We start from the raw sequence: 144,179 nt of genomic DNA on the forward strand, positions 1-144,179 counted from the left end.
ACATGAGGAGGACGAAGAGGAGCTGTACAATAATGAACTTGTTGTAGAGGCTGGCGCGAGTGATGAGGAGTTTACAGGGAGAGATGAAAAGGAGGAGGAAACTGAGGAGGATGAGGATTAAACAGAATTGGAGGATTTTTTTTTTATAACTTCAAACCAAACGAGAAAGGAATGGTTAAACTTTGGAGCGGTAAGGTGTCTGTTGCCTTTTGTTATGAATCAATAACCTAATTATCACCGTGTATGGTTAAGTGTTTACAATGCACTTCCTGTAGCCTATTTTTGCTACGTTTTTGTTGCCATATTTCTACACTGGAATTTAGCCTGAATTACCGGTATTTGTTGTTAATGTTCTGTATGCATACCATAATGTTATGGTAACTGTACGTTTTCAATAAATGAACCTAGTATTTTATAGGTTGAAATAGACGCAAAATCTCATTTTTAGTCATTCTACTGGTAGTTTGATTTGCTCAAATAGAAATTGAGGCCTGCCTCTAATTCTGGCCTCCTTCCAATAAAGGCCTGGACCGCGATGCGCTTGAGTAAAATAAAGACCCGGGCCTATATTAGAGGATTTACGGTAATATGAATTGTAAATACATTTTGGCTTTAACTTTTAGAGTATTATTTAACATCACAAATTGTGTCTGTTCTTTTACAGGGTGACCTTATTCTCAGGAGGAACCTATACAGTGGACAACTGAGGTCTAGGGAGGAAGAGAGATTGACGTGTGACAGTGCGCTACACCTTTGAGGTGTTCCAGAAACTTTTCCTGGACCTGGATGTTGTGTTAAGATGTCCCCAAAAGTGCAATCTTTAAAGTTGACGTTGCTTTCCTAAATGCTATCGACATGGAACGTGCTGTAGCCTACAATCGAGGCTGTTGGCAGAGGCAAAGGCCAAAGGAAGAACTATCCAGAACTGTAGACTACTTGTAACTTTTGAAATGTTTTAATGTGTTACGGTTTTAAGAGCATAAAGAGCACTTAGTGTCGGTTTGAATGCTGTTATTGCATTGTTTCTTGTAAGATTCTAATTGGGTATTTGAAAAATATCGTTCCAGATCTGTGTTGGATGGAGTAGAATGGATTTTCCTTTTCTTTAGGGGAATTTTGTTTTGTTTTTACAGAACAGCAGACGCTTGAATGAGCATTAAGGATAATTCTGTTTCAGCTGGACTATGCATGTGCTCGTCATTAATGTTAGTGATGCCACTGTTGGCTGCTGAGGTTTAGTTGAACCGTACAAGGTTAATTTTACAGTTACTGTAAATTATCAGAAGGTTACTGAATGTACCTTAAGTACTAATTGTCACAGGTTCAGGGTGTGACACCGGCTCTTCCTGTTGTTTGTCCTGTCCTGTCATTCCTCTGCAGCTGATCATTTCTCTGATCTCCTGCACCTGTGGCTCGTTCCCTCTACCCTTTATATGCCCAGCTGTGTCTACCTCTTGTTGTCAGTTGATCATATGCTATGTCGCGTGAACGTTTCATGTTCTGTGTTCTTATGCCTGTTTGTTTTGTGCTTACCTGCTGACGTTTGTGCTCAGGAACCTAAGACGAGGGGTTTGTAGCAAGGCTGTCCCTTGCTGAACCCAGGATTTGTCTTTCGGTGATTCTACCGGTTGTTCTCTGCCTGTTTGGTGGTCTCCTCTTCCTGCGTGCTCGTTGATGTGTGGGCTGTGCCGCCGTCAGAGAATCTACAGTGTTGCACTTTCACAGAGACTGTTTTTGTTCTGTTTTCCAAGTTTTCTAATAAACTTTCTCACGATCATCACAGCAATTGAGTCCTCCTATTCTCTGAGTTCCTGACACTAATCAGTTGATGTGAAGATTACTGATTTAATGGTTCATTGTGAATGTTGACATTATAAACTGTTCTATTTATTTGTGATTTGTGATAAAAGTATTTAATGCAGAGAAAATGATTGCATTTATTTGGTAACACTTAAAAAAAGCTACATTTACATAATAATAGTGAGTAATATAAATTCATTAAACTAAGTAATTCAAAATGTGAAATGGACAGACATCATACAATCTGCTTAATTACTTCATAACAGTAAATATTACAGATTTATAAAATGTACTTGATATTTTCACAACAGTGATGTTCCTTTTAAAATTAAATTTACTTAATTACTTTTAATAAAAACAACCTGCTAAGTTAAATATAATTAAGTAAGATTTACTTACTGTTTTCACAAATGTTACATTTATAGTTAAGTACATTTTACTTGATACTGGCAAGTAAGTTGTACTTGATATCACAGCAGTAAGATTTACTAAGAAAAACTGAGTGCAAATTGTTACAATGATTTTATCAAGTAAATCCTACAAGTTTTTTTTATCAGTGTGATTAGTTTCAGTTTACAATATAGTATTGCGGTATAAAGACCATTCCAATACTTGTCTTAATCATCCCTTGCAAAAGTTTCAAAATACATGGCCCCAAAGATATCATCAGTAAGATCATTACAACAGGAAACAAGAAATTTAGTGGGAACATTTCCTCAAATGGGTGGTGTTGTATTCTGTTCATACTTGCCCTCTGGCAATAAACAGAATCGCAGTCAAAGTCCAGGTTATTACTCTAAGTCTTATTCTGATGCACTTGGTTCAGTCACTATTTGTTCAAAAGAGGTTTGGTCAAATCGTTCGGGTCACACCTTTGCAGTCTGTGGACTTAGAAGAATTTCTCACATGCTGCCTGTCACTGAACTGCTGTCTCTCTTTTGGGCCTTCCTTTGGCCTCCTTGTTGATGTGTTGTTGGTACAGATTAACTAATCAGATCGCAGCTTCTTTCCGTCCATATGTTTAATCTCCTAGTTAATCTGAACGTCCCTCTTGGGACAGGGCAGCCTTCAGTCTTCAGCCTTCAATTCATGCCAGTAGCATGGATCCACTGCGGCTACAGGTCAGTCAGCACTCCTGTCCTCTTCACTGCAATCACTATGGCCGGCCCCGTCTCGATCTCAGTGAGAAGATCACCAAGGAATGGAAGGCTCACCTGAGCTGATGGCTTATGACCGGAGAGAAATCGATCGTCCAATGTAGCACGAGTGATCTCTCTTCTAACGTGCCGCCATGGCAGCCGCAGCCTGACCGGCAGCACGTTCCATAACATCCATCAGCTCAGCATACACGGGTAGGGTGGCTGAGAGGACTGATTTATTTCACATTTCCACCGACCTCATCAGCAGTGTTAATTTTGACTGCAAATTTTGATTTAGTTTTAGTCATAGTCTTTTGACTAAAATGCCATTTAGTTTTAGTCATATTTTAGTCACCTGAATTGTTTTTAGTTTTAGACGACTCAATCTACAGTAGATTTAGTCTCCTAAAATCTAATGAGTTTAGTTAAATTTGAATACATTATGCCTTTAAGCATTATATAACCGACTGTCACTTGACCTGGCATTTTGACATCATTTAGTTTTTGACATTAAAAATACACGAAAGAGCTCAATTCACTTTTTTGTCTGTTTTTTAAAAACAGCTATGTAGTTTTTATAACTTTGTATTTCTGTTTTAGTCAGTAGGCCATATCAGGTTAAGCTAAAGCTTCAAATAAGTTTTTTATTTATTTATTTTTAATTTCAGTTAACATTTATTTAATTTAAAGTAATAAAGATTTTTAATGGTTTTAGTTAACTATTATAACCCTGATACTTTATTGAATATGTGTCAAATACTGGTCTTTCCTCCTGACTATAAATGAAAAGGGAATGAAATTAAATACAGTTTATTGTGTATCCAAAAACTAATATACAGTGCGTGACTTTTAATTATAAACAAGCTCGAAATACACGGGACTCTTATTTTGAAATGTATGCGCCTCTATTGCAGTTGCAGGAGCTCATTCAAGTTCAGGAGATAAAATATGTATTACAACCATCTAAAACATATTCTTATATAAACATCATAAAGTAAACATTGTCATTATTCATCAGCATTAGTTCATAAACAATTGCATGGCATAAATGTGTGTTATTCATTGATTGTGTGTCGGCAAGCTCCATCCGGGAATTCTCTACAAACTGTCACCGACAGTCACAAACTGTCACTGTCTCTGCCTCAGTGTGAAAAGCATTTCAGACAAAACAGTCCCTGAAGACGAAAAAGATTGTTGCTGCATTCGCAACCGCATACTTCCCTACTATATAGTATTTAAAAAGCAGTAGGCGAGTGAATAGTATGTCCGAATCCTTAGTATTCATAAAAGAGTAGGCGAGAATTACCGGGGTTTTCGACTATTTCTCGTGAGATTCGGATGTGCATATACTAATAGTGCTTTCGAATATGTCTACTTGCCTACTATATAGTAGGCGAAAACAGTAAGTGAAAAGAGTAGTATGTTCGAAACCCCAGTACTCATAAAAGAGTAGGCGAGAAATCCCCTGATGGCCTTCTGCTTCCGCCCAGTTTCTGAAGCACTCATCGTCGGGTACTTTTCTATCCCCGCCTTCCCATGAGGCCACATGGATGCACATAAACACTGAGCACTGTTACGGGATTTTGCTACATATCATCCAAACTTAAGCCATCGTTAAGCCAGAAAGTTAGTGATTCTTAATATTTAAAGGACATTCAAACAATGAGAACATTCATCAAATAGACTAATAAAAAGTGTATTAAAAAAGTGTATCATATGAATTAATCTCATTAACAATAATTACGCTTTCATCAACACTGCTTCAATGATACTTTAACTCAGTAGTGAGCACAAACATGAACACTAGGAGGGTTTAATTTAACATGGGCGTTTTTCTGTGTACTATTACATAATTCTTAACTGTTTAATTTACATATAACTGGCATATATGAATCACATTCAGTTTATTAATACAATTACATAAATCTGACCTGTTTCATTTATGTGTATGACTTACGAATATGAATCGCATAAAGCTTATTCATTTGTTTGTTAAAATTATGTAATCCAAATGCATAGAAAATGTATATGCAATTTAAATACATAAATCTTCTTTTAGTCTTTACATTTTAATGTAATAGCATACTGGTTTTCTATTTATATTTATACAAAATAATAATAATTTGAGCATTGTATCATTATCACAGGCTAAACACAGTGCCTCCTCTAACCACAGACTTGTACTTATCCTCTCTCATTTTCCACTTCAAGTGACAGGTGGATGTGCCGTTTGTCTGCTGTCTGTTAGTCATCGTGTCACTTCAGCTCCGCCCACGTCCCGCCTTTTTGCCCATTTTCTGTTATCCGAGAGTGACACGCTGCCAAGATGGCAACGGCCATCTCGTCCATACTTTGCGCTTCAGAGCTGCTTATCAGAATCCTATGGGTGACGTCACGGACACTACGTCCATATTTTTTTTACAGTCTATGGTTGAGATTCATATGCTGATTATTGATGTCTGAGTGAGTCTAATGCTGCGTTCACACCTAACGTGAATAGAGCGTCAAAATCGTGTCTACCGCGTCTAATTGGACGCTTGAACATTTTGAATCCGTCCAATTGAGCGTTTGAAGTGAAATAGACGCACGTTCAAGGCACTCCAGGAGAAATATGTCATAAAAAAACACTCTGCCTCTTTTCATTTTCATTAAAAATACATATTAAACATTAATAGCCACACAAATGTGGTCCAGGAAACTCCTACATTATCTTCACTGCATGTATATTTAAATATCCTTAAAAAATAAAGTTATGAAACTTCTCTTTGCCCTCAGTCCAAACGATTTGGCAGACAACAAATTATAGATTCATGAGAGCAAAGATCGCCCGTTAGATCCACACAAGATGCACCACTACAGGACATCAGAGCCAGCGGCAAACGCCAGAAGGACTGGTCGAGGAAAGGCTGCTCTCACCGGGGTTAATGAGCGCTGAGTGCCCGGTGATCGCCTGGATCTCACAACTCCAAAAACCCAAGATTTTTTTTTTTTTTTAAATAGGCGCTCTTTATAAATAAACCACAGATTTGAGCTTTAAACAACTACATTCCCACCTGAAAAAGTCTTAAAACTACATTTTGTTACACAATAGAAGTATTTTTAAATTATGCAGGGTTTCTCATCACATCACTTTACCACATGACCGCAGCGAGCAGGCTCCTGATTGGTTAATGCGGCGAGAATTGACGCCAAAGTTCAGATTTTTCAACTCAGGCGTCAGATGCGTATTCGCTTCAAACACGTGAATGCACAAAAAGCACGCAAGACACTCAAATCACGTCATTCACGCGGATGAGGATGGAATCTCGTCCATCATGCCGCAGGACCTCCGGACGCGCGTCAACGCGCCTTTCCATTGACTTAACATTGAAATCACTAGCTCCTGACGCTCGATTCGCATTTGGAGTGAACGCAGCATAACAGATGCTGGAGATCAAAATGTTTTGTGGACAATGAAGAATTACAGGCTTGCTATAATTAATAATACAAAATGATTATGTATCAAATTATTAGATTCTGGGTGGCAGTGAAATAGACCATTATATGTTGATCCTAGCTTTATCATCAAGTAAGACAATACCATCTGATCACATTTTCTCTTGCTTTCCTTGCCATAACAAACACAGTTACAGCAGCCAGAGAAAAACTAATATAAAAACATCAAGTCAAACTATCCAACTAAAGTAAACACTGATCACCATAATGCTGACATCAAATGAAACTATTATTTTCAATAAAACATCCACATCTAAACCTCTGTTGATTCTCAATAAGAGCTTCTGTAGACGTCTGACAGTAATAAAGTCAGTCTGGTTTGTAATGTGTGAAGCTGGTAATGCTGTTTGTGGAGTTGTTTAATCCTCCTCTGATGAGATCTTCAGAGAATTAATGTGCTGCCATAGAGTTCACCCTTTTTTAAGATTTTTTTTAAAAGTGTGGTGCTTATTCCAACCAAAATTCAATGTCTGTCTGACGTTGAAGCTTGACGTCAAACAAACATTGGGTTTAGACGTCAACCTGATTTTCATTTTTAACCTGACGTTGGATTAGTTGGAGTCCAATGTCTTTCTGACGTCACATTGACGTCAGTGTGCCTGTTGGGTAGAATATCAAACCAACTGCAGGCGGTCAATCCTTTTCCTGTTTGGCACCTAAACTGTGGAACAGTCTTCCTAGCATTGTTCGGGAAGCAGACATGTGCGGCACAAGAAGTTGAAAATGTGTATCTTTCATACAAGTAAATATCAGAAAAGGATTTTGTCTGTCCCTAAATGAGCTTTCTCTACTAAGTGCTCTTCTAACAATTTGCACGGATATATCCACAGGATTTGTAAGAAAAAGTGAAGTCATTGCAACAGACGCTGGGAATTAGTTACGTCATCTATATATTTATTTTATATCTATATATTCTATTTATTATTTTTTATAAGATACCATGGCGACGAACACCGATTAAAGCCAAACTACTTTCATAGTACCTAAACCCAGGGTTGGCATGTTCAAGTTTACTTCTTTAACATTATGTTTTGTTTAAGCTCTTTTCATGTTAATAAAACTGCATTTGGGTTCTTCAAACTTGCCATCAGTGGACTTACAATGAAATGACAGCACTGAAGAGAAAAGCAATGAGCATACCCATGCATAACCAAGCACAAATATTTATTCTTAAATGAAAATAAAACTCATAACATTTGTAAAATTATCAAATAAAACATTTTCATATTGTTAAAGTATAATTCTTTGTGTTTATGGCTCAACAACATTACTAATTCTGCATTAAAACTGGTTCATTTTATTTTATTTTTTGTCTTCATGGTTTAGTAGTAAATATATAATATATAATAATTTAATAAATATTATAATAAAATAAATATTCAAAGGTAATTAATACCTCTATGACTACATGACTGAACAGGACACTTCTGAACCCAGAACAGATACACCCATTTTTGGACCAACTGAGATTCCAGTTCCCAGGAATTTGGCCTCCACCCCGTCCAAACCAACAGATGCACCCGTGTCAAGTCCAAGTCCCAATTTCACAGACACTGGACCAGCTTTAGCGGATGCACTGGCAATTTCAGCTCGACCCATTAATCCGACTTTAAGCAGACTGGCTTCAGCACTAGCTGAGGCGTTGAGGCCTCTGGCTTCTGCCTCAAATATACTGGCTTCAACACGAGCTCGTCCAACTCCTGCTTCTGCAATGTATCCAGTCTTGGGAATTCTCTTTCCTGGTTTGTCTTCAAAATCTGCCACATATGATCCTTGTTTAGCATAACCTCCTTCTGCACTGGCACTTGCTGGTCTGTCATATGTGTCAATCATGCCTATGATGTCGCTCAAAGCTGATGTATCTTGCGCTTTTGACTTTTTTATAGTACCCTCCACGATTTCATTTATGCCACTGTTTTGCTGCTGTCTGGTAGAAGGTATGTCAGATTCTTCATCTGCAAATGAAACAGATGAGCTTTAATGCAGTGCAAATAGACACAGATGTTTAGAAAAACAAGAACCTCCTATATACATTTATTTATACCATTTTGCGTTAAACATTAGAAAATTGTAAATGTTACAAGTTGGTTTTACTCAACCAAGCTAATATTTCTAAACTCAAAAAAGGTTCTTTAAAGGTTCTTTACATGCAGTGTCAGTTCTATTAAAACTGTATCATCCTTTATATGCAAAAATGGTTCTTTGTGTTATGGTGTGAGCACAACAAAAGCAAATGTAATTATTTGCACGAGTCGATTACATACAAAGTCAATGCAAAGATTTCAAAATTTCAACTTGAGCGGAAAAATCGCATGACGCGTTGTCGCGTAAGCTAATTGTTGAAGATCTTATTGACACATTCGGTTTGACAGGTTATCAAGCTGGGAATCCGTCATCCTCAAGTAGCGCTGGAAGGCGCAGTTTCTGGAGAAGACGTGAAATTCACAGAGTTGTGTGCGCCTCTGGATAGAGTTGTGAACCCAGACACGTCGACGTTTGGCTTATTTGGGTCGTATTTGGGAATTTCACAACAGATACAAAGCAGCAATAGTTGTTATCGCCAACATGTTTGATGACGAAAGAAATGGCAGAAAGAAATGTTGTTGATGACGTGTGAAAACACTCCACATTGCGCAATGTTTTTATTCGCGGGAGTGATGCAAAAAACAAGTTATCCCGCGAGTAAACTAGAGTGAGTAACACAATGCGAATATTCGCTTTGTGTTTGGCGTGCACACACACACACCATTAGAGTTTAGGGTTCTTTATTCCCACCTTTTGGTTTTTCAAATATGTAACTGTCAAAGCCACCTCATTACTGATTTTCTATAGAATAACTATATACACAGACTATCAACACACTCTCAACAGGTAAATTATTTATTTCATAAATGTTCTATGATTTTTAGCTTTAAATATTGTAAGGTCCAATCATGTATTTTTCTCTTTTTTTAGTTTAACAGAACATGTAAGTGTGAGCAGCTCTTTTCAGTTAAGGATACTCATCTTCTCTTCTCCACAATGAAAGTACCAGAGATATTGAATTTATGATCCATCTTGTTAGAATTACTTTAATTATTACTTTATGTCTTAACATACCTAGTCACAAAAAAAAAACATTAACGCTATCCCATGACTTTATATCACTTTTTCCTTTAAAAATGTTAAAGGGATTGAAAACTGTTAATTTTTTGCCAACTTTGGCCTTCATAAAGAATTGATTTTTACATAATCAAATGGAAGAGATACACTGTAACTCTAAACTAAACTAACTCTAAAGTTGTGTATTTCAGATGCTGTCTAGTACCATCACCTCATCATCTACAGAGAGAAACTCCCACTTAGACACATAACGATGGACGTAAAGACATCATATCATAGAGGATTGTGAAGATATTTCACTGGAATTTGGTCTTCATCACATCTCATCTTCAATGTCAATTGTTATTTATTAATGTATTCAGCTAATAGTTGTTGTTGTTAAAGCACTGTCATTTTTGCTACGATTTACCAAGTCAATAAAAAATAAAGGACTTAATTGACACAACATGCTGTTAAAAAAAAGAAAAGAAAAGTAAAATCCAAATAGTAGAGGCAACAATATATTTCAAGACCAGGCAGATACACAGCAAAAACCCCAGTGTTAAATTAACTCTCCTCAGAGTTTATTTGACTCCACATTCAAGAGTGTTAAAAGTAACTGAAGAAGTGTTAAAGTTAATAAGATAATTAAGAGATTAATTTAGTGACGATTGAGCATTAGAGAAGACACCTGATGATAAGCAGAATCACTAGACAAGTCACCATTATGGAGATTAGTGTTTGCTTTAGTTGGGCTCATGACCCTTGACTTTTTGACATCAGTTTGTTTTTCTGGCTGCTTTAACTGTGTTAAGAAAACACATTTTTTATGGCAAAGAAAGCAAAGAGAAAATCTGTTCAGTAGTTGATTATGTTTAGATTGACATTATTAATGTTATAATAATTTAGTGACCCGATATACTAATATAATTCTGAGAACAATCTCTAATTATATAGGTGATGTGTTGATTTTACATTATTGGTTACAACAGCTCTGTGATGTTACAGCATGAGATTCTGCACAAAGTTTGCAATTGTTTTAGACACACACAGACATCAAAAATCATTGTATAAATCTCAACAATGGTGACAAACAGCATATCAGATACACAGATTAACTCTGAACATCACAAAACAAGCTACTAAAAAGTCAAATAAAACAGCAAAAATAAAAGAAAATGGTAAGAATAAAATAAATTTCTAAAACAATTCATCTTATAATTTATTCATGCTGCTATGAATGCTGGGAGCCATGGGTGAGTTTTGAATGCACCCAGAATGCATGGCAAAAAGCTTTTTGATGCCGACCATTGTTGAGATTCATACGCTGATTCCTCATGTCTCTTTGTGGCTAAATGACAGAGAGATTACAACCTTTTTTGAACCGAATAATTTTTAAAAATTCCTCCGATTATACTGAAAACACCAGATCTGATGATGTAGAATCACAGAGCTGCTGTAATCAATAAAGCAAACCTAACTCAAAGATTAGGCTCTAAATCAGTGGTTTTCAAACTTTTTTTTTCGCGACCCTCTTTTTTTCCCCTTTTTTTTTGCAACCCATATACTATTACATTCAAACAAGTCAAGCCAAGCATAAGATTACTTACAGTATATACAATTGGGCCTTTGACTGTATTCTCCATTAAACCACTAGATGGCACAAAAATTCACTTCAGCACTTTTCCACACAATCGCTTTTGATGATCGATGTATATTCGCAATGCAAAGTTGATTCTGCACTAATTTGATAGCTAGACCTATATATATGGGAGGCTAATTAACTGGTTAACCGTTAACCAACAAGAATTTAAACCAATTAATTGTTTGGTTGAAAAAAATAAAACCCTACAGGTAAGTCACATTTTATTGCATTCAGAAATAATACCGGTAAATAAAACAAAATGTTATAAATGTACTACAAACAATATAAACACTACAAACGTAGCTATAGGTTATTTTAGTTCCCCTCACTCCGCAACTAATTGTAACGAGTAGGAATAATGGTATGGCCCCTTTAAGAGCTAAGCACACTCCCATGTGTGCGGGTTTTTTCTGTTGCTCAAATCAAGTTGTTTTGTTTATTAAGTAACACTGTGGACAGTATAGCATTTGTGACGGACTATTACGCAAGTTTCACAGGCAATAAAGTGTGAGCTGTGAAATGTCCACCGCCTCTACAATAATTCAGTGAGCTATCCCGATTTTTCTCCGGACACAACATGTTACAAAATCCTTTAAAATTAACGGTATTCAGAACAGATTAAGAATTAAAAAATATAAGTATCCAACTGCAAAGCCAAAACGAAATCATTTAATGAGAATCTGAAAGTAACCAGCGTTAGGCTCACGATTATTCATTAGGCTTTGTTCACTCGCGTCCCAATACTGATTGAATAATTATCCTCTTCACATGCGCACACATCAGCCTGGAAACACAGCGGCGGAGCTCACACTGAATGGCACAAATTTTAGGCTACTGACTATTTAAATTGAGCTGTGTAACTGTTAGGTTGACTATTTTATGTTGATAATGAACTGACTGCGATGTCAAGTGTGCAATGCTGGAATATGTTGCGTGTGCGCGTGAGGCGCATACTCCGTCATTTTGGCCATACAGATAATAAGAGTAGGACATCGTTCAAAACTGCAAAGTGTTAACTTACATTGTGCTATTGTAAAATAAAGAAAACAAGATGTGCTTTCTGTCGTCTGGTTTCCTTTCCGTGAACTTGTTTGAGCGCCGCGCCTCAAGACAATGAACCAAACTCAGCAGCTCAGTTGTATTTTTTTCTCTTTCTTTTTGTTAATCTGTTAATTATTTAAGGCAAATATATTTTGTGAATATATTCCTTTTATATAGGCCTATAGACTGATTTTATGAAAACTTTTTTTATTTTTAATGTAACTCCAATTTTTTTTAGTCCAACTAACATAAACACTGATCACCATAATGGTAACTTTCAGTGATTCTGCCTGTTATCATCCGGTGTTCATCACTAATGGTCAATAATCACTATCTCATTAACTTTAACACTTCTTCAACACTTCAGAGTTACTTTAACACTCTTGAGTGTGGAGTCAAATGAACTTTCATGGAACCTTATAAAAATAGTTATATTTAGCACCAAAAAGGGTTCTGCCATTGTTAAAGCTGAAGAACCCTAATTTGCTAATGTTTAGAACCATTTTCCTTAAGAGTGTATATTTGGTCTGATTCAGTCTGAGATTTGGTTTGCCTACATCTTCATAGTGTGTTAGTAATAATATATTTTTCATTTAATAAATACACATATTTCAGATTTTTTTCGAAATATGCCAGCAATGATTTATTTCATTGATCTATTTAATTCAGTTTTTTAGGAATATTCAGAAACACATATAACAAACTACATTGAGAAAATTAAGAAGTAAATAAATACACATAAAAAATTTACAAATATCACTAAAATGAAGAGTTTATGCAGAGTCAGTGTTAGTAATATAGACCAACTTTTGCAATACACTTACCATTTTCCTCATGTTCATGTTTGGTAGTGTGTATATCACAGTCTTCCTCTGCAAATAAAACACATTGAATACAGTGCAAATAGACGCAGATGTTTAGAAAAACAAGCTTTATGATAAAATGCACTTACCATTTTCACCATGTCCATGGTGGCTTAGTTGTAGTTTTTGAGACATTATAGGGTGTCACAAGTTCTCGTTGTGTCTCGGTCAGTACCTCTGCTCCCTATATATACACAGAGTAGGGCAACAACTGAAAGTGAAAGCCAGAAGTGAGAATAGGTTTAATTGAAACAGCCCAACCCTTACGGACAGAAAATATAATTTCCATATATATGAATGATCAATATATTCAATGTTATAACGGTATCTTTTGAAAATATACAGAATAATATTGTGTAAATATTACAATATATTTAATAATACATAAGGAATTGCCGCTTTTCATATATATTAATGGACACAATTTTATAAATACACTTCATAATACGTTTATATATATATATATATATATATATTTACAGTAACAATGTTTACATTTGCATTTTGCACCGTACTTCTAACTGTAATATGCAACCACTTTCCACTGCACTTTTACACTTTCTTTCGGATAGCTCTGTCCATAATTTATTGTACTAACTTAATCCACTGCTATATTCCTCATATTAGCCTAACATATTATTGTATACCTCTAACTGTAAAATTCTGTTCAAAGTAATAGCCGTCTGTATATTTATTCATAGTACATAGTCACCTGTAAATTCTGTTTATAGTAATAGCCATCTGTATATTATATTCATAGTACATATTCACCTGTAAATTCTGTTTATAGTAATAGCCATCTGTATATTATATTCTAGTACATATTCACCTGTAAATTCTGTTTATAGTAATAGCCATCTGTATATTTATTCACTGTATATATTCATCTGTAAATTCAGTTCTGCTTATAGTAATAACCATCTCTCTACTTATACATATTTATATATATTCAGAACATTTTTATGTCCTGCACTTATGCAAACGTTGTATATCCTGCACTTGCTGCTATTGCACTTCTGGTTAGACCTAAACTGCATTTCGTTGCCTTGTACTTGTACTTGTGTAATGACAATAAAGTTGAATCTAATATATATATATATATATATATATATATATATATATATATATATATATATATATATATATATATATATATATATATATATATATATGTGTGTGTGTGTGTGTGTGTGTGTGTGTGTGTGTGTGTGTGTGTGTGTGTGTGTGTGTGTGTGTGTGTGTGTGATCAGATATGGTATGGAAGCTTTATTTTTAGTGTGTGTTGGCAGAAGTCACATGCTCTTACTTGAAAGAGGATGTCCTCCAAAATCTGAAAGGGCCAGTTCATCTTGAAACTGCAGCGTTTGCTTTGATTCCCAGACTCAGGGTGTGGGTGTTTAGTCTCTCAGTGTCAACAGGGGAGTCCTCGAATATTATCAGTAATAATAAATTGTCTATGCCATTTTATGGGATGAGAAGTTGCAACATTTCCAATAAATTACCATTTTGGATCTACGGGAACATCCATCCATTCATTTATTTTCAACACCGCTTTGCCTCTTTACACTCTTAGAGTATAATGCATTAGTTAAGCATTAATTAAGGATTAACTTGTTCACAACTAAGAATTAGTTAAGCACGAACACACTAGTAATTAATGATTAACTTTACATTTTAAGGGTCCGTAATTATGCATTAGTTAAACTAGTAATTAATGATTTGCTTGTTCACAATTATGCATTAATTAAGCATGGACACAATAGTTATTAATGCTTAACTTAATATTACAGTGAGGGCATATTAGCCATTATTTACAACTTAATAAGCCATATATTATTTTTGTGTAGTGATGTAATTATATTGCTGTGCCATTCTGTTAAGTTACCTGAACAATAAGCTAGTAATTATGTTTAATTACTGCTAATTTTGCCGTTATAAATTGCTAAAATAGTGTAGTAAAGACAATTTGACCCCCTATTCTGAAGTGAAAGTTTTATCCTCATTAATTATGGCACTTATTGAGTGATATTTAAGTTTATTAACCAGCATAAGCCAATAATTAAGCCTAACTACCATTAATACAGTGCTAATAAAGGCAATTTGACCCCCTATTCTAAAGTGAAAAGTTTTATCCTCATTAATCATGGCACGAGAATGTGTATTTTTATGTAAAGTGTGGTTCTACATTCATCTAACACATAGAACATCGACCTCACTAAACATTTCGCTGTTTGTGACTTCTGCTGCAAACTCGGTTCAAAGGATTACGTTAAACAAAACTACACTTTAAAACTCTAAAATGAATAACATTTCTGTAATCATTTAACCATTATTTATAATGTAATACTTATTTTGTTTGCCGTGGGACACAATGACTAAGTACACCAAAACGCAACATAAATTCACAAAATACACCAATTTAATTTGTTCGCTGTAATCCACATCTTTAGAATCCATACGAGGAACTTCTTTATCCAGCAATCATCATCTTTATGTTAAACAAATCCTGCGCACGTTATGAATTCAAAAATCTTGTTTTGCGGCAGTGATATCAAACGCTCATTGGCTCTCGCCTGCTTCGTCACAGATTGCGACATGCCGTGTTTTAGTGTTTGAATGAGAAACGCGCGCGCCTTCAAATAGTGGAGTGAAGCTTAAATTAAATAACTTAAATTCTCTATATCGCCAGAGAGGACTGCGACTGCAACACATCGTCATTTGGACTACTGTATTACCTCACCTGTATTACCTGGTACGGCTTTTGACATTTTCACAATAAAGAAATTATTGTGATTACAGTTTTGTTATGTTTTTTCTTTATAAGTTAACCCTAACGTTACATACTTTTAAGAAATGGTTATGTGTAGGTTTAGAGGTTTGAGTGAGATTAGTGGCTCAACATATAATTTTAATGCTATATTGTTACCAAAATTAAAATTTTCCCAAACATTTCTGCTCATTAAGTTGTATTCTCATTTTTTATTCTCTGTTTGATGTTTGGGTTTAGGGATATAACATGTATCTATAAAATAGTAAAAGGGAAATTGTACATCTGTACATAGTACATTCTGTTTGTTTTTTTTTCTTTAATACATAATACGTTTGTTTAAATGTTAACGTTACATTTCACTATTTATCCAAATATACAAAAAAGTATGTTTTGCATCTGTAAAAGCTGTTTATTAACTTATAGGGCCCTATTTTAACGATCTGAAATGCAAGAGTCAAAGCGCGAAGCGCAAGGAACTTTGTGGGCGGGTCTCGGCGCTGTTGCTATTTTCCCGGCGGGATAAATGGCTCTTGCGCCCGGCAATAAACCAATCAGAGCGTCATCCAACATTCCCTTTAAAAGCAGGTGCGCAAGTTCCATTATGGATTGTTATTATTATGGCGTATTTACCAGGCGCACGCCAGGAGCGGTTCACAGCCGAGGAGACTGATGTTCTTGTAAGAGCAGTGAAAGACAGAGAAGTTGTGTTGTATGGGGATGGGAGAAACCCACCCAAAATAGCGTCGGTTAAACAGGCGTGGGAGGAAATAGCCACAATTGTTTCATCAGCTGGCATCCCCAGGACGTCGCACCAGTGCCGCAAGCGCTACAATGACATCAGAAGACGGGGAAAGTCCAAGCTTGCCAGCATCAATCGGGCACGCCGTGTAACGGGAGGTGGATCTGCCTCTACTCAGGACCTGACGCCAGCAGAGGACATCGCTGCGTCCACCCTCACCGCTGGAAGCGTTGAAGGATTTGGGGGTTTTGAAATCGGCACCCAATCAGAAACGCAAGCAGTCCAACCCCAAGGTACACAAATTCACATACAAGGATTCTTATGAAAATATTTTAATCGTTATTTACATGAAAAACATTTAACGCAGCCACACAATAAAGAAAAACAATGTAACAGCTTCGCAGGAAGACCCTGGCCTCGCGAGCCGTGCGCACGGGCCATCTGAGGAGGGAACAGCGCAACCATCAAGGTCCAGACCCACTACACGCCGTGGCAGCATTGCTAGACCGGAGGACCACCCCTTCCTGCAGCTCCAGCAAACCGGATTTGAAATGCTGGAGCGGGAGCTGTCTGGGATGCGGCAAAGTGTGAATGGCCGTCTTGACCGGATGGCGATGTTGCTGCGGCCTCTTGGGCGCATCTCCTCAAGCCTGGAGAGGATTGCTGCAGCCATGGAGCGTGGCCCTTCAAGTGCACCGCCACCTCCTGTTGTGCCTCTTCCTCCTTCCCCCACTCCATCTCCATCCACCCGTTCCACCAGGCGCACATCGCGCAATGCCAATCCCGCCGTGGCGCGCGTCGCAAAACTACCAGAGGAGGGAAAAAGAAATAAACTTGTTCTGTTTAAATATTTTTAACCTCATTTTCCATTTGTATTTTTTTTTTATCAATTACTGTTTGCTTTTGATTTTTCTTTTTGACAAAATACAAAGAAATTTCACAAATAAATACTTTTGAATGTTTTGGACTCGTTCTCTCTGAATCACGAGTATGGTTATATTTTTGCAATGTAGTATAACATTAGACCGAGATAAATTTGCTTACCTCACTATAGACGATGCAGCAGTTCTTCTGTCAAATAAGCTCTCCTCTCCCGTGCTGCTGCTGGGGCATTTGGGTTAAGTGGCATCGGCACATGCAGTTCACCATCACGTCTCCTTAAGTCCTCTAATATTTCCTCATCTATGTCAACAACACAACCTTGATTTATGGAAATGTTGTGTAAAACACAACACGCTACAAAGAATGCTGCGACCTTTTGAGGACTGTACTGTAAAGTGCCTCCTGATCTATCCAAACACCTGAAGCGCATTTTCAGTATGCCGAACGTTCGTTCAATTACACAGCGTGTTTGTGTGTGTTTTCTATTAAACTGCATTTCACGAATTGTGGCTGGCATCAAATATGGTGTCATCAGCCATGTCTTTAACGGATACCCGTTGTCCCCTAACAGCCACCCATCCAACGGGGGATTCCCCTCGAAGATGGCAGGAATGGTAGAGTTTGCCAGTATGAATGAGTCGTGGCTCGAGCCAGGATAATTCGCAAAGACATGGGTGATTTTACTATAAGCATCGCAAATGACTTGTACGTTGATTGAATAGGTTCCCTTGCGGTTGATGTATACAAGTGCGTTTTCTGATGGGGCACGTAGCTGCACATGGGTGCAGTCTATAACACCAAGGACACCAGGGAACCCATACTTCGCACAAAATGCCTGCTTTGCTCTTTCCTGGTTGTTAGGTGTGACGGGGAATTTGATGTATTCCCCAGCATGTCGGACTAAACCTGATGTAACTGCATGTATAGCCGAACTTATGGCAGATTGTGAAATGCCTCCAATGGAGCTAAGGGGATGCTGGAACGACCCAGATGCATAGAAATGCAATGCCGCTGTAACCTTTACTGCCACGGGGAAGGCATAGGGACATTGTGCATCAGTCCCCAACTCATCTGCAAGGAGATGGCAGATGTCTGTCACAGCCTGTCGGGTCAGGCGTAGCTTTCTTATGCATTCTTCCTCACTGAGGGAGAGATAGGTCTGTCTGGGCCGGTATACCCTCTCCCTCCGGCGTCTAATTCGTTGTCCCAAGACATACTCCATCTCACTGTGCAAAAGAAAAAAATATGAGCAAGCTCAACTTAACTGGTAAGTTGAAGACTAAGGTTTTTAATGTACTTAGCTACATTATGGTAAAGGTGATTTCACAGTCTTTTTTTTTTCAGTCTTTCAGTTTTTTCAGTTTTTCAGTCGATTTTTTTTCCTGGTTCTTGACGGACAAACCAATTTGTCAGATGTCCTTATATACATATATGTCTTGCCACTATTGGGCAAACAGGTCTGATCCTTAATTACTACAATTAGCCTGAATAATTTGTAAGCTAGATTTATGCCTATTTTTTCACATCTTCGTGGCACACCACAATGATTTCCGTCATCTCATGTGTTAATATTTTTTTAGTGTAACAATTTATGATTTGCAAAAATAACTGTTGCATCTGTGTAGATTACATGAGCAAAGTGTATGCGCGTTGTGCACGCTATACATTATAGTCAAGCATGCGCCCTTAAAATAGCATAATGAACAATGCGCAACACGCCACTGACTTTAGACTAGGTTTTTTCTGGTCAGTGGCGCAATTGTTTAATGGAACAGCAAAATAGCACCAGGGATTGTTTGCGCCGGAACACGTCTCCTTTTTTGCGCTGAACCGCCCAGGGAGCGCAAGTTCATTCACTAGTTTAGCGACGTGCTTCTGTGGAGGGAAAAGCGCGTTTTGCGCGGGTGCAAAATAGGAATGACACATGCGTCGGTGTACAAAGTCAATTGCGCTGGGTGCAAGATAGGACCCATAGGCTTAATTATTGGCTTATTCTGGTCAATAAACTTAAATATTGCTCAATAAGTGCCATGATTAATGAGGATAAAACCTTCTACTTCAGAATAGGGGGTCAAATTGCCTTTATTAGTACTGTATTAAGGGTAGTTAGGCTTAATTATTGGCTTATTCTGGTTAATAAACTTAAATATCACTCAGTAAGTGCCATGATTAATGAGGATAAAACCTTCACTTCAGAATGGGGGGTCAAATTGCCTTTATTAGGACTGTATTAATGGTAGTTGAGCTTAATTTTTGGCTTATTCTAGTCAATAAACTTAAATATCACTCAATAAGTGCGATGATTAATGAGGATAAAACCTTCACTTCAGAATAGGGGGGGTCAAATTGCCTTTATTAGCACTGTATTAATGGTAGTTAGGCTTAATTAATGGCTTATCTGGTTAATAAACTTGAATATCACTCAATAAGTGCCATAATTAATGAGGATAAAACTTTCACTTCAGAATAGGGGGTCAAATTGTCTTTATTACACTATTTTAGCAATTTATAACGGCAAAATCAGCAGTAATTAAACATAGGTTACTAGCTTATTGTTCAGTTAACTTAACAGACAATACACAGAAATATAATTACATCACTACAGAAAAATAATATATGGCTAATATGCCCTTACTGTAATGTTAAGTTAATCATTAATAACTATTGTGTCCATGCTTAACTAATGCATAATTGTGAACAAGCAAATCATGAATTACTAGTTTAACTAATGCATAATTACGGACTCTTAAAATGTAAAGTTAATCATTAATTACTAGTGTGTTCGTGTTTAACTAATGCTTAGTTGTGAACAAGTTAATCCTTATTTAATGCTTAACTAATACATTATTCTGGACCCTTAAAATAAAGTGTTACCAAAGTGTTTTTTTTTAAATACACGTTTTTGTACCAGTCCACACCCAACGTGCCAACATGTTCACAGTGCCGTTGCGCTCTCACAACAGTTATATGAATTTAAATTATTTATACCTTGAAAATGAATATGTTTCTTGACAGCAAAGTACTGTTCTAAACGTTTAAAAATCACTAAACACTTGTAATCCTGTTTACCACAACTATCTATTTCAGTTGGACATATATTAATTTATGTCTGACAACTTGACAAATATGTTCTAATCCTATAAGGATATATACAAATTTGATAAAAATGAATGATGAATAAGTATTTTGGAGATCACTTTTTTCACAAACTGATTGTATTGGGCTTTAATAAACTTTTTGAAACTATAATGAATTTACATGCATTTGTTTTATTACAAGTTAATAGATTGATCAATTTACACAGACTTTAAACAAAGTTCTAAAAGGATTTGTTATCATGTATAACTTGTGCAAAGGTTATGTTCAGAGAATAACTTGGTATGGCTACTTTCACACCCTGAAAGTTACCTCAGTTTTTGGAGATTAAACTTGAGATTATCCACTACTCTGAGAAAACTTACTTTGGTTGCAACCTAACCTGTCTGGAATATACCCCACACAGCAAATTTCTCAGTGTTAAATTAACACTGTTCACTTTTTATATAGTCCACACTCATGTTATAAGTCTGCTTCAGTGTTATAAGTAACACTGAAGCAGTGTTGAAGTTAATTATGTAATTAAGGGATTAATTGAGTGATGTTTGGTCATTAATGATGAACACCTGATGATAACAATAATCACTGAAGGAAAAAGAAACACAATAACTATAACTGACTTCAGCCACAGCCTTAGATGAAATCAAAGGAAGATAAAAGAAGACATTAAGGCCCCATCCACACGAAGCCAGAGCTTTCCCTATTCGATCTTTCCCCCCCTCGTTTCAAGAAATATCTGCGTACACACGAGAGCAGGAAAATGGTTCAAAATTATGTAGTATACATGCCAGTGTCACAGGGTGTGTGTTGGTCTTGTCTTGATATTCCCAGGCCCTCTTGTTATCTTGTCATGTCATTGGTTAATTGTCTAATCATTGGTTCATTGTCCATAGGTGTCCCTCGTCTTGTCATTTGTCCATGTGTATTTATACCCTCATGTTTGCCATGTGTCTTTGTCTGTTATTGACATTGTAACCCACTTGTTGGTGAGTCTTTGTCATAGCCAAGTCTTTGTTTCTGTTTAAATCAAGTCAAGTCAAGTCTTTGTTTTATGGTTTTGCCCTCAAGGGCATTTTCCTTAATGGACTGAATGACCTCTTGAGGTACTTGATGCCTGAAAGTACCTCTTCAGGGACTCTAGCGGATTACATCGACCAAGCCCTGCTGTTGAGTGGTTCTTCCTTTACTGTGGGAACGGTGGATGAGGAGATCCACTGTCCCACAGTACCCTCCACACCAGTGAGCCCAGCCCACGTCCATGCTCCAGGCCCAGAGCCCGCTCCAGTCCGCCAAGAGCCCTCGGCTCCTGATCCGCCATGGCCGCCCTCGGCTCCTGATCCGCCGGCTCCTGATCCGCCATGGCCGCCCTCGGCTCCTGATCCGCCATGGCCGCCCTCGGCTCATGATCCATGTCCGCCCACGCCACAGGGTCCAGGTCCACCCACGCTTCACGGTCCAGGTCCGCCCATGCTCCCAGGCCCGTCTCTGCCATGCCTGGGTCCTTGCCCTGGCCCCTTGCATGGGCCTGGCCCGCCATCCCTCCCCCAAGACCGCCCCCCTCCTAGACTTTTGTTTGTTTAGTGTTTTGTTGGGCGTCGGGAGCCGCCCTTAGAGGGGGGGAAATGTCACAGGGTGTGTGTTGGTCTTGTCTTGTTATTCCCAGGCCCTCTTGTTATCTTGTCATGTCATTGGTTAATTGTCTAATCATTGGTTCATTGTCCACAGGTGTCCCTCGTCTTGTCATTTGTCCATGTGTATTTATACCCTCATGTTTGCCATGTGTCTTTGTCTGTTATTGACATTGTAACCCACTTGTTGGTGAGTCTTTGTCATAGCCAAGTCTTTGTTTCTGTTTAAATCAAGTCAAGTCAAGTCAAGTCTATTTTATGGTTTTGATTTATGTTTTGTTCTGAGTTAAATAAAACTGCACATGGGTTCATCCAACTTGCCTCCAGTGGACTGACGTTACAGCCAGGCCAGTATATGGCGCTGTAATTCTGCCACAGAAATACACTAAAAAAACAAAGAAGAAGAGTTGTGGCTAGAAGGGGTACGGCAACAGTCGGAGGTGAGGCAAAATCTCACAATAAAATAACAATAAATAAATGTGTTTTATTAACGCCTACACCTACCCCAACCCTAAACATACCCTTACAATAATGCAAATACAGTAATTAAAAGACGCAGTATTGATGTGCGCATGTAAAAAAAGTGTTTGCTTTAGTGAGGCTGTTTGACTCTTGACTTTCTAACATTGCTTTTTCTCTGGCTGCTGTATTTGTGTATGTTATGTCAAGAACAGTACAACAAAAGTTGCAACATCAGAATAGGAATCTCAACAATGGTGATCACTCAATTAATCTCTTCAGCCTCAATAAACCCGTATCCGGCGTGTTGCCTCCGATCCTTCCAATATTCCAATCTATTATGACCTCTGACCTGTAAAGTTTCCAGAATAATAATCATACACTGCTTGTTAATTGGCCAGAGGAGAACTGGCACCCCGATTGAGCCTGGTTTCTCCCATGGTTTATTTTTCTCCATTAGGTCACCTGATGGGGTTTTGGTTTCCTTGCCACTGTTGCCTCTGGCTTGGCGTGCTCAGTTGGGGACACTACATTTTCAAAAATTTTCAACTAAATATCCGAATAAATCTAATTATTAAACTAAATTAACCATATAAACTAAATTACTGATCTAATTACTGATCTAAAGCCCACACTGTCACTGTATGATAATTGAAATTAACTGATGACATAACCGTTTTCTCCAGAATGGCTAGACGGCTGAATAAATTTATGCTGCATTATTTTCCTGTTTAACACTGTGAAGCTGCTTTGAAACAATCTGCATTGTTAAAAGCGCTATATAAATAAAGTTGACTTGACTTGACTTGATTACCTAATTAACTTCAACACTGATTCAGTATTACTTTAACACTCTGAGTGTGGATTATATAAACAATGAGCTGTGTTAATTTAACAATGGGAAATTTGCTGTGCAGACATACAGTAACATTTACTAACTGGATGGTAAGATCCTCAGAGTGGAAGAATTATAACACCAGAAGAATGGAAAGAGTGTGTCAGTGAAGGTGGTTTTGAATGTGTGTAGATGTGTGTTAGTTACAGGATCAGAGAATGACACCGTTCCTCCGTCATAGTCCAGATCAACTCTCACACAATCAAGCTTCTGTTTAACACGGAAACCAGATGATAGAAACTGTCTGTACTGATCGTAATGCAGGCAACAAACATCAGTGTTAAAGAAAACACTTCCCTTCCTCTGGTTTGATGCTGTAGTTACTCCAAGAATCCAGGCTAATAAACTCTCTTTAACCTCCACATCCCAGCGGTGTGTTCCTGAGTTAAAACCCTCTGAAGCCAGAACACAGGGACACTCATCAAATCTCTCTGGATTATCAGGAAGCGGTTGTTCGTTCTTGATTTATCTCACACTGGTCAGATCATCAGACAGGATGAGACCAGGATGAGCCGTGTTTGGATCCAGAATCACAGGAGCTGATGAGACACAATCAACTTCATATAATGATCAAGATTTAACCAAACACAGATTATTATGAATTATGACACGTCCTATTGATGAGGCACATCAGACATTTTCCTCTGATCACTGTCAGTGTTATTACACAGAAAAACCTCCAATGTTAAATCATCACTGCTCAGAGCACACATTATAATAAATAATAATAATAATAATAACATGGCTCCCAGCATGCATAGCGGCATGAATAAATTATAAGATAAATTGTTTTAGGGATTTCTTTTATTATTACAATTGTCTTTTATTTTTGCTGTTTTATGTGACTTTTTAGTAGTTTGTTTTGTGAAGTTCAGAGTTAATCTGTGTATCTGATGTGCTGTTTGTCACCATTGTTGAGATTCATGCGCTGATTCTTGATGTCTGTGTGTGTGTCTAAAGCAATAAAGTAGTTGTTAACTTTTTTGTGCAGGATTTCATGATGTAACATCACGGAGCTGTTGTAATCAATGTAAAATCAACACATCACCCACATAATTAGAGATTGGTTTCAGAATGTTATTAGTTTGTCAGGTCACTAAATGATTACATTAATAATGTTACTCAAAGCATAATCAACTCCTGAACAGATTTTATCTTTGCTTTCTAAACACAGTTAAAGCAGCCCAAAAAAAGAATGTTACAAAATTAAGGGTCAAGAGCCCAACTAAAGCAAACACTAAAATGTTTTGACTTTCCTTCAGTGATTCTGCTTGTTATCATCAGGTGTTCATCACTAATGCTCACACATCACTTAATGAATCTCTTAATGATCTCATGAACTTTAACACTGCTTCAGAGTTACTGTGGAGTGTGTGTGGAGTCAAATAAACTCTGAGGAGAGTTAATTTAACACTGGAGTTTTTGCTGTGTTACATGTTGAATCAGCCCAAAAACCCAGACGGTGTCCGACTAGAGTCAACGGTGCTGGATAAAACACAATTCGGTCGATGCACAAAAACCGGCCTGACGTTAAGTGTTTAACGTTTCATTGGGATTTAATGGTTTCTGTATTGTCTGTTTTGTGGGTCACCGTTGTGCTGAAGAGTTAGAGCCTGTGCTTCAGTCCAGGATGGGTCAGATAAATTTGATGTTATGCTGCATGTTGATTTATTTAAGAGGTAGTAACGGTGTAGTTGCTGTAAAAAGTTTTTTAAATTAGGATACTTTTTTTTTTGTCAGCTGACAGTCATTGGCCTTTTTTTTTACTGTTGTTATTACAGTGTTGATACGGCTCCGGTGTGGTTCAGTTTTGGGGTTTCTGGTTTACTTAACCCTTTAAGACCTAAGGGTATTTTTACAATTAATTTTCCGCCTGGTGTTATTTACTAAAAAAGCTTGTAAAACATCAACCCTGTTGTGCACAGACAATTGACACACCTCTTTTTTTTCAAGACAAGTTGCACTGTCAGTATATTTGTGTTGCATTGATGTCACCTGAATGTAAAATAAGTTATGGGGCCATAAAGACAAATGAAAACATAAAACGGAAATTGAATCACTCAAATATTTATTGAAAACACACACAAATAAATAAAAGCTAAGCATATTTCCTCTGGAAAACAGTTTGTTCAAGTCTTTGGAGTCCTGGAACTCAGGAATAAACATGATAACTTATACAGAACCAAAACTATTTACATTTTTCCAAAAAAAGTCCAGGCGCTTTTGGCCTCTTTGGATTTTGGATATTTACTGGTGCCAAGCCTCAAAACAGTTCCTATCAGGAACTTCTCCTCAAACTTTCTCCTCAAACTTTCTCCTCAAACTTTTTCCTCAAACTTTCTCCACAAAACTGCAGCACGTCTCTCTCTCTCTCCTCAACACTAGCCGTGCGTCTATCTCTCTTCACAATAACAGAGCTGTGGTTAATGCGTAATGACGCACACCAACGTGGATGACGGATCAGCCTGTCATTGGTCAAACCCTCATCCAAAATGGCAGCTAGCATCGCGCTAGCGGCAAAAATGACGGAAAATTTATAAATTATGGACATCAAGTGGATATATCTTGGATGTAAGCGTTTTGATTTATTGCTGAACAACTCCAAAAAGATGCACATGTTCCAGGCTGGATAGAAAACCTTCTGTAAAGGCTACAAAGACACCAAAGACACCCCCGTGATGGCTAGCTCGTTAGCTTTCTGCTGGAAAAAACGGTAAGAAAATCGATAAAAGTTTCATGAAATAATATAGATATTTATCGGAGGTGCCGTGTGACGTCGTGGGCGATGCCGTCGGGCTCTGAGGGTTAAGGCTGAGAATCGTTACCAATACTAAAACTTATTCAGGCACAGTGCAGGGCCAGTTATGGGTTAGTAATTGGCTGAGACAAGGGCCAGTTATGGCCAATGTGTGGCCCTTGTCTTTAATCCAGATCTGGGCTACTCCAGGGCCGTCATTCTTTGCAGGATATGTGTGAAAAGGGGCTTTATGGACTGGAGCTGGGCCAGAAAAAAACATTGCTATGTGGGCCATTTGTACACTGAGGACCCATCCACACGGAGACACGTTTAGTTGTATACATAATTTTTTTTAATATCATATCACCGCTTTGGAAGCCAAAAACCGCTATTTTTTGAAACCGGGTCCCAGTGTGGATGCATCTGAAAACGACACCCTTACCCTAACGTGATGTCATCACCCCACATCTCAAGTTTTATGCGTATGCTCCAAGTCTTCTTCTCCGTTTTTAGTGTAGCTTGGTGGCAGAATTACAGCGCCACATACTGGTCTGGCATTAATACTATTGTTTTGAGTCGGGTTCAGTGGTTTCGTTTGTACGTAGATATTTCTTTAGACGAGGAAAAAAAAGATTGGATAAGGAAAGCTCTGGCTTCATGTGGATGTGTCCTGAGGGGTGTTAATTTAACACTGGGGATTTTGCTGCGTGCTTTTGTGTCATGTAAATCATGTCCACCCATGTATGCTTTCCAGTGTGTGTGTGTGAGAGCTCAGATCTTGTCCAGACTCACTGTATTGGACGATGTCCTGCATCTTCTTCCAGACTCTGAACGGCAGGTTGTCCAAGTACCGTGGCACATGAATCAAAGCTCCAGAAGCCATCTGTGGATCCGGCTGTGAGATCTGGACTCTGGAAAAACATTCAGGAGTCAGAACTGCAGTGGCTTTGGATCAGAACCAGAGAGACCAGAGACACCAGCAGATCACTCACCTTTCCATTGAGACTGGAAACTCCTGCAGAACAAACACACCATTGATCATCAAGAACTCACTCAATCAATCAATCAATCAATGATGTGAAATCAGACCTTCAGAAAGCAGGCGTCTTTGGCTTTCATCATCTCCTCCATGTCTTTGATTGTGTGTGAAAGAGCTGAGATGTGTGTGTTCATCTCCTCCAGCTTCTCCTTCATCATCTGCTTCTTCTGCTCCTCTTCCTCCCTCAGTGCAGAGATTGTAGCTTCTTCTTCATCTCTGAGAAACTGATGAAGCTTCTCAAACTGCAGTTTAATCTGACGCTCTGTGTGCTCAGCTTGAGACTGAAATCACATCACATTCACTTCAATCATCTCAAACGACAAACATCAACACAATCACAATGGCCAAAGACAATATTTTACAGCTTTCTGTGTTTTCACTGTAATACGCTCAGGGGCGCTATCACACATATTTTGAATGCGTACAGAATCTCTCAATCAAAACAAAGCCGAAGAAGATGCAGAAACAAAATATCTCATATGTAAGCAGATGCATATAAAAAACAATGCAATAATCAGCAATAAATCAGCATAGAAATGAAAACTGCCTAATGTCACAAGTGAAATGTCGATCCAGGAAGTGGTACATGAATCTTTGGGGGTGTTGATGGAAGTTATCTATGCATCATGCTTTGATTATCGTACTGAATATGATCCAGATGTAGTCTTTGATAAAAATGTGATAAATAAATTTTGTGTAGTGACCCTTTAGTTGTAATGAAAAAGACTCTCAGTTCTGTTTCTTTACCTTGATGTGTTGAGCATTTTTCTCAAACTCTCCGTAAATCTTTTCCTTCTGTTTAAGTGTTTCCTCTAAGAATTTCAATGCTGTTTTGAGCTCCTCCTAGAATTGATCAAAATATAAAAATATATAAAAAGCTAGAAAAGAGAAAACAGTGATATCATCATACAGTACTATTAAAAAGCATTTGCCACATTATTACTTTTTTGTTAATACTGTATCTTATATCACAAATCATATACCTTTTTTTCTGAATACACCTGCAACTACTGGGGAAAATGATGTTGAACAAAAACCAAGAGTAAAGAGTAGAGCCTGTCTAAAGCAAACATTGACATCACCATGATGGTTGCCTCAAACTAAACATTTTCAACAAAACAGCAACATCTACACCTCTGTTAATCTCAATAAGAGCAGAGGTGGAAAGTTCAGGGGTCAGAAAGTAAAAGTCCTGCCATATGTTTATTCCACACATGAACTCAGTTCAGCTGATTTCACTAATTAATTCTACCTCCTGGCTGAAAAACTGTGCACTGTTAGACATTTCTGTAATTTGTACAGTTATTTACTATATATCACCCAGTATAATACTGTAAATTCTCTTTACAGTAAATAACTGTAATTCCCGTTGCATCATGGGAATTTTCTATGACGTCAAACACCAAATACAGGGATTTCCTTTATTTTTAAAAAATAAAGTATAATACTGTATTTACCACAACGGCCTCTTTGGCATAATTGGGATCGACAGGATTTGCTTAAGATTTATATTAGGAACCATCAGTGCAGCGTTGAAAGTTTCACCCGAGGAGAGAGCTCACGGTTCCAGAGAACATATGAGCTGTGTCCGGACACCCTGCGAAGATTTTTTCATCCCCCGTGAGAACGGCAAACAAGCAAGGTAAGTGTGATTTGTACTAGCCGCGATTGTCTGCACCCCAATTTTAGCTTGTCAGCATTGGTGCTAAAAACTGAGGTAAACCTAACGTTTTATTAAAAAAATGAGTTTATTGAATTAGATTAGGAACCAGTGCAGCGTCGTAAGTTTTGCCCGAGGAGAGAGCTCACGGCACGGACCGGACAACATAAGTTACTTTACATAACTTTAGGCTATCATTTGCTTCAGCTTTGGTGCTAAAAACTGAGGTAAATTAATCCTAACGTTTTATTTAAAAAAATGAGTTTATTGAATTAGATTAGGAACCAGTGCAGTGTCGTAAGTTTTGCCCGAGGAGAGAGCTCACGGCACGGACAACATATACTTTACATAACGTTAGGTTATCATTTGCTTCAGCTTTGGTGCTAAAACTGAGGTAAACCTAACGTTTTATAAAAAAGGAAGAAAAAAAAGAGTTTATTGAATTAGATTAGGAACCAGTGCAGCGTCGTAAGTTTAGCCCGAGGAGAGAGCTCACAACTCGGACAGTTAACATATAACGTTACTTTACATAACGTTAGGTTATCATTTGCTTCAGCTTTGGTGCTAAAACTGAAGTAAACCTAACGTTTTATTTTTAAAAATATAAAATTAAGATTTTGTTTATCGAGCATATTAAGCTTACATTAGGACGACGTTAGTTAGCGTTAGTAAATTAAGGTTGGCCACTAGTTGCGAAAATAACGTCGTTAACAAGCAAAGTTTACATTAACATTAAGTCAAGTAACTTGGCTAATGAGATATTATCTGTCAGCGTGTAGTTAACGTTGGTCACTGGACACTTTTTTGTTTTTTTCTCAAATTTTACATTTGTTTGAAACAATTTATTTTACACTTTAGATATGAATACCAGGAGCCCGCCTGTGCTGTGCGACACTGGAACTCATACAACGGTAAGTAACGTTACACCTCTTTGTTTCTCCACATATTACTGTTAATTCAATGGGCCCTATTTTAACGATCTGAAACGCAAGTGTCAAAGCACGAAGCGCAAGTAACTTTGTGGGCGGGTCTCGGCGCTGTTGCTATTTTCCCGGCGGGATAAATGGCTCTTGCGCCCGGCGCAAATCTAAAATGGGTTGGTCTGAAGTAGCTTCATTATTCATAGGTGTGGTTTGGGCGTAACGTGAATAAACCAATCCGAGCGTCATCCAACATTCCCTTTAAAAGCAGGTGCGCAAGTTCCATTATGGATTGCTATTATTATGGCGTATTTACCAGGCGCACGCCAGGAGCGGTTCACAGCCGAGGAGACTGATGTTCTTTTAAGAGCAGTGAAAGACAGAGAAGTGAAGTTGTAATGTTGTACATTATGGTAAAGGTGATTTCACAGTCTTTTTTTTTTTCAGTCTTTCAGTTTTTTCAGTTTTTCAGTCGATTTTTTTTCCTGGTTCTTGACGGACAAACCAATTTGTCAGATGTCCTTATATAGGCTACATATATGTCTTGCCACTATTGGGCAAACAGGTCTTATCCTTAATTATTACAACTAGCCTGAATCATTTGTAAGCTAGATTTATGCCTATTTTTTCACATCTTCGTGGCACACCACAATGATTTCCGTCATCTCATGTGTTAATATTTTTTTAGTGTAACAATTTATGATTTGCAAAAATAACTGTTGCATCTGTGTAGATTACATGAGCAAAGTGTATGCGCGTTGTGCACGCTATACATTATGGTCAAGCATGCGCCCTTAAAATAGCATAATGAACAACGCGCAACGCGCCACTGACTTTAGACTAGGTTTTTTCTGGTCAGTGGCGCAATTGTTTAATGGAACAGCAAAATAGCACCAGGGATTGTTCGCGCCGGAACACGCCTCCTTTTTTGCGCTGAACCGCCCAGGGAGCGCAAGTTCATTCACTAGTTTTGCGACGTGCTTCTGTGGAGGGAAAAGCGCGCTTTGCGCGGGTGCAAAATAGGAATGACACATGCGTCGGTGTACGAGGTCAATTGCGCTGGGTGCAAGATAGGACCCAATGTGTTTCTTGTATGTTTTAGTCGGGTCTGTTTAACTGAATCACAAAATTATTTAGTTTTTCCACTTTTTTTTATAGCTGTTACTAGCCATGTACTATGTTTTTTCATAAATTTTATTATACTAAAATAATCCAAAACTGTGTTTGTCCAGGACTGACAGAATATAATTTTATTTTCTGGAATTTAAGCAGTCCTGGACAATTTTTGGATGATTTTGGCAGATGAAATATATATATTTTTTTAAATTCCAAAAAAAAACATGACAAAACTTTAGAATAATGTTGCTCTCGTGCAAACCTGAATACATTTCTGAACACAAAAGAAGATGAAGAATGTTTGTAACCTAACAGATTGAGGCACCATTCACTTCTATAGTAATTTTTTCCTACTATGGAAGTGAATGGTGCCTCAAAATTGTCTGGTGACAAACATTCTTTAAAAGGTTTAGAACAACTTGAGGGCGAGTAAATGACAGAATTTACTTTTTTAACAGTGAACTATCCGTTTAATGACGGACCATTATTCTAAAGTGTAACCAAAAACATTTAAAGCAAAGGCACTAAAGGTGAAGAAATCTAAAATTTATTTTTTCTCTTGCTTAAAGTTTTTTTCGTGAGGAAAACCCCAGAGGAGGGAACAAGATGCACCACCAAAACCGGAGTGAGTCGGAAGACCGGGGAAGTTGTTAACAGGAAGACAACTGTAATCAACAACAGAGTGTCATCCTTCCTTCGCCACCTAATGGAGTTTGAATGGAAAAACTTGGACTTGGTGAGACACTTTTTTAATAGGATATGTAATGTACACAGACACTTATGCTGCATTCACACAGGGCGTCATGCCGGTTAGAAATTTTGTCTACCTGAGACAGCGCCGACGCCACGTCACAGTGACGATGGCATCAAAGCACCGCGAGAGCAATTCGAGAGCAGTCGGCTAATACAGCTGGTGCAGTTTCTCTAGAGCGATTGCACAGACTTTGATGATGACACAGCTGTTCCACGATTGGCCAGATTCATCATGTGTTTCATGTTCATTCTAAAACCTTCAGTTCCTCTAATGCGCACAAATCTGTTTTTTATAACAGTTAAACCTCTTTTCATGTAGTCGCAATGTTATATTGTCATGTTTATCAAAATAAAACTAATGAAAAACGTAGACCCCACTTCTTTGATAGTGTAGGCTTGTATGTTAACTTAATTCTTGTACAAACACACGCTGTATTAAGCAGTGCATAAAGTATTACATGACAAAAAATGTCTCTGAAACATCTGTGTATTGACAAATATTGCATTTATTTCACTTCAGCTGATAAAGTGTGCAAACACAGCGCGAGCGGCACTGCGGGAAGCAGAAAGTGTCAGACTTCACGTCTCCGTTTGCAGCTCCTCCTCGCCTGCACGCGGCTACTCTCACCGATTGGTTGCATCCGGCCACAGCTGATGTCGAACACACCTTTCAACTTCTGCCGCTTGCAACGTGAGTGAAGCGACGCGACGGAACCCACAATTCAGTTCAGCAACGCATGACGTCACCCATTCAAAGTAAATGAGAAGCGTTAACGCCGGCGCCCCGTGTGAATGCAGCATTAAGTTTGAGGATACCTTACTAAAGCTAATGCAGTATACATGTAATCCATCCTGCAATAAAAGGTTACATTGTTGTTTTTGATTAAATAGTTTGTGAAATCATGTTGAGGTGATTTTATTACTTTTTTGGAGCATGTAGTTTGTGCCAGGGCTTAAAAACGGAAAAAAATATCAATGGGTTCACTCCGAGCAGAATTGATATTATAGCGTTTCCGTTTTTGCGTTCATCAATAAACATTACTGTTCCGAAAACGGTTTGATTTGAAAAAATACCGGTTAATAACGTTATTTTAATTTAGCCTATACTTTAAACAAATATGTATAAATAGACTTATTTTCACTCAATAATAATATAACGCATGGTAATTAAACTTGAATATTTATTTCATAACATTTTTAAAACCAGAAATACATGCATTAGAATGACAAAGCATAAACAGCGGACCTGTTTTAATGGAGCGTTAGACAATCTAAAGTGGCTCTTATGCCTAATTATTTTCAGAAGAGTGATAACATTCTTTGTACATAACTTTTTTTCAATACGACTTGTTTTAAAAATTGCATGAATAAACAATAAATAAACTGGATAACCATTGCTCTTTTAATGCACCGTCAACTGGTATTTTCAAAGCAAACACTGCGCAACACGTCCTTGCATCACATAATCAAATTCAGTCAGCTAATAAAGCTCGATCATTTAATGCAATATAACATAACATTTAATACGAAGCATCAACCGTCTATATAGAAAACAATGACCTGTCCTGTATTGGCAATCTGAAAGACTATAGGAAAAATGTTTGATAGTAGCCTGCTTGGACAGGCTTAAACAAAATCCATAAACTAGCCTAAATCAGTCTATTTGAGCTTAAAGTCCGTACTGCTTACTGCTTATGTCCTCCAATACCTGCGCTTTCATTGTAGACCTCAGCGGGGAAAGAAATGTACTTGAGGCATGAAAATGCGCGCTCTGCACTGACTTGCGTTACCGGTAGATTCATAGATGATGGTGCGCGGGCATTTCACTCATGCTTGATCCGTCAACGTCACATGCTGTAGCTACTAGCCTACTCTATTCATGATTGGTCACTGCCAAATTAAAATATTAAAGAGAACGATAAAATAACGTTATTAACCGGTTAATGGTAATTTCAAATTAACGTTTCTGTTCAGAACGATTCAAATTGATTTTGATTTCGTTTTCGTTCCTCTTAAAATTTCGTTCATTTCCGGTTTTCGTTTTCGTTCCTTGAACCGGTTCAGAGCCCTGGTTTGTGCTGCTGCTACTATTATGTACTGACAGTTTTCTTTAGTTTTTTACTCAATATAAATTTTGTTAAGCTAAAAAACAGAGACACCTCTCTAATATGCAATCAGGTTCAGCATCACTACAAAGTACATTCTTCAAAATATTCATAACATTGAATCACCAGCTAAAACAAAAACTGAACATTTCATTTCACATCTTCATGAAGGCATTGCAGGACTGGATTAGACTAGACAGCATACGTTTAGTTAGGTGTACCTCAGTGTTAACTGTGTATAAAATACTATTTTACCATTATGATGAATTGTAATGGGATTATGATTTTTTTTATTAAATTCCAACAGTGTAAAAAGTTTTATGTATACTCAAATTGTATGACTAACTTCATATCATTCTTATCTAGAGGGACTTCTTGCCATAATGGAGCAGAATCCTGGTTCCTGTTTGAAATCATCCAATGTGGAAGATGGCACAGATCGTTACAGACATTAAACTTGTGTTTGTGTTGTGTTGTGTTGTGTTGTGTTGTGATAACTTGTTTCAGAATTAATTTGCTCTTTGCTTATATTTTATTCATTTATATGTGTATTTTGCACCAAAGTTACAGTATTCTTCAACCAACTATTTATAGTATTCTACCAACTATTTTCTGCAGAGTTTTTAAAATTGTAGCTCAAACAATAGTGTGGGGCGCTAGCAAGGTCATGGGTTCAATTCCCAGGGAAAGCAAGAACTGACAAAATGTAAAATGTGTATCTTGAATGCAATGCAAGTCGCTTTGGATAAAAGTGTCTGCCAAATGCATAAATGTAAATGTAAATAACATGTAAAATAAGTGATATTGAATGCACTCTGATTACTTTTATACATGATTTTCTGAAAATAAGATTTGATTTGAGGATGTTTTAAAGTGAACTTTTTCCACACATTTACATGTTTAAGTTAAAGCACTTAAAATGTTTTAAATAAAGAATTTTATATTTCATAATAATTTGTGTCTGTTTGGATTACTTCTGTAGGATAGATTAATGTAAGAATTACATTAATCTATCCTATTAATGATTGAATAGGATTAGGATTAATGCACTGTTAACCAAGGTTTACAGTAACGGTACTGTATTACAAAATTACAGTAACATGTAGTTACTGTAAACTGAAATGCGGTTATTGTACTGTAAATCTCAAATACAGTAACTTACTGGCAACAGTGCCAGTAAGTTACTGTAAAATCTCTTATAAATGTCTAACAGTGTGGCTGTGTTCGAAATCGCCCCCTATACCCTCATTCACTATTCCCTACATTAGTCCACTGATATAGTCCACTTCGAAAACGAGTGAGTGATTTCGGACACTAAGTGCGCCGGAAAGGCTGCCATTTTTGCAGTTTGTGTTTGCTGTTTGACAGCTTCAGTAATAATGAAAAAAATTTCTTGAACTCTGCCACGGAAACTAGCATGTAACCTTAATCAAACAATATAATAATCATCTTAAAAAGGATCATTTATACCTGTATGCATGATATTGGGCTGGACCAGTGCGGTTCGGAAGATGGATGGATGATTGATTCAACTGTGGGCACTATTTGAGGGAACAGCCATTTAGTGGTGTCCGAAACCATAGTGGACGTTATTAAGTGCACTCATTCAATCCCACAATGCACCACTATAACGAGTTTACAACCGATGTATGCTCGATGGCTAGAGAATACCCATAATGCACTGTGAAAGTCGCACCGTGCATTGAATGAATTCCCGCGTTTCGCCAGGAGATGGCATCGACCCACACACTTTTTAAGACCAATGATATTGGACCCACTCACTTTTATCCTCTCTAATTGAGCACATGTCTGTTTACATACCCTGATAAACACTGATTAAACGCATTAGAAGCTTTATTTTCCCTTTTCTAATATTTTCTTCATTTTCATTGAAAATAAATGCCTTTCCGATCTGATATGTGATGAGGAAAAAGGATCAGAGCGAGTTTGGCAAAATGCGAATTCAAACCTCTGATCAATTTGCGTCAAATCTTGACACCATGCGTCTTACCCCTACCCTATTGCTGCTGATAAAAATGTTGTTTTGCGTGGTTGTGTCTGCCTCAACCAGACGTTTAAACAAGCTGATACATTTAAATATGTTTATTGTAAATTGCATCTCCTCCAGTAAAATGTTTCTGTTAAAGGACCCACCCATATTTTTTTGCTTCTGATGCCCATACAATGGTATAAATAGTAGCTTACTATATAGAATGAAATATATACTATACTATATATATTATACTATAAAATGATGTACATAAAAATATTATGTCTTTTTTTTTTATTAAATGCTTATTAGTTACTTTATTATTCATTACCCTTTCCCAGTAAGTTCAGTGCCACACAAGTAAAGAGCTATCGGCTTAACTTTAAGCTTGTTGGCTCGTTTTTGGAGTGGTGGAGTAATGGAGAATGAGGGTACACAGGGCGATTCAGAGAGCGGTAATTAAATTAATTCAGAGCGCGACTCTCAGTGCGTTGAGAGTAGGCTACACCATTGATGGGCTACACAGTCTGGTTGAGAGTGAGAGCGATTCAAAAGCATAAGGAGTCGTTTCTCGCTTGCTCTCGAAACGATCTCGCAGGACTTTGCTGTCATACGCCGATTGGGCAGTGAACAAGCATTTCTCCAGCACGAACATCTACTGTACACTCGTTATTGCGGTGCATTGTGGGATTGAATGAGTGCACTCAAAAACGTCCACTATTGTGTCGGACACCACTACAAATGGATGTTCACTCAAATAGTGCCGTATATAAGCAATTAGCAAATCCAGGTGTTTGCAACAAAATACAGAGCAGAGCAGGACTTTTTTTTTTCTGAACCTCGACTTTCCACCTCTGACATTTAGTAAGTTTGGCTGAAAAAAAACATTGTGTCAGTGTATCAGATAAATCCTGCTTTAATCGATGACTCCATGGATGACATTACATTTTTCCACCAATAGCAAATTTACATCTGGCAACTCACTCTAGTTGCCAGGCAGATTTCCTGATATCAGGTTTTACAGATAAAGGTGACTGAAATACCCAATTCATGATAATTCAGTTCATACAAATATTCATTTTTTGCATTGAAATTACAGCTTGAGATTACTTGCTATGTAAATACATGATAAAGGAGGGAAAAGGTACTTGTGTCCCTCCTACCACAACACTGAACTACCGGTTGAAATAGTATACTGTCTCACCTCCTCTTCAAAAACATGAGTGGAGCAAGTCGCTTCCTTTTACAGGCCTTGCCCAGTCTTGTTCCTGAAGATCTACCTACCTGCAGTGTTCAGATCCAACTTTGACCCAAAACTGAAACTATAAAAAAACTGTAATTAACACAGGCTCCTGAATATCTTAATTAGCTACTTTATTACTGTTTGATCAGGGTTGGAGCTAAACTTTGCAGGAAGGTAGATCTCCAGGAACACAATGTTTATATATCTGGAGGAGTGGCATGCAAATTCCACTTGCATTTTCATTGCCATTGTCCGAAGCATCAGAGGTGTTTGGGGCTCCTAAAGGGCAACCCCATGTGTCACTACATTGACAAAACGTTTCCATCCATCAGGGAACAGAGGTTGAAATGGTGACCAGTAAATGTTATTCGAAGTTAAATAAAATGGAAAAAAATAAATATTGAGTGCATGCATGGATGATCTCTGTTTATTACTTACAGTTCTTTAGATTTGAAACAAATGTAATTTATCTTAGCTTGTATGGTAAAACCATTTCACCGATGGGTCTGAATTTGTGATTGTCGTGTTGTTGTGAATCTCTGCACACTAAACACACCGGCTGTTTGTCCTCCAGACAGAAGAGTTTGAGTTTCTCACTGTGTAAACTGCAGAGCTCCTCAGATCCTGATGAACGCCTCTCATTTCTCTCCTTCAGGAACGACTCACACAAGTTTTTTAATGCCAGATTAGGATGAGGATTTTCTTTTGAGGATCTTCTCCTGCAGACAGGACACTCCTTGATTTCCTTAATTCTCCAGAACTGTTGAAGACACTCTTTACAGATACTGTGACTACAGGACAGAACAACAGGATCCTTGAAGATTTCATGACACACGGGACAAGACAGTTCCTCTGCAGATAGTGAATCCATTATTATTGTTTGAGCTCCAGCGATTCAAAATTCATATTCACTTTCTGAATGATGGCCTAAAAATGAATAACCACGAGAATCATGAAGATTTTCTATCTGTTCAGAATTTTTTTTTTTTTTTCGAGACAAAGTCAGTATGACTGATAGGAAAAATAACAAGTCAGTCTCTTCCTGGTAAGTGTTGTTAGAGGGTGAAGTTTATTATCATCTTTGGGTGTGTTTAAACGGGTCAAAGAACAACAGGGTTTCATTAGGTTTAATTTCAACAAATTGCATTCAGAATTAACCTGCATTGGAACTCAAATACAATGCTATAAAACTTTAAATCAAATACAAAAGAACAATGAGAAAACGTCAGGAAACTCAAAGTCCAAACACCAACAGGTAATCCACAAGAATCTCCGGAAATCCGGAAACCACGTACAGGAAGACGGCAGAAGACAAGCGACTGAACCCCAGTAGCGCCTGCAACGAACTGAAAAACAGGATACGCAAACACACACATTAAATAAAGCGCTGATAAGGTGCAGCTGACACTGATAATGATCAGTACTTAACAAGGCCACGCCCAATCCAAACATACACAAGAGGGCGAGTCAGTGAACCCGTGACACTTATTTGATACAATAGGAATTAGCTTCACTATACCGAGCACTGATAAGTAAGAGATAGTAGGGTGGACTTTGGGATAAGGTCAAAAGTGATAGTAATTTCGGAGCATCTGAGAAAATAAAAACAGTCAAGATAAAAATTCAATTTAGTTTCGTGTTAATGGAGTAGTTAGTGTTTTAAACGAGTGGGTTACGGTAATATTATCTCTGCATAGTGAGGTACTGCACTGTAAACACAAATAAGTTGGGCTAATCAGTTTTTTTGAGGCATGATGTTCCCAATTTTAAGTAAGCAGAACTATCAAGTTTTGAGTTTGTAATATGCATGTTAATTCCTCCTAATTTGAAATAATAAGTTAGCTAACTCATACATTTTGATAGCAATTAACATAAAATATCTAGTTAATTTAAAAAAAATATTTTGGGTTCTTGCAAATCAAATTAGTTATTTACTTAACTTTAAACCCTAATAAGTTGTCAGAACTCAAAACATTTTGAACAACAATAAACATTTTGCTAGCTATAACAAACAAATTCAGAAAATGCAAACTTGCTAATTTGTTAACATGTTAACAATATCATGGTATAACACTTACTGGATGAGTACAGCAACTTGTAACTTGTAACTTACCTGCTCGCAAAGCATGCGCCACTTGTCACCGTGATGGTAACTCTCCAAAAACCCACATTATCAGAAACATTACCAGCCCACTTTCAGTTAAAATGAAAGGAAATTAGTTCATACAACTCAAAACAATGAAACAATTCAGTTTACTTTAAATATGTCAGTGCTGTGAACTCACAAGAAAAATAAAGTTCTAAATGGTCATAACAGGTAATTGAACTGAACTCATTTGTTTAATTTAAGTTTGTCCTACTCAAATCAATTAAGCACTTTGAGCTTAAGGGTTTACACTGTGGAGCTGCGAAAGGTAGGGATGGCTGACGCGAAACTGACGTTTCGGCGCTTTGACGAGATCCCGAAGTGGAGATGTTTCGAAACACTTCTCCGAACTGTGATTCGAAACACCCATGTCACGTGACTATGGCTAAAAGAAGCTTCAAAGTGTTTCATCAGGTGGCGCCTGCCGAAACTGCGTTTGATTGAAAGGGGCGGGAACAAACCACACAGTCACACATCTGTATGAACCTAATTCCTCACAGTTTAAAAGTGAAGTTAATCTATCTTCACCTTGTGGGTTTTTGTGAGAGGAGAGAGATTTTGTGATAGCAGTGATTTTGTGATAGCAGTCATTTTCCCTCATTTGTATGTAAGTTACTTGCTAAAAAATATTTGTGCATGCCAGCAACAAGTGTCCCTTGTGAGAGGATTTTTTCAAAGGCTGGAGAAATTATATGTAAAAAAAAGAAGTCGGCTAAGTCCTTCAACAGCAGAGCAAATCATATTTTTGAAAAAAATGTTATGTAACAAATGTGACACATTGTGGCTTTATTTAGGCTATTTTTATTAATCTTCATTTTTTCATGACCAAAAAAACCTATAGTTATTCACAATGAGAAGCTATAGGTTAAAAAACCAAGATCATGTAGTTGTCAGACAGATGTTACATTTTTTTTTTTTTATACATGGATTGTCAAGGTTATTTCAGATCAACACATGCAACTGACCACTAGGTGTCACCGTAGAGACGTGTCGGATTGATTTCGAAGCTTCGAAACAATAAAGGATCCGTCTCCGGACCGAGCAACCTGAACTAAAAAAAATTAAAATAATGAAGAGAGCCAGCAATTTATTTATTTTTTGATCTGTGACATACATATAATGATGGGGGGAAGGGGGTGGCTGTTCCACACTTTTAGGAAGGTAATCTATATTAACTAAGTTCATCCCACACTGTAAACACAGCAAAATCTCAGCATTAAATCAACACTGCTCAGAGCACATATGGTCCTGTTAAAGTAACACTGAAGCAGTGTTAAAGTTAATGAGATAATTAAGTGATTAATTAAGTGATGATTGGGCATTAATGTTGAACACCTGATTATAATGAGCAGAATCACTGAATGAAAGGGAAGCAATAGAAATACAACTGACTTCAGATTTACTTTATTTCTGTTAGACATCTACAGAAGCTAGTGGCGGCAAGATGAAGTCTCATGAAGCTTTAAAGGGTTAGTTCAACCAAAAATAAAAATTAGCCCATGATTTACTCACCCTCAAGTCATCCTAGGTGTATATGGCATTCTTCTTTAAGACAAATACAATCAGAGTTGTATTAAAAATGTCCTGGCTCTTCCAATCTTTATAATGACAGTGAATGGCTGTTTCTGTTTTGAACTCCACAAACGGCAAACGTCTGTGTAAGAAAAATATCCATATTTAAAACTTTACAAACTGTAATCTCTAACACATGGATGTCCATGTGAAGAACTAAATTGATTGAGCTATACACTACACTTTATTAGTCTGAAAATTGTGCTTTCTTGTTTATATCCGGGTTGCTTCAACAAAGCAAAAGTCTCAAGACTACGTGCTTCGAAATCCAAAGGAGATGCTTCATTACCAGTACTTATGGAGTCAAAATAATGCCACATAGATTTTCAAAAGAATAAAGTATTGCAGAAGATGGATGGATGGATGGATGGATGGATGGATGGATGGATGGATGGAAATAAAGTATTGCAAAATAAAAATAAAGTATTGAGAGAAAAAAAAAAGTTTTACAAACAAAAATAAAGAATTGACATGTTAAGAACTTTAACATTCAACTTTACTGAAGTATACTTAATAAAAATTAACGTACACTTTATGTTTTTGTGAGGGACACTCAAAACAGTGGAGATGAGTGACTTCAGGATGAATTATCCAAGGAAATTTTGCATTATTGCTGACCCAAGAACAGTTTAATCTCTTTTATTATCAACACTTATTGCTCCACCATAAAGACTGTAGTAGCACAACAGTTCTAATAAGCAAAATAGGTACAAATCATATTTACTAATGCCACCCACGTAACCCGCATGTACAATACACTGTTAGTGTCCTCTTCCCTCAGTGTCCTTCAAGTGCACTAAAATATAATTTACAATTATCCCAATATATCCACTAGATGGCGATAATACATATTCTCCATTTAACCCATAGACTACAGTTATATGCTACATGTGTGAACACAAGTGTCACAAATGTGTATTGTGTGCATAGGTGTATTCACAGATGTTGCACTCATATTTCATACAAAGTGTCATTGGATGTAGAAAGAAAATTCTCTAGTCAGGAGTTCCAGGAGTCAATAGAATAGACTTTATGGTTTCTGTCAACAAAACTGAGATGCCAGCTGATCATCTACAGTCTCATTCAAAACTCCTACAACTTGTTTACAACTTTACAACCAATGAACATTCATTGGCTAATCTTCATTTTGTATTAGCCCATCAATTTGTAGAATATGTTGAGTTACATCTTACAAAATTCAGACTTTCAGTATATGATAATATGACAAGTTATATATAGATTTTAATGTATTCATTGGCAGGATCAGATGTTTCAGTGGTTTTCTGTTGTTATATTTTGACTGATAAAATCCTTAGACATTTAGTTTCATCAAGATTACAGAAAAATGGAAAGAGTGTGTCAGTGAAGGTGGTTGTGAATGTGTGTAGATGTGTGTTAGTTACAGGATCAGAGAATGACACTGTTCCTCCATCATAGTCTAGATACACTCTCACACGCTCAAGATCCTCTTCAACAGGAAAACCAGATCCACCCAGTTTGTACGGATCATACTGCACACTCCAGGCATCAGTTTCTAAGATATCCCACCCCTTCCTCTGGTTTGATGCTGTAGTCACTCCAAGACTCCAGCATTCACTCTCTTTAACCTCCACATCCCAGCAGTGTGTTCCTGAGTTAAAACCCTCTGAACCCAGAACACACTCATATAGGTTAAATCTCTCAGGATTATCAGGAAGTGGTTGTTCATCCAAGATGTATCTCACACTGGTCAGATCATCAGAAAGGATGAGACGTGGATGAGCCGTGTTTGGATCCAGAATCACAGGAGCTGAGACACAATCAAAAGTTGCTTTTATTCTGATATAACACAGATTGTTATGAATTATGAACACGCATCCTATTGATCAAACACATCAGACATTTTCATCTGATCACTGTCAGTGTTGTTAAAGTAAATATGTGCTTGAGAAATTTCAGATTTGCATTCAAATGTCAACAGAAAGTGACAAAAACAATCAATCATGCTGAACTGTAGAGATCTGCTTTATCATTGTAACTGATAAATATCATGTTTTTCTCATTTTAGTGCAGCTCATCTGGTAATTCACACATAATGCTTAAATCTGAAAATACTGCCCATGCATGTGTGATTTCCAGTGTGTGTGTAAGAGCAAAGATCTCACTGTATTGGACGATGTCCTGCATCTTCTTCCAGACTCTGAACGGCAGGTTGTCCAAGTACCTTGGCTCATGAATCAAAGCTCCAGAAGCCATCTGTGGATCCGGCTGTGAGATCTGGACTCTGGAAGAACATTCAGGAGTCAGAACTGCAGTGGCTTTGGATCAGAACCAGAGAGACCAGAGACACCAGCAGATCACTCACCTTTCCATTGAGACTGGAAACTCCTGCAGAACAAACACACCATTGATCATCAAGAACTCAATCAATCAATCAATCAATCAATCAATCAATCAATCAATCAATCAATCAATCAATCGATCAATGATGTAAATCAGTATCAATGATGAGGCCTATCAGACCTTCGGAAAGCAGACGTCTTTGGCTTTCATCATCTCCTCCATGTCTTTGATTGTGTGTGAAAGAGCTGAGATGTGTCTGTTCATCTCCTCCAGCTTCTCCTTCATCATCTGCTTCTTCTGCTCCTCTTCCTCCCTCAGTGCAGTGATTGTAGCTTCTTCTTCATCTCTGAGAAACTGATGAAGCTTCTCAAACTGCTGTTTAATCTGACGCTCTGTGCGCTCAGCTTGAAACTGAAATCACATCACATTCACTTCAATCATCTCAAAGAACTGATTCTGGAGCAGCATGAAGAGTGAGTGGGGGAATGTGTGTTGGTGAACTACAGCTTTAACTTAAAACAGCTCAAACATGTATTTTAGTCTGGGACTCAAGCCTGTGAAACCAGGAGTATGAGTGTTAAAAAGTAACACTGAGGCCGAGGCCACACGTACACGGGTAGTTTTTCCTTCCACATAAAAAAAACGCAAAAACATGTTATCAAGCGCACAGGTGGCGATATAACCCTAATCGTAAAGCCATGTTGGCCAATCAGAAGCCTGGAAAAAGGTTATTGCCAGTTCCGGTTCTGACGTAACAAGCCAAAATCTCCGGTTTCACTGTCCACTCGACAACACTGCAACCAGAGTTACTAAAAATCTTCACCCTGGCAGGAGTTTAAAAAAAAAGTTCAGTTCAGTTTTAGTGTCCGGATACTGCGATGTGGACAAATGGCCCAACTGCACAGAAAAAGCTGCGGTTTTTAAAATACCTGTGTTCGCGTGGACAGGGACTCAAGCAATGATAAAGTTAATGAGATAATTCAGTGATTAATTGAGTGATGATTGACCATTAGTTATGAACACCTGCTGTTTCATGTCACCATTATGGTGATCAGTGTTGCTTTCGTTGGGAAGTTTGACTCTTGACTTTTTAACACTAGTTTTCTCTGGCTGTTGTAAATGTGTGTTTTAAGTAGGGATGCACCGAATCCAGGGTTCGGGTTCGGATTCGGCCGAATATTGGGCTTTTTGACTGGGTTCGGTTTCTGCCGAACCTCAGAATTTATTTCCACCGAACCCGAACCCTAGGCTTGCACTATGCGCGCCCCGCTGGTCGAACTTAATGACGCCGCTGTTGAAAGTGAAAATGGAACTCATGAACAGAAAACGTGGCAGTATACTTTAAGTCAAAAGAAGGCGATTCAAGTTGAGCTACGCGTTCAATTTGCAATGCCGATTTGTCTCGTGATGACAAGGACCCTAAAAAACAGCCGCTGTTAAAACACTTGCATATGAAACATCCGAGAGAATACGAGTTGTGCATGAAGGAATCTACAGACAGCAGCCAAAAAGTATTTTATTTTACCGTGCAAACAGCCTATAGATCAGATAAAATATAAATAAAATTAATAAAATATATATAGGCTACTTAAATAATTACCAAATTAAGACGACAAAACGAAAATACACTGAATCCGTTAGCTTTGAAGAGCCGGAATTAGGTAAATAGGTAGATAATATACTATATATCTTTACATATATAGCATACTATTCTCTTAAAACCATAATTTCGTTATTTTTATTAACCCAAATAATGATTCATCCGCTAGGTTGCACGTGAGGGGGAAAAAATAGGTTCCTTCCACTTAAGAGTTGAGCTCTTTTTATTTTAATAGGCTATATCTCTTTACATAAATACTATTTTCTACTTTAAAAAAAAATAACTTCGTTATTTTACTAACCCAGTGTTTTGTATGTGAATGCTGTTTCACGTGAATATAACCACAGGAGTGAAGCACAAAGCTTTGTTTAGCCTAGAAAGGAAATAATGGTCAGAGAGCACTTTTTCATTCTGTTTTGCTATCTGGATATGGTCTCTCGATTTTCCGTGAATTTTAACAATAGGCCTAGTCCATTTTATCCCAATGGACATGGACATCTCGTTGCTTTTCCCAACTCTTCACTCGCGTCGCAACCATTCGCAGGGGATTATAAACGTTTGTTCCTTTCGTTTGCTTATAATTAAGACTATTATAACTATTCACATCCTTTACTGTGGGAAAGTATAAAAAACACTGTAGGACGAATACCTTTTTACTTCAAATTTTATTTAACACAGTTTGTTCTTGTTATTAAACTTGTTAAGGCGCGTCAAGTTTGGTTTATTTGAATAACGCATTTCACACACACGCCGGTGATTTTAGTTTCGTTTTCTCTGGCAGTGAATAATCACATTGCCTAAATGTCTTGACCCTGTGGAAGATAAAATCCGCTCTTCAGACCTTTTACAGCAAGTGTTGCTTTGCAACATCAGCAGAACATATGAAGACGAAGATATTCGAGAAGGTGTCTATTCAGTGTCCCATTCCTCTCAAAGCGCAGAGCGGTAGGCTATATGACGCATCTTTGCAGGGAAATAGTATGAATCAAATATTTTTCTAACTAATATTTAATTTTCATATATTCTTGAGGTTACCATTATTTACTGAAAATCGTTTTTGTTTTATAGGCTGTGTTGTTTCACTGACGGAAGTGCTAAAATAAACACGCATGCTTATGGATGTTTCAGCCTCAAATGATTTCAAAATGTAGGCTATATAGGCTATCTGGCATAGACTACAGTATTTAAAATCGCATATGCATTAGTTACATTCTCAATTTAATTTACAGAGCAATTCCTGCTAAGTTTTTAGTTTAACTAATACTATAGAAGTGGATTAGTGTGTGTCGCAGACTCGCAACGGGGGCGTGGCATCACGATGGTGGCGCTCCATCTTGATGTCGGCACAACCCTAGCGCGCGCCTCCTGCTCTTCGTTGGGTTGTTCTTTGAAACGACAGAGGACGACTCGGGGTAATTTTTCTATAAACCATCATGAAATAGCGGCGAGAAGAACATACACGACAATGTTTCCTTTAGTAAACTTGACCAAAACTGGTCAATAGCATCCCTACACTGCTGTGGACGTTGTTAACTTCATTAATGTGTTTACTGTGATAATGGACTGCGGACGGGAGTAGGATTCGGTATTCGGTTTCGGATTCGGCCGAATCTTAACCAGTGGATTCGGTATTCGGCCGAACCCCAAAAATCTGGATTCGGTGCATCCCTAGTTTTAAGTCACATTTGTTATGCCAAAGAAAGCCAAGAGAAAATGTGACTGGGTTTTGATAACAGAATAATCGTCATGTAGTGACGCTAACGGGTTGTTCAATTCATGAATATTAATCACATTGTCTGCATTCGTCCAAATTAAAATGTGGAAGGTGAGAGTTAGCCAATGGGGTTAAGATTAGTCCCACCCACTGATAGAGTGGAAGATGAATAACCAGCTGATAGAGGCGTCTGTGCTTGATCATCTTAATGCTGCGTTCACACCGAATGCGAATTGAGCGTCAAATTCGCTTCTATCGAATTTGGTTGGACGCTTGAACATTTTGAATCCACTCGCGCATCCAAAGCAAATTGGACGTTGTACGTATAAAGCAAGCGTTTGAAGCGAAATAGCTACGTATGACTGCAGTGCTCACTGCCAATATCAGAATGAGTGACCCCGTGCGGGCCTGCCCCCGTTTATCATGTAACTTCACCATGTGACAGCAGCAAGCAGACTCCTGATTGGTTTACGCGGTGCGAACAGATGCCAAAGTTCAGATTTTCAACTTGGACGTCAGACGCAAATTCGCTTTTGAATGCACAAAAAGCACCAAAAAAATCACCTGCCCAAGACAATTCGCCTCTTTTGTGTGAACTGGACGCGTGAATAAGGTTAAATTGCATCCATCGTGCTGCGCTAAACGTGTCTATCATGCCGCAGGACCTCCAGACGTGCATCAACGTGTCTTTACATTGACTTAGCATGGAAATCACTCGCTCCAGACACACAGGGGCCCATTTCAATAAGGAGGTTCAACTAATTCTGGTTGGTTGAACTATAAAACCAACCAAAACGTGATTTTATAGTTAAAACTTAAACTATGAGTTACCTTACCCTGTTTTCTTGGTTTGACATACCTCTCATTCTGAAACAGAAAACCCAGAGTTTCCCTCATTCCAGGGTTAACATACTCAGAATTTTTACTTAAAGTACAACTCCGGTGAAAAATGAACCTATGGGTAATTAACACATGGTTACCGAGTAGATCGTTCTCTGGGATGCGTTTTCATGAAAATCGAATGTAAAGAGTTTTATCTCTAAAAACAGATTAGCTTATAACGTGAGTTAATGGGGCATAGAGTAAGTAAAATTAAATCGCTAGTTTATACCACTAATAGTCTCACACTAACACGGTAGCATAATGAGGGTCCCTACATGCAAACCGAAGCATTGAGAACTTTATAAGTGTACAAACAGTTTAATAAGAAGATACCTTATAAAGACAGAATATTATGCGTACACAGACAGGAGCCATCTTGGAAAACAGTCTCGACAAGTCGAGCCCCGAACGCTTGTGGTGATTCAGAGACGGATACAATTGCAAGTAAAAGATGATTTAATGATGATGGCAGTAACACAGGTCGGAGACACAAACACTCAGATAGAATTGACGCAGGGACTTCAGTGGGCAACCCGGTGAACGGTGCGTGGTGCTCGGCGTGCTCAGGAACCAGGAAACAATAAACAATCCAGACGGCGGTGAAGAGACACAAGAAGCGGGTCCACGAAGAACGAGATCCGACACACGAGGAGATGAAAGCAGACACGGGAACCAGGACACGACACCGGGAAAGCCACAACGATCTGACAACATGAGATGGGAGTTACTGGACATATAAAGGAAACGGGGATTGGACACAGCTGGCGACGATCACGAACACAATGAGTAACCACACCCACACACAGACACACACACACACACATAACAGAAATGAGACAGCTGATTCATGAACCGTGACAGTACCCCCTCCCCTAGGAACGCCTCCTGGCGTTCCCAGACAACCCTACCTGTCGATTGTAATCATCGATAAGGGAGTGATCCAAGATGTCTCTAGCAGGAACCCAACTTCTCTCCTCCGGACCGTAACCCTCCCAGTCCACCAAGTACTGAAATCCGCGTCCCCTCCGTCTCGAGTCCAGAATACGACGTACCGAATAAGTGAGTTCCCCATCTACGAGTCGCGGCGGGGGGGGAACCGGGGCTGGCGGATTAATGTGAGAATAAAACACAGGCTTGACTTTAGACACATGAAAGGCGGGATGAATTCTCCTGTACGCTGGAGGAAGTTTGAGTCGGACTGTCACCGGACTAATAATCTTGGTGACAGGAAACGGGCCGATAAATTTGGGAGCTAACTTGTTAGAAACGGAACGGAGAGGAATATTTCTGGTAGAAAGCCACACCTTTTGACCCACGGCGTATACGGGAGGCTTTGACCGGTGGCGATCGGCCTTGGCCTTCATGCGCCCCCCCGCTTGGAGTAGAGTCTCACGGGCTCTAGTCCAAGTGCGGCGACACCTCTGGACGAAAGCGTGAGCGAGGGGACCGCGACTTCGGATTCCAGACTCGGAAAAATTGGTGGCTGGTACCCTAAACTACACTTAAACGGAGAGAGGCCCGTAGATGACACTGGTAACGAGTTATGGGCGTACTCCACCATAGAAAGTTGTTGGCTCCAGGACGAAGGATTCTTGGCTACCAAACATCGCAACGTTCTCTCAAGATCCTGGTTGGCTCGCTCACTCTGACCATTGGTCTGGGGATGATAACCCGAAGACAGACTAACCGTGGCCCCCAATAATTTACAGAACTCCTGCCAAAATTTGGACACAAATTGGGAACCCCTGTCAGAAACCACATCTGTCGGGAGGCCATGTAACCGAAAGACATGATCAATGACCGCGACCGCTGTCTCCTTGGCTGAAGGTAATTTGGGCAAGGGGATGAAATGTGCCGCCTTCGAGAACCGGTCCACTACGGTTAAAACAACCGTCATGCCTTTGGAGGGCGGGAGGGCGGTGACAAAATCTAGCGCGATGTGGGACCAGGGTCTCGAAGGGACAGACAGCGGTCGAAGTAACCCATCCGGAGGTCGATTAGATGTCTTACCAGTGGCACATACGGAACAAGCCAAAACAAAATCATGAATGTCGCGAGCCATTAACGGCCACCAGAATCGTTGCTTAACTAAATAACTGGTGCGAGTCACTCCCGGATGACAAGCCACGTTGGAGCAATGACCCCACGAATAACGTCGGACCGTAACCCCTCCGGAACAAACAAACGATTCGGTGGACAACCGGGCGGAGGCGTTACCCCTTCTAAAGCCGTCTTGACCTTCGACTCGACCTCCCATACGAGTGTGGAGATAACTACTTTCTCAGGTAAAATGCACTCGGGAGTAACCGGGCGTTCGGATGGATCAAAAATACGAGATAAAGAGTCGGGTTTGATGTTTTTGGAACCCGGGCGGTACGAGAGAACAAAGTCAAAACGTCCGAAAAAAAGTGCCCACCGAGCCTGCCTGGAGTTGAGTCTTTTAGCAGATCTAATATATTCAAGGTTCTTGTGATCGGTCCAAACGATAAAGGGTACCCCTGAGCCCTCTAACCAATGACGCCACTCCTCCAACGCTAACTTGACTGCCAACAACTCTCTGTTACCAATGTCATAATTACGTTCAGCAGGCGATAGTCGATGAGAAAAAAACGCGCAGGGATGCATCTTGTCGTCTGAGGAAGCGCGTTGTGAAAGCACTGCTCCTACTCCCACCTCTGACGCGTCGACCTCCACCACGAACTGACGTGTGGAATCAGGGGTGACAAGGATGGGAGCCGAAACGAAGCGACCTTTGAGGTTGGCGAACACTGCCTCGGCAGTGCTCGACCACCTGAACGTCGTTCGGGGGGAGGTCAAGGCAGTCAGAGGCGCGACTAGTTGGCTGAAATTGCGAATGAAACGCCGGTAAAAATTGGCGAACCCCAGAAACCGCTGTAGGGCCTTACGGGAATCAGGACTTGGCCAATCTACCACAGCCTTAACCTTGTCAGGATCCATGCGCACTCCCTCAGAAGAGATGATGTACCCTAGGAAAGGAACAGACTGTGCATGAAACGTGCATTTCTCCGCCTTGACAAAAAGCCCATTCTCTAACAGTCTCTGGAGCACTCGTCTGACGTGTTGAACGTGTTCCTGGAGAGACGAAGAAAAAATCAATATGTCATCCAGGTAAACATATATGAACTGATCGACCATGTCTCTCAACACGTCATTAACGAGTGCTTGGAAAACCGCTGGGGAGTTGGAGAGCCCGAAAGGCATGACCAAATATTCAAAGTGCCCCCTAGGGGTATTAAAAGCGGTTTTCCATTCATCCCCCTTCCTGATGCGAACCAAATGATATGCATTACGTAAGTCCAATTTCGTGAAAATGGATGCTCCCTGCAACCTCTCGAAAGCTGAAGACATCAATGGCAAAGGATAAGAATTCTTTACCGTGATGTTGTTCAGCTCTCGGTAATCAATACAAGGTCGCAGAGAGCCATCCTTCTTCCCAACGAAAAAGAACCCCGCCCCCGCAGGAGAAGAGGAAGGCTGGATGAACCCAGAGGCTAGAGAATCAGAAATATATTTCTCCATGGCCTCCCTCTCGGGAACAGAAAGAGAGTAAAGTTTGCCCTTAGGCGGAGATTTACCTGGCAGTAGATCTATCGCACAGTCATAGGAACGATGCGGAGGAAGAGAAGCAGCGCGAGACTTACTGAACACTTCCTTCAGGTCGAGGTACTCCGCGGGCACGTTAGACAAATCTGCTGCCTCACTCTGAAACACAGAACCAGACACAGACGAACAAGCAGACAACAAACATGACTCATGACAACGGTTACTCCAAGCAGAAATTGAATGATTGTGCCAGTCGATACGGGGGTTGTGTTGAGTAAGCCACGGGTGCCCTAAAACCACTGGTGCTAGTGGTGAGTCCATGAGTAAAAAGGAAATGATTTCCGTGTGGTTGCCAGAAGTAATGAGTGTGATAGGTTCAGTAGAGTGGGAGATTCTAGGCAGTTCTTGTCCATTGAGTGCGTTGACGGAGATCTTGTGAGTGAGAGAAGTGATGGGAATCTGAAGTCTGAGTGCAAGTCCAAAATCCATAAAATTACCCTCTGCTCCCGAATCCAGCAGTGCTTGAGTGCGGTGCATGGAGGCTGCCCACTTCAGTCTTACCGGGAGGAGGGTTGATGATGGTGATGAGGTCTTCTCGGCGGAGATCCCACCCGATAGTAGCCTCATACTTACTACCGGGCTTGATCTTTTACCGGACAGGAAAAGAGAAAGTGGCCAGGCTTGCCACAGTAAAGACAAAGTCCTTGGGATCTCCGCCTCTCCCTCTCCTCCCGGGAAAGCCGAGCTCTCCCCACCTGCATGGGTTCATGATCTGAGGCTGGGCTGACCGCGCTCCCACCGCTGGCTCCTCCGCTGGCCCGTGGATTCTCAGTGTGGTACCGAAGTCGAGTCTGCAGTTCATGAGCGGTCACACGATTAAGACGAGCATCAACCCTCAGCGCCAGCTCCACCAGGCCATCCAGGGTCTTGGGAAGGTCCAGGATGTAAATCTCCTTTTGAACGCGGTCAGCCAACCCATGCAGGAACATGTCCCACTGCGCCTCCTCGTTCCACTGGCACTCTGCGGCCAGGGTGCGGAACTGGATGGAGTAATCCGACACAGAGCCATTACCTTGACGTAGATCAGCGAGTAATCTGGCCGCCTCCTTACCCGCTACAGCTCGATCAAACACTCTTCTCATCTCCGTGGAGAGTGCCAGGAATGAGGCGCAGCAGACGTTCTGGTTCTCCCACACCACCGTTCCCCAGAGAGCCGCCCTCCCAGACAGAAGTGTCAACACGAACGCCACTTTAGACTGTTCCGTGCAAAAGGTTCGTGGCTGCAACGCAAAGTGCATGGAACATGCTGTGAGAAAAGCCCTACAATACTCGGGCTCACCTGAATATTTCTCAGGCGTGGGCAGACGAGGTTCCGGCTGATACTCTTGAAGAGGCGGGGAGGGCTGAGCGGGCGGTGTGGGCGGCGCAGTGGGAACATGAAGAAGTTGTAGCTGTTGGGTGAGCTCGGACACCTGCGTCACGAGTGCTTGAACCGCCAGACCTGTGTTAGCGATGTCCACTCCTTGTTGATCGATTCTTGTGACGCTATGCGTGAGGAAGTCACTCAAAGTGATCTCACTTGCTGCATCCATGATTGGTCAGATCGTTCTGTGGTGATTCAGAGACGGATACAATTGCAAGTAAAAGATGATTTAATGATGATGGCAGTAACACAGGTCGGAGACACAAACACTCAGATAGAATTGACGTAGGGACTTCAGTGGGCAACCCGGTGAATGGTGCGTGGTGCTCGGCGTGCTCAGGAACCAGGAAACAATAAACAATCCAGACGGCGGTGAAGAGACACAAGAAGCGGGTCCACGAAGAACGAGATCCGACACACAAGGAGATGAAAGCAGACACGGGAACCAGGACACGACACGACACCGGGAAAGCCACAACGATCTGACAACATGAGATGGGAGTTGCTGGACATATAAAGGAAACGGGGATTGGACACAGCTGGCGACGATCACAAACACAATGAGTAACCACACCCACACACAGACACACACACACACATAACAGAAATGAGACAGCTGATTCATGAACCGTGACAACGCTGTGCTAAGCTGCGATAATTCCTATCGACCAGCTCACTTAGCACACCGTTCGTGGCTCAACTTGTCGAGACTGTTTTCCAAGATGGCTCCTGTCTGTGTACGCGTAATATTAATGTGTTCTCAATGCTTCGGTTTGCATGTAGGAACCCTCATTATGCTACCGTGTTAGTGTGAGGCTATTTTGAGCCTTGTTAGTGGTATAAACTAGCGATTTAATTTTACTTACTCTGTGCCAGGCCTCAGCTCTGTGAGTGTGTTTGTTTGTTTGTTGAGCGTGTGTGGTTCAGGTAATGAGAACCAAAATGTCCCCACAAAGATGGCAAAATCCAAAATCCTTGTCCTTGTGGGGACATTTTTGGCCCCCCAAGAGTAAAAACGCTTAAAAAGCAAAATGTGATGTTTTTTAAAATGTAAAAAAATGCAGAAGGTTTTCTGTGATGGGTAGGTTTAGTGTTAGGGGACACAGTTTGTTCATTATGAAAATCACTATGTCTATGCAAGTCTCCATAAAACACTCTCAGGTTACATATGTAACCTATGTTCCCTGAGAACAGGGAACGAGACACTGCATCGAAAGACAGCTTTGGGAATAACGCCTCAGTGTGACAGGTGTCTGAAATCACTATCGAATCACGGTAATCCTATTGACCGGCGACAGCCCATGATGTCATCAATGCGTGACCAGGAAGTATATAAGGGCGCCTTGCAAACACACACTCACCTTATCGTCTGAAGGGACTGTTTGGCAGGCAGGCTCCGAGGCATGGCAAAGAGACGCAGTGTCTTGTTTCCTGTTCTCAGGGAACATAGGTTACATATGTAACCTGAGACCGTTCCCTTTCGAAGGGAACTCACACTGCGTCGAAAGAATGAGCAACTTCAAATGAAATGCCTGAACAACTCCACCTCAGGTCACACTGGGCTGTCAGTGACAGCATCCCCTAAGGTCATAGCCCAAGCTATAAGCCTCAAAAGGAACCTTTGAGCAGTCTGAGTAGGACCTCATGTGAAGTGCATAAAGGCCTGGGACCAATCACTTCAACAGAAGGGGTCCCTTTAAGGGAATGTGGCTAGGGGACCTGAAGGAACCCCAGCCAAATCACTACCCAGGGAACATATTCACCCAAATGCCACCAGGGAGGCCTGACCTAATGCCCCTTATGTTGGACACTTCGGTTTGGCCAACCCTGTCTGTTCAAAAACAGAGCCTCCGGACACTGCCTCGGTGAGGCATCCAGACTGAGGGACTGAAAACTCCTCAGACCAGATCTCAGAGACTGGTATCCCAGAGAGCAATACTCAGCACTTTACAACCCTTGCTAGCTAGGGGAGTCTAACTGCTCGATCCAAGGATCTACAAAGCACTTATGTTCAAAGCGCTAAGGAGGCCGGACAGGCCTTTGGACTGATCTAACAGGGAGGCCTCACGATAGGCCTGCGACCGTCTGATCAGACTCAGGCAGCTGTGTGCTCACAAACAAACCTCAGAGAAGGGAGCACCGAGCCTGACCTGGTAGGTAAATCCAGCTGTAGGCTAAATACTATATGTTCCCTTCTGCAGGGAACCGGTAGCAGAAAGTGCCCAGTCTCAAGAACTCACTTTCAAGGACTACTACCTGATAGCAATTCATGCCGACTACCAGAGCATCCATACTCTGGAAACCGCCTTCAGGGAGGCCTGGTGAGGCCTACTACCTGATAGCCAGCCAGGCTAGCTGTCCTGATGCCATACATCGGAACTCCCCATCAGGGAGGCCTGGTGAGGCCTACTACCTGATAGCAAGTCATGTTAGCTGCTCAAGCATCCAGACTCAGGAAATCGCCTTCAGAGAGGCCTAGTGAGGCCTTCTACCTGATAGCAAGGCTTCAGGGAGGCCTGGTGAGGCCTACTAACTGCTAGCAATACATACTAACTGTCAAAGTGACTGAGACCCAGAGCTCACTTCCAGAGAGGCCTGGTGAGGCCTACTATCTAATAGCAATGCAATGCTAATTGTCAGAGTAACCAAAACCCCGGGGACTCACCTTCAGGGAGGACTGGTGAGACCTACTACCTGATAGCCAGTCAGACTAGCTTCCCAGATGCCATACATCGGAACTCGCCTTCAGGGAGCAGAGTTGTCTTTTGTTGTTGTGGATGCGGGCAGAATATGGGTTCCTCCATGCCCCCTTGATCTCAGTATGAAAATCCTGGAGGAATGGAAGGCTCATCTGAGCTGCCGGTCTATGGCCGGAGAGAAATCAATCGTCCAGTATACCGCAAGCGATCTCTCACCCTAACGCATTGCCATGGCAGCTGCAGCCTGCCCACGGCATGTTCCACAACATCCAGTAACTCAGCAGACACGGGGCAGGGTGGCTGAGAGGATTAATTACTGTCACCACCCTACTCAGCCATCTCCTGCTCATCCATCAGAGCACTCGCTGCAGAGCTCAACAGAAGACTCTCATCTTCCACCTCGAGCCGCCATCCTCCAACTGGAACTCCCATGACACATGTCGCCGCTCTGCCTCAGCACGAGCGGGACCAGAGCCACGAGGTACAGATGCCGATCCCTCTTACCTCGAGAAGAGAGCCAGACGAGAGCGGAGAGTTCTTAGGGAAAAACGCTCACAATTTGCACAGGCAGTTCCCTCGAGAAAGGGAACATGAAAACCCAATGTATGAGTGTGTGTGTTCCAGTCAATAAAGAAATGTTATTATGTCAGACAGATCAGATCAACTTGTAAACGTCAAAATAATCAATCCTCACCTTGATATGTTGAACTGTTTTCTCAAACTCTCCTTTAATGTTTTCATTGTGTTTGAGTTTCTCTTGTAAGGACTTCAGTGCTGTATTGAGCTCCTCCTGGGATATAAGAAGAAAATATATAGGACACTCAATTTCGGTTTCTGTAATAAATTCATATAATACACACATATATACTATACACATATAATATTCACACACACACACACACACACACACACACACACACACACACACACACACACACACACACACACACACACACACACACACACAAATATACATATATGTATATTAGGGGTGGCAAAAAACCCACGGTTCGGTTCGTATAACGGTTTTATGGTCACGGTTTTCGGTTCTGTGCGGTTCTTGTTTTTTTTATCGTTAACACTCCAGAAATTTACTTCAGCATATGATATATAGCTTAATCATCCACAATTTAGGATACAGTATTAAACATTTTTTATATCATGTAGAAGTCGTTTCCTAACTGGCTGTCTACCGAGTCCGACACATTGGGGTAACATTTTTCATGTTAATCATGTCAATTTTGATCAGAACAATGCACTGTGGCTTTAATTCAGCTGACCTGATTAACAAATTTCACCATGAAGTGTTCCGTGTGTTTCACAATCACCATATGACATCTAGCGCTGTGAAAAGGAAAAAAAAAAAATACACGAAAACACAACACTGGCAGAAGTTTTTGCCCAAACTTCAAAAGCATGTTTAAATTATTAAAACTAGAAGCATATCTTAACTTTTAAATGTTACATTTAGTATCATGCGCATTGAACAGTATGCGCTCGATTAAGTATCCGCGCGATACTGAGATTTGACACTATTTAAATGCGATATGCCCATCATAAATCAAAGCATGAGACAGACAGGTCTGAGGAGAACACCGGAAAATGTGACAGAATGGACAATATTTGTCTGCATTTCCAATACACGTGCGGCTCCCACTCTCCATTCGCACCGCATCTGCCCTGCCTGCTATACGTCGCTGGCGCATCCTCCAACTCCGGGCAGCCTTCCTTATCTCTCCCACTTGCATTTCTACACGTGACCTGCAGCACTCCACTTTTACTTTATTTTACTGTATGTCCACACACACACACACACACACCTCTTATTTCGCGCAAAAAGGACACCCACTGTCTGAGGTAACATACGGGCACAAGGATATATTGCGCATGCGTCGAAACCGAACCGAGACAAGCGAACCGAACGGTTCGTTTTTTTTTTCATGTACCGTGCCACCCCTAATATATATATATCTGCAAGATAAACAAAGGTTAAACAAAGATAAACAAAGGTTATACAGGTTTGTAACGACAGGGAGGGATAAGCAAAGGTAATGAGTAACTAATGACAGAATTTTCATTTTTGGGTGAACTATCCCTTTAAGTGTTTATCCTCATCTTTAAATCTGTCTTACCTTATATGATGAAGCCACTTCATCGATGGGTCTGAATTTGTGATTGTTGTGTTTCTGTGAGGTAATACACACTAAACACACCGGCTGTTTGTCCTCCAGACAGAAGAGTTTGAGTTTCTCACTGTGTAAACTGCAGAGCTCCTCAGATCCTGATGAACGCCTCTCATTTCTCTCCTTCAGGAACGACTCACACAAGTTTTTTAACACAAGATTACATGGAGGTTCAGATTTAGAGGATTTTCTCCTGCAGACAGGACACTCCTGAGCTTCCTTGGTTCTCCAGAACTGTTGAAGACACTCTTTACAGAAACTGTGACTACAGGACAGAAGAACAGGATCCTTGAAGATTTCATGACACACGGGACAAGAAATATCATCTTCAGACAGTGAAGACATTTTCTCTGTTTGAGCTCCAGCAACCTGAGCTTTACTTTAACTTTCTGAATCAAGGTTTCAAAAATGAATAACCAGGAGAATCACAAAGATCTGCTGTCTGTTCAGAAACGTTTCAAATCCTTCTTGAAAGTTTTTCCTCTTTGTTCTTCATTGATCGCTGATTCTTTATTGCTTTTGTCAAGAGAAAGTCAGTAGGACTGAAAGGATAAATAACAAGTCAGTCTCTTCCTGTAAGTGTTGTAAGAGGGTGGCATTTCTGATCACATGGGTGTGGTTTTCTGGCCACAGAGTCACAGTGTTGTAGTGCTAAAGTCCAGGGCCCGTATTCATAAAGATTCTAAGAGTCCTCTCAGAAAACTCCTAGTTTAGCTTAAAAACTTTTACGTAGGAGTCTTATGCAAGGCAAGGCAAGGCAAGGCAAGTTTATTTGTATAGCACATTTCATACACAGTGGCAATTCAAAGTGCTTTACATAGAAATTAAGTTAAAATAGTCATAAGTGAAAAAAAAAAAAATATATATATATAGTATAACAGTTATAATAGGAATTAAAAGGAAATAAAAAATAAAGATGAAATCCCCTATCTGGGGTGGAAGAAAATGGAGAGTCAGGTTTACTTTAAAAATATTTGTCAGGTAACTGCGTTTAGACAGTACACTTATAGACAAATCTTCTTGGCCTAACTTGAGGGCGTTCTCTAGATGTTTTACCCGCCAGAGCAGATCTAAACGGGTCTTCCTCGCACCGGAGGGAGTACTCAAAAAAATATTTGTCAGGTAACTGTGCATTTAAACATTACCCTTACAGACAAATCTTCCTGGACAGGAACACCAGGGCTATCTCTACTTTGTTCGACCGTCAGAGCGGATCTACACGGTCCTTCCTCTTACCACCAAGGCTATACAGATCTATCCGTCAGAGCAGATCTAAACGGATCGTCCTCGCACCGGAGGGATTTCGATTTATCGCTCCCCCGTCTCTCAACCTCTTCCACCCAGACAGCCTTAACAAAATAAAAAATAATAAAAAATAAAAAGTATAATTAAAAACTAAAAACTAAAACAGGGTTAAATTGAAACACATAATTAAAGTGCAAGCAGTTCGGACAAAGCACAGAGTCTTAGCTTAAGCTTAAGAGCTATTCGGGACTGATCTGAGAGCAACTCTGAGCAAGGAAAATACAAAAACTTTTTTTCTTAGTGAAGAGGCGGGGCTGACCCCGTTGCTACGTATGTCTTTTGAAGACTGTGATTGGTTGATTGTCCAAAAAGGGAAAAAAAGGAGCGCTTTTAAGTATAGGGTCTATTCTAAGCCTTCACTTAGAAATTACAAGCGCAAATTGTCCTATTTTACCGTTCTCTCTCACTCACACACACACACACACACACACACACACACACACACACACACACACACACACACACACACACACATTATATATATATATATATATATATATATATATATATATATATATATATATATATATATATAAATCATTTTAATATTTACCATGCTGATAAATTCCTATAAGGTATTTGATTGGCTTAGAATTATAAATATTGCTCCACTCTTTCCAATTACACTGATTGCTGGCATGTCTATTTAATTGGTGGTTTGAAAGTTGGGTTTAATGCAATAAACATGATCCCTGCACTAATCTATAGTGTCTTATTAAGTCACTGTCATCCATTGTCTGCAACACATTTCTTCTCCCTCTTCGTCTTTCTGCCATTTTCTCTCCGCTGCTAAAGAAACTCTTAAGCCTCTTAAAAGTGCTCGTCCGTGCTCCTAACAAATTTGACCTTAAGACCTCTTTTAAGGGTTAAGATGCTTTCTGAATTACTTTTTTCTTTACTAGGATTTTTTCGTTAATTTTAAGAGTAAACACTCACATTTCAAAGAATTTTCTTATAATTTTGTCACTATGAGCTACTCTTTGCATTAAGATTCTTAATGAATTCGGGCCCAGTCTTGTGTTGCGTTCCAGTTCATTTTTATTATGCCCTTCACTCGCTAACTTCCCTCCATCTCATTCACTCGGATGTGCATCATTGCTTACGTTGCATGAGTGCCCACTACTGGCAGAACCTTTGCAATGAACTGAACTGGAACGTCCTAAGCCCTTGATCACTTGGAATCCACTATGGAGTTGAATTATTATTTATTTATTTTTCCTTTATGAAATTGTTTAATGCAGCATTCTATATGTATATAGGTGTATTTGGGTTGTTTTAAATGTTTTTAAAAATAATACAAATATCATAGAGTTGTTTGTGGTGGGGTAAATTAAACGCGATATGCGGTGACATCACAATCGTGTTGCATTGTGGCTGCCTCAGGTGTACATAATAATAAGTGTACATATCCCTCGGTCAAAATCGAGGGAGCAAGGGTCTGTCCATATAAACTTCCCTTGTCCACTTCACGAAGTGGAACGCACTTCAAAATGGCGGCGGGGATTCCCCGAGGGGAAGTGCTAAGGTAAGTTCGCAAGTGTGTGTTTAAAACTGGAGTGGAATGCAGCAAAGGGAAGTTCACCCAAAAATGAACATTTTGTCATCATTTACTCACCCTCAAGTTGTTTCAAACCTGTATGAATTTCTTTCTTCTGATTAACAAATATTGATTTTTAAAAAACTGTTATGAACTCAAGAGACATTCAGAAAACGAATTGAGATTGCATCTTCATATGGTTACGTTATCTGATTATTGGAGAGAAAATATGATTCCAAGAGGACTCTGAATAAAAAAGTTCCCTTCGTTTGGTCATGGAGAAACAGATTTTAGACAAAAGTGGGAAGCTATATTAAACAAATGCTCTCAAGACCTTATGCTGTTTTTAATTCATGAAGCAAAAAAAAAAAAAACAACAAAAAAAAAACACAGAAGATAGAAATGCAGAAACAGATTGCTAAGATCAAATAAGAGCTGATGCTAGATGGGCATGAATCGTTTTTTCAATTTGAAGAAAAACTTAAAGAAGACTTAGAACAACTATCAAAAAAGCTCAAGCAAGAAAAGTTGGCAAAATTTGGAAGGGATGAAAATGACTATAAAGAGCATAAAGTATACACATGGTCACAAAGGGACGTGAAGACTTATAGAAAGAGATCAGTGTCTTTTAATTTTACAGAGTAGTGATGAAGACCATTCAGCAGCTGAAACATCACCCAGAAAAGATTTTTTTGAGAACAAGTCATGAATGAGTCAGAGATCCAAAAGACAAGACAGCGGAAGACGAGATGAGGAAGAAGTAGATCGACCAAAAGTCTCAATTCAAGGCAGATACACGAGTAGCCAAACAAGGGAGATGAAGTGATCAACATTTCAAATGTCATTCTACCGACAAGTTGTATCTCTGTTTTATCAAAAGGTCTAACTTATGCCCCAATAAACACAGCCAAAGAATTCCAGACAAAAGTGGACCTTTTTAAGTTTCATCTGAGTCTTCAATTAAAAACTTGGTATTATACATCTCCATCTCACCACAGTGGCTCTACAATAATTTTACAATGCGACGACAATAGTTTTTGTGCGAAAAAAAAATCAAAATAACACCTTTATCCAACTTGTTCTTGTCTTCCGTGTGTGCCTCCACGACGCATGCGTGAGAATATGACGCAGATCCGGCGTTCGGACACATGACCCAGAAGCGATTTGTTGACAAGCAGAGGAAGATGCGCGTGTCTAAGCTGTTGAATTCTACATTGATCGTGCTTTAGGTCTCGGCGTAGTTCTCAAAATGGGGCTTAAGTGTGCATTTCATGGATTCCCGAACGCTGACACTATTCATATCATGACACTATGACACGAGTCATATTCTCGCGCATGCGTCGTGGAGGCACACACGGAAGACAATAACAAGCTGGATAAAGGAGTTATTTTGATTTTTTTTTGCGCACAAAAACTATTGTCGTCGCATCGTAAAATTATTGTAGAGCCACTGTGGTGAGATGGACTTTGTAACGACGTTTTAAGTGCCTTTTATGGGTCTTGGGAGTGTAAATGTACTGAATGCCAATGGAGGCCTATCTGAAGCCTTTCTCAGCCATCAGCTTTCAACAAAAATATCTTCATTTATGTTCTGAAGATGAACGGAGGTCTGACGGGTGTCGAACGACATGAGGGTGAGTAATTAATGACAGAATTTTCATTTTTGGGTGAACTAACCCTTTAATGAGCTTGTGTTTGTGTCTGATACTCACACCCTGATGAAGGCTTGACGTCGTAACGCATAGGTGTATTTGTTACCAGTTTTTTTAAATGAATACTGCCATGATATATTAAAGGCTTTTTAATTCTTTCTACATTACCCGAGTGCCTTAGAGATTCTTCTATTTTTTTATATTTGGAAGAATGTTTGTAACCCAGCAGATATCGACAGCCATTGACTACCATAGTGGGAAAAATACTAATGGCTGCCGAGATCTGCTTGGTTACAAGCAGTCTTCCAAACATCTTCCTTTGTTTAAACAACGGACATACATTCAGCAATATAGCAGGTGAATTATGTATATAATGTATATTATGATGTTATGATGAACTATATGCCTTTCTCCACTGATGTTCTGTGATGTTCAAAGCGTTTCGAAGGATGCTGATTATTAGAAGCGACTGAGATGGAGAACGGGAACAGGGTTTGTGTAACATTAGTAACACATTATTAGCTGTTTAATAATGCAGTCAAGCAAAAGCATAATCATATTAATTACTGTTATGTGTCTGACTTTGTAAAGAGTGTGATGGGAAATGTTGACCATATAAGTTTTTTTTTTTAAATTCTACCAAAGCTTATAAGATGTTTTTGTTAAATATAAAGATTCTAGTATTCTGTAGTAAAACACATTTTAGTCTGACAACCTTTCATACTGTTCTCTGTAAAACACGAGTGTTCAGTCAAGGTGTCACAGTTTTAATAACATTAACTAAGGAATTGTTTTTGAGTTATTGACCAAGAAGCCCTCGTCCACTGAAATGTATAAAAGAACGAGTGTGAGACCATCTCTGTCTTCTCTGACTGCACAACCTGCATTGACCTTCTTGGTAAGAATAAAAGCTTGTTTTTCCAGCCTCACAGTGATAATTATTAAAGTTTACTTTTTCCCACGACAAGAGTGATACCATTGTGCAGTGTTTACTACAGTAACTTGAGTAAAAGTTGAAAGCCAGTCTCATTCCAGGGCCGGGGCCCTTAGAAACGATCCTTATAGGCCCTCCTGGCCTCAGGGCCCCTGTACACTGTACACAATCAGTTGCTGAATTTCACCACTAGATATCAGTAAAGTCGCACTGAAATCTGAACTGATTTTAAATAAACAAGTGAAGTATTTCTGTTACATCATTTACTTTGCCTTCATTTGGAACCATTAATGACACTATATTGTCTTTTGTGGATCTGCTTTATCGGTGAAATTGACGTTGCAATTAAAACTTTAAATATTTAGTCATGATTAAATAAGTTTGCGACACTGACACAGTTATTTTCCTGTTTATTAGAGTAAAACTGCTTTGACACAATCTTCTATAAAGCTCTATGTAGAAAACTGACTATTTCAGAGAACAGAAATACACAACATTCAGGGTCAAAGAGTGTTTTTTTTTCATGCTTTAAAACCTAATTATCAAGTCAAACATATAATCTTTCATTTCTGAACATGACAGTGCAATCCCACGTTTGTTAGTTTATACAAGATCATCAGAATTTGCTCAAACTCAAATGGAAAGATTTCAGATTCCTAGAGACGCCACATTTGTTTTTACGACATATCTTATCTGTAAACAGCTGTAATAAAGTATTTATATTGCCTAATAAATATTTATATTTTATTCAACATTGTTGTGGATTAGAAAGAACATTTTACATCCATTTACTTAAATGAACAAATTATCATTTAACCTCATTACAACAAATATTGACAATGTGCACGTGTTAAATTAACTCGTTCAGAGGTATAATACTAAAACATGTGATTATTATAAAATCATTATGTGAAAATTAGCAAAGTGACACTTCACTGAAATAACTGGTGAATGGCGATCAGTGTTTCTCATTGGTCAGATATGATAACACAATTTATTTTAACCTTCATCATGTGTTTAAATTCAGTGCACTTGATTTAGGTGTTGTGTAATGAATAAACTTATATTAACCATAGCTTTTTCCATAACTTTCCCTCGAAATACTGGAAACGTCTCGGTTACGGATGTAACCCTCGTTCCCTGAGGAGGGAACGGAGACGTAACGTTAGTGACTAACGAATGGGGGTTTCGCTTAGAAGCCTATCAACTTCGAGTTTTGAGAAAACGCCCAATGGCGTGCCAATGCCATGGGGCATGCGGAATTTGCATACGTAGCTCCGCCTCACTGCGTGAGTATATAAGGAAGTACGAGGCAATATCGCATTATGTTACCTGCTTGAGGAGCCAAGACTGAACTCCTGCGTTCCAGGCAACACAGCTCGATGTGGCAAGGGGACATTACGTCTCCGTTCCCTCCTCAGGGAACGAGGGTTACATCCGTAACCGAGACGTTCCCTTTCGTTCAGTCACTACGACGTAACGTTAGTGACTAACGAATGGGGGTCCCAATATAATCCCGCCACTCAGCTGTCTTCCAGTGCCCTGCGTAAGTGTGAGTACCCTGTCGTAAGACTAGTACGGACGAAGGACTCCCACTTAACACAGGATTACCAAGGTACACTGGGAAGCATATCCCAGTGAGGGAATGCCAAAGATGCCTACCCGTGGGGAGGACTTAAGAGACACATATGACCCGGAGGGGGTTGCATATGGAAGATCTCTAGGGTACCAGCCGAAGGTGGATTTTTAACCCTAGGGGTGGCGGGGACACGCCAAGGGAAGAAACCCGCTCACTGCGGAGACTTACGGTGAAATACACATGTGGGGGTCGCCAGAGGGAACCATGCACATGGGGCACCTGGCCGGACATGAGGGTCTGGGCTCGAAAGGGCAGACTGAACTGATGTCGGCGTCGACAGTGCTGGAGGAGCTCAGGGCTCTCGGGGAACTCACCTGAGGAAATATCGCACGTATCCAGTCCGTGGAGTGGAGTGGCGAGCAAGCGAAGACACCTGAACCTGGTCCATCACCGGCCCCTCGGGGGGGCGAGTACATAGTCGGACACTGGCTCCACTCGGAGATTATAGAATCTGGCGAATGTGTTGGGTGTCGCCCAGCCTGCAGCTCTGCAGATGTCTGCTAGCGAGGCGCCATGCGCTAGAGCCCAAGAGGAAGCCACACTCCGGGTGGAGTGTGCCTTCACACCAAGGGGACATTGTCGGCCTTGCTGCTGGTAAGCCAAAGCAATGGTGTCCACTATCCAGTGAGACAGCCTTTGCTTTGAGAGAGCACTTCCCTTCCGCTCTCCACCATAACAGACAAAGAGCTGGTCTGAGGTCCTGAAACACTGCGTCATGTCTACGTAGGCGCGAAGGGCGCGTACTGGACAGAGCAATGCCAAGGCTGGGTCTGCCTCCTCCAAGGGCAGCGCTTGCAGGTTCACCACCTGGTCCTTAAACGGAGTGGTGGGAACCTTGGGCACATATCCAGGCCGGGGTCTCAGGATCACGTGAGAGTTAGCCGGCCCGAATTCCAGGCACGCTTCGTCAACCGAAAATGCCTGCAGGTCCCCGACCCTCTTAACGGAGGCCAATGCGGTCAGCAGAGCTGTCTTCATGGACAGAAACTTAATATCAACCGACCGCAAAGGCTCAAAGGGAGGTCTCTGCAGAGCAGTTAACACTACTGCGAGGTCCCAAGAGGGTACGAGAGGAGAGCGAGGAGGATTCAGTCTCCTGGCTCCCCCCAGGAACCTGATGACCAGGTCGTGCTGACTTACCTTTTTGTCCTCCAAGAGATCATGGTGGGCAGATATTGCAGCCACATAGACTTTGAGGGTGGAGGGAGACAGCCTTCGCTCCAGCCCCTCTTGGAGAAACTCAAGCACGGACCCGATCGGGCATTTCCAGGGGTCTTCTTGGCGGGAAGAGCACCAGGTGACGAAGAGGTTCCACTTCAACGCATAGGCATGCCGAGTGGACTCTGCCCTAGCGGAAGTGATGGTGGCGACCACAGTAGGTGGTAGGCCACTCAAACCTGCCGTGTCCCGTCTAGGAGCCACACGTGGAGGTTCCAGAGGTCGGGACGTGGGTGCCAATGGGTGCCCCGTCTCTGAGTAAGGAGGTCCGGTCTCAGAGGAATAGGCCAGGGAGGGGCTGTCGCAAGGAGTATGAGTTCGGGGAACCAAGTCCGGCCGTGCCAATACGGGGCGACCAAAAGGACCTGCTCCTTGTCCTCCCTGATCTTGCACAGGAGCTCTGCGAGTAGGCTCACTGGGGGGAACGCATATTTGCGAAGGACCCGCGGCCAGCTGTGCGCCAGTGCATCCGTGCCGAGCGTGCCCTCGGTCAGGGAATAATACAGGGCGCAGTGGGAAGAGTCGTGGGAGGCAAACAGGTCTACCTGTGCGTCGCCGAACTGTTCCCAAATCAGCTGAACCGTCCGGGGATGGAGTCTCCATTCTCCCGGGAGAGGCTGAAACCGCGAGAGCTCGTCGGCTGCGTGGTTCAGGACTCCCGGAATATGGACAGCACGAAGGGACCTCAGGCGCTTCTGACTCCATAAAATGAGATGGCGGGCGAGTTGAGACATGCGGCGGGAGCGTAGACCGCCCTGGTGGTTGATGTACGCTACTACGGCCGTGTTGTCTGTCCGGACAAGCACATGTTGACCCTTCAGCAGCGCTCGGAAGCGGTGCAGGGCGAACCGTACTGCCAGCAACTCGAGGCAATTGACATGCAGGAGGCGTTGGGGTCCTGTCCAGGAGCCCGCGGCTGCTTGTCCATTGCACATGGCACCCCAGCCCGTGGCAGAGGCATCCGTCGATACGACAACATGCCTGGAAACTCGTTCTAAGGGCACACCTGCCCGTAGAAAGCTGAGGTTCGACCACGGGGTGAGCGTCTGTAGGCAGGCCCGAGTCACTTGGACCCGGAGCGTGCCAGACTGCCATGCCCATCTCGGGACTCGATCGCGAAGCCAGTGCTGAAGCGGTCTCATATGAAGCAATCCGAGCGCCGTTACCGCGGCTGCAGATGCCATATGCCCCAGGAGCCTCTGAAATAGTTTCAGTGGAACCGCATTCTTGCTCTCGATTTGTCGGAGGCAAGTCAGCAGAGACTGCGCGCGCTCGCTCGAAAGCTGCGCGTACATGGCGACCGAGTCGATCTCCATACCGAGAAAAGAGATCCTCTGCACTGGGCAAAGTTTGCTCTTCTCCCAGTTGACCCGAAGGCCCAGACGGGTTAAGTGGTGGAGAACCAGATCTCTGTGTCCGCAAACCTGCTCTCGAGAGTGGCCTAGTATGAGCCAGTCGTCGAGGTAGTTCAGGATGCGGACCCCGTGCTGCCAAAGGGGCGCAAGGGCTGCCTCGGCGATCTTCGTGAAGACGCGAGGGGACAGAGATAACCCGAATGGGAGAACTGCGTACTGGTATGCCCGCCCCTCGAAAGCAAACCGTAGGAACGGTCTGTGTCGAGGAAGGATGGAGACATGGAAGTAGGCGTCCTTCAGGTCGATCGCTGCAAACCAATCGTCCGGACGAACGCATTCGAAAAGGCGTTTCGCAGTCAACATCTTGAACGGAAGCCGGTGAAGGGATCGGTTCAAGATGCGAAGGTCCAGGATTGGCCGTAACCCACCGGTTTTCTTGGGTACAATGAAGTAGGGGCTGTAGAACCCCGACCTCATTTCGGCTGGAGGGACAGGCTCGATCGCACCCTTCGCCAGTAGAGTGGCAATCTCCGCACGCATGACGGGGGCATGGGCCCCGGTCACGGTATAGCGGACTCCCCTGTAGCGGGGAGGAGCCTGCGCGAACTGAATCGCGTAGCCGAGCCTGATGGTCCGGGCAACCCAGCGGGACAGCCCCGGAAGCTGAAGCCAGGCTTCCAGAGACTGCACCAACGGGGTCATACGGACGACAGACGTACCCTGGGTGGGGCAGCGAGGCAGCGTTACCGGCGCGGACAGGGGAGGCTGTTGGGCGTCCCCGGGTCGGAGCACGGTTAACGGCTGCACCCTGACAGAGGAGACCAGGGAAGGACTCGCGTTCCGCTGGGGTCTGCTCTGCCAGGGGGCTGGCGACAGAGAGGGACGAGAGTGGCGAGACCCGAGGGTGGCGCGCACTGCCGTCACCGATCTCTGGGGGCTCGGGGATGGGGTTGTCAGTTCTTTCTTTAACCACATTAGGGTGCTGCTGACCCGGGGGCCAGCAGCTGAACAAAAGATTCTCCTTCTTGGAGGGGTGCTTTGGGTCACCACGCCAGGACGAAGCGCTCTGTGGACACAGTTGCATCGCAACAGAACGTTCGACTGGGGGGACCCCAGTGTACCCATGAGCCGCGGCTCCATCGAGAGAGGTGAAGGCGGAAGAGGCCGCCAAACGTTCACGGGAAGACAACGGGGCCTTCCAGGAACGCGCGACCTCTTCATGCACCTCGGGGAAGAAAGGTATTGGAGGAGCGGCCGGACGGGTGTCCGGACGCGCCGCCCCCAAAAACCAATCATCCAACCGCGAACGCTCGGGCTGAGGCGGAGGGTTCCACTCCAGTCCAAGCGCTGCGGCGGCCCGAGACAGCATGGCTGTCAATTCTGGGTCCGACTCGGGCAATGCTGGCGCACCCGAAGGTGGCAGCACAGCCGAATCATCATCCTCAGATGACTCCAGCCCACCTTGTGATGCGGCGATAGACATCACTTCCTCCTCCGCCGCGCCAAACGCCACAGTCGGGACAGCAGGAGCCGGCCCCGATGTAGACGCCTGAGCGCGGACCGGGTCAAGTGCCTGAGAGGGGGGTGTGGGCCGAGGAACTAGCGTCGGAGCTTTGTTCCACACCGTCACCCTCAGATCACCCTGGTCACCAGCCAAAGTGCCGCCTCCAGAGGAGACCGCAGATTGGGGGGTGGCGGAGGGGACTCTCGTTCCGGCATCAGCACGGAATTCACGGAGTCTTGATCGAAGCACTGAGATGGCCAGGTTCCCGCAGAGAGAACATGAGTCATCCACGAGCGCTGCCTGAGCGTGCTGAAAGCCCAAACACGTCACACAGCGCTAGTGCCCGTCGAAAGAAAAAAAGTGATCTACCGCACCCAGAAGTGCACGGACGAAACATCCTGAAAAGGACGTGTCACGTGCAAGCTCTTTTTGTGAGAGGAAACTTTGCAGTCGATGCCGAAGCGCCCAGGGAAACACACACCAGCTGGATGCAGACCACTGCACAGATCAGCAGGCAGGAAGTATGCGATCACTGGAACGCGCCGTCACACCAACACCGACTGGAAAGCTGCTCGTCTCGAAGAAGCTGACAGAGTCTCAGAAGGCTGTAGGAGTGAAGAGGTAGGTACTCTTGGCTCCGAAAGCAGAAACATAATGCGATATTGCCTCGTACTTCCTTATATACTCACGCAGTGAGGCGGAGCTACGTATGCAAATTCCGCATGCCCCATGGCATTGGCACGCCATTGGGCGTTTTCTCAAAACTCGAAGTTGATAGGCTTCTAAGCGAAACCCCCATTCGTTAGTCACTAACGTTACGTCGTAGTGACTGAACGAAAGGGAACATGATGAGTGTAAATGATGAAATCAGCTCCATCCAGACCTACAGGTGTAACGTTTACTGACTATTGACCGGTAAGATCTGCAGAGAGTCAGTAAAACTGAACAATGGAAAGAGTGTGTGAGTGAAGGTGGTTGTGAATGTGTGTAGATGTGTGTTAGTTACAGGATCAGAGAATGACACCGTTCCTCCGTCATAGTCCAGATCAACTCTCACACAATCAAGCTTCTGTTTAACAGGAAAACCAAACGCAGACAGTTCGTACTGCACACACCAGACATCAGTGTTAAAGTAAAGTCCCTTCCTCATGGTTTGATGGTGTAGTTACTCCAAGACTCCAGCATTCACTCTCTTTAACCTCCACATCCCAGTGTGTGTTCCTGAGTTAAAACCCTCTGAACCCAGAACACACTCATAGATGTCAAATCTGTCTGGATTATCAGGAAGCAGTTGTTCATTCCTGCTGTATCTCACACTGGTCAGATCATCAGACAGGACGAGATGTGGATGAACCGTGTTTGGATCCAGAATCACAGGAGCTGATGAGACACAATCAACAGCTGCTTTTATTCTGATCTTCATATAATGATCAAGAGTGAACCAATCACAGATTATTATGAATTATGACACTCGTCCTGATCAAACACATCAGACATTTTCCTCTGATCACTGTCAGTGTTTTTAGTTACAAACTCATTTTTATCATTAGTGTTTAATGGCATCAGAGACAAACATTAAATGTGTGATTCAAACATTTGTGTCTCATCAAGAGAAACTGATGTGTGTGTGTGCGTGTGTGTGTTAAATACTCAGTTTATGTCAGTTGTGTTTGTGTTAGTTATGAATAATCAATCATGCTAATATTTTCAGATGTAATAAATCTCAGTGTAACTGAAGCAGGTTCTTCTGGTAAACACATCACATCACTTGCCTGAATGATAAAAAATGACAGAGTTATTTGAGTTTCTTTGGCACTGATAAGAAAAAAAGCAAGCCAATCACGCCGGCGTGATTGCCGACTTGAGAGGGTCAATAGCGGCGTTTTAAGTGTTTGAGAAAACCTCTTCAACAGGCAACCCACCGGGCCCAGGGGTCTTGCCATTCTGCATACTCTCAATTGCTTGCACTATTTCTTCTGCAGAAAAGGGTAATTCTAGCTCTTCTCTCATTGTGTCCGATATTGTAGGTATGGGCAGTGGTTCAAAAAAACTTTCCATAAGGGACCTCATACTCTTGAGTTGTTTGAATTTACTCTGGGACTCGTTTTTGGAACCAGCATACCTCGAGTAAGCAAGGTTTGGGTTAATCAACTTAGAGTTCAGGGTATATGTGACGGTAAGTTAAACCTTGCTTTCTGGAATACCCCCCAGAGCACTACATCATGATAATATCTTTATTATTGACAAGTAGCTAATATCCTTGATCACAACTTTTGCCATAACAAACAGTTACAGCAGCCAGAGAAAAACTAACATTAAAAATTCAAGGCCAAAGAGGCAAACTAAACCAAACTCCATAATGGTGACTTTTATTTTCAAACAAAGTTCAACATCTAAATGTAACGGATGTGGAAGGACACACTCAAAAAAGGGGTTAAACTTGAATTTATATTTTTTGGAAAGAAAAAGAAGAAAACAATTCACATTGGCTGAACACAGACTGCAGACATTCATAAAGGACCACAGCATCAACACTTGAATCGGCTGCCTTACAGCAAACTCATTAAAGGGTTAGTTCACCCAAAAATGAAAATGATGTCATTAATTACTCACCCTCATGTCGTTCGACACCCGTAAGACCTCTGTTCATCTTCGGAACACAAATGAAGATATTTTTGTTGAAAGCTGATGGCTGAGAAAGGCTTCAGATAGGCCTCCATTGGCATTCAGTACATTTACACTCACAAGACCCATAAAAGGCACGTAAAACGTCGTTACAAAGTCCATCTCACTACAGTGGCTCTACAATAATTTTACGATGCAACGACAATAGTTTTTGTGCGCAAAAAAATCAAAATAACGCCTTTATCCAACTTGTTCTTTTCTTCCGTTTATGCCTCCACGACGCATGCGTGAGAATATTACTTTGCTAAATTTACTTTGACTTGTATTTCATTGCAGACAATATGAACACAAAATATTTCATGTTTTTTCTGGTCAACTTCATGTCATTTTCATAAATATGCAACCTTTCCTGTCATTCAGACCTGCAACACATTTCAAAAAAAGTTGGGACAGTAAAGCATTTACCACTTTGTAATGTTGCCATTCCTTTTCACAACACTTAAAAGACGTTTAGGGACTGAAGACACCAAGTGATGAAGTGTTTCAGGTGTATTTTGTCCCATTCTTCCTGCAAACAAGTCTTAAGGTGGGCAACAGTACGGGTCTTCGTTGTTGCATTTTGCACTTCAAAATGCGCCACACATTCTCTATTGGAGACAGGTCGGGACTGCAGGCAGGCCAGTCAAGTACCCGTACCCTCTTCCTCCACAGCCAGGACTTTGCAATGTGCGCAGAATGTGGTTTTGCATTGTCTTGTTGAAATATGCATGGACGTCCCTGGAAAAGATGTCTTCTATAGAGTTCACCCAAAAATGAAAATGATGTCATTAATTACTCACCCTCATGTCGTTCGACACCCGTAAGACCTCTGTTCATCTTCGGAACACAAATGAAGATATTTTTGTTACTTTTCAGCATTAATGGTGCCTTCACAGAAGTGCAAGTTACCTTTGCCAAGGGCACTGACACAACACCATACCATGACAGGCCCTGGCTTTTGGACTTGTTGCTGGTAACAGTCTGGATGATCCTTTTCTTCTTTGGTCCGGAGCACACAGCGTCCATTCCTCCCAAAAAATACCTGAAATACTGATTCATCTGACCACAGTACACGTTTCCACTGTGTGATGGTCCATCCCAGATGCCTCCGAGCCCAGAGAAGTCGACGGCGCTTCTGGACACTGTTAACATAGGGCTTCCTTTTGGCACAGTACAGTTTTAACTGGCATTTGTGGATGTAACTACGTATTGTGGTACTTGACAAAGGTTTGCCAAAGTAGTCCTGAGCCCATGTGGTGATATCGCTTATAGATGAATGACGATTCTTGATGCAGTGCCGCCTGAGGGATCGGAGAGCATGGTTGTTCAGCTTAGGCTTGCGCCCTTGTCCTTTACGCACTGAAATTCCTCCAGATTCCTTGAATCTTTTAATTATGTTATGCACTGTTGAATGTGAAATATCCAAATCTCTTCCTATCTTTCTTTGAGGAACATTGTTTTTAAACATTTCAATAATTTTCTCACATATTTGTTGGCAAACTGGCGATCCTCTGCCCATCTTTGCTCCTAAAGGATTATACCTTTCTTGGATGCTGCTTTTGTACCAAATCATAATTACTATCACCTGTTGACATCACCTGTTTCAAATCACATTATTATTTAACCATTTTACCTCAGTACTAGCCCTAAATTGCTCCTGTCCCAACTTTTTTTGAAATGTGTTGCAGGTCTGAATGACAGGAAAGGATGCATATTTAAAAATGACATGAAGTTGCCCAGACAAAACATGGAATATTTTGTGTTCATATTGTCTGCAATGAAATACAAGTCAAAGTAAATTTAGAAATCACTTCTTCTTTTTTTTTTTTTTTTTTGCGTTTTCCATACTGTCCCAACTTTTTCTGATTTGGGGTTGTATAACAATCTCAACAACGTGTTAAAGTGTTAAATGCATTATATATATATGTTCAAATACATGTATGAAATATATTGCATTAAAAAGATTCACTTAATTTTTTTTTACAATTAATCTGTTAATGAGTTAGATAGAGCGTGAAAAATCGTACATATACCCACTGAACTTGAATGTGCTGCGGTATGGCAAGAGAAGAGCGACAAAACACAATATCTGCAGTACCATTAATAGCCACAGGAGGGGAGCCTTCGAACACCAATGTATACAGACAGATGCCTTATTTTATGAAATTCACACAACAATACTCTTTAAATGTTCTTTTTTAACCCTGTTACATAAACCTCTTAATCTCAATAAGAACTTCTGTACACATATGCAAGAAATAAAGTAAGCTAATGCTGTTTTTGGAGTTGTTTAATGGTGATGGAGCTTGACTTCAACCTTTCAACCAAAATTTGAAATCTGAATGACACTGACTACGTTTACATGTGCACCAATAAAGCGAATAATCAGAGTAAGATATTCATTGCAGTAATATGTTTAAATGACATGAACAGAACTCTTCACTCTGATTTACATGGACTTTTCATTAGTCTGATTATTGGCTAATAAGTATTCCACACTCAGATAGGCATACAGTATGCAAGTTACCGGACATTGTTTTAATCTACTCGCATAAGATTCATAATACATTTTTATGGACGTAGCTTACTGGATATTATTCGGTGCCGTGATGAACATCGCAATGCCGGTTCCCTTTCAAGGGAACTCGCGCTGCGTCAAGCGCTGCGGGAACACCCCTGCGTGATGCGTCATGAAGCACTCGTAAAATCAGTCCAATGGTGTGGCTGGACGTCGTAGGCGGGTGACGTCATAGACCAGGAAGCTATAAAGCAGCCCTGAACCAGACAATGTCAGCTTCTGTGTCTTCACAAGAGCTCCATGTGAAATCGTTTGTCCTTGTATGAAAGAAAAGTGTGTGTGTCTCTCAAAAAATAAGAAAAAAAATGGCGAATCAACAGTACAGACAGTGTGTTACTCCCTGCCCTCGTTTCATCACGGGTGGGCATACACACTTGCTCTGTGTAATGTGTTTGGGACCGGAGCATGCACAGTCAGCTCTCGAGGGGGCTGGCTGCGAGCATTGCGAAAAGTTATCAATGAGAACTCTCCGGTCCCGCCGTTCGCTCTTTGAGGAGGGCGCTTCGGCTCGCGTTCCCCAGGGTGCAGGTCCCGCTGCTGCTGAGGCACAGCGAAGGCTTTCATCTTGGGGTTCGCAAATGGATCTGACGGCGGGGTTAGAGACGGGTGATCCCCTTTCTCTGCCTTTACCCGTCAGACCCGACGCTTCAGTTGCCGAGTTAGAAGCACGCTCTGCGGTTTCTTCTGCTCGCGCTGAAGCGCAGGTGCAGCAACACTCCAGTTCTGAGGAAGTGGATGTTGTAAGCCTGGATTATTTAGATGAGGTTTCGCCGCCTCAGTCACACGCTCAAGAGGAGCTTTTGGAGGTTGTGACTCGCGCTGTTGCCAGGTTGCAAATAGACTGGCCAGCCGAGACTCACGAAGCGCATCAGCCTAGTAAATTAGATGAACGCTTCCTTCCATCTAGATCACAACCTCCAAAGAGGGGCTTGCCTTTTTTTCCTGATCTCCACACCGAGGTGTCGAAATCATGGAAAAAACCAGCATCATTCAGACCATTCAACCCCAATATAGCTGCTTATTCAAACATAGTGGGGTTGAAACAGCATGGTTACGCGGTGATGCCGCGGGTAGAAGAGACGCTCGCGAGCTATCTCTCTCCCGAGTCGTCATCGTCGTTAAAAGCCCCGCAGCTGCCCACTAAGCCCGTTAGAACAACATCAGCTTTAGTGGGTAGGGCTTACTCGGCAGCAGGTCAGGCAGCCGCATGTCTCCACACGATGGCGGTGTTGCAAGCTTATCAAGCCGACCTGCTGAAAGACATTGATGATGAATGTGAAGAAGTGGGGAGGGAAACGATAGCTGAGATTAGGAGAGCTGCTGGTTTGTCTCTTCGGGCCACCAAGGAGACGGCTAGATCCATCGGCCGTTCTATGGCAGCCCTGGTGGCCACGGAGAGACATCTCTGGCTAAATCTTTCAGAGATAAAAGATAGAGATAAAAATTTCCTTCTCGACTCTCCTATCTCCCCTGCTGGCCTCTTCGGCGACTCAGTCAACACGGTCGTCGAGAGGTTTCAAGAGTCTAAAAAGCAGGCGGCTGCGTTTCAAAAATTTCTCCCCCGCAAATCTCATGTCTTTGGGGCTGCTGGGGAGCAACCCCGACCGAGTACGTCCTCCTCTCACAGAGCGCAACAGCGAGAGAGTGTTGCCACCCGCGCTCCCCCACAGAGAGACTGGGGGCGGGGTCAGCACTCTCAGCCGAGGTCTTCCCGAGGTAGAGCAGATCTGAGGACTGTTATTATCTCTAGGAAGGCCTCGGCGAAGAAGTCCTGACGCCAGAGACGTCAGACTTCGGATGGCAGTCCCCTCCGGGGGGAAGCGGTGTGTCGAGGCACCCGTCTCCTCTCGGTGCCATCAGGGGGCCGTTCTGCCACCCCTGCCACCTCGGGTGCTTCAGGGCGCAGCGGTCCTCAGCGAGCGCAAAATCTCCACGTCCGCCCGGAAACGTAGCGGCGCGGGGATGCTCGCTCCCTCCAAGGAGGGTCAAAAGTGGGTCAATGCGGTTGCTTCCTGCCGGCACGCCGTTTCAGGACACCGGGCTGCTCACACTTCAAAATCCAGAGGCCAGCCCCGAGGGGCTGGTTCCCTTAGTAGATTTTCTGGCAGCGTGGAAACTTCTGCCAAATATCTCAGATTGGGTCCTGCGCACAATAGAAAATGGGTACAGAATACAATTCGGGTCACACCCGCCCATGTTCAACGGGGTATTATCCACAGTGGTAAACCCCGAGCAGGCTCTGGTAATGGAGAAAGAGGTACAGACTCTTCTGCAAAAAGAGGCTATAGAGCGGGTCCCTCCCCACTGCAGAGAGTCAGGGTTTTACAGCCGGTACTTCATAGTTCCGAAGAAGGATGGAGGACTGCGTCCTATTCTAGATCTGCGCCAGCTAAATCGGGCAGTAAAGAAACTAAAGTTCAAAATGCTCACGCTAAAACAGATCATGTGTCACATCAGGTCCGAGGACTGGTGTGTCACAATAGACCTGAAAGACGCATACTTTCACGTCTCCATCCTTCCTCAACACAGGAAGTTCCTCAGGTTTGCTTTCGGGGGCGAAGCATTCCAAATTCGGGTACTTCCATTCGGCCTAGCATTATCACCCCGCACCTTCACAAAATGCGTGGATGCAGCTTTGGCTCCGCTGAGACTCCAGGGCATCCGCGTATTGAATTACATAGACGACTGCCTGATCTTAGCAGAGTCGGAACATCTAGCGGCTCAGCATCGAGATGCTGTGATCGCTCACAGGAAGAGGCTGGGGTTAAGGCTAAACACAAAGAAAAGCATGTTATCTCCACAGCAGAATGTCACTTTTCTGTGTGTGCTATGGGATACGAAAACCATGAGGGCTTGGCTGACGCCCGCTCGGGTGAATTCGATTCTACAAGCCGTATCCAAGATAAAGCTAGGCCAGTCACTCACTGTGAAGCATTTTCAAAGACTTCTGGGTCTGATGGCAGCAGCGTCCAACGTGATACCTTTTGGCCTGCTGTACATGAGGCCCTTACAGTGGTGGCTCAAGACCAAGGGATTCTCCCCGAGGGGAAATCCTTTTCGCATGATCATGGTCACGCGGCGGTGCCTACGTGCATTAGTCATGTGGAAGGATCCTTGGTTCCTGTCCCAGGGTCCGGTGCTGGGGGCTCCTTGTCGTCGCTTAACGCTAACGACGGATGCATCCCTCACCGGCTGGGGGGCGACCATGAGTGGTCGCTCAGCCCAGGGTCTGTGGAGCGACCAGCAGCTCTCCTGGCACATAAACCAGTTAGAGCTGATGGCAGTGTTCCTGGCACTCAGGCACTTTCTCCCAGACCTGAGGGGCCATCATGTGTTGGTTCGCACGGACAACACATCGGTGGTGTCATACATAAATCGCCAGGGGGGGTTACGCTCGCACCGGCTATGGAAGCTGGCACATCGAGTCCTAGTTTGGGCCCAGGGCAAGATGCTATCGGTCCGAGCAGTGTACATCCCGGGGTACCTGAATACGACGGCAGACTCCCTGTCGAGGCAGGGAGTGGTGCCGGGGAGTTGGAGACTCCACCCCGAGGTGGTGGAGCTCATATGGAACCGGTTTGGTCAGGCTCAGGTGGATCTGTTTGCGTCTCAAGAGACAACGCACTGTGCCCTATTTTACTCCCTCACACATCCAGCCCCGCTGGGGTTGGATGCCATGGTGCAGACGTGGCCGAGGCTGCGTCTGTACGCCTTTCCCCCTCTGGCATTAATACCAGGAGTGCTGGAGAGAGTACGCCGGAACGGGGTTCGTCTGCTGCTAATAGCCCCGTTTTGGCCGACACAAGTTTGGTTGTCAGACATTATATCTCTCCTCGAAGGTCCCCCATGGGAGATTCCGATCAGGAGGGACCTTCTCTCCCAGGCGTCGGGGGCAATCTTGCACCCGAGGCCGGAGTTGTGGAAACTGTGGGCTTGGCCCCTGAGGGGGCCCAGCTCGTAGACTCATAGACTCAGGTCTTTCTGCTGAGGTAGTTCAGACCATGTTGCACTCCAGAGCCCCCTCCACGAGGAGGCTGTATGCCCTTAAATGGAGAGTCTTTGTAGCTTGGTGTTCTAACCATTCTCTAAACCCAGTCAACTGCCAAGTCAACTCAGTACTGGATTTTCTACAAGAAAAGTTCGCTTCAGGGTTATCCCCTTCCACCTTAGAGGTATACGTGACGGCAATATCGGCCTATCATGTCCATCTGGATGGTGCATCGGTGGGGAAACACCCATGGGTTATTCGCTTCCTTCGTGGTACTCTGAGGCTAAGGCCTGCGGCACGCTCAAGGGTGCCGACCTGGGATCTGGCTGTGGTGCTGGAAGGTCTAGCTTTGGCCCCATTTGAGCCTATTGAGGAGGTGCCAGAGAAGTTCCTCACGTTAAAAACTGTGTTTCTCTTGGCTATTTCCTCTCTAAAGAGAGTGGGGGATTTGCAAGCACTATCTGTTTCCCCCTCCTGTCTTGAGTTTGCGCCAGGAATGGTGAAAGCTTTTTTATATCCAAAAGAAGGATATGTCCCGAAAGTTCCTACGAACGTGGCGGGTCCTATAATGCTGCAGGCCTTCTCTCCGCCTCCCTTTGAGAATCCAGACCAGGAGAAGTTAAATCTGCTCTGCCCAGTAAGGGCACTAGATGCTTATGTCCACAGAGCTGCCATGTGGAGGAAATCTGAGCAACTGTTCGTCTGTTTCGGGTCCCCAAACAAAGGGAAACCTGCATCTAAGCAGACATTAAGCAAGTGGATAGTCGAGGCTATCTCACTCGCATATGAGTCGGCTGGCCAACCTTCACCACTAAAGGTCCGAGCCCACTCTACTAGGAGTATGGCGGCCTCTTTGGCTCTTCTGTCAGGAGTCTCCCTGCAGGAGGTATGTGATGCGGCAGGGTGGTCCTCTCCGCACACTTTTGTGAGGTTTTACAACCTTGATGTAGCCTCTACTCCAGGTTCTCGGGTGCTTGTAGCTTAATGTGCGCTATAAATTTCACATGTACAGGCATTTGAGAGTTATGGCGGCGTTGGTATTGTGTTCCCGCAGCGCTTGACGCAGCGCGAGTTCCCTTGAAAGGGAACGTCTCAGGTTACGTATGTAACCATGGTTCCCTGAGAGGGAACGAGACGCTGCGTCGCTTAGCCATACTCCCGGCACGCCTGTGACCGACTTGTTCGACTTTTTCAGAAGCTGACATTGTCTGGTTCAGGGTTGCTTTATAGCTTCCTGGTCTATGACGTCACCCGCCTACGACGTCCAGCCACACCATTGGACTGATTTTACGAGTGCTTCATGACGCATCACGCAGGGGCGTTCCCGCAGCGCTTGACGCAGCGTCTCGTTCCCTCTCAGGGAACCATGGTTACATACGTAACCTGAGACGGTTTGCCTGCTGCTGTCGTGTTCTTTGTACCATCTAGATGAAGATACGGCACACAGACTGCGCAGCGAGTTGAATCAGAATCAGAATATGGGTATTTTAACTGTTCAAGAGGGAAATGGCCTGTGGGAAGAAACTGTTCCTGTGCCTAGATATTCTGGTGGCCAGTGATCGGAGTCGCCGTCCTGATGGTAACAGTTCAAACAGGTGGTGTCCAGGGTGAGCGGAGTCTGTGATGATTTTCCCTGCTCTCTTCCTCACTCTGGAAGAGTACAGGTCCTGGAGGGTTGGCAGGGGGGCAATGCACACTTTAGTCAGAGTGGTAATAATGTGATTTAGGTGTTTACGCTTGTTTAATGTGATTAAATCAGTGTATACCACCTAGTTTAATACGACTATGGTTACTATGATTATGAGCTTAATTGCATTAGTTTGATCAAAGTATTGCGTTTACATGAGGTAAAGTTTAATCACAATATTGTAAAAATCCTTTTATAATCTCATTTATGAGGGAGCATGTAAACATATTGATTGGAGTCCCGTGCCTGCTGGAAAACTTCTCGCTAAAACTTTTTAAGAATGTTCTGGGATAATGTCCTATAAATCTTATCACTAAACATGTTTAGAATTGTTTTTAGAGAATGTTATCCTACATTTTAAGAGAACATTCTGATAACAAAAATAAAACTAGCTACAGAAAACATTACATGAACACAATGTTCTTAGAACAATAACATTTCTAGCCGGGGTGAGCTCATATTGTGGCCATAGTATGAGCACACAGTGAGTGTGCTGTGAAGTTACACTTTTAGATCACTGTGACTGGGAATGTTAACACATTAACATTGATTGAACATTGTTTCGATGGTTGCTTGCTATCTGGGGTACATTATACGCATAAAGATTGCGTTGCAGCTGTTCAAAGTGACCAATAATTATAATGGGCTTGCACATAAATTAACAATGTATTTTCTTTCACAGAGAAATGCAGAAGATCTGAAAAAGAGACAAGATCAACATGAAGACAAAGACAAACATAATGTTGGAGAGATAACTGCAGTTGTTCTTCAGAACACTGCACAGCCATTACAGTCCCATGAAGTAAAAGGAAAATACATGAATGAAAAAAAACACCTCTTTGACAAACTTCATCTTAAAGACAGGGATCATAAACTGAGAGATGCAGATGTTCTTCAGATAACTGAACACTCATTACAGTCCCATGAGTCTTGTGCTGAGGAGGAGCTGATTCAGACTTTCATGCAAAAACTACTGATGATGAACTACAGAGCAAGATACATTAAAACTAATGAGAGCAATGATGAAGATAACACACAACAAGTTAACTGTGATTCTTTTAATAATGAGATTGATTCTGAAGATTTTTTCTTCAAACCAATGCCTCAAACTAACAAAGGAACAAGCCAGTCTGAGCGAATCCACCCAATGGATGTTCAGATGGCCGTGTTTCATTGTGCTGATGGTTTCCTGAAGCAGCTGATGGTCACTAAACTGTCCCAGTGTCAGAACGCTCTGCCTCTGCTTGTTCCTGATCCATTCACACGACAGATTGAGTTTCCACTCTGGACATTCAGACAAATCAACAAGAGCTGGAAGATGAGAAATGAAACCATCAGTCAAACCCAGCTGATCTACAAGGCAGAAACTCCAATGGGGTTTTTCTTCAGGTTTGGCTCTGTGTCTTCATCCAAGTCTCAGCTGATGAACAGTTTGATCAATGAGAAACACAACACGCTCTTCCACAGGAACTTCCCCGGCAGCAGCAGAACAAGAGTCCTGATGAATGGAGTGGTGGAGATCGCCTGGTTCTGTCCCTCTGGATCATATGATGATAAATTCACTGACTGTGTTGCGTTTTCCCTCTCCTTGAACTGTCACCTTATCGTGATGGAGAGGTTTGAGTACCCGAATGATCCTGGGAGCTATGTTGTCTGGGGCTATATGCCCCTGGTAGGGTCTCCCAAGGCAAACAGGTCCTTGGTGACGGGCCAGACCAAGAACAGTTCAAAAACCCTTATGTTCACAACCACACCAAGGACCGTGACGTCGCCCGGCATGGCGCAGCCGGGGCCCCACCCTGGAGCCAGGCCCGGGGTTGGGGCTCGTATGCGAGCGCCTGGTGGCCGGGCCTCCCCCCATGGGGTCCGGCCGGGCTCAGCCCGAAGGAGTGACGTGGGGCCACCCTCCTGTGGGCTCACCACCTGCAGGAGGGAGCGTAAGGGGCCGGTGCATTGTGAATCGGGCAGCAGTCGAGGGCGAGGCCCCTGATGACTGATCTCTGGACACGGAATCTGGCTTTAGGGACGCGGAATGTCACCTCATTGGCGGGGAAGGAGCCTGAGCTTGTGCGGGAGGTCGAGAGGTACCGACTAGAGATAGTCGGGCTCACCTCCACGCACAGCTTGGGCTCTGGAACCACACTTCTTGAGAGAGGCTGGACTCTCTACCACTCTGGAGTTGCCCATGGTGAGAGGCGGAGGGCTGGAGTGGGTTTGCTTATAGCCCCCCAGCTCACCCGCCATGTGTTGGAGTTCACCCTGGTGAACGAGAGGGTCGCTTCCCTGTGCCTTCGATTCGGGGATAGGTCTCTCACTGTCGTTTGTGCCTATGGCCCAAATGGCAGTGCGGAGTACCCGGCCCTCTTGGAGTCTCTGGGAGGGGTGCTGAAAAGTGCTCCGACTGGAGACAACGCCCACGTGGGCAGTGACAGTGACACCTGGAGGGGCGTGATTGGGAGGAACGGCCCCCCTGATCTGAACCCGAGCGGTGTTCAGTTATTGGATTTCTGTGCTAGCCACGGTTTGTCCATAACGAACACCATGTTCAAGCATAAGGGTGTCCATCAGTGCACGTGGCACCAGGACACCCTAGGCCGGAGGTCGATGATCGACTTTGTGGTCGTGTCATCAGACCTTCGGCCATATGTCTTGGACACTCGGGTGAAGAGAGGGGCGGAGCTGTCAACTGATCACCACCTGGTGGTGAGTTGGATCCGATGGCGGGGGAGGAAGCTGGACAGACCCGGCAGACCCAAACGTACTGTGAGGGTCTGTTGGGAACGTTTGGCCGAGCCCCCTGTCAGAGAGATCTTCAACTCCCACCTCCGGCAGAACTTCGACCGGATCCCGAGGGAGTCTGGAGATATTGAGTCCGAGTGGACCATGTTCTCCACCTCCATTTTCGCTGCGGCCGCTCGGAGCTGTGGCCGTAAGGTCTCCAGTGCCTGTCGAGGCGGCAATCCCCGAACCCGGTGGTGGACACCGGAAGTAAGGGATGCCGTCAAGCTGAAGTAGGAGTCCTATCGGGCCTGGATGGCTTGTGGGACTCCGGAGGCAGCTGACCGGTACCGGCAGGCCAAGCGGACTGCAGCCCGGGTAGTTGTGGAGGCAAAAAATCGGGCCTGGGAGGAGTTTGGTGAGGCCATGGAGAAAGACTATCGGTCGGCCTCGAAGAGATTCTGGCAAACCGTTCGACGCCTCAGGAGGGGGAAGCAGTGCCCTACCAACACGGTTTACAGTGGAGATGGGCACCTGTTGACCTCAACTGGGGATATCGTCGGGCGGTGGAAGGAATACTTCGAGGATCTCCTCAATCCCACCGACATGTCTTCCGTTGAGGAAGCAGAGGCTGGGGACTCAGAGGTGGACTCGTCCATCACCCGGGCTGAAGTCATCGAGGTGGTTAAAAAGCTCCTTGGTGGCAAGGCACCGGGGTTGGATGAGATCCGCCCTGAGTACCTCAAGTCTCTGGATGTTGTGGGGCTGTCTTGGCTGACACGCCTCTGCAACATCGCATGGCGGTCGGGAACAGTACCTCTGGACTGGCAGACTGGGGTGGTGGTCCCTCTTTTCAAGAAGGGGGACCGGAGAGTGTGTTCCAACTACAGGGGGATCACACTTCTCAGCCTCCCTGGGAAAGTCTATGCCAGGGTACTGGAGAGGAGAATTCGGCCGATAGTGGAACCTCGGATTCAGGAGGAACAGTGTGGTTTTCGTCCCGGTCGTGGAACACTGGACCAGCTCTATACCCTTTCCAGGGTGCTGGGGGGTTCATGGGAGTTTGCCCAACCAGTCCACATGTGTTTTGTGGATTTGGAGAAGGCATTCGACTGTGTTCCTCGTGGCATCCTGTGGAGGGTGCTCTGGGAGTATGGGGTCGGCGGCCCCCTGCTTAGGGCTGTTCGGTCCCTGTACGACCAGAGCAGGAGCTTGGTCCGCATTGCCAGCAGTAAGTCAGACTTGTTCCCGGTGCATGTTGGACTCCGGCAGGGCTGCCCTTTGTCACCGGTTCTGTTCATAATTTTTATGGACAGAATTTCTAGGCGCAGCCAAGGGAGTGTCCGGTTTGGGGACCACACGATTTCGTCACTGCTTTTTGCGGATGATGTTGTCGTGTTGGCCTCCTCGAGCCAAGGCCTTTCAGCGTGCATTGGGACGGTTTGCGGCCGAGTGTGAAGCGGCTGGGATGAGAATCAGCACCTCCAAGTCCGAGGCCATGGTTCTCAGTCGAAAAAGGGTGGCTTGCCCGCTTCAGGTGGGTGGAGAGTTCCTGCCTCAAGTGGAGGAGTTCAGGTATCTTGGGGTCTTGTTCACGAGTGAGGGAAGGATGGAACGGGAGATTGACAGACGGATCGGTGCAGCTTCTGCAGTATTGCGGTCGATGTACCGGTCTGTCGTGGTAAAGAAGGAGCTGAGCTACAAGGCAAAGCTCTCAATTTACCGGTCAATCTACGTTCCTACTCTCACCTATGGTCATGAGCTGTGGGTCTTGGCCGAAAGGACAAGATCCCGGATACAGGCGGCCGAAATGAGCTTTCTCCGCAGGGTGGCTGGGCGCTCCCTTAGAGATAGGGTGAGGAGCTCAGTCACTCGGGAGGAACTCGGAGTAGAGCCGCTGCTCATCCACATCGAGAGGAGCCAGCTGAGGTGGCTCGGGCTATTTCGGCTATTTCGGATGCCTCCTGGACGCCTTCCCAGGGAGGTGTTCCAGGCACGTCCCACCGGGTGGAGGCCCCGGGGAAGACCTAGGACACGCTGGAGGGACTATGTCTCCCGGCTGGCCTGGGAACGCCTCGGGGTTTCCCCGGAAGAGCTGGAGGAAGTGGCTAGGGAGAGGGAAGTATGGGCATCTCTGCTTAGACTGTTGCCCCCGCGACCCGGCCCCGGATAAGTGGAAGATGATGGATGGATGGATGGATGGATGTTGCGTTCTGTAATCTACACGGTGATGCAGAAGACCATGAGAAACAGCTGCAGATCCTCACAGAAATGGCTTCAGTCAATGTTGTTATTCTACCAAAACTGAACAGGAATGACAAAAGCATGATAAGACTTCAACAACTCTTCAAGGACTCAAAGCCACTAATTTGCCTTTTTTCTGAGGATGAATCTGCTGTATGCAAGACATGGAAAATAAAATACAAAATTGGTTTGAAAGCCAGAAATCAGTCAGAAGTATCTGAAGAACTCAGAAGAGCTATACATGATTGTCTCTCAGAATCATCTTCCACTTTCAGGCTTGAAGATGTGTTCAAACACTCAGACATCAGAATAGATGAGGAAGATGATGAAGACTGCAGGAGAGGAAGAGAAGCCGCATAGCAGATGATGAGTTTACTGGAGAAGAAAGATCTGACAGAAATCAAAGAATCATTTCTGCCCTGTCAGGGGAAACTGTGGCATCAGAGGAGTCAGAAGAACAAAGAACTACATCGGCCTCGAGGAGATGAACTAGAAGTAGATCTAGATAGAAAAAAAAACAGAAATTATGAAAATCTGTCAACAGCAGTATGAATCGGATATCAGTGAGTTTGTGAAGTTCTTTATAAAGCAAATGAACTCAGCTGTGGCAAATAAAATGTTTTTCATTAAATGGCTCATAATATTCCTGGATATACATACATCCGCTGAGCTTTCTGATCTACATCACAAGTATGATAAACAGTGGTCAACAGTTGTAAAACTGAAAGAGAACAATGATAAACCTGAGCAACTCAAGACTGAACAAACTGGCCTTGAGAGAATATCTGAGGATCTTCAAGCTGCAACCTTTGGTTTGGAGCACATCATGGGGGAGATCGGTCAGATCTATGAATCATGTTCATCTGTGAAGAAGAACAAGAAAGACCTGCATGACTTCTGTTCTCTCCCGAGTCTTGCAGCAGAGATGATGATCTCTGGATTTCCACTGGAGCTGATGGATGGAGATGCTGCTCATGTTCCTCTGGTCTGGATCTCTGCTGTTCTAGATCAACTCATCCAGAAACTGGGAGACCAGAGAGTCTTTGTGCTGTCAGTTTTAGGCATTCAGAGCTCTGGGAAATCCACCATGCTCAATGCCATGTTTGGACTCCAGTTTGCCATCAGTGCTGGCAGGTGCACCAGAGGAGCTTTCATGCAGCTGGTCAAAGTGTCAGACGAGATGAAAACACAGATGAACTTTGACTATATTCTGGTTGTTGATACTGAAGGTCTTTGTGCTCTAGAACTGGCTGGAAGATCAACCAGACATTATGACAATGAATAGGCCACATTTGTTGTTGGTCTTGGAAATCTGACCTTGATCAACATCTTTGGAGAAAACCCATCTGAGATGCAGGACATTCTTCAGATTGTTGTTCAGGCCTTCATGAGGATGAAGAAGGTCAGACTTAATCCCAGCTGTGTGTTTGTGCATCAGAACGTCTCAGACGTCACAGCTAGGGAGAAAAACATGGAGGGAAGGAGACGACTGCTGCAGACACTGGATGAGATGACAAAACTCGCTGCTAAAGAGGAAGACAGTGATGCTGAACGTTTCAGTGATGTTATTAAATTTAACGTTCATGATGATGTGAATTATTTTGCTCATCTCTGGGAGGGAAACCCACCGATGGCACCACCAAACCCAAAGTACTGTGAGAATATTCAAGAACTAAAGAAAACTATTGTGTCTCATGTCTCAAAATCACATGCAATGAGGCTGACACACTTAAAAGACCGTATTAATGATCTCTGGGAGGCTTTACTGAATGAACGATTTGTTTTCAGCTTCAGAAATTCTCTGGAGATTTCAGCCTACAGAAAACTGGAGACCGAATACAGCAAGTGGACCTGGAGTCTTCTTCGCAGTGCCATGATGGATACTGAGAACAAACTACACAACAAAATAGAAAATGAAGCAATTCATGAGATCGAGTAAACTGATCTTCAAAGAGAACTGAAGGAGACAAGTGAAGAAGTGGAGAAATCAATGTCTGAATTCTTTGAGAAAGATGCTCATGCTGATATACTGATTCAGTGGAAACCATCATTTGATATCAAAATCAAAAATGTTCAGGAAAACATTGTAAGAGAAAAAAAGAGGAAATTAGATGAGATTCTTCATCAGCGAAACCTGAAGAAAAAGAATGATGCTCAGATAAACACTCTCTATGAAAATAGCAAAGAACTTGCCTTAAAACTCAAAGACAATGTGAATGATGAAGCACTGAAGAAAAAATTTGATTTGTTTTTGGAACAGATTGTTAAGAAGATAATCGGAAACCTGATCGACATGAGCGATGTGAGAAAGGTCCTCAGTGACTTGTATCTGGAAACTCTTCCTGTAGACCACTGCAAAGAGGGCAGTGACTACAATGATATTTTCACTGTGCAGAGTTATTCTGAATATGTTACTTTCAGAAAGTCCACAAAAAGTGTGATTACAGAGGCTGCAAAGGGTGCTTGCAGAACAGATACAGATACAGAAACATGTCTGTCTGCAGAGGATGAAGCTGAAATAAGATCATTAGTCACAGATGTTGAACAGCAGACAGACAAAATATTTGAGTCATTTATTGTTTCAAAGATGGGCTACAACATCAGCTGCATTCGACAACTCATAGATTACATCAAGAAGAGAGTAACAGAACATCAGGAAGGGTCAGTGAAATATGAGTTCAAGAAGGAATTCTTCAGGGATTTAGTTCTTTCCATCTATGAGAGAGCAAAAAAAGATGATCACTGACAAACACAGATTGTTCTCTGATCCTCTTCGCTATACTGAGAGACACAGAAAAGCGTGCTATAATGTTTTTCAGAAATACTGTCATGGAGCCGCATCAGCTGCCATTTTTGGTGAGATCATCTGTCAGAAACTGAAAGAGTCCATTGAGCTGAGCGTCTATAAGAAGACTGCCAGAGATCTGACAGAAGAAATGAGATCAAACTGCGAATCACTGAATGGAAACAGATCAAAACTAGAGAAACACATCCTGAAGAGACTGGCAGAAGAGGAGGACTTTGACAAATACATGGAGTACATTAAAACTCCCAGAGATCACTTCAAGAGTTTCATCAGAGATGAAGTCAGTCGGTACATCACTGATAAGTTCAGTGTCAGTGTTTTACCCAAGATGAAGGAGAACATTAAACTCCTGCAGCAGAAGATCAAGGAAGCAGCTCATGCATCTACTGAACATGTTCAAGAGAACAGAGGAGATGCTGGTTTATGGTTAAAGAGTTTCACACAGCGGCTCTCAGATGAGCTGATCTTCTCTGAAAAAGACCTCAGTGGAGTGAAATATGGCGATGTTGATGATTTCAGCCTCCTAGAAGATGTGATAAGAAAAGAACTTCCTGCTATAGTGTCTGATATCAGCGATAGATTCAACACAAAGATATTTCCAGCAAATCTGGATTATAAATTCAGACCAGATGAGCTTCTGATTGATCACTTCTGTCTGTGCTGTTGGGTTCAGTGTCCGTTCTGTGGAGCCGTCTGCACCAACACCATAGAAAACCATGATGGAGATCACAATGTTCCTTTCCACCGTAGTATTGGACTAAACGGGACAAGTAACTTGAAAGAATTTAAGTTATCTGCTTATATCTGTACATCAGCAGTAGCAAGCAGCACTCTTACTTTTGTTCCCAATGGATCAGATGATAAAGTCCTCTGGAAAGATTACAAAAGAGCAGGAGGAGTTTATGCAGAGTGGAGCATCACCCCTGACCTCTCTGTGCTGCCGTACTCGAAGTGGTTTGTGTTCCAATTCCAGAAAGATCTGGAGAAAATTTTTGAAGGGAATGTTGATATACCAACTGAATGGATAAAATACGCAAAAGATGATGCTATTAGGAGTTTGGATCAATACATTTAAATAAACAAATCAAATATTTTCCTCACTTGAGTGAATCAGAAATCTAAACCTAGTGCACAGAATAGAAATGTGGAGATGTCCATACAATAACAGTCAATAGTTCTCAGAAATTTGTTGAAAAGGACTCAATTGTAGTGTTTGAAATGTTGTTTTTAATTGTCCCTTTCTTTCGATATTTTGTTTAACTAGAGTCAACATACCAATTAAGCTCACCAAAATATACATTGAGACATTTTAGTGCACGGGGTATTGATTTGAGTACAAGAAGTTATGTTGAATTAAAATGTTAATCTCTCACACAATAATATTTTATTTTAAATGACAAAAGCATTTCAATTAAGATATACATCATTAAATGCAAAAACTCTGGCTGTGCATAATGGGGACATGTTTGTACCAGTAAAACATTTGTACCTTTGTACCTTTATCTTTTGTTTTTTTGTTGTTGGGAAAATTCTTGTTTATTTTAAACAACATTTTTAAAGAATAATTTTATAAAGATTAACGTGAAGTGACAACCATGAGTTAATATTTAAAGTCTGTTTATGAAGTATTGACATAGACGTTTAATGTGGATGAGCTTGAAGGGAGCACACTGAGCTTTATTGGAACAGCAAACCTTTTTTTAATTAATAAATATTTTTAAATAAAAAAAATTCTAAAATATATAATCTAGGTCATGTATTAAGTTCATACATATTTTAATATGAACAGCTATTATTGAAAATATCTTTGAAATTTTACTTTTTCTTATTGATGTCACTGAAGCTGTGATTTTCATAGTAGTGCACCCTTTACGCTCATCCTTACAATAATATGAAGCTTTTAAAAATTACAGATGTGTAAAACCACAGAACTGTAAATTTATAATATAATGGATTTAAAAGTACAAGCCAGTAATGCATGTGAAGTAATATATTAGTTTAGCACACAATCTTATACAGCTAGCAAGCTAACAATGTTCTGTAGCATCTGCGCTATGTTGCTAAAACTATCTTTTGGATCGAACTGTTGTTATTTCCCACATCCAGGTTCCAGGTTATAATATTCAAAAGTATAAACATTAATCTCTTTTTGCAATAAGAAGAAAAAAATGCACATTTAAGGGGCTACTCTTCTGGTGAAATATTTTAGACAGCTTTCAAAATGGCCGCCAGACAGTGTGAACATGAATACCCATCTCAGTGTGCAATGTGTAATTTCATGATTAGCTTGAAATTCCAGGAGGTTTATAGTAACAAACACATCAATTGGTTAAGACATCAAGTAGGATGATAAATTATATATTTCTTTTTATAATATGAGCTCAAAGATAGTAGTGTGCTTAATGGGCACTTGAGCTTAGTAGGTATGTTTACATTACATCATTAGGGGTTATTACTGTCTGGTGAAATTCTGATGAAGGCAAATTTGTACAAATTAGGGCTGTCAAGCATTTGTTTTTTTGTTTTTTTTACACTGATTGTAAAATTAAGTGTAACAATTCTATATAGTGTGTGGCTATGTTACAGTGACAGGTCGCTCTAAGCACCTGATATTGGACCAGTGTCTAGGTTCGGTTACAGGAGGGTAAGAATCAAGGCACTCAAAACACAGGCAATGACTGTAAATATATAATTGAATTTTGATTGGTGCAAAAAAATGATAATAAAAGCAAATGTAACACAATCACAACAACAATGAAATAAAAATAACTAAAATCAAATGAAACAATTGTCATTTTCAATCCCTTGTTGTTCCCTTTTGAGCTCTGTTCACTATTTAAATAGCTTTCCTACTTACTTCTAGTTTATTCGAGTTATATTTTAGTCGTTTAGTTTCTAATTTTAGTTATAGATATTTAATTTCACTAACTTTTAGTTTAATAAGAGCTTTTGTTATTTTGGGGGTTTAGTTCCTTTTCACTCTTTTAGTTCCCACTCATAGAAATGATTAACCCAAATTAAAACATAAAATATGAGAAAATAAATTACATTAAATCACAATAGACAAACCAAAACAATTTGAAACAATTCAATTCTTCATCAATATAACAGTCAATTACTTCTCAGTTTAAATGTTCTTTTGTCAATCAAAGTGTATAAATATGTTGGTGTATGCAAAGTGTCTTTGATGTAGATGAAAGTTGTATTGCAAAAGTCAATAGTGCAAAATGATCAACGTCGGGAAAAGAATCTGATCCTTCCGATCAGAATGTACGCAATGAAAAAATGGATTCCACCTGCTTAGTAGAAGACCATACCGGAATCTTCCATTTGCGTTTCCCTCAAGTCACTGTGGTTCGGGTTGGGTAGGCTCGCCATCTCGGTGTCAAAGGGTTCATTCAATCACACTAAAAAACCTGACCTGTTCACACAAACAGCGTCTTAAGCATCATACACATTTACACACTATTTATTTTAGAACAACGCAATATATACTTTACATTCATCAATCAACCATCTATATATATGAAAATAGTATTCAAATACTCTTTTTCCTCTAGTCATAACATATATATAACATACCAGAATATGTCATTTTGTAAAAAAAAAAATTAATCAGCCTTAGCCGATGACCGATACGGGCTGCCGATTTTCTTGAGCCAATATTAGGAGCCAAGACTGCTTTTGCTCCCTCAATTTACATCATAAAAATGACACAATGATCATGATGATAACAATTTTACAAGTCTCAATTTAAAAAAGGAACATTTATAGAACTAAAAAAAACAATATTTAACAAATTGTAAAAAAAGCTGAGGTAGAACAAGAAAAAAAGAGTTCAGAGCTGAAAATAAATTCTGAAAATAAATATTTAAACATAATTAAAATTCTGAAAATAAATTCTGCAAATAAATATTTAAGCATAAATAAAAGAATTACACTATTGCACACCGTAGCAAAAAGCAAGCAGCATAATAAAGTTCACACTCCTTAAATAAGTGTACTTGTGTTATGAAAGATGCATGTCAGCCAATCAGAAATGATCTGTGTTTTGGAGATCCCTCCTCTTTCCAGCAAGGCACATGACTTTGAGGAAAACGAACACAGTGGAGGGGTGTGGAGCCAAATCACTTCCAACACAGTGTTATTTTAAGACTCTGTAGTTTGGATGCACATGAACACTGAGCACTGTTATAACTCAGGGGATTTTGCTACGTATCATCCAAACTTAAGCCGTTGTTAAGCCAGAAAGTTAGTGATTCTTAATATTTAAAGGGCATTCAAAGAATGAGAACATTCATCAAATAGACTGATAAAAATGATTATGTGGTAAATACTTCAGAAAAAACTAATGTAATATCTACATGAAAAAGTAAATTCAATATTAGTATTCAAGCTTGTAGAAATTAAAGCGTAAATATCAACGTTATAAAATTAAGTAAAACCTACTTAATTCTTCTGGTACTAGTGTTCCCATCATGCACTGGGGCCTGAATAATTAATATGGTTGCTTTTTTCAATGTATTTACACTGTTTCACCATTGCTTTTGTTGTTAGGTTTAGTAAATTGCCGTCTTGTGACATCTGGAGGTAATTTTCCACTCAAAATGACACATTCATTCTCTAGAAATAAACAGTTTTGAGATTTTGAAGCAGAAAGACTGAAATAGTATTGTAAAACATACTCCAGTAATCTTTTACTTACAACCTAGAACAATCATGTCTTAGAGCGTTTAAAGAACTGAAGGCATCTGAGAGTTTCTGTCGTGGAAAAAGTAAACTTTAATAATTATCATGGTGAAGCTGGAATTGAAAAACACAACACAAAAACACAAGCAAAGGGTCTTTAAAAGCTTTTATTCTTGCCAAGAAGGTCAACTCAGACATGCAGGTTGTGCATTCAGAAAAGCCTCACACTCGTTCTTTTACACTCTCATTTCAATGGGTGAGGGGTTTTTAATCCGGTAACAAAAAACACAATTACAAACTCCTTAGTTAATGTTATCTGCAGCGGTCACACTTTCAGTGAAAACACAAAACTTTTTGAGAACTTGTTCAAGGCTAGAGACAACGAACACATTCGAGAAAAGTATCAAATTTTATCAAACAAAAATGTGTTTACTACAGAAAACTAGAATCCCCCTTATATTTGACAAAAACAACCTAAGCTTAATATAATTAATGTGGTTTAAAAAATATGGTTTGATAGAGTTTGTCATGGTCAAAATTTCCATTAAATTTCCAAACAGGGAAAGGAATGTGTGTGTGTGTGTGTGTGTGTGTGTGTGTGTGTGTGTGTGTGTGTGTGTGTGTGTGTGTGTGTGTGTGTGTGTGTGTGTGTGTGTGTGTGTGTGTGTGTGTGTGTGTGTGTGTGTGTGTGTGTGTGTGTGAGAGAGAGAATGCAAGGCTGGTGCCAAGATCCTCCCTTCACTGCAGCTGTCCTGTATTTGACAAGACGATAGACATCCGACTGCACTATTTAGTTGTTACGAGTGAAACTACCTCTCTATTTTGACAAATTAACTTTGGAGGTGGGCTCATTTTGTTTGTAAGACTCTAAAGTGTAAAATCAAATAGACTATAGTATCACAATATAACATGTGCTCTGATTGCTTCATGGAGTGAAGATCCTTCAGGATTTCTCAATATAACATGTGCTCTGATTGCTTCATGGAGTGAAGATCCTTCAGGAAAATCTGACGTAAATTGTGCAGAATATATCATATTTACCCAAGTGTAACGGACTGGATTCATCTCCCGATAGCCTTTTCATAATAAAGGTAAGTCCCGTTTTCACTTGAGTTTTCATATTACAATAATACTGTTGCTGGAGTAGGCTATCTCTATCATAAATCAGAGACTGGACATCGATGCTAAACCCTTACACCTTTCAGAAGATGTATGATTTGTGTGCAGTAGACTAAAAGTGAACAAAGTGTCCGAAAAAAATGTCCGAGCTCAGGTTAAAGTCAAAGTTTTTAACAAATTGATTATATTTAGCAGGAGAATTTAGGCGAATTATGAAAAGTTATTTTATTAAATTATGTATGACATGTTGTTGATTCCTAAATATCACCATATAAGTAAGTAAGTAAGTATAGTAAGAGAGGGGGAATTAAAAATGATCAGTTTATCATTTTCAGTATTCAGTTCAGTTTATCAGTATCATTTTAATATAAATAACATTTCAAGACTCCCCCAGTAACAAAAAAAGTATGCTAAGTGTACTTGCAGCCAGACTAATTATGTTTACTTCAAGTGTGTTAATGATTAGTTAACTTGAAGTGTGCTATTTTGGAACAACTCATTTTGTACAAAGTATATTTAAGTTGTATTCAAGCATAACTTTAAGTGTATTTAGTGTACTTTTATGTGCTATACTTAGTACACTTAACCCAGTCAACACTTTAACCTCACAGCGCACTCACTGTGTGCTCATACTATGGCCACAATGTGAGCTCACCCCAGCTAGAAATGTTATTGGACGTGGACTCCGTCACTCAGACGTCACATTTGGGTTGAAAATAAAAATTGGGTTGACATCTAAAAAATTGTTGACGTCAAAGGCTCCAATGTCATTAAAAAACTCCACAAACAGCATTATCAGCTTATTACAAACCAGATTGACTTTATTTATGTCACACGTCTACAGACGTGAGATTATTGAGATTAACAGAGGTTTAGATGTTGATGATTTATTGAAAATAATAGTCTGGTTTGGTGTCACCATTATGGTGATCAGTGTTGGCTTTAGTTGAGCAGTTTGACGATGTTTTAATGCTAGTTTTTCTCTGGCTGCTGTAACTGTGTTTGTTGTGGCAAGAGCAGCAAGAGAACGTGATCAGATGTTGTCAGATACTTGATCATGATAAAGATACAATTATGTTGTAATGTTTTTTATCAGCTGATCTCATCAAGACCATCATATCTGTCATTAGTTTCACATTACTAATTATAGTAATGTTTCTACAGCATGATATACAACAGTGATTTAATAAGAAAATGTGTATAATTTGAAGAAAACACCAAGCATTTTGAACTACTCACTCAAACATCAGGAATCAGCATATGAATCTCAATGGTGACATGCTTCATGCCGCAATGCATTCTGGGAGCCACTGGAGAGTTTTGTATGATGCACCCAGAAGGCATTGCAACATGAAGCATGTCATTGTTATTGAGATTCCTACGCTGATTCTTGAGGTTGTTTTTGTCTCAGTGAAGGGGTTTAAATCGAATTGCACACAGATTTATTTTATTAAATTGCTGCATGATCTCATGCAGTAGAATCCCAGGACGATGATGTAAAACTGGTACCAGATATAAGACTCATGTTGAAGTCAGACCACTACATCATGATAATATCTTTATTATCAACAAGTAACCAATATACTTGATCACATCTTTTCTTGCTGTTTTTGCCATAACAAACAGTTACAGCAGCCAAAGAAAAGCTAACATTCAAAGGTCAAGGCCAAAGAACCCAACTAAAGCCAACACCGATCACCATAATGGTGACCAAATGTTAACTTTCAAATAAACTTTAACATCTAGGGTAAACATACGTATTAAGCTCACCAAAATCTACATTGAGACATTTTAGCGCACAGGGTATTGGTTTGAGTGTAAGAAGTTATGTTAAAATAAAATATGAATCTCTTACACTAATTTTTTTTCTTTTATTTTAAATGACAAAAGCATTTAAATTAAGATATACATCATTAAATGCAAAAAGTCAGGATGTGCTTAATGGGGACATGTTTGTACCCTTTACACCCCTGTTGCCATTAAGCTCACAAGATGTTTTTTTGGGGAAAATTCTTGTTTATTTTAAACAACATTTTAAAGAATAATTTTATGAAGATTAACTTGAAGTGACAACCATCATTTAATATTTAAAGTCTGTTTATGAAGTATTTACATAGACGTTTAATGTGGATGAGCTTAAAGGAAGCACACTGAGCTACAGTAAAACCTTTTAATTAATAAATATTATTAAATTAAATTTAAAAGGACAATTTTGCTAAATAAATAATCTAGGTCATATATTAAGTTCATACATATTTTAATATGAACAGCTATAATTGAAAATATCTATGAAATTATACTTTTTCTTATTGATGTCACACTGAAGCTGTGATTTTCATAGTAGTGCACCCTTTAAGCTCACCTTACAATAATATGAAGCCTTTAAATATTACAGCAGTGTAAAACCACAGAACATCAATAAACTGTACATTTATAATATAATGGATTTAAAAGTACAAGGGCCCTATTCTAACGATCTGAAACGCAAGTGTCAAAGTGCGAATCGCAAGTAACTTTGTGGGCGGGTCTCGGCGCTATTTGGTTGCTATTTTCATGGCGGGATAAATGGCTCTTGCGCCCGGCGCAAATCTAAAATGGGTTGGTCTGAAGTAGCTTCATTATTCATAGGTGTGGTTTGGGCGTAACGTGAATAAACCAATCAGAGCGTCATCCAACATTCCCTTTAAAAGCAGGTGCGCAAGTTCCATTATGGATTGCTATTATTATGGCGTATTTACCAGGCGCACGCCAGGAGCGGTTCACAGCTGAGGAGACTGATGTTCTTGTAAGAGCAGTGAAAGACAGAGAAGTGAAGTTTTAATGTTGTACATTATGGTAAAGGTGATTTCACAGTCTTTTTTTTTCAGTCTTTCAGTTTTTTCAGTCGATTTTTTTTCCTGGTTCTTGACGGACAAACCAATTTGTCAGATGTCCTTATATACATATATGTCTTGACACTATTGGGCAAACAGGTCTTATCCTTAATTATTACAATTAGCCTGAATAATTTGTAAGCTAGATTTATGCCTATTTTTTCACATCTTCGTGGCACACCACAATGATTTCCGTCATCTCATGTGTTAATATTTTTTTAGTGTAACAATTTATGATTTGCAAAAATAACTGTTGCATCTGTGTAGATTACATGAGCAAAGTGTATGCGCGTTGTGCACGCTATACATTATGGTCAAGCATGCGCCCTTAAAATAGCATAATGAACAACGCGCAACGCGCCACTGACTTTAGACTAGGTTTTTTCTGGTCAGTGGCGCAATTGTTTAATGGAACACCAAAATAGCACCAGGGATTGTTTGCGCCGGAACACGCCTCCTTTTTTGCGCTGAACCGCCCAGGGAGCGCAAGTTCATTCACTAGTTTAGCGACGTGCTTCTGTGGAGGGAAAAGCGCGCTTTGCGCGGGTGCAAAATAGGAATGACACATGCGTCGGTGTACAAAGTCAATTGCGCTGGGTGCAAGATAGGGCCCCAAGTCTGTAATGCCTGTGAAGTAATATATTAGTGTAGCACACAGTCTTATACAGCTAGCAAGCTAACAATGTTCCGTAGCACCTGCCGTGTTGCTAAAACGTCTCTGGTTACGTATGTAACCTCTGTTCCCTGAGAACAGGGAACGAGACGCTGCGTCAGCTTGACGCTACGGGGGGAACGCCTCCAGCGTGACAGGTGTCTGAAGCTACTATCGAATCACGTCAATCCTTTTGACCGACGACAACCCATGACGTCATCACTATGCGACCCGGAAGTATATAAGGGCGCTGAGCCAACACAGACACATCTTCTCGTCTGAAGGGACTGTATGGCAGATAGGCCCTGAGGCATGGCAAAGCGACGCAGCGTCTCGTTCCCTGTTCTCAGGGAACAGAGGTTACATACGTAACCAGAGACGTTCCCTTTCGAAAGGGAACTCGCGCTGCGTCAGCTTGACGCTACGGGGAACGATATACCAACGCCGCCATGCTGAGGGGAGTGTCTGCCTATTGGCAGTGACAACTGTCAACACAAGTAAATTCAACTGAAAAACCTGAGCAACTCCCCCTCAGGTCACACTGGGCTGTCAGCGACAGCATTCCCTACGGTCATAGCCCAAGCTATACATCTAAACGGAACCTTAGCGCACTGCGTGAGGTTCTTATCTAGACTGCTCAAAGGCCCGAGACCACTACTTCAACAGAAGGGGTCCCTCTAAGGGAATGTGGCTAGGGGACCCGAAGGAACCCTGGCCAGTCACTACTCGGGAAACAAGTTCTTCCGAGTGCCACCAGGGAGGCCTGACCTGGTGCCCTAAGTGTTATGGACACTTCGGTTTAGCCAACCCTGTCTGTTCAGAGACAGAGCCTCTGGATGGTGCCCAGGAGGCATCCAAGCTAAGGGACTGAAAAAACTGGCAGTCCTACTCAGCCCGGAACTCAGAGACGGGTTATCCAAGAGAGCAATACTCAGCATAGCGCTTTACAACCCTTGATAGCGAGGGGAGTCTGCCTGCTCAATCAAGGATCTATCAGATGCTTGTGTTTCAAAGCAATAAGGAGGCCAGAAAGGCCTATGGACTGATCTAACAGGGAGGCCTCACAAGAGCGTTCAAGCTCACCTTCAGGGAGGCCTAGTGAGGCCTACTACCTGACAGTAATATAAGCCAATTACAGAGCATTCAAGCTCACCTTCAGGGAGGCCTAGGGAGGCCTACCACCTGCCAGCGAAGCATGCTAACTGCTGAGGTAACATCTAGGGAGGTCCCATGGGCCACCTGATAACAGTTGAAGCTGTCTGTCAAGGCTGGAAAACTGAACTTGTTTTCTCAAGGAGGCCAAATAAAGGCCTACTACCTGACAGTCAAGCTACGCAAGCCAGCCGAGCATCCTGACTCAGGAACTCGTCCTCAGGGAGGCCTATTGAGGCCTACTACCTGATAGCCAGCCTTTAGGGAGGCCCGGAGAGGCCTACTACCTATATGAGGTTTCCTTTTCGTTCCTAACTGTTTTCAAGTGAGTGGGCCCCAAGAACGCCTTAGGGAGGCCTAATGAGGCCTACTACCGGCCTCTGGGATAAACCCGGTACAGGCCTACTGTCAGATAGTAATTTATACTACTGATCTAGTGACCATGACTTGGGAACTCCTTCCTAGGGAGGCTTTTTGAAAGCCTTCCACCTATTTAGCCTGCCCACTACAACAGGCCTTCAGGGAGGCCTGATGAGGCCTGCAACCTGCTAGCCAGCAGGCCAGTTGTCCCGATGTGAACATCGGTACTTCCTCCAGTGAGGCCTGGGCGAGGCCTTCCAACTGATAATGTGCCTGATCAAGAGGCCTATAGAGGCCTACTCGGCAGCCGACCCTCAGGGGGGCGTGATGGCCCTTTACACCCTGATAGCCAGCTAGGCTGGCTCTTCTGCCTCCAGGGAGGCCTGATAAGGCCTACCACCTGAGTAGCCTGCCAGGCTAAAATACTCCCGATGCCCACACATCGGTACTCGTCACCCGGGAGGCCTGACTGAGGCCTTCCACCTAACAGCCGACCATCAGGGAGGCTTATTGTTTGTAGCCTATACCCTGATAGCCAGCCGGGCTATATTTCACGATGCCCTGCATCGATACTTGCCTTTCCAGGAGGCCTGGTGAGGCCTACCTAGATAGCAAACCATGCTAGCTACCCGGGAACCTCTACCGGAAGCTCACCCTCAAGAAGAGGCCTAAAGAGGCCTTCTATCTGATAGCAAGCCTACTAGGCATCCCGACCGCTGAGGGCGACTGCGCGGTTGAATGGCAGAGCGTACGCGGCAGCAGGTCAGGCTGGTGCGACCCTGCACACGATGGCCGTGTTGCAGGCGTAACAGGCGGATCTGCTTGAAGACCTCGACCAGGGAGCGGGGCTGTCCCCTGAGGCGGTGGCTGAGTTGCGCCGCACCACAGACTTGGCTCTCCGGGCCACTAAACAAACCGCTGCCGCGATCGGGCGGTCGATGGCGGCGATGGTGGCCACGGAGAGGCATCTGTGGTTGAGCTTGGCTGACATCGGGGAGAAAGAAAAGAGCTTTCTCCTCGATTCACCAGTTTCGCCCTCTGAACTTTTTGGCACCTCCGTAGAGGCGGTGGTTGGGAAGTTCAGAGAGGCGAAGGCGCGCTCAGCCGCATTCAAGAATTGTATACCGCTGAGGTCTGCGTCCGCACCCAGGCAGGCGGGACCTGGTCCATCGCATCTCGAGGGCCGTAGAATGGACCAGAGAGTGAGCGTCTCCTCCCGTGCCCCTCCTCCGTTGAGGAGTAGGACACAGAGGAGACGCCAGTCCCGCAGGAAAAGGGATCTTAGGGAGGTGATCCAGGACAAGCGCTCCCGGCGTTGGTAATGGGTCACCTCCTTTGAGGGGATTTCAATCCTACCCTCTCCCTTTTCCCTTTTTTTTAACCGCGCAGTCGCCCTCAGCGGTCGGGATGGCAGAGTTGGAGCTCTCAGTGTCGATGCACGCCCTGAGACGAGATAGTTCGCGAACGTCTCGTCCATGGGGGGCATCGACACACACCCGTGTTCCGCCATCCCCTCGACATCAGCGAAACTAGCTCGCTGATGCCGGTGGATACGGGCGGAATACGGGTTCCTCCATGCCGCCCGGACCTCATCATGAAGGTCCGGGAGGAATGGAAGGCTCGCCTGAGGTACTGGGCTACGGCCGGGGAGAAACCGATCGTCGAGTCTTCCGCGCGCAATCTCTCCCCTAGCGCGCCGCCAAGGCAGCCTCAGCCTGCCCGCGGCGCGCTCCACAGAATCCAGCAGCTCAGCGTACGCGGGACAGGGTGGCTGAGAGGATCCAGGCTGATCCTGGTTGTTGTAACCACCCTCCTCAGCCATCTCCTGTCCGTCCAGAAGAGCACTCGCTGCAGAGCTTCGCGGAGAACTGCCATTCTCCACGTCGACCTGCAGCTCACTCTCGTCCGCCGCTGGATCGTCTGAGAGAACAACGCCTCTCTCCAGACGATCGGCGAGCTCCATCTGGGAGCCCCACGATGTGCGTAGCCGCTCCGCCTCAGCGGGAGCGGCACCCACATCGGTTGCGCCAGATGAAGCGCCCCCTTCCCTCGAGAAGAGGGCCAAACGAGAGCGGAGAGTTCGCAGCGGAAACCTCTCACAATTTGCACAAGCAGAACCCTCAAGAACTGCTTGTGCATGCTCTTCTCCCAAGCAGAAAACACACAGAGTGTGTGTGTCTTCCGGTGTCAGAAATCTCTGACACGGGTCGGCACACTTCCTGAAGCAGTTCTGCCTCTTCTCAGTGCGTTTCATAATAGAAAAAGTCTTTTACCAGGATCCGTAGAATTTACCGCTTTACAGACAGTCCCTGAAGACGAGAAAAGATGTGTCTGTGTTGGCTCAGCGCCCTTATATACTTCCGGGTCGCATAGTGATGACGTCATGGGTTGTCGTCGGTCAAAAGGATTGACGTGATTCGATAGTAGCTTCAGACACCTGTCACGCTGGAGCCGTTCCCCCCGTAGCGTCAAGCTGACGCAGCGCGAGTTCCCTTTCGAAAGGGAACTATCTTTTGGATCGAACTGTAATTATTTCCCATATCTAGGTTATAATATGCAAAAGTCTAAACATTAATAATTAATTTTGCAGTAAGAAGTTATACTCATCCAAAATAAAGGCTTAAACATCTAAAAAAAATAAATAAAAAAAAATCACTTTTAAGGGGCTACTCTTTTGTTAAAAGTTTTTGTTAAAAGCGCCATGCGCTCAGATCGTTAAAATAGGGCCCGGAATTTCAATAATTCAGCATTTTAAAAAAAATAGTCACCACTATTTAAGTGAACTGATAAAAGCTGAAAGAAAGTTTAAAACATTGTGAAACCAGTCATAGAGCCTAAAATGTACACGGTTCCTTGTATGTTCACATATTTTATTTTAATGTTGAAAAGGACATGGAAATGTTATTTGTCAACAATATATACCATGTGCTTATTGTTAGTGATTTATTTTTCAGTGCAGTAGTCATGTTTGTAGTGGTTATATAGTTATTATAGTAACATATATATATATATATATATATTGGCCTATATTGGCCTATATTGATAGGATAGCATCTTGCAGTTGATGGAGATTTGTGGGATGCACATCCAGGGCACGAAGCTCCCGTTCCACCACATCCCAAAGATGCTCTTTTGGGTTGAGATCTGGTGACTGTGGGGGCCATTTTAGTCCAGTGAACTCATTGTCATGTTCACAAAACCAATTTGAAATGATTCAAGCTTTGTGACATGGTGCATTATCCTGCTGGAAGTAGCCATCAGAGGATGGGTACATAGTGGTCATAAAGGGATGGACATGGTCAGAAACAATGCTCAGGTAGGCCATGGCATTTAAAGAATACCCAATTGGCACTAAGGGGCCTAAAGTGTGCCAAGAAAACATCCCCCACACCATTACATCACCACCCAGCCTGCACAGTGGTAACAAGGCATGATGGATCCATGTTTTCATTATGTTTAGGCCAAATTATGACTATCTGCATGTCTCAACAGAAATCGAGACTCATCAGCAGTGCCGCCGCTCCCATTACGCGCTGCGCGTAGGGCACCAAGTGCTCAGGGGGGCACCACAAGAAATTGCTCTCAGCACCCATCCCAACTCATCAGCAGTGCCGCCGCTCCCATTACGCGCTGCGCGTAGGGCACCAAGTGCTCAGGGGGGCACCACAAGAAATTGCTCTCAGCACCCATCCCCACCCCCACCCCCCACCCCGTCCCCACCCCCCCCCCCCCCCCCCCCCTTCGCCTTTTTCCCCCTTTATGATGCCTGCAATTCACGAACGCCGCGACCGCTAGCATCAACAAGGCATTTTCGCCCACAGGACTGCCGCATACTGGATGTTTTTCCCTTTTCACACCATTCTTTGTAAACCCTAGAAATGGTTGTGCGTGAAAATCCCAGTAACTGAGCAGATTGTGAAATACTCAGACCGGCCCGTCTTGCACCAACAACCATGCCATGCTCAAAATTGCTTAAATCACCTTTCTTTCCCATTCTGACATTCAGTTTGGAGTTCAGGAGATTGTCTTGACCAAGATCACACCCCTAAATGCATTGAAGGAACTGCCATGTGATTGGTAGATTAGATAATTGCATTAATGAGAAATTGAACAGGTGTTCCTAATAATCCTTTAGGTGAGTGTATATATATATATATATATATATATATATATATATATATATATATATATATATATATATATATATATATATATATATATATTAGGGGTGTAACGGTACACAAAACTGACGGTTCGGTACGTACCTCGGTTTTGAAGTCACGGTTCGGTACGAGTTCGGTACAGCAGATTTACAAAATTGCTTTTTATTTATTTTTTATATTTAACAGTGGTTTACTGGAGAAAAAAGTGTCCTTGAATGAATTAAATTATATCTAAAAGTTTATTTAAGATATTTCTGTAAATTATATAGGGAGCCCTTACTTGTACATTAATATTAAAGGTTCACAACAGAGCCCAAACTATTAGCCTAAATTCAGTTGCTATTTATTTTTAGGTATAATAATCAACACTCAAATAACACATTGTGTGCAAATATGTAAACTTCACAAAAGGCAGTTTTTGCATTAACTTCTAAATCTAATTATAAAATAGTTGTTGAAATATAATAATTTATATACAGTGTCTGTCATTTTCATGACAGGTTTATTTAACATGCATGAAATAATCAAGACATCACTAACAGGTTAAGTAGAATATAATGAATATAACGGCTAATAGAGCATATATTTAGCGAAAGAGTTGATTTCTCTAGTGAATAAAATTCTGTGGACACTGAATGACTGCCTGAGGTAAATGTGATGCTAACATTACATGACATTGTTTAGTTCACAAGCAGTTATATTGACATCTTTCCGCAGTTGAAACACTGATTTAGCGATTACACCACATATATACATGACAGTAAATTGTAATGTATCCTCAGCATACCTTCAGATCGTCATTCATGTTTATTCTTGAATCTTTAGTAACAGATGATCGATCGCCTTCACAGATGATCGCGTTCACGCGCGTGCGCGTCGCGCGGCCGCTTGAACTGTGATCAGTGACCAGTCACGCCACATAGAGCGTCAAAACGGCATTTATCGTTTGAATTTCGTGATAAAATGGACTGAATACTTAATATGTTCGTGTGGGAACTCGGATTGAAGTGTGTTCCGCGCTTACAACAAGCCGACAGTGAACTGTTAAAGATTACATTCATAACCGTTCGACGCGTGCATCGTTCACAAATGATCGCGGTCACGCGCGCGCACCGCGCGGCCACTTGAACTGTGTTTAGTGATCACTGATCAGTCACGCACATTAAAGAGCATCAAAACGTCATTTATAGTTTGAATTTCATGATAATATGGACTGAATACTTAATATGTTCATGTGGGAACTCGGATTGAAGTGTGTTCCGCGCTTACAACAAGCCGACTGTTAACTGTTAAACATTACATTCATAACCGTTCGGTACACGCGTGCACCGTACCGGAAGCCCTGTACCGAAACGGTTCAATACGAATACGTGTACCGTTACACCCCTAATATATATATATATATATATATATGTATGTACACTCACATAAAGGATTATTAGGAAAATTTTCACACAACCATTTCTAGGGTTTACAAAGGGGAAAAACATCCAGTATGCGGCAGTCCTGTGGGCGAAAATGCCTTGTTGATGCTAGAGGTCAGAGGAGAATGGGCCGACTGATTCAAGCTGATAGAAGAGCAACTTTGACTGAAATAACCACTGGTTACAACCGAGGTATGCAGCAAAGCATTTGTGAAGCCACAACACGCACAACCTTGAGGCGGATGGGCTACAACAGCAGAAGACCCCACCGGGTACCACTCATCTCCACTACAAATAGGAAAAAGAGGCTACAATTTGCACGAGCTCACCAAAATTGGACAGTTGAAGACTGGAAAAATGTTGCCTGGTCCGATGAGTCTCGATTTCTGTTGAGACATTCAGATGGTAGAGTCAGAATTTGGCGTAAACAGAATGAAAACATGGATCCATCATGCCTTTTTACCACTGTACAGGCTGGGTGGTGGTGTAATGGTGTGGGGGATGTTTTCTTGGCACACTTTAGGCCCCTTAGTGCCAATTGGGCATTGTTTAAATGCCATGGCCTACCTGAGCATTGTTTCTGACCATGTCCATCCCTTTATGACCACCATGTACCCATCCTCTGATGGCTACTTCCAGCAGGATAATGCACCATGTCACAAAGCTCAAATCATTTCAAATTTGTTTCTTGAACATGACAATGAGTTCACTGGACTAAAATGGCCCCCACAGTCACCAGATCTCAACCTAATAGAGCATCTTTGGGATGTGGTGGAACGGGAGCTTCGTGCCCTGGATGTGCATCCCACAAATCTCCATCAATCTCCATTGTATATATACAAGTTACTATTAGTTACTATTATATATAGTTATATTATGTCAATATTGGCCAATTTTCATGATCTTGCCTAGGGTCCCACAAACCACAGGCCAGCCCTGTGTGAACTTGGCAGGAGTGATTAGAAGATATGAGCCATCATATCCTGGTGGTTTAAAATCAAGCAGCATGGGTAAGAAATGTCATTTATATTATTGGATGACATCAATATCCTATGCTGAGCATAATTTATGATGTCTATGACATGTGATAATGAAAATGTGTCCTTCCTTTTATTGTTGCAGTGCCAGGAGAAGCAGCAGCAGGAGAACAATACATGCTGCAAGCAGCATGGAAGCAAACACTACTAACCATAACAATAGTATTGACAATCACAGTAGTTGCAGTAGGAGTAGCAATGGCAGGAACAACAATAGCTGAAGCAGTAGTGGGAGCAGCCGCAGGAGCAGCTGCTGGAGCAGCTGGAGCGGGCATTTTACAATCACAATGGGAAGAAGAAGGAAGAACGCAAGCAGCAGTAGCAGTAACAGCAGTAGCAGGATGCTTTGCAGGAACAGCAGCAGTGATCTTGCGATCATTGGTAGTAACACAATCATTAACAGGATCAGCAGTAACTGGAACAATAGCAGGAGCTGCAATAGTAGCAATAACAAAAACACAACTACAGTGGGCGATAAATATAACACAGAGGGCAATACATTTACTACAATGGGTTTTATCCGTGGTAAAAAGAGTACAAGTAGCAGTACAATGGGGTAGAAAAGTATTACCGACAGCAACACTAAATGTAGGATCAGGAGCAGCAGCAATAGCAACAGCAGCATCAGGAGGAACATCACAAGCAGAATCAACAGCATCACCAGCAGAATCAACAGCAACACCAGCAGAATCAACAGCAACACCAGCAGAATCAACAGCAGAATCAACAACATCACCAGCAGAATCAACAGTATTAGAAGCAGAATCAACAGTATTAGAAGCATCACAAGCAGAATCAACAGCAACACCAGCAGAATCAACAGCATCACCAGCAGAATCAACAGCATCACCAGCAGAATCAACAGTATTAGAAGCATCACAAGCCGAATCAGCAGCATCACCAACAGAATCAACAGCAACACAAGCTGAATCAGCAGCATCACTAGCAGAATCAACAGCATCACCAGCAGAATCAACAGTATTAGAAGCATCACAAGCCGAATCAGCAGCATCACCAGCAGAATCAACAGTATTAGAAGTATCACAAGCCGAATCAGCAGCATCACAAGCCGAATCAGCAGCATCACCAGCAGAATCAACAGCATCATCAGCAGAATCAACAGTATTAGAAGCATCACAAGCCAAATCAGCAGCATCACCAGCAGAATCAACAGCATCATCAGCAGAATCAGAAGTATTAGAAGCATCACAAGCCGAGTCAGCAGCATCACCAGCAGAATCAACAGCATCATCAGCAGAATCAACAGCATCACCAGCAGCATCACCAGCAGAATCAACAGCATCATCAGCAGAATCAACAGTATTAGAAGCATCACAAGCTGAATCAGCAGCATCACCAGCAGAATCAGCAGCATCACCAGCAGAATCAACAATATTAGAAGCATCACAAGCCGAATCAGCAGCATCACCAGCAGAATCAGCCGCATCACCAGCAGAATCAACAGCATCACCAGCAGAATCAACAGTATTAGAAGCATCACAAGCCGAATCAGCAGCATCACCAGCAGAATCAGCAGCATCACCAGCAGAATCAACAGCATCACCAGCTGAATCAACAGTATTAAAAGCATCACAAGCCGAATCAGTAGCATCACCAACAGAAACAACAGTATTAGAAGCATCAGAAGCCGAATCAACAGCATCACCAGCTGAATCAACAGTATTAGAAGCATCACAAGCCGAATCAGCAGCATCACCAGCAGAATCAACAGCATCACCAGCAGAATCAACAGCATCACCAGCAGAATCAACAGCATCACCAGCTGAATCAACAGTATTAGAAGCATCACAAGCCGAATCAGCAGCATCACCAGCAGAATCAGCAGCATCACCAGCAGAATCAACAGCATTACCAGCTGAATCAACAGTATTAAAAGCATCACAAGCCAAATCAGTAGCATCACCAACAGAATCAACAGTATTAGAAGCATCAGAAGCCGAATCAACAGCATCACCAGCAGAATCAACAGTATTAGAAAAATCATCACCTGCAGAATTAGCAGCATCAAAAGCAAATTCGGCAGCATCAGAAGGTGTATCAAAAGTCAAATCAGCAGCATCAGGAGGACTATCACAGGCAGTATCTCAAAGAGGAGCATCACTGGCAGCATCAGGAGGCACATCACTGGCAGCATCAGCAATATCAGCAGGAGCAGCATCAGCAGCATTAGGAGCAGCATCACTGGCAGCATCCATGGCATCACAAGGAGCATCAGTAGCATCAGGAGGAGTATCACTGGCAGCATCAGCAGCATCAGGAAGAGCATCACTGGCAGTATCAGTAATATCAGTAGGAGCTTCACTGGCAGCATCAGGAGGAGCATCACTGGCAGCATCAGCAGCATCAGGAGGAGCATCACTGGCAGCATCAGCAGCATCAGGAGGAGCATCACTGGCAGTATCAGCAATATCAGCAGGAGCATCACTGGCAGCATCAGCAGCATCAGGAGGAGCATCAGAAGACAATTCAGCAGCGTCAGGAGGAGAATCACTGGCAGCATCAGCAGCATCAGGAGGAGCATCACTGGCAGCATCAGCAATATCAGCAGGAGCATCACTGGCAGCATCAGCAATATCAGCAGGAGCATCACTGGCAGCATCAGCAGCATCAGGAGGAGCATCACTGGCAGCATCAGCAGCATCAAGAGGAGCATCAGAAGACAAATCAGCAGCATCAGGAGGAGCATCACTGGCAGCATCAGCAATATCAGCAGGAGCCTTACTGGCAGCATCAGCAGCATCAGGAGGAGCATCAGAAGACAAATCAGCAGCATCAGGAGGAGCATCACTGGCAGCATCAGCAATATCAGCAGGAGCATCACTGGCAGCATCAGCAGAATCAGGAGGAGCATCACAAGCCAAATCAGCAGCATCAGCAGGAAAATCACAAGCCGAATCAGCAGCATCACCATCAGAATTAGCAGGAGCAATTGGATTAACCAGAGGGTTACTGGGAGAAGGATTAGGATTTATGACAGTATCAAAATCCAAAATTTTTGGATCACAAGGACACAGACAATTACAGACAAAAGCAGCAGTGATCGTAAGTTTGATTATGTTGGCTTGATACAACTTATATACACAAAACTCAGATCTAATGAAAACTAATGAAAACTCTAGAGACCTAATGACTGTTCTCACTTAGCATACTATATCCCTTCAGAATGATTGGACCTACCTAAAACAAACTATTAAAATTATCACTCTACTAGTCAAAAAAGCTGTCAATTAAAAATTATAATGGCCCGGTTTCACAAACAGGATTTTAGACTAAGCCAGGATTACACTGTAAAAACTTTAATGAAAAAAAAAAAAACATCCAAATTCTACAGTAACATACTAAAACCGTATTAAAACAGTATTAAGACAGTAATATACCATAGAAAACAATGCATTCTGGGTAACTTGTTGTTTTTGATAAAGTAGCCTACTGTAGTGTAACTGTGAATTATCAGTGTTCAGAATCGACACTCACCTTCATTTATTTAGCGTTTTTCACAACACAGATTGCTTTACAGCTTTACAGTGGTAATAGGAAATACATTTTGTTTTAGATGAAAAGCTAAAGTAAGTTTTTGATTGATTAATTTCTGATTAATTAATTTTCATTTTCCATCAAAATGTCTGTGCACGGCCCTGTTTCAGAGTCCATCTCGAATGGCATGTTACCAGAATTATGTTTTTGATGGCCTAAGGGCCTGTTTACATCTTGTCACTTCACGCGTTTTCTCTGATATCCAATTGTGAAAAGACCAGGTGGGTTTCAGGAACATCATACTAACCTGATAATAACAATCTATTAACATTAAGGAAACCAGACATTTGTATGTGCTTGGGATGTTACAAATCACACTGCAAAATCCCCAGTGTTAAATGAACACTCCTCAGTGTACATATGTATCCACACTACAGTGTTAAAGTTAATGAGATAATTAAGTGATGATTGTCCATTAGTGATGAACACCTGATGATAACGAGCATAATCGCTGAATGAAAGAGAAACAACAAGAACAGAAAAAAGAGATACACAACACTTAGAACTGACTTCCAGCCATTGTACATTATTGCTCTTATTATTAACCAGTTAAATTTATTTCTGTCATACATCTACAAAAGTTATTTTCTCTCTTTTTCCTGTTTTTGTCGTTTCTCTTTCCTTCAGTGATTCTGCTCATTATCATCAGGTGTCACCACTAATGGTCAATCATCACTTAATTATCTCATTAACTTCAACACTGCTTTAGTGTTACTTTAACAGCCTGTAGTATGGACACACATGCATGCTATGTTCATTTAATACTGGAGATTGCTGTGCAACATTCCTAGAATGTGGAATTGTTAATCAATATTAAGTTGAAAGAAAGTTTGAGGAATATCATACCTTTTAAAACACGTTCTTCTAATGCAGAAAAAATTGTGACTGTAGGCTACTGCTGAGTTTTGTTCATTTTTGTAAGGTGCGTTTTACATATAATTGTAATACATTATATGTATGACCAAAATTACGGAGTATTTTATATTTCCTCTGCTCGTTCGCGTGGGCACCTAACACGCACACACAACATATTCCAGCGTTGCAAACTTGACATCGCAGCCTGTTCATTATCAACATAAAATTATCAACCTATCATATTAAAAGTTACACAGCTCAGTTTAAATAGTCAGTAGTAGCCTACAATTCGTGCCATTCAGTGTGAGCGCCGCCTCTCCACTGTGATGTTTCAAAGCATATTTGTGCGCATGTGAAGTGGATGATTTTTTCATAACAATATTGAGACGCGAGTGAAGTACAAAGCCTATAATAATATTATGCTATGCTAATGGTTTAGCATCCAAATACAACGTGAATATGACACCCTTTGGATTAGAATGAGAGAGTTAGGCTATGCTGGTTACTTTAAGTTTCTCATAAAATGATTTTGTTTTGGCTTTATAGCCTAGTTATATTTTTTAATTCTTGATCTGTTCTGCATATCATTAAATTTAAAATTTTAACTTGCGTATGAGTCCGTCACAAACGCTATACAACAACTTGATTTGAGCAACAGAAAATAACCTGCATACATGGGAGTGCTCGAGGCGCAGTGCGCAGTTCAACAGGGAGCGCGCAGCTCTTAAAGGGGCCTATAGCATATGGGTCGCGACAAATAAAAAAAAGAAAGAAAGAGGGTCGCTCTTAAAAAAGTTTGAAAACCACTGCTCTAACTGAGAGCTGTTGGCTTATCCCATTTGCCCTCTCTCTCCCCATACTTTCTAGTAACAATAACAATTACACAACAAATACCAATTAAAAAGCTTTGACACAATTAGTTTGCAAATGGCTGTTCTCATTAACAATACTGAATATAATTCCATGAGAATTTACAAAGTCTTACAAATTGTTTCCAAATTCTTTTTGTCTATAAAACAGGGAGAAAACAAGGGCATTGGAACCTCAGGACTCAGACCAGATCAACACCTACAGCAGGAAAAGTGTGGAAGAGAAAAAATACAGGATCTATTTCACAAACTTCATCTTAAAGACAGGGATCATAAACTGAGAGCTGCAGATGTTCTTCAGATAACTGAACACTCATTACAGTCCCATGAGTCTTGTGCTGAAGAAGAGCTGATTCAGACTTTCATACAAAAACTACTGATGATGGACTACAGAGCAAGATACATTCATGTCAATAAGGCCAGTGAACAGGATCACGCACAAAAAGATAATGACTCATCTGAAGATAGTGGTGATATATTCAAAGCAGTGACTTTGTCAAACAAAGGAACAAGTCAGTCTGATCGAATCCACCCGATGGATCTTCAGATGGCCGTGTTTCATGGGTCTGATGGTTGTCTGAAGCAGCTGATGGTCACTAAACTGTCCCAGTGTCAGTACGCTCTGCCTCTGCTTGTTCCTGATCCAGTCACACAACAGATTGAGTTTCCTCTCTGGACATTCAGACAAATCAACAAGAGCTGGAAGATGAGAAACACCAAAAGCAGTCTTATCCAGCCAATCTACAAGGCAAAAACTCCAATGGTGTCTTTCTTCAGGTTTGGCTCTGTGTCTTCATCCAAGTCTCATCTGATGAACAGTCTGATCAATGAGAAACACAACACGTTCTTCCACAGGAACTGCCCAGGCAGCAGCAGAACCAGAGTCCTGATGGACGGAGTGGTGGAGATCGCCTGGTTCTGCCCCTCTGGGAAAAACATGGATAAATTCACTGACTGTGTTGCGTTCTGTAATCTACACGGTGATGCTGGAGACCATAAGAAACAGCTGCAGATCCTCACAGAAATGGCTTCAGTCAATGTTGTTCTTCTACCACGACTGGACAGGAGTGACAAAAGTTCAGCAATAATCCAAAACCTATACAAGGACAGAAAGCCACTCATTTGTCTTTTTACAGACGATGAATCTGCTGTAACTGTAATGAAGAAAGGAAAATTCAAGATTGGTCTGAAGGACAGAAATCAGTCAGAAGTATCTGAAGAACTCAGAAGAGCCATCAATGATTGTCTCTCAGGATCATCTTCCACTTTCAGGCTTGAAGATGTGTCCAAACACTCAGACATCAGAGTAGATGAGGAAGATGATGAAGACTGCAGGAGAGGAAGAGAAGCCGCACAGCAGATGATGAGTTTACTGGAGAAGAAACATCTGACAGAAATCAAAGAATCATTTCTGCCCTGTCAGGGGAAACTCTGGCATCAGTGGAGTCAGAAGAACAAAGAACTACATCGACCTCAAGGAGATGAACTAGAAAAGGATATCAGTAGAAAACAAACAGAGATGAAGAAAATACGAGAACAGCAGCATGAATGTGACATCGGTAAGTTAATTAAATTCTTCATTAAACAAATGAACTCACATGATGAACATGAGAGGAAGTATTTCATCAAATGGCTCAGAATCCTCTTGGATGAATATATCTCAGCTGATCTTTCTAATCTACATCACAAGTATAATAAACAGTGGTCAACAGTTGTAAAACTGAAAGAGAGTCATGATAAATCTGAGCAACTCAAGACTGAACAAACTGGCCTTGAGAGAATATCTGAGGATCTTCAAGATGCATCCCTTGGTCTGGAGCACATCTTGAGGGAGATCGGTCAGATCTATGAATCATGTTCATTTGTGAACAAGAACAAGAAAGACCTGCAGTTTAACTTCTCTTCTCTCCCTAGTCTTGCAGCTGAGATGATGATCTCTGGATTTCCACTGGAGCTGATGGATGGAGATGTTGCTCATGTTCCCGTGATCTGGATCTCTGCTGTTCTAGATCAACTCATCCAGAAAATGGGAGACCAGAGAGTCTTTGTGCTGTCAGTTTTAGGGCTTCAGAGCTCTGGGAAATCCACCATGCTCAATGCCATGTTTGGACTCCAGTTTGCCGTCAGTGCTGGCAGGTGCACCAGAGGAGCTTTCATGCAGCTGGTCAAAGTGTCAGAGGAGATGAAAACACAGATGAACTTTGACTATATTCTGGTTGTTGATACTGAAGGTCTTTGTGCTCTAGAACTGGCTGGAAGTTCAACCAGACATCATGACAATGAATTGGCCACATTTGTTGTTGGTCTTGGAAATCTGACCTTGATCAACATCTTTGGAGAAAACCCATCTGAGATGCAGGACATTCTTCAGATTGTTATTCATGCCTTCATGAGGATGAAGAAGGTCAAACTGTATCCCAGATGTGTGTTTGTGCATCCAAACATCTCAGACGTCACATCTGGAGAGAAAAACATGGAGGGAAGGAGACGACTGCAAGAGACAGTGGATGAGATGACAAAACTTGCTGCTGAAAAGGAAGTCTGTGATGCTGAACGTTTCAGTGATGTTATAAAATTTGATATTCAGAATGATGTGAAGTATCTCGCTCAGCTCTGGGAGGGAATCCCACCGATGGCACCACCAAACCCGAACTACTGTGAGAATATTCAAGAACTAAAGGAAACTATTATGTTTTATGCTGCTGGTTTACATGGAATGAGGCTGACAAACTTAAAAGTGTGTATTAATGATCTCTGGGAGGCTTTACTGAATGAACGATTCGTCTTCAGCTTCAGAAATTCTCTGGATATTTCAGTCTACAGAAAACTGGAAACAAAATACAGCAAGTGGTCCTGGAGTCTTCGCAGTGCCATGGTGGAAACTGAGAACAAACTACACAACAAAATAGAAAATGAAGCAATTCATGAGGTCGAGGAAACTGATCTTCAAAGAGAACTGAAGAAGACAAGTGAAGAAGTGGAGAAATCAATGTCTGAATTCTTTGAGAAAGACAAAGATAAAGATATACTGATTCAGTCGAAAACATCATTTGATATCAAAATAAAGCAGCTTCAAGAAAACATTGTGAAAGAAACAAAGAGGATATTAAATGAGGTTCTTCAGCAGCGAGACCTGAAGAAAATAATTGATGCTCGGAAGACACATCATGAAAACACTCTCTATGAAAAGAGCAAAGAACTTTCCTTAAAACTCAAAGCAAAAGATGAAAAAACACTGAAGAAAGAGTTTGATTTGCTTTGGAAAAAGAGTGTTAAGAAGATCATCAGAGACACTCCTCCAATCAAAGACATTGATATAATGAGAGATGCGAGAGAGATCCTCAGTGATGTCTATAGAAGTGTTTATGTAGGCCAACAAATGGAGAGCATGAATATTTTCTTAGTGTTGAGTTATCATGATTATGTAAAGGAAAAGAGATCCAGTGGTTTTTTCACAAAAGCCAAAAGATCAGCAAAAGAGAGGCTTGGTTATGCTCTATCAATAGAGGATGAAGCCCAAATAAGATCCTTAGTCACAGATGTTGCTCTAAAGACAGCCAAAATGATTCAGTCTTTTAACATTTCAAAGATGGGCTACAACATCAGCTACATTCGACAACTCATAGTTTACATCCAGAAGAGAGTAACAGAACATCAGGAAGAGTCAATGAAATATAAGTTCAAGGATACATTCTTCATTGATTTAGTTCTCTCGATCTGTAAGAGAGCAAACAAGATGATCACTGACCAACACATGATGTTCAGGGACGCCAATGACCCTGTAATATATGTTGAGAAGAAGAGAGAAGAGTACTACAGTATTTTCCAGAAGTACTGTCGTGGAGCAAAATCAGCTGCCATTTTTGGAGAGATCATCTGTCAGAAACTGAAAGAGCCCATTGAGCAGAGTGTCTATATGAAGACTGCCAGAGATCTGACAGATGAAATGAGAGCAAACTGTCAATCACTGAATGGAAACAGATCAAATCTGGAGAAACACATCCTGAAGACACTGGCAGAAGAGGAGGACTTTGACAAATACATTAACTACATTCATAATCCCAGGAATCATTTAAAGAGTTTCATCAGAGATGAAGTCAGTCGGTACATCACTGATAAGCTCAGAGTCAGTGTTTTACCCAAGATGAAGGAGAACATGAAACGCCTGCAGCAGAAGATCATAAAAGCAGCTCAAGAATCTACTGAACATGTTCAAGAGAACAGAGGGGATGTTGTTTTGTGGTTGAAAAGTTTCACACAGCGGCTCTCAGATGAGCTGATCTTCTTTGAAAAAGACCTCAGTGGAGTGAAACATGGCGATGTTGATGATTTCAACCTCCTAGAAGATGTGATAAGACAAGAGATTCCTGTTATAATGTCTGATATCAGCGATAGATTCAACACAGAGACATTTCCAGTAAATCTGGATTATAAATTCAGGCCAGATGAGCTTCTGATTGATCACTTCTGTCAGTGCTGTTGGGTTCAGTGTCCGTTCTGTAGAGCCGTCTGCACCAACACCATAGAAAACCATCATGGAGATCACAGTGTTCTTTTCCACAGAGTGACTGGAATTAGTGGGTTTTTTTACAGAGAAAAAACAAACTTGGCTGTTAAAATCTGCACATCAGTGGTAGCAAGCAGAAATCAGTATTTTTATTCCAATGCCTCAGATGATTTACTCCTCTGCAGAGATTACAGAAGAGCAGGAGGAGTTTATGCCGACTGGAGCATCACCTCCGACCTCTCTGAGCTGCCCTACTGGAAGTGGTTTCTGTGCAGATTTCAGAAACATCTGGAAAAATACTACAATAAAACATTTACGAGTATTGAGATCCCAGATGAATGGAGAAAATACTCTAAACAGTATGCTATTGAGAGTTTGGATCGATACTTCTAATGGAGCAGATAAAGAGTGAGACTCTTCATCTCCGAGCTCTCCTCGATCACAGATCAGAAATGAGTTTCTATTACACATAAGTGAGACTCTGAACTCATCAACATTTTAGCAAACACACTGGATAAAAGAGCTTAAAAGTCAACACTCAATTTAAATGTTGTGTTCTGGGTTACTCTTAAAGATCCCCTGTGGTGAAAATCACGTTTTTAATGTTGTTTATATGTCCTGGTGGTGTTTTTAATATGCGTTCAGACAAACCATGTGCAAATTCATGAGTCAACCGCATTGCAGAGTATTGCAATGCTGGTGTTTCTTACATTACACATTACCTTGTATCCAATCACGTCAACGTGCGGGCAGGCTTTAGCATATCATTACCTATTCATAGTTTTCATGTGACGTCACACTCTTATAGGAACGCCCATCTGGAAGGCAAAAGAAGGCTTTCTTCTAATGACCACAGTCCTTTTTTACCAGGTTTTTGTAAGTACTAATGTAGTAAGACAGTGATATTAAAAGACCAAATTAAATATACACCTTATTGATGATGCATATGTAGCAGATTCAGTTCTGCACATGAGAAATCTCACACCAGGGACAGCAGGATATCTTCAAACACCACCTTTTATTGACCTTGAAACATATATTGGACACTTGATCAGTGAAATGTCTGCTGCATTAACTTCCCACGTAATACACAATATAGACTGGGAAGAGAAGGGAAAGATGCTGATGTACTACAATTACATGTGTCTAATATTACGTAATACCCAACAAAGCAAATAAATAAATTGCTGTTATTGTTAAAGAAAATAAAGAAATTTAAAAAATAAATAAAAAATCGCTGGTGTATTTTTCACTCTGACAATTTACAGTTTCCTCATGTATTAACAATTCAATTCAATTCAAATTTATTTGTATAGCGCTTTTCACAATACACATTGTTTCAAAGCAGCTTTACAGAAAGTGCATTTCAGAAATGTACATTGAAAAATGTTAGAAAGAGAATGTTAAAGAAAAATGTTAGAATAAGTTAATCAATCATGTATTATTTTAGGCCATAACAACGCTGGCGTTGAGTCGTCTCTTCACAGGCGTCGAGTCGTCTCTTCACAGGCGTCGAGTCGTCTCTTCACAGGCGTCGAGTCGTCTAATCACAGGCGTCGAGTCGTCTCATCACAGGCGTCGAGTCGTCTCATCACAGGTGTTGGGGCATCTGAAGTCTCCATGAGAGGCTGGATACAAACTGGAGCTGACGAACTAGTTACCTCAGGACTAGTGTCCCGAGATAACAACAGAAAAGCAGATGGGAAATAATTAGCGTAGCTGCTGTTCAGAATATTAATGCTTTTGATCCGATTTAACTGTAGTATAAAACGTATTTATAATGTGAATGCTTGGCTAAAGAGATGCGTCTTTAATTTAGTTTTAAACTGGGACAGCGAGTCTGAACCTCGAACAATATCAGGAAGACTATTCCAGAGTTTAGGAGCTAAATGTGAAAATGCCCTCCCTCCTTTAGTGGATTTAGATATCCTAGGAATGACCAGAAGCCTTGAGTTTAGTGATCTTAAAGAGCGCGATGGATTGTAGGGCGATATAAGATCCGTTAAATACACTGGAGCTAAACCATTTAGGGCTTTATAGGTCAGGAGCAATACTTTGTAATTGATACGGAACTTAATAGGTAACCAGTGTAGAGATGATAAAATTGGTGTTATATGATCATATTTTCTTGACCTAGTAAGAACTCTAGCAGCTGCGTTTTGGACTAACTGTAGCTTGTTTATTGATGATGCAGGACAACCAGCTAATAAAGCATTACAGTAATCTAGTCACGATGTCATGAATGCATGAACTAACTTTTCTGCATCAGAAATAGATAGCATGTTACGTAGCTTAGCAATGTTTCTAAGGTGGAAAAATGCCGTTCTTGTAACATATGAAATATGATTTTCGAAAGACAAGTTGCGGTCTAATATAACACCCAGGTCTTTTACTGTAGCGGATAAAGTGACAGGACATCCTTCTAACAATGAATGATGTGTAAAATGTGAACCAACATACAAACATTCCCTTTAAGAAATCATACATATTCACATTATACTCTGTATAACTGCAAAAACAGCGTAACAGTTGGATGTTAAGAAATAGAAATGTAGGCCTATTAGAGTAAGAGAAATTAAGGATATACACTGACCATATAATGGTTTTCAATGGCAACCAAAATGCAGAAGGTCCAAATCAATGCAGTTTCAAAGCGCTTTGATGGGCTTCAGAGGCTCTGCGGGATCCCAGATGAGGAATAGTCTAATCTAGCAAAACGATTGATAATTTTCAAAAAATAAAATAAAAATGAATATAATTTTTAACCTAAATTGTTCATCTTGCGCAGCTCTGCAAGGTGCTAAGGATGACGTAATCATGTAGGAACGGTCACGCCAGACGTAGACAGAAGTACCGCATTGGTGTTTACAAAGCGCTCTTGTGAAGACTAATACAAACGCCCTTTAGCAACAAAAAAAAGGTAAAACAACGATATCGGATTATTTTGAAGTTGAAAATTTAGTGTACAAACACAATACAAATTTCTCTTCCCAACTTGATACATTCACCCCCCTGAACAAAACTAGTCCAATACTAGGAGACTAAATGACACTAGGGATATGATCACACTGACAAAATCACAGTATCTGCACACAACATATATGTATACCCAACTCTCTGGGAGGGCGACAAAAGAAAGTTGGCCCGACTCTCAAGTGTCTGCCCGCACAAAGAAGTGCCATAAACACTACTTCAAGATACTTAAAATGATCACCACTTATATTGTACCCCAGATAAATAACACTAACAGGGAATTTGTAACCCCTCTGAAGAAGCTTTTGACCTTAGAAGGCTGAGCGAAGGGCTACGTAGGAGGGTTTTCTGAGTCATAATTTGAATCAGTCTATTAACTGGTTTTACAAATCTGCCAGCCCTTGTTCTGACTGGGTGAGCTATTTCAGACCAAGGCTGAACCATGTCCCCAGGAACTTCATCAGGTGGTATTGACTCTTCCATGTCATGTTCAACTTCCTCAACGTTCATATCAGTAGGGTCAGGTTCGGAACTCTGAACTCTTTCCTGACTCTCACTTCCAACATCTGTTCTATCAAGGACATGCTCCGATCCTGGTCCAAAACTGGGATCTCAGGTTTCCTCTTCCATTCAGAGGGCATTTAAAGTTCCTCATTTAAAGTAGTGTTGGAATCATCGAATGCCGGTTCTACAGTCCTCCCTCTCATCAACAGGCAAGAAATTAGCTCGTAAAAGCAAGTTCACATTCTCCGTATTGGTCCTTGTGTTCCTCACACGGTAAGTATGACATCTTGTATCCACAGATACCACATAATGCAAGGTTGAGTCCTATTTGTCGGCTAGCCGTCCATGCTCTCCTTTATTTGCGAGCAACACAATCTTCTTCCTCAATGTCTCAGCCTTTGACATCTTTGTTGCAATGCTCAGTTTGCCATTGTTGACTCACAGTGTTGTTAGCCTGAGCAAGTGACATAGCTTCCTTGAGATCGTCCTTCATTTTTTATACAAACTGGTCATTGTCTGTGATGTTGTTATCCCGATCCACGCTCTGGAACATCAAATCAACAGGCAATCTGGGAATCAACTCATGGGCAGTACAGTTGTAAGCGAATGTCAGGGTTTGCAGCATTTGTGGCCAGTCGTGTTTGGCTCTCGGAGGTAATGCCCTGATCATATTACCCAAGGTGCGATTGAACCTCTCAACTTGGCTGTTGCCCATTCGGTGACATGTCGTGGTTCGTGATTTCTGTACACCAGCAATCTGCAATAGTTCCTTTATCAACCTGCTTTAAAACTTTCGCTCCTTGGTCTGAGTGAATTCTTTGTGGAAATCCATAGACACAAAAGAACTTATCCCATAAGTGACGAACGACTTGAGATGCTGACTGGTTCTTGCACGGAAAGGCATTTGCCATTATCGTGAAGTGGTCCGTTACCACTAGTACATCAACGCTCTTGCCAGAAGAATCTTGGGCTGACCAGAAGTCTATACAGACTAATTCCAATGGACTGACAGTTTGGATGCTTTCCAAAGGGGCCCTCCCCTCTGGTTCAGGGGTTTTGCTGACCACACAACGTTGACAGCATCTCACAACTCCAGACCAACCCATGAGAATCTCTGTCTAGCCAAAGACAACGTTCTTCCTTGTCCTTGATGACCTGCCTCATCGTGGATGCCGTGCAAGACTTCATTGACCAGCAAAACAGGAGCTATGAACTGGTAACGTGTAAACTTCGTCACTAGATCCTTGCAGACACGGTACAGTGTGCCATCCAACAGCTTTAATCTGTACGACTGCTTCAACAGTTTCAAGGCCTTGTAAGATTCTTCGGCTCTTTCTCTCCGAGATGGTCTCTTACCTCGACACATATAAAAGAGAACTCTTGACAGCACGTGGTCACCTTCTTGGTTGTTTGGAAAGCTCCTCCAGTGAGTAGACCGGTAAGGGGTTCTGAACAGCAGGCATGATCTTTTAGGTTTCTTGAGCAAGCCAGGAAATGACTCTCCCCTCTGCTCCCACTTCCCACTTAGCATGAGTTTCGAAGATAGCATAGACCTGATCAGAAGACAAGGAACATTTCTCTAATGAATGTCCAACACACTGGGTATTTGCACTGAGTCTAAATGAATCCTTTACTGTGTCTTCTCTGATCTTTTCAGACTGTTCTAGTAAAAGGTTTTGAGGCTCTGTCACTAATCTCTGACTCACATGACTGGGAACAAACGGCTGATGGCTCAGAGCGTCTGCAACCACACTCTTGGTCAGTGCCGCCGCTCCCACCACGCGCTGCGCGTAGGGCACCAAGTGCTGATGGGGGCACCACAAGAAAATGCTCTCATCACCCCCTAGCTCAGCTCTACAAAGTCACGATCGCCGCCACCGCGGGCATCATAAAGTAATTATGCTTAGGGCACCAAGACGACCAGCAGCAGGACTGCTCTTGTTGCCAGGTATGTACTGGATGTCAAAGGTGTATAGGGCCAACTTAGCTACCCACCTCTGTTTGCACGTGTCTAGGTTTGGCTTCGTTAAAATGTAGGTCAATGGATTATTGTCTGTTCAGACTGTGAAAGAGTGTCCCTTTAGTCAATGGCTAAATTTATCGCAGACCGACCATTTCAATGCCAGAAACTCAAGGCGGTTTGCAAACTCCGCCCCTTTTCGGGCACCACCATCCACAGATAAGAGTCATGAGGTAATATTTTCTACATTTTGATAAATAACATTAATTTCCATCTTATAACAAAATCACATCACATTAACCATATCAATGACCCCCAAAATACTAGATTGAAAATATAAATCAGGTTAGACACTTGCCAAGATAATATCTGTGGACTCTCTTTTCATACGTAAATAAATTAGTCCACATAGGAAAAGTTCATGAGTAGGCTGGTTGCTCACAACACAAGAGCTCTAAGTTCAGGTAAACAAAAAGTAAAAAGATGATACTCAACAGTCCTTTTCTTGCTTGGTGGTAGGTAGGAAGTTTGAAGTCCTGATGAAAAAACAATGTCCACTGAATGAAAAAGAATAAATCCACTGGATCAGAGCCTCACAAAAAATAGGGTATCCTTCAGCGGTAAAAGGTCTCCAGAGTATACTCCAAAATGTATATCCTAGTCCAGAGCGGGCACACATGAAACAGCTCCAAAGTCAATTATCCAAAATCTCTTTTTACCCAGAGTTAAGTCTCATTTACCTTTACTCTGACCATTACTCTGAGCTGTTAGCCAAAAAAAAACATGCCAGCTCTTCTTCTTCTTGTGGATTTATTGGCGGGTCGCAAACCAACTGAAAAGGTGCATACCGCCACCTACTGTGCTGGAGTATGAACGAAGATGATACCCGAAAGATTTCCTATATTCTATATTTCAGGCCACTATTCCTCAAGAATGTCAGTAATGCTGTAATTTTTCTACCAGACTCTATTCCTGTCTTCAAAATATTATATATGGTGAAATCTGTAATACCCAAAGCTTGCATATCTCTTATAAGCTCAATTCGTTCTTGTTCAAATTTTTTACATCTTGTTACGTCCACCCCCTTTTCCACGGGGAGTGGGACTAACAAATAGACATACCCAGGATGGAAAAACCAAGGATGACTCGAAACATGTCTCAAGTTCATGTATTTATTAACAAATTATCACAAAATGCTAAACAGAAAACATAAGCAACACCACAACACACAGTGCGCACGGCTCCCACCGCGCAGATGACCCGCTAGGGATACCCGCTGCTCACCACACCAACTTCTAGCTGATCGGGAACACTGGTCCGACGGCTGCCTTCCCACAGACGGCGCGAGGAAACACTCTCGCTACAGTCCACACAACAACTCACACAGTAGTCTTAATCCACAAAGTAATCCACACAGTAGGTCACGAGTCGCCAAGAGAAAAAGTGAGAGACACTGCGCACTTCACTGGCTCCGCTAAATACATCCCACTAATTGCTGCTGATCAGCTCCAGCTGCGGGATTCACTCCACGTCAGACTCACCCCCAATTTCCACCGGCTGCGTTACGGCTCCGTCACGGCGGCGGAGTCAATAGGTTTCCATTAAATTCAATGAGTGTATTTCCACTGAATGCGTTACAGCTGCGTTCCGACTCCGGCGATCCCCAGCCCTCCGCATCAAATACGCAGAGCTTCTATTTTTGCCGGATGCCGGAGCGCTCCGCAGCACTACAGGGCAGAGTACGCAGGACAGGAAGTCGAGTGACAAAACAGAACAGCCAGAAACAAAATAAAAGATCCGTTTAATTTTCAAAATAAAATACACCGCGCTCATTTTTCCCTACACTACACCTTGAAAACGTCATAACGGGCGGAGACAGGCTTGTTTTAACCCCGTTGACACGATGGATGAAGAAATGCTGATTATTGAGGTACAGAATCAACCCATCATCTATGACCCCTCACATCCTTTTTATAAGGACAACATTAAAAAGGATGCGGCGTGGAAAACTATAGCAGAAGTGATTGGTGTGGATGGTAAGTCACTATTTTTGTCCAAGAAATAAAGATAGAAAGCAAATAGCTAGTTATGTACTCGTAATGAGGAGTTATATAGCTATACAGGTTAAATATACACCAGAATTTGCGAGATTACATGGGGCCTCGTGACGTCAGCTGTCAGTCATGACCGCAGCCGTTCCGCAACAAATCCGGACCTGGTGGGTATTGACGGACGACGGAACACGGAGCTGTCACGCAGCGGAGCTGTTCCGCAGCTGTAACACAGCCGGTGGAAATTGGGGGTCAGCAAATGGGTACACACACCTACACAAGAGAGACAAAACACACCCACAACAACAAACACAACACCCACAGACCTCAAGGGTCGTAATACATCTAATCAAAACATGTTCTACAGTTTCCATTTCCTGACATACATTACAAAAACCAGAGTTGCGTTTGCCCATGATATGTAATGTTGCATTAAGATTGGTGTGACCCATTCTTAATCTTGTAAAAATAATAAATTCCTTTTTATTTATATTATGACTAATTTGACTTTGTTTTATATTATTTTTTATTCTATAAAAATGTCTTCCTTTCTTACATGAGTCCCAATATTTCTGCCATTTACTCCCACAAGCTTGTTGAATCGATGACTTCCCTTCTGCCCTGCTTAAAGTAACTGCTTTGTTAATACTATCCACTTTGAGTGCTTCCTTGGCCATTTTATCTGCCGTTTCGTTTCCTTGTATCCCAACATGTGCTGGTACCCCTAAAAACTGCACTAAAATTCTAATTTTACTTAATCTAAATAAAATAATCAAAATTTCTGTAAGTATGTCTTTCCTACATGATTGAAAGGTTTGCAAGCTTAAAATTGATGCCAATGAATCTGAACAAATTAAAACGTTCCTTTTAGAGATTGGCCTTTCCTCCTCAAACCACTCGAGTGCCATCTGAATGGCAACTAATTCTGCTGTATACACTGAAGTTGCATCAGTTAGCCTTGCTTTGTTCCCACTTTTAAATTCTGGTACATAAAATGCTGAACCCTTTCGTCCTGTCTCAGGGTTTCTTGAACCATCAGTGTACACCTGAATAAATGCTGAATGAACAGTATTAATGTATTCTAGTGTTTTATACTTGACTTCACCTCCAACTTCTCCTTTCTGAATTCTTTCATGTATTGTCAAATCAATTTGTGGTTCACTTAACAACCAAGGTGGTATTGGAGATGTTGTTATAGTTGGTCCAAATATTTTTGAATCTATTCTCATTTATTTTGCCCATTCCTGGACCTCCCATGCAAATCCTGTACCATGTCTAATCTCCTGTAACGAATCCACTGGAGGCAAGTTGAGAACCCAAGTGCAGTTTATTTACAAGGTGATACACAGAATCCAATGGTGACTTTGACTTGATGTGACATGACTTGAACTGAAACAGACTTGACTAAAAACCATGACAGACACTCACCAACAGCAGTTACACATAGTAATACTCGAAAAAGACACATGGCAAACATGAGGGCTTAAATACACACAGACTAATGACAAGACAAGGGGCACCTGTGAACAATGATGAGACAATGAACCAATGACAGAACACAAGATCACATGAGGGCATGGGAATCACGTGACAAAACCAGGAAGCAAGACAGTGAACATGACACTCAAACATAACATGAACATAATCAACTTAAAACATGAACAAGGAACAATGAACATGAACCAACACCAAAACACCCTGTGACAGATCCCGCCCTCTATGGGCGGCCCCTGACACCCAAACAATACCAAAACACCACTAGCCTAACAAAGTCTTGGGGGGCGGTCTTGGGGGAGGGATGGTGGGCCAGGCCCATGCAGGGGCACCGGACCCAGACATGACCTGGACGGGCCTGGGAGCGTGGGCGGACCTGGACCCTGTGGCGTGGGAGGACCTGGACCCTCAGGCGTGGGAGGACCTGGACCCTCAGGCGTGGGAGGACCTGGACCCTCAGGAGCCGTGGATGGCCATGGCAGCAACGGCAGTTCAACAGGCCATGGCGGTAACGGCGGTTCAACAGGCCATGGCGGTAACGGCGGTTCAGGGGGCCACAGAGGCGTGGCCTTCGTGGCCTCCATGTACCCCTTGCCCCCCCCCCAAAATTTTCTTGGGCGGGACAGCGGGCTCATGGGCTGGAGCGGGCTCGTGGGCTGGAGCCGGGACGTGGGCTGGAGCATGGACGTGGGCTGGAGCATGGACGTGGCCTTGAGCCGGGACGTGGGCTAGAGCATGGACGTGGGCTGAAGGATGGACGTGGGCTGGAGCATGGACGTGGGCTGGACTCGCTGGTGTGGAGGGTTCTGTGGGACAGTGGAGCTCCTCATCCACTGTTCCCACAGTAAAGGCCGAGCCGCCCAACAAAAGGGCCTGGTCGATATATTGGGCCAGGGTAAAATGGATCTTCCCCCCTGGCATCTGTGATCGGACCGATTCGTTAAGCCCAAATCTATAAATGTCCTTAAGGGCCACATCATTAAAATCTACCAGGAAGCACAGTCCACAAAACTCCTGTACGTAGTCCTCTATAGGACGCTGGCCTTGACAGAGGCGAAGCATGGAAACTGCTGGGTCCATTGTTGGCGGTCGAGTATTCTGTAACGGTTTTCTACTGACGAGGCAAGTTGAGAACCCAAGTGCAGTTTATTTACAAGGTGATACACAGAATCCAATGGTGACTTTGACTTGATGTGACATGACTTGAACTGAAACAGACTTGACTAAAAACCATGACAGACACTCACCAACAGCAGTTACACATAGTAATACATGGCAAACATGAGGGCTTAAATACACACAGACTACTGACAAGACAAGGGGCATCTGTGAACAATGATGAGACAATGAACCAATGACAGAACACAACAAGATCACATGAGGGCATGGGAATCACGTGACAAAACCAGGAAGCAAGACAGTGAACATGACACTCAAACATAACATGAACCTAATCAACTTAAAACATGAACAAGGAACAATGAACATGAACCAACACCCTGTGACATCTCCCAACTTTCCTCCAATACTTCCTTAGCTAAATGACTATTATTATGGCCCTTTAAACTTATCCAGTATGCCATAGACAGTTTTTGACGGCGCAAATGTAAAGGCATTTCTGATAGCTCCACCTGCATTGCTGCTACTGGTGTTGTTCTAGTAACTCCTAGAATGCATCTTAATGCTCTATGTTGAATAACATCCAATTTCTTTAGCAACGATGCAGATGCAGACCCATACACAATGCAACCATAATCTATTATGGAGTGAAGAAGAGAATAGTATATTTCCATCATTGATATTTTATCTGCACCCCAATCCTGTCCTACTAAACATCTCATTTGGTTAAGTACCCTATTACACTTCTTTTCTATAAATTCTATATGTGTTTTCCAAGTCATTCTACAATCCTAAATATTTAAATTTCACCACTCTTTCCAATGGCTGTTTATACATATACAACTGAACATCTGGTCCTATCTTTTAAAAAACTGACAACAATATTTAGTTATGGAAAATGTAAAACCCCTCTCTAATGACCATCTCTCAACAATCCCTACTGCTTTTTGAATTTTTTGGACAATAAAGGTAATATTTCTTTCTCTCTTCCACAATATTCCATCATCTGTGTATAATGCTTTATTAATACCCTGATTAATTCCTTCAAAAATATCATTAATCATGATATTAAATAAAATAGGACTAATAACACTTCCTTGGGGTGTACCATTTTCCACATTACTCATACTTGATAAAATATCTCCTACCCTCACTTGTATAGTTCTTCCAAACATAAAACTCATTACCCAATTATAAAATCTTCCTCCAATTCCCATTTTCTCCAACTTTAATAATAATCCTTCCTTCCACATCATATCATAAGCCTTTTCGATGTCGAAATACACAGCTATCAGTACCTCTTTCATTGCCAATGCCTTTTTAATCTGTTTCTAACCTTATTAGTGCATCCATAGTAGAATGTCCAGGGCGAAAACCATGTTGGTATGATGCTATTAATTCCTTACTTTCTAATATATAATACAACCGATTTGCAATCATTCTCTCCATTAATTTACATAGATTAGATGTAAGAGCAATTGGTCTGTAGTAACCTGCTATTGATGAATCTTTCACTGGCTTGGCTATGGGAATTATTACAGCATGTTTCCATTCCCTTGGCAATTTACCTTCCACCCACACCTTATTAAATAGCCCCAATACTGCTCTTAGCACTACTTCATCAGCATACTTAAACATCATATAACACACTTGATCTTTTCCTGGTGCCGTATGTCTAACCTGAGTTAGTACTCTTTTAAGTTCAAACATTTCAAATGTAGCATCTAACGCAGTCTGTCCATTTGGTTTCTGATTATATACATCTTAATTCTGTTCCAGAATTTCCATTCTTCTTTCCCTGTAATTTTCATCTAAATTTCCATTACTATGTATTTTTTTAAAGGTTTCGACAAACAGCTCTGCTTTTTCTTCCTTTTTTACTGCTGTTCTTCCTTCTCATATTAAAACCGGAATATTACTGACTCGATAAATACCATTCATCTTTTTTAACATATTCCACACAACTCCTAGTTGTGTATCTCTTCCTAGTGAAGAACAGAATGTCTGCCAATATTTCCTTTTAGCTTCCTTAACAATTCTCCTAGCCTGAGCTCTTTTCCTCTGATAATTAATGATAGAATCAGGTATTAATGTCCTTCTTAACAACCTAAAAGCTTAATTTCTTTGTTTTATAGCATCAGAACATTCCTGATTCCACCATGGTACAATTTTTCCCCTTTCTCTACTCTTTGTTTTAGGAATTGCTTCTTCTGCTGCTTTAGCTATCACAAATGTTAATTTGTTATTACATTCTTCTATATCTTCCATGATGTTGAAGTTATTTAATTCTTCATTACATATTTTATTAAACTTTATCCAATCAGCCTTTTCAAATTTCCACTTAGATAGTTTTAAAAATGTTTCCTTCGTCATTTCCACACCCATACTACACATACAGTGAGGAAAATAAGTATTTGAACACCCTGCTATTTTACAAGTTCTCCCACTTAGAAATCATGGAGGGGTCTGAAATTGTCATCGTTGTCACCGTTTCCAAGGTTACTGTTGGTAATACACTAAGACGTCATGGTTTGAAATCATGCATGGCACGGAAGGTTCCCCTGCTTAAACCAGCACATGTCCAGGCCCGTCTTAAGTTTGCCAATGACCATTTGGATGATCCAGAGGAGTCATGGGAGAAAGTCATGTGGTCAGATGAGACCAAAATAGAACTTTTTGGTCATAATTCCACTAAACGTGTTTGGAGGAAGAAGAATGATGAGTACCATCCCAAGAACACCATCCCTACTGTGAAGCATGGGGGTGTTTTTCTGCACATGGGATAGGGCGACTGCACTGTATTAAGGAGAGGATGACCGGGGCCATGTATTGCGAGATTTTGGGGAACAATCTCCTTCCCTCATCTGAGCATTGAAGATGGGTCGAGGCTGGGTCTTCCAACATGACAATGACCCGAAGCACACAGCCAGGATAACCAAGGAAGAAGCATATCAAGGTTCTGGTGTGGCCTAGCCCGTCTCCAGACCTAAACCCAATAGAGAATCTTTGGAGGGAGCTCAAACTCCGTGTTTCTCAGCGACAGGACAGAAACCTGACTGATCTAGAGAAGATCTGTGTGGAGGAGTGGGCCAAAATGGTGAAAAACGACAGGAAACGTTTGACCTCTGTAATTGCAATACTTATTTGCAACTGTATCATACAAATAAAATTCAAAAATCATACATTGTGATTTCTGGATTTTTTTTTTTTAGATTATGTCTCTCACAGTGGACATGCACCTACGATGACAATTTCAGACCCCTCCATGATTTCTAAGTGGGAGAACTTGCAAAATAGCAGGGTGTTCAAATATTTATTTTCCTCACTGTAATTGGAAAGTGATCACTCCCTATTGTGGTATCTTCTAATAGATCCCAATGACATTTTAATGCTATAGCTCCTGAAACTAATGTTAAATCTATGCACGACACTGATGAATTTCTGAAATTAACTCTAGTACCTTTACCATTATTTAAACATACCAAATTCTGTTCATCCATATATTCTTCTAGAATTGCCCCATTTCTATCAGTAGTTAAACTTCCCCAAAGAACATTGTGAGCGTTAAAATCCCCACACCCATATTATTTTACCATCACCTCCTATTGAATTTAAACTATCTACTGTTAACTGATTACAAGAATTATAAAAATGTACTATTTTAAACATACCTATATCCATCCACACTTCAATAATTACACACTCTCATTTAATTTTAGTTTTCTGACCACCTTTTGATTCCTGTGAGCTTGACGCACCCTCTGGCTGACCTAGCAATGACTGAATTTGCTCAATTGATGTATCATTTATGTCCAAATGATGAGCTGCAGCAGCTATTCGTTTTTCAGTTATTTTATTTGTTTGAGCAGTACAGTTAATAACATCAGCAATGAATACAACAAACTTGACCTTATTAACCACAAGTGTATTTTCATTAACAGGGCAAGTATGCTTGCATTCTCCTTTTCCTACATCTCCCTGCATAGGGAGAATGTTACTACTCCTTACATCTCTGCGAACAGTCTGAACTTGTTTAACTGCCTCTGCATATGAAACATTGTTTAGAGTCTTATATTTCATAGCTTCCATGGCTTGCTTTTGAGCTTCACATCCTATGAGGTCCACCACAATTGCAGCATTTCACTTGAACTCCTTCTCCACATCTTCCAAATTCATGGTCTCCACCACATTTATAACATCTTCTTCCACCTTTACACACGGCTGCTACATGCCCAAGTCGTTGACATTTAAAGCACCTCAAAGGTGGACGGACAAACGGTCGACTGTATAAGATATATATCCTATTTTGATACGCTCAGGTAGTCTCTTGCATTTAAATGTTACTGCCACAGTAGTACTAGCCTCTCTACTTCCATTCCCATTTGTAAATAGACGTTGCACCTCAGTCACCATTTCTCCCTTCAACTGTAATTTAATTTCATCGTCTGCTTGTGTATCCGGTACTCCTGTAATCACTCCCTTAACAGTCTCCATTTCTCCCGGTATATTCACTTTGATAGTTACTCCTCCCCATTCCTTCATTTTCAGTGTTTTTTCTTGTTGTTTTTTATCCACACAATACATTAGCACATGGTTGTTTGACATATATCTTGCAGCTTTAATATTGCCAAGAGCCTTTTTAATTAGGTTGGTCAGTCTAATCGGATTACTGATGTTTTCGATTGTATCTCCAAGCGTTAACATAACCTTAAATTCAGCTTCCATCTTCCTGGTCTTATTGTCCCTTCCTTTTCCTTCCGAATTGTTACCATCCGATTCTGATCCCCTGGTTTTCCGTTTCTGAGTAGATTGAACCTGGGACCATTCCTCTCCATCTATTAACAAAGACTCATCTTCCCCGTCCCAACTTCCTGCATCCATCTTGCTCAGTCACAGCACAGCTGTTGCTAACCCGCCAAAAACTCCACTCCTCAGTGTTCCACCCACCACACTGCACACTCCCCCACACTCCACACTCCCCCATGCCAGCTCTCTTCTTCTTCTTCTTCTTCTTCGTTTTTATTGGCGGCTCGCAATCACAAATTGAGCATTACCGCCATCTACTGAAGCAATGAATCAGAGACTTGAATTCCCTTTACCCAGTCTTATCAGAACTCAAGCTTTCGATGTTGCTGCGTGTTCAGCTCCTCCATCTACAGCCGAAGTCCCTCTAAGCCCAGAGATATAGTAATAACCTTAATAATAATCTATATTCTATGAATTAACTGAGTTCTATTTAAAAAATGTATTAATAGACTATCACCTCTTACTGGATTCAAAATCTCTTTTAACGTTACTTGCTGCTCACAATTTTTTTGAAGTTCATTGATTAACTTACTTCTCTCCTCCATATATCTATTACACTGAATAAGTACATGTTCTACAGTTTCTCTAACTCCACACCAATCACACAGTCCTGTTGGATGCTTCCCTATTATGTTCAATGTTGAATTCAGCCCTGTATGTCCCAACCTTAGTCTTGAAAGAACACAATCTTCCTTTCTTCTCCCTCTTGAATTCCTTCCTTTACCTACCATTGGTTGTAATAAATGTAGATGTCTGCCTTTTAACTCTTTATCCCAAAACAATTGCCAACTTGTATTTATCCCCTTTTTAATTATTGATTTAATTTCAGCTTTACTATACAGAATTTGCATATCTATATTCTCCTTTGTCATTACTTGTTTAGCTAATTGGTCTGCTTCTTCATTCCCTGCCACTCCTGAATGTGCCGGAACCCACAAAAACTGAACCGTTTTATTTATCTGTTGCAACATGTATAATAACTGAAGGATCTCCAAAACAATATCTTGTCTAGTTTCAGACTGTTGAGCTTCCAGACATAATAAAGCTGAACTTGAATCTGAGCACACTACTGTTTTATGTATCCCCATTTCATATATTTTATTCATTGCTATCAAAATGGCTAGCAACTCTCCTGTGAATACCGACACGTGATTAGATATTCTTTTCCCTCCTGACACTTTCAGTCTTGGAATAACATACGCTACTCCCACCTGACCATTCTGTGGATTCTTAGATGCATCTGTAAAAACTTGAACATACTGTTCATAATTAATCCCAATATATTGTTTTGTCAATTCTGCCTCTAGTAACTTCTCTTTATCTTGTCTTTCTTCCAATAAGAATAAATCAACTTTTGGTTGTGGTAAAATCCATAAAGGTATCGTTGGTATTATTACTGTTGGGATAAGTCTGTACTCATTTAGTTGCATCTCCCGCACTAAATCTTCAATAATCCAACCAAAACTATGAACTTTCTTTTTTCCATGTTCCCAACAAGTGTCAAGTAACCCTTTTATTGGATGATTATCCTGTTGGCCTTTTAAGCTGGCCCAATACGTCAAAATCAATTGTTTCCTTCTTAGATGAACTGGCATTTCCCCCATCTCCACCTGTAACGCTGGGACTGGGGAGGAGGGATAAGCTCCACAACAAATTCTCAAAGCTTGTGATTGTATTCTTTCTAATTTTTCTAACTGTGATTTAGCTGCTGAGCCATATACCATACATCCATAGTCTAATATTGCTCTAACCATTGTTGAATAAATGGTTTTTAATGCCAATCTGTCAGCTCCCCACTCACGTCCAGAAATACACCTCATTACATTCAAAATCTTTTTACATTTTCCCTCCATCTTACTTATGTGATTATTCCATGTAACCGTTGCATCAAACCACATATCGAAAAATCTTATCACTTTAACTTGTTCTAACTCTTTATTATATAATTTCAACTTTCAATCTATACTTCTCCTTTTATTTGTAAAGAAAATATATTTAGTTTTATTCACTGAAAATTTAAACCCCCATTTATAAGACCATTTTTCTACATTTATTAAAACTGTTTGCATTTTATTAACAATATACTCAACATTCCTACCTCTAATCCACAGAGCTCCATCATCTGCAAACAAAGATTTATTTATATGTTCCCCTATTGTTGCAAAAACATCATTAATCATAATTATAAATAAAAGAGGACTTATGACACTTCCTTGTGGAGTACCATTTTCAACTCTTCCCTCCCTTGAAATGTAATCTCCAACTTTGACTTTAATATTTCTTTCAATTAAAAACTCCTTAATCCAATTATATATTCTTCCACCTATTCCCATTTGATTTAATTTAATTAGCAAACCCTCTTTCCATAACATGTCATAAGCTTTCTCAACATCAAAGAAAACTGCTATTACTGTTTCTTTATTGATAAAAGCTTTCCTAATATCTGATTCTAATTTGATAATTGAATCCATTGTTCCTCTTCCTCTTCTAAAACCACTTTGATATGGAGAGAAAAAGTTATTCTTCTCCATATTATACATCAACCGTTCAGTAATCATTTTTTCCATTAATTTACATAATTGTGAAGTTAATGCTATTGGTCTATAATTTAGAGGGTTACTTGGATCTTTACCCGGTTTCTTAATAGGGATAATTAAAGCTTCTTTCCAACCCTGGGGTAAAACCCCTTCCTCCCATACCCTATTATAAAATTCCAGAATTATACTCAACGATTCATCACTTAACTTTTTTAACATAACATAGCTTATTTCGTCTTGTCCTGGAGTTGAAGCCTTAGTGTTTGTCAATGCTCGCTTTAGCTCTGGAATTGAAAACAGAGCATCTAATGGGCTATTTGTAGCTCTCTTTATTTCCCTTATGTATGGATGATCTATTAACATCTTCTCTCTCATATCCTTGCTTTCCTTCCTCAGGTTTTCTGAGCTGTTAACTTTTGAAAATTCTTTCTTGAACATTTCTCCTTTGTCTTTATTACTTACTGCAATTTCTTCCCCAATATTTAACACTGGATAATTATATTCTCTCCTAATTCCACTCATCTTTTTAATCATATTCCACACTTCCTCAACTGGAGTATTTTTCCCGATATCCTCACAAAATCTTCTCCAATACTCTTTCTTCACTTCCCTTATTATTTTCCTAGTTTCTGCCTGAGTTTTCTTATATATTATCATATTTTGCCAGTTATGAGTTCTCTTCAATTTTTGCAATGCCTTCCTTTTCCTTCTAACTGCTATTGAACATTTCTCATTCCACCATGGAACTATTTTTCCCACTCTCTTTCCTTTACTTTTTGGAATGCATTTACTTGCACCATTGTGAATTGCTGACACTACCTCTGTATATATCTTCTCAATTCCAATTTCTTCATTCACCTTTATCAATTTCAATCTTTCCTCACACACTATTTTGAATTTTCCCAATCAGCTCCCTCATACTTCCACTTTCCTGTATTTCCTTGATTAACATTTCCTATCTTATTATTTACAATATAACTAATTATAGGAAAATTATCACTCCCAATTGTACAATTCCTTAGAACCTCCCAATTTATAATTCCACTCAGTGAATTTGAAACAAATGTTAAATCTATTGCGGATTCCCTACCAGTATTTACATCCCAACGTGTGAAACTCCCATCATTTAAGCAGACCAAGTTTTTCCTTTCTATTACCTCTTCAATGATTGATCCATTTGTATCTGTTAATAATCCACCCCATAAAGTATTATGGGCATTAAAATCACCACACCATATTACTCTTTCTCCACTTAGTCCTTTTATTTCATCCATATTGTTTTGTACTAGTCTTTTACACGGATTATAAAAATTTATTATAACAAAATTCTTCATTCCAGACCATATTTCTACAACTATATACTCCATTGTCACCCCTTTCTCCACAACTCTATAAGGTATTCCTTCTTTTATAAATGTAACACAACCGCCACCTTTACCATCTTCCCTGTCCCTTCTCACACTTACATACCCCTTTAGCACACAATCTAACCTAGAATTCAGCCATGACTCTTGTATACATAATATCTGGTTTTTCTTTCATTTGAACAATATATCCTTTAAACTCTTGACCATTTGCACAAAGGCTTCTAGCATTCCATTGTAAGACAATTAAAACATTTTTTATCCAACCCATAACTCCTGGCTTGACTGAGACTCTGAATTGAGACTCTTCCTAATGTCTTCACACTTCAAACCCTTTATCTCTAGAAATCTTTCTGCTGCCTTGAGAATTATTTGTATCTTTTCTGTTCTTTTTTCTGTTTGAGCAGTACAATTGATTACCTCTACCATAAAGAGCACAAATTGTTTTTTATTTACCAACATTGTCTCTTCTGTTACTCCCCCCTCTGCATTTTTTCCTGTATCTTCACTCATCTTTTCACACACCATTCGTTCTGTACCACTAAGCTTATTCCTAACGCTTACTACTTTTGCCGCCTCAGCATAAGTTAGATTATTTTTGACTTTCTCCTGTTGTACTTCTACTGCCCTTTTCCTTACCTCACATCCACCATATGCCGCATTATGCCTTCCTCCACAATTGCAACATTTCAAACCAACTCCTTCATCACACTTCCCAAATTCATGCTCACCTCCACAACGCGCACATCTAATTTTAGCTTTACATACTGCTGCAGTATGTCCATACCTCTGGCAATTATAACACCTCAACGGTGGGGCTATGTATTCCCTAATCGAGTAGCTGATAAAACCCATCTTAATCCGTTCTGGCAATTCTTTCCCTTCAAACTTTAGACGCACTGACAAGCTATCTATTCTTCTTCCATCTCTATTCATCTGTAAACGGACTGCATCAATGACCTTTTCTCCATCTAGATTATTTTTTTATTCCTCCATGTTAACTCCTAACGGAACTCCGTTTATCACACCAAACACCCACGACGTCTGTCCTACAATCTTAAAGCTCATCACCGACTTCTTTCCCACTACTTTTAGTTTTATAGCTTTGTTTTTCTGCTCTTCATTCATACATGCTATCAATAAAGCACCATCTCGCAACACTTTTGCAAACTCTATCTCACCTACTAATTTCCTCAATTCGTATGTCAACTCCAACGGATTTATTCCTAAAACTCCTACCGCGTCTTTAAATTGTAATATTACCCTAAATCCTCCTATGATCTTATTTCTTCCATCCCCTTCTTCCTCACTCGCTACCGAACTACTTTCTGATCCTTCCTCCTTACCTTTTTTCCTCTTTTTAGATTCCTTCTTTCGTGACCTTCCATCTATCTTTGTCCACCCTACCTCCATATCATCCTCCTTTTCATCTGTATCATCCATTCTTAAAGTCTCTGATCCATTACCCGTTCGATGTTCACTCGCTTTACTTTTTTTTTTAATTGTTTGATTTAGCCGCCATGGTCCCCCTGAGCTCGAGCTGCTGCTCGTGCATCCGGAAACACCCCACCAGCGCGTGCTCACACTCCCCATGCCAGCTCAACAAACACCCTGTGTTTTAAAATGGCCGCCATTCCCCTTTAAAGGTCAGCCCATCACAATAAGAGTCCTTAGAGGCCAAAAAAAGTCCCCCTAATTCTCCCTCAGACAAAAAAACACATGTAAACGCTCCAAATTAACATACATGCAAAAAAAAACAAAAAAAAAACAACATTGATCATTTAGGTATGCCACCTGTACATATACCAGGACTTTTTCCCACATATCATGAACATAGTGCAGGGCTTTACTGTAAGAGTGTTACAACTTTAACGTATACTTATTTTTTTGTGAGGGACACTCAAAACAGTGGAGATGAGAGTGACTCAAGGAGGAACTATCCAAGGAAATTTTGCATTATTGCTGACTGCCAAACTCTTTTATTCTTCTCTCCTCTGGGAAGAGAACGTGACCTAAGAAAAGTTTAATCTCTTTTTATCTAATTATCAACACTTATCGCTCTGCCATAAAGACTGTAGCACAACAGTTCTAATAAGCAAAATATGTACAAATCATATTTCCTAATGCCACCCATGTAACCCGCATATACAATACACTGTTAGTGTCCTCTTCCCTCAGTGTCCTTCAAGTGCACTAAAATATAATTTGCAATTCTCCCAATATATCCACTAGATGGCGATAATACATATTCTCTATTCCATAAACTACAGTTCTATGCTACATGTGTGAACACAAGTGTCACAAATGCGTATTGTGTGCATAGGTGTATTCCCAGATGTTGCACTCATATTTCATACAAAGTGTCATTGGATGTAGAAAGAAATTTCTCTAGTCAGGAGTTTCAGGTGTCAATAGAATAGACTTTATTGTTTCTGTCAACAAAACTGAGATGCCAGCTGATCATCTACAGTCTCATTCAAAACTCCTACAACTTGTTTACAACTTTACAACCAAAGAGCATTCATTGGCTTATCTTCATTTTGTATTAGCCCATCAATTTGTAGAATATGTTGAGTTACATCTTACAAAATTCAGACTTTCAGTATATGATAATATGACACAAGTTATATATACACATTTTAATTTATTCATTGGCAGGATCAGACGTTTCAGTAATTTTCTGTTGTTACAGTTTAAGTGATAAAATCCTTAGACATTTAGTTTCATCAAGATTACAGAAGAGTGGAAAGAGTGTGTCAGTGAAGGTGGTTGTGAATGTGTGTAGATGTGTTTTAGTTACAGGATCAGAGAATGACACCGTTCCTCCGTCATAGTCTAGATACACTCTCACACGCTCAAGATCCTCTTCAACAGGAAAACCAGACGCACCCAGTTTGTACGGATCATACTGCACACTCCAGACATCAGTGTCTAAGATATCCCACCCCTTCCTCTGGTTTGATGCTGTAGTTACTCCAAGACTCCAGCATTCACTCTCTTTAACCTCCACATCCCAGCAGTGTGTTCCTGAGTTAAAACCCTCTGAACCCAGAACACCCTCATAGATGTCAAATCTCTCTGGATTATCAGGAAGTGGTTGTTCATCCAAGATGTATCTCACACTGGTCAGATCTTCAGAAAGGATGAGACGTGAATGAGCCGTGTTTGGATCCAGAATCACAGGAGCTGATGAGACACATTCAACAGTTGCTTTTATTCTGATATAACATACAGATTGTTATGAATTATGAACACGCATCCTATTGATCAAACACATCAGACATTTTCCTCAGATCACTGTCAGTGTTGTTAAAGTAAATATGTGCTTGAGAAATTTCAGATTTGCATTCAAATGTCAACAGAAAGGAACAGAAACAATCAGTCATGCTGAACTGTAGAGATCTGCTGTATCATTGTAACTGATAAATATCATGTTTTTTCTCATTTTAGTGCAGCTCATCTGGTAATTCACACATAATGCTTAAGTCTGTAAATACTGCCCATGCATGTGTGACTTCCAGTGTGTGTGTAAGAGCAAAGATCTCACTGTATTGGACGATGTCCTGCATCTTCTTCCAGTTTCTGAACGGCAGGTTGTCCAAGTACCGTGGCGCATGAATCAAAGCTCCAGAAGCCATCTGTGGATCCGGCTGTGAGATCTGGACTCTGGAAAAACATTCAGGAGTCAGAACTGCAGTGGCTTTGGATCAGAACCAGAGAGACCAGAGACACCAGCAGATCACTCACCCTTCCATTAAGACTGGAAACTCCTGCAGAAAAAACACACCATTGATCATCAAGAACTAAATCAATCAATCAATCAATCAATCAATCAATCAATCAATCAATCGATGATGTGAAATCAGACCTTCAGAAAGCAGGCGTCTTTGGCTTTCATCATCTCCTCCATGTCTTTGATTGTGTGTGAAAGAGCTGAGATGTGTCTGTTCATCTCCTCCAGCTTCTCCTTCATCATCTGCTTCTTCTGCTCCTCTTCCTCCCTCAGTGCAGTGATTGTAGCTTCTTCTTCATCTCTGAGAAACTGATGAAGCTTCTCAAACTGCTGTTTAATCTGACGCTCTGTGCGCTCAGCTTGAAACTGAAATCACATCACATTCACTTCAATCATCTCAAAGAACTGATTCTGGAGTAGCATGAAGAGTGAGTGAGGAAATGTGGAGTTAGTGAACTAAAACTTTATCTTTCCAATGCAATATAAATTCACAGTATAGCAATTGAAATCTTTGATAAAAATTAAAGTTTTTATTACCCTGTACAGGAAGACTATTTGATAACACTGGCAAAGTGTGTCTATTCCAACTGGAAAGGAATACTTCCACATTTGCAAGATCTCTGAGTTTCCCGGTCTGTTCTGGCAACCCTATGTTTGTGTATCTTGTGGATCACTACAATTAAATCATACTGCACATGGATCTGCTTCTCTGCCTGCTTCTTTGCCTATCTCAACCGTTACAGAACGACTGATCACACAATGGATCCCCAAGATTGTTTGGACATTGCTTCTTTAACTGACCTACCAAATTGTGCACTGATTCAAGATAAACTTGATGGTCCTTGAGGGTCATTTGTGGAATTTTTGGACTATGCCCTTCTGCTTGCTGGTTCCCCTTTCACAGTAGGGGAGGACGAGGAGAATGGTACCCCTAAATATTTCTGGAAGCCTCTGTCTTCGGGCAACATGGCCACCACGACTGTGTCTTTAGACAAGATGGCCGCCTAGCCTGTGTCTAAGGACAAGATGGCCACTGAGCATTTGTCTTGGGATAAGATGGCCACCAGTCCAGAGCCCTCTGCAAAGATGGCCACCAGTCCACAGCCCTCTACCAAGATGGTCGCCAGTACAGAGCCCTCTGCCAAGATGGCCACCAGTCTACAGCCCTCTACCAAGATGGTCACCAGTCCAGAGCCCTCTGCCAAGATGACCACCAGTCTAGAGCTCTTTGCCAAGATGGTTGCCACACCTGAGCCATCAGCTAATATGGTCGCCATGCCAGAGTCTCCAAGCCCAGAGTCTTCAGAGTGTGTAACACTGACCATTGTGGCCACGGCGATGTGGTGTGTGTTAGCAGCATACACATCAGCACCAGCCTCTGTCCAGAGTCTAGAGAGGTCTTTGTTGCCAGTCCATAGTCCAGCGAGGACTTTTGCTGCCTGTCCAGAGTCCAGAGAGGACTTTGTCGCCTGTCCAGAATCCAGAGAGGACTTTGTCGCCTGTCCAGAGTCCAGAGATGGCTCTAGCCCCTGACCAGAGTCCAGATATGGCTCCAGCCCCTGTCCAGAGTCCAGTGAAGACTCCAGCCCCTGTCCAAAGTCCAGAGATGGCTCCAGCGCCTGGCCAGAGTCCAGATATGGCTCCAGCCCCTGACCAGAGTCCAGTGAAGGCTCCAGCCCTGGACCAGACTCCAGAAATGGCTCTAGCCCCTGATCAGAGTCCAGATATGGCTCCAGCCCCTGACCAGAGTCCAGTGAAGGCTCCAGCCCCGGACCAGAGTCCAGAGATGACTCTAGCCCCTGACCAGAGTCAAGATATGGCTCCAGCCCCTGACCAGAGTCCCGATATGGCTCCAGCCCTTGACCAGAGTCCAGTGAAGGCTCCTTTTATAGTCCATTTCTCCCATATATTATATATGTTTATGTATGTATAATACATATTTTGACTTATATGTCTCATATATGAAATATCCTAATATGCTCATATGGAGTAAAAACATAAATGCACATATATGCACAGCTATGAAACCTATAAGAAATTAGAAAAATTCCATATATTGACAAATAACTCTATTCCATATACTGTATATGTTCAAATTATAAATGTGACAAATTACTGTCACTGACATGCCACTGATAAATGTCGTAGAGACTTAGTATAGATTTTATGTATAAAAACAAATTAAATTTAAAATATTAAATATTTTAATGTTACTTATTACTTCAAAAATAAACAATAAAAACACAAACAAACCCCTTCATGCTACACAGAACTTAGACAACATAAAATAATTCAGCTGCTGAGAGCAGCCCACTTGAAATAAAGAAATTGGCTCTAGCACTGATGTTTGTGTTGTCCATTTTTCCATTTATTATCCTTGTTTAACTCCACAATACACCTTATTCGACTCCACAACACAATAAGACCTACAACACACACACACACACACATATATATACACTCACCTAAAGGATTACTAATACTGTGTTTGACCCCCTATCGCCTTCAGAACTGCCTTAATTCTACGTGGCATTGATTCAACAAGGTGCTGAAAGCATTCTTTAGAAATGTTGGCCCATATTGATAGGATAGCATCTTGCAGTTGATGGAGATTTGTGGGATGCACAGCACGAAGCTCCCGTTCCACCACATCCCAAAGATGCTCTATTGGGTTGAGATCTGGTGACTGTGGGGGCCATTTTAGTTTAAGAAACCAATTTGAAATGATTCGAGCTTTGTGACATGGTGCATTATCCTGTTGGAAGTAGTCATCAGAGGATGGCTACATGGTGGTCATAAAGGGATGGACATGGTCAGAAACAATGCTCAGGTAGGCCGTGGCATTTAAACGATGCCCAATTGGCACTAAGGGGCCTAAATTGTGCCAAGAAAACATCCCCCACACCATTACACCACCACCACCAGCCTGTACAGTGGTAACAAGGCGTGATGGATCCATGTTCTCATTCTGTTTACGCCAAATTCTGACTCTACCATCTGAATGTCTCAACAGAAATCGAGACTCATCAGACCAGGTAACATTTTTCCAGTCTTCAACTGTCCAATTTTGGTGAGCTTGTGCAAATTGTAGCCTCTTTTTTCTATTTGTAGTGGAGATGAGTGGTACCCGGTGGGGTCTTCTGCTGTTGTAGCCCATCCACCTCAAGATTATGCGTGTTGTGGCTTCACAAATGCTTTGCTGCATACCTCGGTTGTAACGAGTGGTTATTTCAGTCAAAGTTGCTCTTCTATCAGCTTGAATCAGTCGGCCCATTCTCCTCTGACCTCTAGCATCAACAAGGCATTTTTGCCCACAGGACTGCCGCATACTGGATGCTTTTCCCCTTTCACACAATTCTTTGTAAACCCTAGGAATGGTTGTGCATGAAAATTCCAATAACTGAGCAGATTGTGAAATACTCAGACCGGCCCGTCTGGCACCAACAACCATGCCACGCTCAAAATTGCTTAAATCACCTTTCTTTCCCATTCTGACATTCAGTTTGGAGTTCAGGAGTTGGAGTTCACCCCTAAATGCATTGAAGCAACTGCCATGTGATTGGTTGATTAGATAATTGCATTAATGAGAAATTGAACAGGTGTTCCTAATAATCCTTTAGGTAAGTGTATATATAACATCTATATGAGCTATTACATCAATGACAAACAACTTAAAGTTAATTAAGCGAACACATATAAGCATTAAAAATATGCCATATATAAATGCATAAATATATGTAACTGATCTTGTGCTTCTTTTCAACCAGGCACTAAAACAGCCCAAGACAAAGATAATACAAAAATAAAACAACAAATAGAAACTAAATGTCTTAAATTTTATTTATTTGTTTACTTCTGCCAGCCGGCTCGTCTCATTGAGAAATGGCTGGCATGGCAATGGTTTACACGTCTTTTTTGTTAAAATCTACTGTTAAGGCTTTTTTACACTGGGACGATTTTCACGTGCGTTTATCGCACACGTTTAACGCCTCGTGACTAAACAAAGGGCGCCAATGTAAGTGTGCACACCGACGCGCAAAACGGCAGGCAAAAAAGCGGCATTTAAAAAAAAACACCTCGGGTTAGTTTTTTTATTTTGACGCGGCGCGTTAAAAACTGGCCGACCAATGAGATCAGCGCTTTTGTTCATGTGCCTGGAGCTGCTGAAGTGACAGTAAAACATGACTTGGTGGCGCTCAAGCACAAAACGGTCTTGCCGAGCACACATTGATACGACGAAGAAGTAGTAAGTAGACAAAGAAGAAGATGAGCTGCTAATGCTGCTTGCCAGTTAGCAAAAAGTGTGTGAATGGTTTTGGCCATAGACATAATATGTCTATGGTTTTGGCAAGCACGTAAATACTGTCTCTCTTCTTCTTCTGTGTGACAAGCGAGTGTCAGAAGCGTAAAGTGCCGCAGCACCACCTTGTGTACCGGGAGCGCATCGACTGAATGTGCACGTTCACTCGGCGCATCGCCAGTGAAAATCACTTGGGTGTGAACACTCAAGACGCGCCGAAAAACGGCACCAAAAACGCTGGCAATAAGCGCGCGATATTCGTCCCGGTGTGTACAGGCCTTTAATGTGAGACAAAACGTAGTTTTAAGACTTTTCCAGGTGGTAATGTAGTTGTTTAAAGCTCAAATCTGTGGTTTATTTATAAAAAGAGTGCCTATTTGAACATTTTAGCTGCCGTTTTCGGAGTTGTGAGCTCCAGCGGATCAGCGGCGCTCAGTGCTCGTTTACCCCGGCGAGAGCAGCCTTTCCTCGGCCAGTCCTTCTGCCGTCTGCCATCTGCCGCCTGCCATCTGCCGCTGGCTCTGATGTCTCTGTAGTGTCTCGCGCTATAATTCGTTTTGTGTAGATGTAACGGCGGATCTTTGCTCTCATGGATCTATAATTTGTTACGTGGCAAATCGTTTAGGCTGAGGGCAAAGTGAAGTTTCATTACTTTTTATTTTTAGGCTATAACTTTACGTTACCGTTGTAGCCGACTAGCACTGACTTTGAATGTTTGACTGAATTGTTTGCTTTATTTCATGTATAGCTTATTATACCTTTTACTTATACTTTTGTATTATTGATCATACATAAACTTGCATTTAACAAAAAGAGACTGGGTTGTGTTTCATGTCATTTAATGTTATCACAGTGATAATCATATTGTCTGAACCAGATATTACAGATTTTCTCCTCATTATTGTAACTACTAGAGCAAGCTCCTGATTGGTTAACGCGGCGTGAATATACGCCAAAGTTCAGATTTTTCAACACGTGAAATGCTCAATTCGCTCAATTCGCGCCGCCTCATTCACGTGAATCACACCGCAGCATGTCTATTCGCATCTTTGCATCACTCGTGCGAATCGCGTCATTTGCGTCCGGTGTGAACGCATCATAAGAGGTACAAAAATGTACCACCCCAGTGACGGCCACTTGTACCTTAAAAGGTACAATTTTGTACTCTTTTTTTTTTTACTCCCTTAATGCACATTTCTTTCTGTGACTGTATAAAGCATGTGAATATGAGGCACACAGTTGATTGTTTGTTGCTTGTTGTCATAACATTTTAACTGCACCATTTCACATTGCACATGTTTGGCACCACAAATGTGGGGTTCACAGCACAAAAGTGTTGCTAATCCTGCTCCAGTGTTAAGCGCAATGTGAAAAGCCCTTAAAAACGAGGTCAGAGATTTAAGATCAAGCTAAATAATATTTTGACAATAGAGAAAAGGACTATTGTGACTTGCGTCTTCCCTCAGGTAAATTCAGCAGCTCAGGCATCTGGCACTTTACATCTGGTATTGTGATGTGTTTTTGATCAGATCACAAGTAAACAGCGCTAAACACAGGTTTAAACAGGGTCTGAAACGGTTTGAGCTTTTCCACTTTCAACCACTTCCAGAGGTAGTTGAAAACAGGTTCATACGCAATCTTATTTCACAATATTAGATCAACAGAACACAAAATACACTTATAGATCTCACATCAAAGAAATCAGGTAAGCAGCTAAAAGTAGACAAACGAGACGGATTAAAACACCAGGTGTAAACAGAAATGTGTCTCCCTCGTCCACTTGTTATTCATTCGACCAAAACACAGACAATCTTAATACCTGGTGTAAACAGGGTCTCGCATTAACCGGGTGTTGGGTGTGTGTGTGTGTGTGTGTGTGAGCGTTACAGTCAGTAAAGAAACATGTAATTATATCCAACAAAGCTGTTAAGCTGTTGTAATCAAATATGTGTACATCTGTAAATATGTCATCATGATCAATCCTCACCTTGATGTGTTGAACTGTTTTCTCAAACTCTCCCTCTTTGTGTTTGAGTTTCTCTTGTAAGGACTTCAGTGCTGTTTTGAGCTCCTCCTGGAATTTAATGAGAAAATCAATAAGACACCAGAGATTATGTAATACATACACTCACATGTAAATCCATTTTACCTTATATGATGAAGCCACTTCATCGATGGGTCTGAATGTGTGATTGTCGTGTGTCTGTAAAGTAAAGCACACCACACACACCGGCTGTTTGTCCTCCAGACAGAAGAGTTCCAGTTTCTCACTGTGTAAACTGCAGAGCTCCTCAGATGAACGACTCTTCTTCAGGAACGACTCACACAAGTTTCTTAAAACAAGAATAACTGAAGGCTCGTGTCTTGACGATTTCCTGCAGACGGGACACTCCTGAGCTTCCTTGGTTCTCCAGAACTGTTGAAGACACTCTTTACAGAAACTGTGACTACAGGACAGAAGAACAGGATCCTTGAAGATTTCATGACACACGGGACAAGAGAAATCATCTTCAGACAGTGAAGCCATTTGAAATCTTTGAGATCCAGCAATCTGAGCTTTACTTTTACTTTCTGAATGATAAAAAGAAAAATGAACAAGCAGGAGAATCACAAAGATCGTCAGTCTGTTCTGAACAAACTTCTCAAAAATCCCTCTTGAAAGTTTTTGTCTTTGCTCTTCATTGACCACTGATTTTTTATCAAGAAGGAAGTAATACCCACATTTGTGGTATTTGCACTTTAGCACATATTTACTGTATTTGGACCAGGTGTTTATATGGGCATGAAGACCGCAAGTGTGTGTGGAACTTTTCATTACCCGATGTGACACACTTTTTACAGAGCTTTATGTACACCTTTTGTACATTTAATACTTTGCATTTATATAAACACATATATTGCACTTAATAAACTTCTACATTTCTCTTCAGTTGAACATTTAACTTAATTGTAGTGCTTCTAATTAAGTTTGCAGTTTTATAAAATACACATACTCATCTCTAAACCAATACAATTTCTGGCATGTGATCACGATTGTGATTTCCTGAACATTA

The 144,179-nt window shown here is 41.5% G+C and overlaps 3 protein-coding genes and 2 pseudogenes across 6 annotated transcripts; 2 read left to right on the plus strand and 3 right to left on the minus strand.

The window, feature by feature from the left end:
- Positions 1-23,572: 23,572 nt before the first annotated feature.
- Positions 23,573-37,967, minus strand: LOC307135816 (nuclear factor 7, ovary-like; annotated as a pseudogene). Its single transcript has 6 exons — positions 37,572-37,967; positions 28,057-28,152; positions 27,360-27,590; positions 27,263-27,285; positions 27,063-27,181; positions 23,573-24,072 (listed from the first exon to the last, which is right to left on the minus strand). The product of its transcript is annotated as a nuclear factor 7, ovary-like (transcript).
- A 4,136-nt stretch (positions 37,968-42,103) lies between these two features.
- On the minus strand, positions 42,104-57,546 carry LOC307135824 (nuclear factor 7, ovary-like; the record flags this gene model as incomplete). Its single annotated transcript, XM_079832506.1, has 6 exons — positions 42,104-42,603; positions 42,959-43,077; positions 43,159-43,181; positions 43,317-43,547; positions 55,713-55,808; positions 57,151-57,546. 6 exons carry the CDS (start codon positions 57,544-57,546, stop codon positions 42,104-42,106), a joined length of 1,365 nt encoding a protein of 454 aa, XP_079688632.1.
- Positions 57,547-74,165: 16,619 nt separating this feature from the next.
- On the plus strand, positions 74,166-88,105 carry LOC307135833 (interferon-induced very large GTPase 1-like; annotated as a pseudogene). Its single transcript has 4 exons — positions 74,166-74,910; positions 77,683-78,212; positions 79,945-80,832; positions 84,186-88,105. The product of its transcript is annotated as an interferon-induced very large GTPase 1-like (transcript).
- Positions 88,106-92,459: 4,354 nt separating this feature from the next.
- Positions 92,460-117,187, plus strand: LOC307124521 (interferon-induced very large GTPase 1-like). Of its 2 annotated transcripts, XM_079813766.1 has the most exons (4): positions 92,460-92,810; positions 104,375-104,472; positions 104,585-107,562; positions 109,930-117,187. In XM_079813766.1, the coding sequence occupies exons 2-4, from the start codon at positions 104,469-104,471 to the stop codon at positions 114,676-114,678; spliced, it is 7,731 nt and encodes a 2,576-aa protein (XP_079669892.1). In that variant the 5' UTR covers positions 92,460-92,810; positions 104,375-104,468; the 3' UTR covers positions 114,679-117,187. The 2 variants fall into 2 exon arrangements, with proteins under 2 accessions (XP_079669892.1, XP_079669893.1); XM_079813767.1 differs by lacking the exon at positions 104,375-104,472 and having other exon boundaries at positions 92,713-92,810.
- Positions 117,188-135,495: 18,308 nt separating this feature from the next.
- On the minus strand, positions 135,496-143,775 carry LOC307125018 (E3 ubiquitin-protein ligase TRIM39-like). Its single transcript, XM_079814624.1, has 6 exons — positions 143,276-143,775; positions 143,114-143,200; positions 136,962-137,192; positions 136,841-136,863; positions 136,641-136,759; positions 135,496-136,279 (listed from the first exon to the last, which is right to left on the minus strand). Exons 1-6 carry the CDS (start codon positions 143,651-143,653, stop codon positions 135,780-135,782), a joined length of 1,338 nt encoding a protein of 445 aa, XP_079670750.1. The 5' UTR covers positions 143,654-143,775; the 3' UTR covers positions 135,496-135,779.
- Between the last annotated feature and the right edge of the window lie 404 nt (positions 143,776-144,179).

The sequence above is a fragment of the Gobio gobio genome (assembly GCF_949357685.1).
Source record: "Gobio gobio genome assembly, chromosome: 1".
In the NCBI taxonomy this organism is placed as follows: Eukaryota; Metazoa; Chordata; class Actinopteri; order Cypriniformes; family Gobionidae; genus Gobio; species Gobio gobio.

Excerpts from the sequence above, each read along its gene's own strand:
- LOC307125018 (XM_079814624.1), bottom strand. The coding sequence starts at position 143,653 with ATGGCTTCACTGTCTGAAGATGATTTCTCTTGTCCCGTGTGTCATGAA. Across the intron at positions 143,201-143,275 it reads AAGTGGCTTCATCATATAAG|GAGGAGCTCAAAACAGCACT; the intron begins GTAAAATGGATT and ends ATTAAATTCCAG. Across the intron at positions 136,760-136,840 it reads TTTCCAGTCTTAATGGAAGG|AGTCCAGATCTCACAGCCGG; the intron begins GTGAGTGATCTG and ends ATGTTTTTCCAG.
- LOC307124521 (XM_079813766.1), top strand. Across the intron at positions 107,563-109,929 it reads AGACAAAAGCAGCAGTGATC|GGAGAAAACAAGGGCATTGG; the intron begins GTAAGTTTGATT and ends TCTATAAAACAG.